General features: G+C 49.1%; 1 protein-coding gene and 1 long non-coding RNA gene across 3 annotated transcripts in view; both read left to right on the top strand.

The window, feature by feature from the left end:
* The window catches only part of LOC142928860 (uncharacterized), a 6288-nt gene extending 3519 nt beyond the window's left edge, over positions 1 to 2769 (top strand). Inside the window, exon 3 of the long non-coding RNA XR_012945171.1 lies at positions 2517 to 2769. This is a non-coding gene — a long non-coding RNA (uncharacterized LOC142928860). The remainder of the gene's footprint in view (positions 1 to 2516) is intronic.
* Positions 2770 to 78410: 75641 nt separating this feature from the next.
* Positions 78411 to 135907, top strand: LOC116945467 (uncharacterized). Of its 2 annotated transcripts, none has more exons than XM_076069289.1 (12): positions 78411 to 78507; positions 79349 to 81329; positions 104749 to 104851; positions 114316 to 114450; positions 114632 to 114733; positions 116853 to 116929; positions 118904 to 119076; positions 122715 to 122895; positions 124322 to 124526; positions 130008 to 130127; positions 131280 to 131452; positions 134462 to 135907. In XM_076069289.1, exons 3-12 carry the CDS (start codon positions 104750 to 104752, stop codon positions 134544 to 134546), a joined length of 1353 nt encoding a protein of 450 aa, XP_075925404.1. In that variant the 5' UTR covers positions 78411 to 78507; positions 79349 to 81329; position 104749; the 3' UTR covers positions 134547 to 135907. The 2 variants fall into 2 exon arrangements, with proteins under 2 accessions (XP_075925404.1, XP_075925403.1); XM_076069288.1 differs by having other exon boundaries at positions 79349 to 82024.
* Positions 135908 to 144179: the final 8272 nt, after the last annotated feature.

Genomic DNA, 144179 nt, shown 5'->3' with positions numbered 1-144179 from the left:
CCCTCCCCCCACTCCGTGAGCACGCCCAGGAGGTGCGTGTCTTCCGAGTGGACAGGCTGTCAACAACAATAACAACAATACGGTAATGCCCTCATTTGCCCTCCCGCCTCCCCCGTTTTTTTACGTCGTTTCGGAAATACGTCGTCACCTCATTCATACCAGGGCTGCTGCTACAACCTGATTTACGTCGCCTCATCTCCATCCTGACGTCGCTGACGGCATCGCGCGTCCTTTTCTCGTTATCCGTCGCCTCGGCCTTTGCCACCACCTCCCCTGTAAATTGCATTGATTGACGTCGCTTCGATATTCGTCGTCGCACATTTCACGAACGCATGCCCGGCGTAACGCTGCAAAGACGCACACAGCTCGACCCACTGCAGGATGAACCGCGCCACGCCGTGTTCTGTCCAAGGGCCACTGCCCAGCACGCACGCGTCTGGAGTGTTTGTCATGGCAGGGACGAGGATCGTGAGGTTTTGTGTGTTGTGAGTGCGTTCCCCGATTCTCGTTGTCTGCGATCGTCCGTGCTGGCGCCCGTCCCACTGCTCGCTGCTGCTCCCGAGGCCCGAAGCTGGGGCTAGGACAAAATTCCCATTTAGTTCCCGTTCTTCCCCGTGCACAAAAAAAAAAAAACCACAAAGTCAAAGACTCCCCGTATAGCCTTAAGCTACTGTAGAAGCAAGTGCTGTTTAGCACTGGAACGGCACACTAGAGGATGGGTGGCCAGCACCACCTTTGTCTCCCTATTCGCGCTGTTTACACACCGCACCAGGCACTCTTGTGAGGTTGAGTCGATCTCGGGGAGGCCCAGGACCGGTTCAGTTAATCGTCACTATATACAGTACTGCAGCACAATAATGTACCCACGACACAAACACCCCAGCCCATGAATTGCTCTGCAGCATCCCAGTACCATCGCACTCTTTGGCAATTACATAACCGAGAATGGCTCGCTGATGCACGCTAAAGAACGCGAAACCGTCCAAGTTCCTCGTGATCAAAAATTGGTCTCAGTGGGTGCGGGGCAGGGGGGTGGAGAGCATTTGTGTCCCCATATTTTTTTTTATCTGAACCGGTCCAGGGCCGTCACTGATGTTGGCCTTGAACGGGAATCGAACTCCAGTCCCCGGGTACGTAGCACAGTGCGCTAAACGCTTCACTACCACCATTGAAAATGGGAGGGGGTGAGTGAGCCAGTGATGAATGAGCCAGTGGTGAGAGGAGTGTTGAGTGAGCCACTGATGAGGGGGATTGATGAGTGAGCAGGTGGTGAGTGAGCCAGTGGTGAGGGGGAGTGATGAGGGGGAGTGATGAGTGAGCAGGTGGTGAGTGAGCCAGTGGTGAGTGAGCCAGTAGAGAGGGGAGTGGTGGGTGAGCCAGTGATGAGTGAGCCAGTGGAGAGGGGAGTGATGAGGGGGAGTGATGAGTGAGCAGGTGGTGAGTGAGCCAGTGGTGAGAAGAGTGGTCAGTGAGCCAGTGATGAGGGGGAGTGATGAGGGGGAGTGGTGAGTGAGCAGGTGGTGAGTGAGCCAGCGGTGAGTGAGCCAGTGCAGAGGGGAGTGGTGAGTGAGCCAGCGGTGAGTGAGCCAGTGCAGAGGGGAGTGGTGAGTGAGCCAGCGGTGAGTCAGCCAGTGCAGAGGGGAGTGGTGAGTGAGCCAGTGGTGAGGGGAGTGTTGAGGGAGCCAGTGGTGAGGGGAGTAGTGAGTGAGCCAGTGGTGAGTGAGCCAGTGGTGAGGGGAGTGGTGAGTGAGCCAGTGGTGAGGGGAGTGGTGAGTGAGCTAGCGGTGAGTGAGCCAGTGGTGAGGGGAGTGGTGAGGGGAGTGGTGAGTGAGCCAGTGGTGAGGGGAGTGGTGAGTGAGCCAGTGGAGAGGGGAGTGCTGAGTGAGCCAGCGGTGAGTGAGGCAGTGGAGAGGGGAGGCATGCACGCACAACTGAGCATACCGAGATAAGCAGGCATACATAAACGCACGCATAATTCAGTTGATACACACCACACATGCACAGGGATGTGTGGGGGTCTTTGTGGTCAGCACTGAGCATCCTTGCTACTTTCAGGGCTCACAGCTTAACAATAGCCGAGTTCAGTCGCCTGATCATAATGTGCGCCAGAAACACTGTATCTAACACGTCTGCTGCTGGCCCGGCAGCCGCGAGGGTGTGAAACTCCCAGGGCATTGTTCTGAAGAGCAAACACATTGTGTGCTGGTGCCAAGGCCAAAGTTAGCGAGATTTCCCACTTCTGCTAAGATGATCAGATTGTCTATTCCTGAATTGCTACCAGGCTGCGTCACTGAGTCCCATTCTGTCTGAGCGCTCCCCCCACCCCACCTTCCCCGAGATAAACGTGGCACAGTGCACAGTCGAAGCATGGCGCAACAATCGTCGCAATAACGATGCATGTCCAGGAACAGGAAGGCAGAGAGTGAGACCCGCGCACCTCACTAACTCTGTACGGGCCTGTAGACACCGCCTCCTTGCGGTAATGTTTAATACATACAACCGACGGTCCTCTGCAGGTGTCTCACGAAAGCCTCCATCTCAGTGTGATCCACCAACCCTTCACGCGAGTGGTTTAATTCAAGACGAAAGACTCGGTGAGCTTTCCTTCGTGCACGAACACATTGCAGTAATTGCATTGGAGAAACTATTACTAAACTATATTCTTAGTTTTTTCGGTAAAGTCACGTTGAAGAGAAACAACAAAATAACAAAATATATATAAAACAATAAAACATTCTCACGACGTTTCGACCATAACTCAAACGGTCATCATCAATAAAATATATATATATTTTGTTATTTTGTTGTTTCTCTTCAACGTGACTTTACCGAAAAAACTAAGAATATGAATTACTGCAGTCACGAAAGCTTTAAATCAAAATATTACTAAACTACTTGTTATTTTACCAGGTAAGGCCCACTGAGCTACATAGCTATTTTAAGCGACCTGGCCACAAATGATAGCTCAACGAAGTGGCTTATCATGTGGACATCTATAGCAGCCAAATGCTCTAAACGCATGTTTCTAAATGTGGAGGTAAAAACCGGAGGACCCGGGGAAAAATCTACACGACCAATATATACAGACGTCAGAGTCTGGATCGAACCCACGACCTCCTGTATACCTGGCGAGGGAGTTCACATCTCGCCACTGTGGCGCGAAACTACTGCGCCAGCCTTGGATGGACCTCGGAGAACAGCCTGGGCACCAGACCAGTTGCATCTGTCCATCCTCAGAGTGTGAATTCGTGCTGGGTATAAATCACTATCACATCATCTCGTCTCGATATCAAAATCAGCTGAAGCAGACGCTGCTGCTCCGCGCAGCTCGCTTCTGCTTGCTCATTCCTTCTCCCCTTCCTCCTCGCCCTGCCCTCCTCCTTTCTCCCTGCTCCTCATTAATGTCTGTCTTCTTGAGGACATCCGTCCCAGCATCCCTTTCTTCCCCGTTCTTTCTCTTTTCCACTCTACTCGCCTTGCCGTGGCGTATCACGGGTAAAACAAACTTTTTTTAAATTCAGGGCTATCGAGCCACATTACTGAGAAGTATAGGTAATCAACTGTGCATACAATTACTGATTTGTGGGTTGCTATTGTGAGTTGAATCACATAACCTTTGATATTTACTTTACGGAAGACAAATAAACATGACATCATTTAAAAAATAAGTACGGACACCTGTCTGGATGTTGCCTTCAGCTGTCACACATTCTGTCCGCAGCGCTGTCAAGTAGATGTACCTGCACGTGTGTCCACGCAGACCGAGCTTAGCTGAGTTTCAACGTATGGACTCGTCCTATGTGGATGACGTTAAAACATCGACACCACTCCTCTACCCCGTCTGGAAGACTTCACCGTCCGGATCCCCCCACTTCTACATCTCACCTCCCCAAGGCGAATTATTTCTCTCGTTGTGCCTTGACGAGGCTAAGTGATAATTTACGGGAGAGCCTCTCTCACTCCCAGGGCTTCATGTCCCCTGAAGCGAACTCATCTCCCCTCTTACCCTTGCCTCCTTCTGCGTTAACGGCCTACAGTGACTACAAGGCACCAAGGCAGAGGACATCTCTCAACATCGGGGGGGGGTCCTCCCTAATAGCAACTCGTAACGCCCCGCACGGCTGTCGCTCGTCTTGGAAGAGAGAGAGAACGACTCAGAGGCGCAAATGACCACAGACGAGCGGGACTGCAGCCACACGGTGAGTCAGAGCCAAAATCCTCCCAAAGCTCTGCGGTCCTCTGTATATGAAGATGTAATCAGATAATTAACGTGTGGGAGGAAACCGGAGCATCCGGAGAAAACCCACACATACGACAAACACTCTTTGCAGTGAATTTAAGATGTGTGTCGCTTAGTGTGGTATAAAGAGGCCCATTTTAGTGACTGCAATCAGAACTATCACAACTTCCAGGGCTGCTCCCTGACAAACGTGGTCACGTCTCCATCTCGTGACGTTGGCTAATTGAACAACAGCAGCAAAAAGCAACTGCTATTTTGTCTTTTAAAAGCCACACTGCTGATGAAACCCAATGAAGTAATTGCCGTTCAGGCTCACCTTGTTTCATTAAATGTCACTGGGAAACTTTAACATGAAAGCCCTAATTTAAAGCGTTCGTGACTGCAGGGATTCATCTCCTTGGTTCTTTCGGTAAAGTCACGTAGAAGGGAAATAATAAAATAATAAAAATAAAACATAATAAAATAAAATTCTCACGACGTTTCGGCCACAACACAAGTAGCCGTCCTCAGGTGAAGAAACAGAACTGTCGGAAAGACAGCGTCCTAATGAACACTGCTAAGCTTGGCAGAGTATTTTAAGCTGGGTGGGAGGAGCAGAGCGTCTTGATAAAGGAGTTTACATATCAACAGAAGAATTTAGCTTTGAAGTAGCTGTGTTAATGTGAGAGATTAGCAGGATGTTAAAGTCAGAAATTAGCATGTAACTGCTCCTCCCACCCAGCTTAAAATACGCTGCCAAGCTTAGCAGTGTTCATTGGAGCGCTGTCTTTCCGACAGTTCTGTTTCTTCACCTGAGGACAGCTACTTGTGTTGTGGCCGAAACGTCGTGAGAATTTTATTTTGTTATGTTTTATTTTTATTATTTTATTATTTCCCTTCTACGTGACTTTACCGAAAGAACCAAGAAGATGAAAGCCCTACCTCGGCTCATTGATTGAATCGCATTTTTGTTCGGCAATTAAGCAAATCCTCTTACCCGGTGTATTTTTTTAATTGGATAAATAAATACAATTTACATTTCTCAGCAAACTAAACGTAATCCTTGCCTTGGGGGTGGAATCAGGCGGGGCTGGGCAGCAGGTTGTGCAGTTCCCATCGCGGCGTCGCGTAAATTCGCGGTAGGCACTCGCATGGGCGTCATCTCGAGCACCGAGGGGGGCCTTGGGCACAGGAGACGCCTCCGCCTCCGGAAACGCGGCGCAATTACGAGGGTGGCGCTAACATCACTCTGCTGCCTCTACAGACGTCAGCCGCTCAACACCACCCTGCCCCCTTTCCACACACACCCAGAGCGAGGAGAGGGCAGCTGGGGGGACCGGTACATTGTGGGTGAAGGGCAGCAGGATGTGGGCAGGGATGCGTGGACGTGCGTCGCAGGAAGACCAGCATGGAGAGGCGATGCAAGGTCGTGACGGCATCGCCGCTCGGACGAGCTGGCTCCGAGTCAATTGCTCAAATAACGTCTTGTCATCATGTGTCAGCCTCCACTGTCATTCGTGCTCATCAATTCTTAACACAATTCTAAAGAAACCCACGTGGTGTGATCATGTGCAGTATAGGTCTGTATGTAAGGGTAATTTGCGATTAAATCAACGTTGTTTAAATATTTCAAACCGCACGCAGAAATACCCATTCGTATATTCCCATTATATATGGATCACAGCTTAGCCAACCGTGCTGATCGGAGGTGGCAGCCCGCGCTGACTCTGCGCTGCCATCCTCAGCATCGCCCCTGCGGTGCCGAGAGAAAACCCCTCCATCTAGGGAGGTTGCTGGCACTCGTGCCAGGGATCCACTGTGGGTTGTCTCGAGAGAGTCCCCGTTGGAAGCGGTGGTCTCCTTACAGCCGCTTAACAAGGCAGCACGGTGGGGGGTGCATTGACTTGCGTCGCAGTGAGGTCACTGAAGGGTTGGGCGAACATACCAAGTCCGAGCAGCATTAGAAAATGTTACTAAAACTTAACTAAACTTTGTATTATTTTACCTGGTAAGGGCCCACTGAGATATGCGGCTATTTTCAGAAACGACCTGGCCACAAATGATAGCTCAATTAAGTGGCTTATCAAGTGGCAATATATAGCAGCAGCCAAATTCTCTAGCGCATGTTTATTCTGCATGTGGAGGGGGACAAACCACACCAGCACGGGAAGAACTTCAAATATACAGGCATCGTCTGAGTCGGGATCGAGCCCACGTCCTCCTTCATACCAGGCGAGGTAGTTAACATCTCGCCACTGTGGCAATCAAGGTTACCAGCGAATTTGATTTGCAAAGGGAACCGAGGTTACCGGAGTAACGTAGCAACAGGCCCATGCGTTTTACGCTTTAGATGTGAGTAGAATGTCTCCTGTGAGTGACGATGCAGATCGTTTGAGCATTTTTATTTTTCACAGAAGCTTTGGGGATTCCTTAAGAGTTACAGCGCGGCAGAGGAATAGTTTTGTGCGATGCCACGAGCGCTGTGGTGAAGGAGGCGGAGCGCCAGGCCTCGCAACACTCGCCCCGACCGGCCAGCCAGTCTGTCTGTTTGCTGATGATTTTGTAGCAAGATAAAAGTAATTTCCCTTCGCTGGAAGTGAAGCGGCGTTAAGTATTCACATTCAACTTACATGGTAGGTTTTGTTTAGTAAATATTTTCTCCAGGGAAATTCAATGACTTCCCATGGGGCACTCAATTAGGAAACAGGTCCATTCTTCACAAGTGGTTACAGTACCATTCGAGGCCTCACAGGATGTTGTTGTTGCATAAGACAATGCTGCATACATGGAGCCCAAATCAGAAGAATTTGAATAAAATCACCATTCACCCATCATTGCCACTCTGGAGCTGAGAGATGCGCTGAATGAAGGGGACAAAAATAGGCAGATTTTTTTTTTATGGCGCTGCATGATGCTATGTACGGGGCAGGGTATTCAGTGCCATGAACATGACTGCAGTTAGGCGCTTGTCAGAGCCTCTGAGAGATAGAGTCTCGATGTGGTGGGCTGATCCACAGCCAGAGAAGTGGCGAGGTCCTTGCAGACAGAAGTCAGCCTCCACCGGTTGCTCCTCCCTAAGATTCTAGGTTCGTGACATTCTCCCGTCACCCATCATTCACGGCAGTGCCGCTCTTTTGTCAATCCATTTGCTCCGCTGGATGGACTGACCAAACGTTTTATATCATCACTGTTGTTTGACGTAAGTGCCAGTGTAGTAACCACAATCCTGAGAGTAAATGTGAACCGTGACATTTCCATTTAAATACTCTAAGGCTAAAACAGTTAAGTATATAAAATGAATGGTTTCTGAAACCACTGCCAAAATAAACGATGACTGCAACATGCCCTCGCGTGGCTAACGCGCCCTATGAAGTTAATCCGTAGAGAGCGCCTCCGATTTACTCAGAGTGTGGACGTAAACCCTTGCAGGCTGAGATGCACCAGACCAGTGGTTCTTAAGCTGGGTTCGATCGAACCCGGTTCGCACTAGCAATATCGGGCCGTTTTTGTCGGCCGTCAAAAAATTGGCACCACACAATTTTTCTTCGCCGTGTTAGATTACAAATATTGAATTGCTTAGTAAAAAATGTGTTACACAAAATAAATTCAGCCCACTTTTATTATTCGTGACGTCACGCTCCGCTTGGCCATCATTGGCTGCAGCTGATCACGCCACATTGCGTGATCAGGAACTTGGTGCGCTCAGTAGTCGACTTGTGGCTGTTGTGATTGTACGTCATTTGTGATTTTCTTTTAATCTTTCAATCCCTTCATACTAACTATGTCGAGCAAAAAAAGAAAGTGGTTGGACGAATACGTACAATATGGATTCACGTGTATCAAGGAACGTGATGGGAGTCAGCGTCGTCAATGCATGGTTTGCAATGCCAAGTTGAGCAATTATAGTCTAGCACCGGCAAAACTAAACGAACGCTTCGTAAAAATGCATGGAGATGGGAAATACAAGAACACAACGCTCGCTGAATTCAAGGTGAAGAGAGCCAGATTCGATGAAAAGGCTACTCTGCCTGTTCTCGGCTTTGTACCCATCGACAAACCGATCCTCAAAGCATCGTACGAATTAGCGTACCTGATCGCTAAGAAGGGCAAACCACACACCAGTAAGATCGAAGACGTGTCTGGAATTGGAGACATTTCTGTACCTGGGGAGCTGAAGCAAGCAATTGCCATGCACATAGATGAGCTCGCAAAGTCTCTCAAACGGATACTTCCCCACCAGAGAGTCATATCCAGCATGGGTGAGACAGCCGTTCACGTTTAGTGTTGCGACAGTAGATGTCAACGATGAATACCTCGAGGAAATCATTGAACTTCAGCAGAGCCAGCTTCAACAGCAACTCTTCAGAACAACAACGCTCTCAACGTTTTGGTGTCACCAAATCGTACCATACCCTCTTATTGCTAAGAAAGCCCTTGAGATACTTACACCCTTTGTTACAACGTATCTTTGCGAGCAATCTTTTTCGAGGATGGTAGACATAAAAACTAATAAAAGGAACAGACTTTGTTGCGAAAATGATATGAGAGTGGCACTTGTCAAGGTAAAGCCGCGCATTTCTGAGCTTGTATCTGCAAGGCAACAGCAAATGTCACATTGATTTGCAGCAAATATTAATTGAGTTATGTTTTTGTGTGAAATTCATGTTTTGTTGGTTTTGTTCTTTGAACACAGTGATTTTGTGTGCAACTGATGCATGGTTCATTTTGTGCACAAATAAAATATATACAGTGAGGGAAAAAAGTATTTGATCCCCTGCTGATTTTGTACGTTTGCCCACTGACAAAGAAATGATCAGTCTTGGCCATGGTGGAGAGTTTGGAATCTGATTGATTGATTGCTTCTGTGGACAGGTGTCTTTTTTACAGGTAACAAGCTGAGATTAGGAGCGCTCCCTTTAAGAGTGTGCTCCTAATCTCAGCTCGTTACCTGTATAAAAGACACCTGGGAGCCAGAAATCTTTTTGATTGAGAGGGGGTCAAATTCTTATTTCCTTCATTAAAATGCAAATCAAGTTATACGTTTTTTGACATGCGTTTTTCTGGATTGTTTTGTTGTTATTGTCTCTCACTGTTCAAATAAACCTACCATTAAAATTATAGACTGATCATTTCTTTGTCAGTGGGCAAACGTACAAAATCAGCAGAGGATCAAATACTTTTTTTTCCCTCACTGTACCTATGTTTTGAAGAAATCATATTTTATTTTTCCAATTACGAATGTTTCGGTTAATGCACTGATGAAGCTTGCAGGGTTCAGTACCTCCAATAAGGTTAAGAAACACTGCACCAGACAGTTCCGAGGTCACGTGCCAAAGAAGTCACTCGTGACGCTCCGTGAGCCTGGAGCAGTGGTCGCGTCTCTTACTTTACACAGTGGTCGCGTCTCTTTACACAGTGATGAGCCAGGTTCACTACTCCCGCAGTGTCAGGGTAAATGCGTCAGCTCACTCCTCGAGGTCTTATCCCGTTTTATTTACCCATTGGCTCTGTGTATCATTGCCTTTGCATTCCTCTTTAAACGCGTCTGTGTACTTAACGCCTACATTTCATTTTTTATTTACGCATTGTGAAACGTGTGTGGTTGCGGGTGTTGTACTCCCGGCAGTACCCGATTTGCATAGTTTCCCTCGTATTGCCGTTGAGTTAGCGACGTTCGAATCGCCTCTCACCTGGTTTCAATTAACACCACCCCCTCCCCCGCAGAGATCACGAATTCTCCTCGCTCAATTCACTACCCGAACGATTTGACGTGTAAATTGGACCCATTGCCATTGTTAACTCTTGTTGCTTTGTTTGACAATAGTGGGGCGTTTGAATAACCCCACGGGCTTTAGGGTGGGATGCATGGGGCGAGTCTCCATATCACGATCTAAAGTGTGCGCATGTTAAGGGAGAAGCAGGGAAGAGAGGGGATATTGACAGTGATGTGGGTTTTTTTTCTTGTCTAAACTATTATTTTTGATTTAAAGCTTTCGTGACTGCAGTAATTCATATTCTTAGTTTTTTCGGTAAAGTCACGTTGAAGAGAAACAACAAAATAATGAAATATATATTTATATATTTATATTTATATATTATTATTTTGTTGTTTCTCTTCAACGTGACTTTACCGAAAAAACTAAGAATATAAACTATTATTGTTACACAACTAGAGGGTTAATGAGTAGGTGGGGAGACCAAGCCGTCAGATAGTCTGGATCTGATTTCTCGTGTATAGGGGTGGCTCGGATCGAGGGTCGAGGCACGCGGCGTGCGCGTGGCAGGCGGCTGGGCTCGGCACACGCTGCTGAGCCGCTCGCTGGGACGCTCAATGAGCCGCTCCCTGAGCCGCTCAGGAGTTATGGGGAGGCTCTGCGTTGATCGTAAGCGATCTTAATCTGGCGTGGCACGTGCATACGAGACGAGTTCATGATAACAACGCGAGCGTGTTTACCACTGCGGGCTTAGTAAAAAAAAAGAGATAAAAGCTGATTTCTGAGAAACACCATGGACTCGGAGGCAGGGCCACCAAAAAGCAGCGCGTTTAACCGGTTTCAGCAGTTTTACAACCAGAGTGCATGGGCGTGCCTGTGTGTGTACGTGTGTGTGTGCCTTTCTTTGTATGTATGTGTACATGCATGTGTGTATATATGTGTACCTGTCTGTGTGTATGTACTCGTATGTGTACCTGTCATTGTGTGAGCGTGAGTGTACGTGTATTTTGTACATGTCTGTGTTTGAGCGTGAGTGTGTGTGTACATGTATGTGTACCTGTCTGTGTGGGGAGCGGTAGTGTAGCGTCTAGCACGCTGCGCTATGAACCCGGCCATCCGAGTTTGAATCCTGCTCACGGCCAACACCAGTGACGATTATTTGAACCGGTCCTAGGCCTTGCCTAGGTCGACTCAGCCTCAAATGAGTACCTGGTGTGATGTGTAAACATCGCCACTAGGGAGACAAAGGCGGTCGGGCATGGTACTGGCCATCCACGCCTCGTGTACCGTTCTGACCTTCATAGGTGCTCGCTAACAGCACTTGCCCCAACAGACTGTTGAGAATATTCGGGGGATCTTTGTGTGTGTGTGAGCGCCTGTGTGTGTACGCGAATGTGCATTTGTCTTCGTGATCATGACAAGCCCCACAGTGGATATTTAACTCCGAATCAGGTATTATATTTCCGGTCTTTCGAGGTGCTCGCTCAATGAACTTGCCCCAACAGTCTGTTCAGACTACACGGGGGATGTTTGTCTTTGTGCAGGTCCATAATAATCTGCACCCGATCATTAGGTCCTTCATGATGGTGGGCAGGCCCAGGTAAAGTTGCGTGGTCGGAAGTCTCAGCCTGAGGGTGCCACACGGATGCCTTCGGGCAAGAATAATAATAATAAAATAACCCTATTTCACATTTTGTTCACCGTGTACGTTGTGAAGTTTTCCATGGCTGTATAAGATGCATTTCCATCTGGTGCAAATGCCCAGATGAGGTCCGAGGACGACTCCCCACTAGACATGCTTATGACTTGAAAATAGCTGCTAAACTCTGCGAAGAGACGGGGACTTCTCAGTTAAACAAAGCACCTGCGTGGATACACTGTGTGATCAAACACGCCAACATCTCAGCTCGCCATGAGTAAATGGACTGGGTATAAACAACATGGGGGAGTTCCCTTACGCTGTGATCGTGACAAGCCCAACCTTGACAGTGGCTATCTCACGACAAACCAAGGAGCTTTATATTTCCATCGGCTGCGTGACGCTGTGGTAAAGCTGCCTGACCTGTTTCTCCACACGAAGCTCCGGGTCGTTTCTACTACATCGTGAAAGGTATTCATAACGTGGCCCTCTTTACAAGGAACGCCTGCTTCAAACATTTAGGATGGCCTGCCTATAATCCATCCTGGGTATACCCCCAGATTGGATTGTGCGAGGGGCTCACAGAATCCTCAAAAGGCCTGGACACTTTCCCACCAGTGAGCTCCTCCGACAGTCGACGATATTTTGGTTGGATAAACTAACAAAAACTAAAGTATTTTTTATTCTACCAGGCAATACCTACTGAGCTATAAAGCTCTTTTTCACAAGCTACCTGGCCACAAATGATGGCTCAACGAAGTGACTTATCATCATGTGGAAATTATAGCAGCCAAATATTTTAAACGCATCTTTCTAATAAGCCAGCGCCATCTCCTGCATAATTGAGGGGTTACACTTTATATACTGTCGTACAGTCCACGCCTTATCAGTAGTGGGGTTATATCTGGGGGAAAGGTTAATGGGCGGAGCTAGAATGGAAGCCTCTGGAGCGTTCTCGATGGTTCCTAGAGGGGCGTGGCGAGAGGCGGGGCTTAGCCTCGGAAAAGGGAATATAAGCAGGGGGTAGCCGAAGGCTCGGGGTAGGTGGTTGAAGATCGAAGAGGAGCTCCCCGTCGCTGCTGCCCCGCCATCTCCATCAGCCACGTGGCGGCACGGCCTCCAGCTGCTCGGCCGCTCCCCAGCGCGCCGCCAGCCGGCGGTGCGGTGGAGATCAGCGGGGTGAGCGCCACGTGGCGCAGGGCAGCGCAGTCACGCCAAGAAAGAACAACGGCATCCGTGTACCAAGAGGAGTCGTGGCTGTGAAGAATATTTAATAAATAAATAAAGTTCTGCTGTGTCGGAGCCACTTATTACACACGGACTAAGGACGAGATGGGCTGATGTGGTGCAGGAGGAGCGAGATGTGTGCATGTGGACCTTGCTAGCGGTGTCAAGATCAGCCTCTGTGGAGGATGCTCGTGAATGACGCTACTGGGTAGTTGGAGGCAGCCGCCTTCCAGTAACTTCGACGCTCACAACAACGAGCAGAGCACGGGGCAGCTAAACATAGTGGTTTGCACGGGTGGTGCATCTGTAGTGTTGTAAGGACGAGCAGACTTCTTTAGGAGGCACACTCTGTTTATTGTATTATTTCCTTATACAACGCTTAACACACACAGAGGGATATTCGGTCCCCTCACCCGATACCCTAGGGAGGTACAGCCTCCGGACCTGGCGGGACTCACACGTCTACCGCTAACCTCCTTGATACCTAAGGAGGTACAACCTCCGGACTTGGTGGGACTCACACGTCTACCGCTAACCTCCTTGATACCTAAGGAGGTACAACCTCCGGACTTTGCGGGACTCACACGTCTACCGCTATCCTAGTCCTCCGGCTAGGACCTAGGGGAGGCTATCTGACCCACCGCTGGCCCAGTGGGTCCTGACCACTGGGTATGCCGAGCCTTAGCCCTTAGAAGGGCTGAAAGGCTGGTCCAGGGTCCTAGCTAGGCTTCAGCCCAGTCTTCTATCTTCGTGCAGGGAGAGAACTCCCCGAGGTCCGTTGGGTCACCCGTCTTATACCCCTTCGTGGCCAGGTAGAACCAATCATACATTCCCACGTGGAACCGTCTGATTGGTTCGCACCAAACCCTGGCCACGATCCGTTTCACCTCGACTGACCCCAACCGTTGTACCCAGGGGTAATGCTGCACTGCCCTGGTGGCAACGCAGGTTATGCAACAGCGCGTAGTTAACACCTCTACACATCTGCCAGTCAACTCAGTCATCTTACCCATAGCACCTGGATTCTGTTTTGTAACCCTGTGTCAGCAGCGAGCCTTCACAAATTTACTACTATAATGAGCCAAGAATGTCTTGTGTGTCCCGCGCGTGACGTCATTCAACGGCGACCAGCCCTCATTAATAATAATGAATAGGTGACGTCCTCCAAATAGACCCCCCCCCCCTCCGGGTGACATCGCTCCACATGGGGGGGGGCGAGGCGCCTCCCCCCCCCCTCCTCAGCGCCAACTTACAACCTTCACTACAAAGGCAGAACCCTCACATCACGCGATCTCCGTGACGCTGTTGAGGCATAGAAGTAAAAAGGACGTCATGATGAACAAGGCATTATAACCTTTAAATGAAATAAGTCTGTGTCACCGCGGCCTTACAAACGGCACACGCATTGATGCAATGAATATCACGTCGCGGTCTGCTTTCCGCTTGCAAGTTTCAGATTTACTGCAATGCACCCGTCCTTGGACGGGCAAAAGGCTAGTCTATATGGCCTGAGAGTGCACCCGGCCGGGTGAAGCTGCCATGGTGATGTCACCACCGCTGAGTGTAGCGAGAGCGTGAAGCGGTGAATGCCTCCCGTGGGGGGTGCAGGGCTTCGGACGCGGACTCTCCGACTCTCCGCGTCCGAAGCGCCTCGAGTGAAGCCTCGCAGGCGACACCGCTCCCCTTCACCCGGTGACTCTCACGTCTCCACGTGGCTCGCGAGCTCCTCCTCCTCCTCCTCGCCGCCACCGCGCAGCGCTGGCTGTAGAGTCCGCGCACCTCGCGTGGCATAGTCGACAAGCGCCCTCACTCATTCATTTAGTCACCACTCATGAATTAATTTACTAATTCATTACTTTAGTCATCTATCCAGGAAAGCCACGCGCAGTCGCAGGACACATTTCAGGAGAGTCCTGCATTGTGTTTTTAATGTGTTTTCAACACATGATGAGTTGTGTTTTTTATACAGTGTGAGGAAGCCGGAGCTATATCTCCATACAAATTTAACAAAACAGATGTCGATTCTTCCACTTTATTTGTTGCCTTCTCCTGGCGAGTCAGGGTGTGGCACCTCCTGGACACCCACGGAGTTTCACAACCCAATCTGTGTGCGATCCACCAACCCTCGCTGCCTCCGCAGTGCCGGACTACAGGCCACGTGCAGTAAGCAGAGCCATCGCCGCCAGGCTCATGGCAGCCTCAGATCCAAACTCCACACACTCCAAAATAATTCCCGTGCGGCATACGGGATGCGGAGGGTTTCACATTTGGGTTCTCAAATTAACATGAACATGTCTCACGAGCTGCTCTCTCACTCCTGCCATTGACAGCATGCTCCTCTGTGCTGTAATGCAGGGTAATGACTTGTCCTGTGGCGTATGTTGCACTTGCATGCGCACATTATGCCGCAATGTGTGCGCACTGCAGCGTACGGCTGGCATTATGTATGCGACGTGAAGCGTGAAATTGGAGTGTTGTGGTGTAATTAGAAGGCGCGTCACCACGTAGCCTCACGCGAGTTAATAAGTGATCGAGCGCCAGCAAGATCCCGTGCGGTGATGTGTCCATCTCTCCCCGCCGGTTAGCAGCTCGCCAGAAATAATTAACCAGGCCCGATTAATGTTTCCATCATCGAGCATCCAATGTGTGTGTTTGTACGATGTGCGGATATCCTCCCGGAGCCCACCACATGGCCAACAGCGCGTCGCATTGCGAGAGAGACATACAGAGAGAGAGACAGAGAGAGAGACACACGAAGAGAGAGAGAGAGAGATACACACACAAAGAGACACGGAGAGAGAGACAGAGAGAAACAGAAAGGGAGAAGACCACGCCACGGGAACGGTCACGGAGCCGCCTTCACCGGGCTCCTCGCGCTCTGCAGAGCGGGACACTCTTCAGCAGTGGTCCTTTTTAAGCTGGGGTGCACGCTGCACATCCCTGGGGGTGCGAGATGCCCTTTCTGGGGGGCCGAGACATGCCATATTTTTTTAGAATGTTAAATCATCGAAATACGTTACGCACGGGCACGTAAGTACAACTGCTTTGTTTCATTAAACCTATATATTTATCAACATTATACTTTTTTACGATTGACAACGAAAGGGGTGCAAGACTACAGTCTACACTCATGATTTATTTACCAAGTAAAGCCCACTGAGCAATCAGCTGTTAATCAGAGGCGACATGGCCACACGTGATGATAGCTCATCGAAGCGGCTTATATCATCACGTGAACATTTTTTGCTGCAAAATAATCTAAACGCATGTTTCTGTATGCATGTTGAACTTTTTTCGCCTCGTACGTAGCCAACCGTGCTAATCGCAGCATACACTCACAGAATGAAAGCCCAGCTGAGAGCTCATTGCGTCTTGAAGATTCTGCTTCAGAGTCTGGCGTGGAATGTTTGGCCAAATATTTGGAGTGCTTACGCGCGTGTGGGAGGAGACCACTGCTTGCAGCAAGGCCACGTGCATTGTAAACCTCCAAAATGCAGACAGCACACGACAGGCACATACTTGCTGCACTGCTTTCTACAAGCACCCCATTGATCTCATCTACGTGATCCGCCGCAAATTGGCAGCTCACGAGCATACGCCACCTCATATGCTCAAGTTGATTTTATTCGAAAGGCTTCTCATCAGGTCTGCCTTTGTCTGTTGTTTTTTTTTTATCACGGCGTTCATGAACAATGCAGAGCTACGTGGACCTACAGACAGACATCCACACGCACACGGGGCCACACGGAGGGCAGTGGCTAGAGCATTCACCACAACGAGCCAACAACACGCGCCTCAGATCACTGAGACAAAGGTCACCCGTACAGCCTCTAACAGACTGTAGGGGCAAGTGCTGTTCGCGAGCACCGATGGAGGCCGGAACGGCACACGCGGAGGTGGGTGGCCAGCACCACGCCCGGCCGCCTTTGTCTCCCCCATTAGCGGTGTTTTAGACACTGCACCAGACACTCATTCGAGGCTGAGTCAACCTAGAGCACGGGTCGGCAACCAAACTTACAAGAAGAGCCTTTCGAATTCTGTAAAAAAATGTTTCAAGAGCCGCAGTGCACTGTGGTGAATACGAGACGGTGATCCTTAATAAATAACGTCACGAGACAGTCCTTAATGAGCCGCATGCGGCTCTGGAGCCGCAGGTTTCCGATCCTTGACTTAAGGGGATGCCCAGGACCGGTTCAGATAATCGTCACCGGTGTTGGTCGTGAGTGGGAATCGTATTCGGGTGGCTGGGTCCGTAGAGCAGCGCGTCAACCACTACACTAACACAAGCGGTCACTAACACACTCCGTCACTAACACACGCGGTCACTAACACACTCCGTCACTAACACACGCGGTCACTAACGCACATTGAGACGGACGCTCACAACACCCCCCCCCGTCACCCTGCTGCTGTTTTTCAGCCGCAGCCAATCGGGATGCGCGGTTTTATTTGAGAAAAAGAGACGACGCCCATTGGCCGAGACGACCTCTGGGACGCTGCGGCTTTCAGAAGCAGCCGCCGCCGCGCTCGCTGGGAGCCGCGTGGCCGCCAATGGTTTCGAGTTGACATTTGGAGTGACAGCTGAGCCACACGTCACTGCATCCCCAGCATCCAGCGAGGCGCAACTATGGGGGGGGTGGTATGTGGCAGCGCTTTGCGTCGCATAGAGGCCCAGTCGACCACAAGGGGCCCTGAATCAACAGATAAAGAAGAAACAACAATTTAGAACAAATATTCCAACAATTAATCATAAATGCCAAAAAAGTGGCAAATGAAAGTTTAACATTTCAGAAAAAGATACGCAGCGTAAAATATAGTAGCGCTACTGCTGGTGTTTGTTACTGAATAGCAGGCTTTTTTGCTAACTGGCATGCGCATGAAAGCTAGACACGATAACTTAACTGTGAGTTTTTACTTTTAAATATTCTTTCATTAACATTGTGACTGTGAGACTGTGTTAGTCTAAACCCAATAATATATACAGTATAGTTATAGCCTACATCTTATTGTATGCAGGTAAAAAAACACAAAAGTGATTCAAAATGAAGGTTTTTGGGTTAGATCGCGTTAGTATAAATGTGCCGTAACCCTTGACCACCCGACACAGCCAATTAGTAAGAGATTAGTCACGTAAACAAAACGCCAATTAGTTACTTATTCAGCCCACCATGTGTTGGAGAGTAAATCCACATTTACGATTATGGTACGACGTTTCGCTGGTAATTACATCCAGCATCATCGGGTGATTTGCCAAAATAGTCAAGCAATCCACCTGCTTCCGGTATTAAATATAGCAGGACGACGTCATCACTGAATCCAATCAGGTGCAGAGATCAAAGGCGGAGGGGGTTATCTTCTCTATATATAAGGGAAATTTGTGAATATGTGTGTCTGTTCGAAATGTTTAGCATACTTCCCGACATGCAACAAACTTGAAATTGGGCATGTGGGTAGCTTCCAGACTGTACACAATGCAAAAAGTATAAAAATTAACTTTTGTATTTTGGGGGGCGGGCACAATAATGGATATATTTTGCACGCAAGTGAGCGGTGACGTTACATCTCTGTCATGTCACCCGCATGCGGCAGCGTTACGCAGTGTGCCTGCTGACGTCACGCATCCCCCCCCCCCAAACCCTCCACATAGGCCGTGTATCCCGCGTAAATGCACGGCTTGGGGGGGGGGGGAAATAATGGATATAATATACTAGGCTACAAACTTTTAATTTGCCTGTGGCTAGCTTCCATACTGTACACAATGTAAAAAGTATAAAAATATACTATTTTTTATTTGGGGGGGAAATAATGGATATAATATATTGCACAAGTGAGCGGTGACGTCACATCTGTGATGTCACCCGCATGCGGCAGCGTCACGCAGTGTGCCTGCTGACGTCACGTATCCCCCCCACAAACCTCCGCGTAGGCCGTGGATTAATCCAAGACAGGAATCCAAGTCCCGGGCGAAGCCGGGTAGTAAAGCTAGTTGTAATTATATAATAGATTAGTAAATCAGTTAATTAGTATGTTTCCTTTATAAAAAATTGTAACATAAGCAATTAATCTGGCAGGTGCTATATTGGACAAACGGGACGTAATATTAGTGTAAGACTAAAAGATCACCAAGGAAATATTAAATACTCTCAAACACAACTGTTTGCAGTTGCAGAACATGCCTGCCAACAAGGACACTATATTGATTTTGATAACGTTGAAGTGTTGTGTAAAATTAATTATTTCTGGCCAAGACTAATTCGAGAATACGTTGAAATTGAGAGAAATACAAATAACTTTAACCGCTCTGAAAGCTACAGGCATAGTGCGGCCTGGAAGAGTATTATTAAGTAATATATCTTACAATCAGTTTATTAGTATGTGTTTCCTTATAGAGGAACACATACTAATAAACTGATTACGAATCTGTTATATAACAAGACTTCACTATTCTGGCAAATCGCCCGATGATGCTGGATGTAATTACCAGCGAAATGTCGTACTCAATTGTAAATGTTGTGGACCTACTCTCCAACACACCGGTGGGCTAAAGTAACTAATTGGCGTTTTGTTTACGTGACAAATCCATTACTAATTGACTGTGTCGGGTGGTGGAGGATTACGACACATTTATACTTACGCGATCTAACCCAATAACCTTTATTATGAATAATATTGGTCGCGAAAGCCTACATGTTACACTGACATAAAAGTGAGCCGGGAGAAACAAGGGCTTGCCCACAGTCATATCTTGCACGGCCCCCTGTTGTCATAGGTCGTTGCGCCCCTGAGCCTGAGCGTTCTTGCGTGGTAAGTGCTGCTTGCGAGCGTGCCGCTATGATGGGCAGCACTGGCACAGGAACGCGCTGTAAAACGTATTGCACCGTGATCTCGGTGAACATGGAACGTCACGTCAACGTTGTACTAGATAACAATAGCAATGATGTACCAGATAACAATAGTCATGCTGTACCAGAGATAACAATACCGTATTTTCCCGCATATAGCCCGCATACGCATATAACCCGCAGGCGGATATACCCCGCAAAAATAGCGTTTTGTGTAAAACAAATTTCAGATAGCCCGCACCTCCATACACACCGCATGCATTCATATATTTAACGTCGTTACCGCAGCTTAATTCCATCATATTAATACGAAGTTTACATTTGTAATACATTCCACTATCAATTGTTAACATTAAAATTATAACGTGCACAAAGAAAACAAACTAACCGGAAACGAGTGAACTTAAAACAGTAAATAAGTAACGAAAGTAAATATCCAATAAATAAGTAACACATCACTGGTAGATAAGTACAGTTTTAGCACTGGTAGATTGCGCACTGCGCAGATAATAGCAGCCCTTTGGTAACTCGGTTGCCTCGCCCCCCCACCTCTCTCTCTCCCAGCTGCCCCACCCCCCACCTCTCTCTCCCCCCAGCTGCCCCACCCACAACCACCCACCTCTCTCTCCCCAGTTCTCCCGTCGCCGGTAAACAATGCGCGCACTTAAAACATTGTCGTTTAATTGTACAAACAATTAATTTAAAACGTGATAACGTGCAATTTTAGTGTGAGTGGTTTATTCAGCAGTGCTTTAGTCAAAGGTAAGTGTTGCATAGTGGATAGTCCCACCATGAAAAAATTAAACGAGTTATGACGCGTCACACGTGTAAAATATTTTTGGGATAGCCCGCACCTCCATATACCCCGCAGGGTCTTGCTTTGTTTTGTAAAAAGTGATATACCCCGCGGGTTATATGCGGGAAAATACAGTAGTCATCCTGTTCCAGAGACGAATGTCAGAGGTCAGGAGACATACCAAATTCATTCGTTTCAGTTTCGAACAACAAAGCCTAACGGCCTTGCCATTGAACATTGGCATCAGTGAGCCATCGGGTCAGCGGTACCAGCCCTGCAGAACTGAGCACAGCCCTCCTTAAGTCAAGCCAATGGCTGATCGCGAGCGCTGACAGGATTGGTGGGTGTAGGGCAGCGGTCAGAAACCCGCAGCTCTTAAAGGACTGCTTCGTGACGTTATTTATTAAGGACCGCCATCTCGTATTCACGTGCATTGCGGCTCTTGAAATATTGATTATTTTTACCGAATAAAAAAAAAATGCCTCTTCTTGTGATTTTGGTTTCCAAGCCCCTGGTGTAGGGGAATTGAACCGAATTGGATGAGGGAATTTCAGGGAACGAGAAACTCGCCAAGATTATCTAAACGAGGGGACCTGTAGAGAGACCCGTCTTTATGGGGTGTTGAAGGGGATTAGTTGAAGGGTGAGGCCGAATGAAAACTGCAGAAGTTGGAGACCGAAACCCATCCGAGTCGGAGTTGGAATGCGATAGAGCGCCACCCGCAAACCCCACACTGGCTGCAGGTGCCCCGCTCTGGTGGCGCACGTCTGTATTGCTGCGAGGGTTGGTGCATCACAGATACTATATTTGTAGTGTGTTAACTTAGGCGCACACTAGTACTTGGAGGCAACACGTTTATTTAACACAACGGGTAACTCTAACAGGATAACAGCATAGGGTGGCGACCACCACGGCCAACTAAACTGAGACTCGGAGAGACAATTCTACAGTCAGACCCGGACACCTAACGGGCTGCCTGGTCCACACGTGGAGGCCGAGTACCGAGGATCGAGGATGGCGACTTCATTCCCAGAGTTCAAGTGCCGCGATCCCTCTCGGGACCCCGCTTATAACTCCCCTGGCGTGGCTGTCTCCGCCCCTGGCCACGCCCCCCTTCCAGAACCCTCACGGGGACTCTGGATCATCATCACATGTTCCTCTCACCCCCGACTGGGGCCCCCTGCCCCTCTTGTCCGGTCACGTTTCCTCCCTGGTTCACCTCGCAGTCACGTACTGGCGCGACCCCCTTCTCAGCGACACCCATGCTCCGCCCTTACAGTACCACCCCTCACACGGCACTGTCTCTGCACCGTGGTGGCCCCCCTGAGGCCACCACATATTCATAAAACTCCCGAACCCACTCAACTGCGAGGTTGCCATCTCCTGGATTGCCAGGGTATGATGGTAGTGGAGCAAGTTGATTGATTTCTAAAGGTATTTAATCCATGCGGGTATTGAGTGTCGCCCGCCTTGCATGCGTGGGATTTCTCTGGCTACTCCGGTTCGCTCCCACATGCAGTGACGGACTGGGACTAAAAATCGACCTAGGCATTTGTAAACCCACCCGGCCCAAAATCGGGCTATGGCAAATTATATTTTTTATGTGTTATAGCTAGATTTGTGATGTGACAATATATTTGCGTGATTTTGCCGTGCGATCTCATTAGCTGAATTGGACTGGGTCCAATAAACAAATGGTTGGCCAGTGAGGAAGAATATTTGGGGCTGCCGAATGTGTGGACTTCATGCCAACTGAGAGTGTAAATAAGCAATGAAGCATACACAGAGGTAATAAAATAGTTGAACAATTTTTTTAATAGAATATTTTATTGAATATATTTTTACTCTGATCACATTTGTAATTTCACCACGCAGGCTGGCCCACCGGCCCTCGGAATAGACCGGCCCAGCGGGCATTTTCCCGGACTGCCCACATGTATAAAACACTCATTGACTGAGTTAGCTAAACATTCCCAAATAGGACCAGAGAGCTTGGAAAATTATTTGGCACTGGTTCTGCCTTTGTGACACCGGAAGTGCGCTTCACTGTCTGAAGATCAGTCAGGGTCCCGGGGGTGAAAGCTCTTTGGATGCCTCGTGCAATGCTATCCATTGCGACCTTCTGGACAAGGCTTACAAGCTGTCCTAAATTGGCTGGCCTTGGTGGGATTCGGTTGATGGTTTTCTTGACTGTCACTGAATAATCTGATAAAACAGCAGGCTGGAAATTCTAGCAGGTTTTTGCTACTGATTGAATAACGAGTGGGTCAATGTGGACCACAATAGGATGATGCTGGACTGACATGAAAGATGGCAATGGGAGACCATCCATGCCCCGGGTGTAGAACTTTCTCCATTGGGCTGACCTCAGCGTGCCAAGTTCTTTGGCGTCGTACCGTAGATGTCGTTTTTCGGACGATGCCCACACTGTCAGCTGCTCTCCTGCTGCATTGTTTCCGTAGCCCCGCGAGGTGTGGTGGCTATTGAAATCGCCTATTTGGATCGTAGAGTGGCTTGTTGGCGGTAGTTGCTGCTTATGGTCATTCTGCGGTCGATGGCTTATATGCATTCACTGCGGTAAGTTCACCAATCTTGATGGCGATGATAAACAGGTCGGCGATGGGCAGCACGTGGATGGTATCCCTTGGGTCGTGTTTGACGAAGGTGGCCAGTCCATGCTTCAGATGATGGCTGATATCACGAGGCAGTATCCGTCGATCTTTGCGCGGGGGCCTTCATTCATCAAGTGAGTTTAACACGTAGTAGGCTTTCGCGACAAATATTATTCATAATAAAGGTTTCATGGGTTAGATCGCGAAAATATAAATGTGTCGTTAAACCCGCCACCACCCGACAGCCAATTAGTAAGGTTTGTCACGTCAACAAAACGTGCCAATTAGTTACTACTTCAGCACACCGGTGTGTTGGAGACATTTACAATTTGAGTACTGTGACGTTCCACTGGTGATTACAACCGGCATCATCAGGCGATTTGCCAGAATTTTGAAGAAGTCTTCTTGTTTCGGTCTTAAATAGGGGAGTAAAGGTGATGTCATCATTGTGAGCCAATCAGGTGCGAAGACCATAGGGGGATTATTGTGGTCATATAATTTCCAATTGATTATGTTATTCTGAGAATATGCAATAAATATTGCCAGTTGGATTAGTCACACAATTAACGTGTGATAACCTGAATAGGCATCAAGTGAGTTCTCTGCAGGGACGAGATATCAATATTTTCCACCCTCAACTTTTTTGTGAGATCGTCGTATTTGGAGCTCAATAATCCTTCCACGTTGAGCCGCATGAAGCCCAGCAATGGACCAACCAGAAGGTTAGTTTGATGAGAGCCGATTGCATTGTTGGCATTTGAGTTTTGTGATTGGGAGGTTTTAAGACGCCGCCAGAGTGATGACATTTGAACGTGTTGGCGGTACACCGGTGGTGCGCGGTATAAAAAAAGCACATTGTTTGCAAAAATGACTAATGAATGTTATATATAATTATTTATTTTCCTGCGATTCGCAACTCCGGTCAAAAAAATATTTTGGGGTGCGTCAAAATTAGTTCTCGTGGTGTCGAAGTAGTAGGAAGACTAACGTCAGTTCAAATGTTGATTTTAGGATTGTTTATGATGACCGGTGTGTTATGCTGCACCGGTGTACTGCAAATACGTCCATTTGTTGTGTGTTATCACGTAACAAGGAAGACCGCGTGGAAGTCGTTGTCTTCTTCTCCCCCCGCGTCTCTGAATTTTTGAACACCATGCAGCACGGAGTTCGAACGCGTGCACATTGTTATTCACGTTCGTATTGAGTCGCACAGCGAGTCGGCGCTGTCCTTGCCGGGCTACTCTGTGACCGAATCCACAGCCTCCTCCCATCGAGCTCGCGGCTGCGAAGCTGCCCGGAGCTTGGGTAGAGTCGCAGCGTTTCGTGGCTCTCCGTGGCTCACAGCAAACCTCGTTTGTCGGCTGGCACACATCCCAACTCTTCAGAAGCACTGTGGCATGTCTGAGCTAGCAAGCCTGGCCAGAGCACAGCTGCACCTTTGTGATGATAACTAATGTCAGCGTATCAGATGTCGCCGGGTGTCGGAGGTGGGTGTGTGCGTCGAATTTGCAGATAACGCGCAGCCGTTTACATTGGCTCACTGTAGGTCCGCGTTGGAACAATGCGCCACGGTGAGCATGCTGAGCGTGACCGCCGGGCTGTGTGACGGATGCGTGTGGCGTCGTCGTCGCTTGTCTGACTGCGATGTCGAGTGGTGGTGCAGGAGAGGTTCACGCTCCCCGCTACAAATCGCAGCAATGCCGCCCGTGCCGCCGCATGAATAACACTCACGATCAGGTGCGACCTTCAACTGGCTCGCACTCCTGGAAAATGACTAAAGCAACGCGCCACTGAAGATGGATTATGCTACTGTCCACTGATTCCGGGATAGGCCTCCCCTAGATTAGCTCAGCCTATAATGAGTACTTGTGGTGCCACGGCCAAGGAGCAACTCTGCAAGCGCCACGACTCCCCCCTGCCCTCAACCCTGAGCACACGCACACACGCAGCACACACACACTTAGTGTCCCAGCGGGGGATCAACTGGAACAATGAGTTTTCATCCGAAGGGCCCCTAGGTGGGAAGTCCTGTGGTTTCCCAGTGCCAGGAGATTGGCCGACCCTCCCAGGACAAATCACATTGCGGGCCCCTAAATTGGCTTAAATGGTATGGGCGCACAAAGGTTCACCGGGCCAGCCGCATTGAGTCACGCACGACATCGGAGCAGAGCAAACGATGAGGTCAGGGGATCCCAGCGCCACCGACCAAGTACACTGTAGCCAGGTGTATATTTGCCAGCTGGATGCACTTCCAGATTGAACAGGCTGAGTCCAGAATTATTTAGTACGGGTGAAGAGACAATGGGCCGAAAAATAACGTAACGTAATGCTCCATGTGAGGGCAGAGAAGCGGTTGAAAATCACAAGTAGGTGCACGACTGGCTCTGCCGACTGACGTAGCTTTGGATTTCAAAAGTCAAGGGGATAAAAAGGGGAGTGAAAAACGGTTCAAAAGATCTCAGCTTCAACAGCTTGGTCGCCAAGACCCCCCCGGCTGTCCTGCCTCCTCGAGCCGCTCGCAGCATCCGTGGGATACCAGCGAGTGCTGCTACGAGTCAGCAATATCTTGATTTGAAGCTTTCATGACTGCTGGTTATATCGGTAAAGTCACGTAGGTAGAAAAATAAAACAAAATAAAAATAATATATCACGACGTTTCGATCGCAATACAAGCGGTCGTCCTCAGGCGGAAAAAATAATCCAGCAGTGGAACTGCTGAACCAGCGAGAGAGCTGTTACAACAAGAGGTTATATATGTGGCGATGGGCAAGCAAGCGGGGTCTGAGCTGGAAAGGAATTCCATCCACGGACGCAAGAACATCAGTTATGTTAATGGGGGAGATTAGGGAGAGAGAGATTAGGGAGAGAGATTAGGGAGAGAGAGATAAGGGAGAGAGATTCGCATGAATGAGCTTCCGTCGCCGCATAAGACTATCATCCCCGCATATGCACACAACAGCAGTGTTAATGAGAGATTAGCACAATGAGAGTGCAATCCAAAGGACATGTGAGCATGAGAGTGCAATCCAAAGGACATGTGAGCATGAGAGTGCAATACAAAGGGCATGTGAGCATGAGAGTGCAATCCAAAGGACATGTGAGAGATCTAAGAGAGAGGCACAGAGAGAGACACACAGAGAGTCGGAAATAACAGCTGACATAGGCAGGTAGGATGGAAACATCACAGTTAATACTTTACCTGGTTAATAACGTCCTTCCAATGATTGCTCAGTTTGTACCCATCTTCTCGGTTGAAGTTGTGTCTGTTTATATATCTGGATGGCTTCATGAACAAATCTCTGAAGGTAGCTAGTGGGTTTGCAGAGTACCTTCGTCTTGTAAAAATCAATTTCTCATGCTCACATGCCCTTTGGATTGCACTCTCATGCTCACATGTCCTTTGGATTGCACTCTCATGCCCACATGTCCTTTGAGTTGCACTCTCATGCTCACATGTCCTTTGGATTGCACTCTCATGCTCACATGTCCTTTGAGTTGCACTCTCATGCTCACATGTCCTTTGTATTGCACTCTCATGCTCACATGCCCTTTGGATTGCACTCTCATGCTCACATGTCCTTTGGATTGCACTCTCATGCTCACACGTCCTTTGAATTGCACTCCCATGTTGCTAATCTCTCATTAACACTGCTGTTGTGCGCATATGCGGGGATGATACTTCCATGCAGTGATGGAAGCTCATTCATGCGAATCTCTCTCCCTAATCTCTCTCCCCCTAATCTCTCTCCCTAATCTCCCCCATTAACACAACTGATGTGCTTGCATCCGTGGATGGAATTCCTTTCCAGCTCAGACCCCGCTTGCTTGCCCATCGCCACATATATAACTTCTTGTTGTAACAGCTCTCTCGCTGGTTCAGCAGTTCCACTGCTGGATTATTTTTTCCGCCTGAGGACGACCGCTTGTGTTGCGATCGAAACGTCGTGATATATTATTATTTTGTTTTATTTTTCTACCTACGTGACTTTACCGAAATAACCAAAGAGGTAGTGATAGGCAAGGTTTTTTCGTCATCCTCCCTCCGACTCTCACAGCATCCATGCGACGCCGTGAGTACAGCTGTGAGGTACGTGATAGAGCACGTGAGTGTTTGGGGTAGCAGTAGGCTAGGCTCTGCGGACGCGCGCTCTGCGGGCGCCCGCAGAGCACGCAGCCGCTTTAGCGTCAGCTGTAGTGCGGGCACGTATTAGAATATAATCGCCAGCAGGAGTGCGCGCGTTTGCGCAGCCGCTTTAGCATTAACTGTGGGGAAGTGCGTGTGTTAGGATATAATCGCCTGCAGGTGGGCGCGTGTTCGCGCCGCCGCATTAGCGTTAGCTGTGGTGTGTGCGCATGTTAGGTGTGTGCGCGTGTTAGAACATAATCGCCTGCAGGAGCGTGCGCGTTCGCGTAGCTGCTTTAGCGTTAACTGTGAGGGGCGTTCGTTTGTTAGAATATAATCGCCTGCAGTTGTGCGTGCGTCCACACTGCCGCGCTAGCGTTAGCTGTGGTGTGTGCGCGTGTTAGGTGTGCGCGCGTGTTAGGATGTAATCGCCTACAGGGGTGCGTGCGTTCACGCCGCCGCGTTAGCATTAGTGGTGGTGTACGCGGGCGTGTGTGGAATGAGGGGGCGCTAGCGCAGGGGGGCCGATCATCCGGTCGGCGGGGGCCCGGTGGGAGCCGATCGACGCGATGGAGGAGGGAGTGGAGGGGGCGGACGTCGCACCCTACCTGCCTGGCGAGGGCAGTGGGGTGGACGTTGGCCCCCACACTTGCTTGCCTTATGTATAACATGTGTAATGAGCGACTTCCACGACACGTCGTATAGAGGGTACTTCTTATTTATTACTCGCACTGGGCACAACACAGACCAACACTGGTTCTTCCTCCCACTGAATATACTCTAAGCAATAACAACTTTCCCGGCTACACACACACAGCCGATCACTCGGCGCGGTCCCCTCGCCCTCACTCGTCTCTGCCACTGGCTGGCGGCGTGATGATGACGGCGGTGGAACCCATGCAGATCTTCCACATGGCCAGACGATGGAAAGAGATGTGACACGCCACACATGAGCCCCGAGCTCCAGGTCCGCTCCTCCTTATATCCCCCAGGCGTGGCTAGGCCCCGCCTCCGGCCACGCCCTCTCGTGGAACCTTCGAGCAGGTTCCCGGAGTATCTCGGCTAGCCCCACCTGTCACCTTTGTCCCAGATATGCCTCCTTCCCTGATTGGTTGTTACCTCTGTGGCCATACCCGTGAATCCCTTCCCAGGCCAGCAGGTGTCACCCTGTCATTACACATGTATCAACATTAGCAGTGGGCTTGAGACGGAGGGCGCGCTGACGTTCATAGGTGCTTACTAACATCGCGTGCACAAGAATCCTTGGCTGAGAATAGAGCGCGTTGTGTGGGAACAGGCAGTACACGTGGTGCTCTACCTGCACGTGAGTGCGCGTGGTGATAATTATGCATGTAGCCTCACGGGTTTGGGGTGTGCAGCGCTCAGGGTCTGTGATCACTCGTGTTGCAGCAAAGAGTGAGAGTATATTGGTGAGGTGCACGGATGTGTGCACCTCAGCGTTCAAAGGGCGGTCTCAGTGCATGCCTCGTGTGTGTGTGCGGGTGAGCCGTGCTCTGGCATAGGCTTCTGGGAGCGGTGGTGTCCTGATCGCTCACTGTGCCCATCACGGGGGGCAGGGGGAGCCGTCGTCCCCACCCCCTCCCGTTTGTAAGACTCGGGGTGGGGTAGCTGAGAACAAAAGACGTTCGGCTCCACCACTCAAGTCTGAGGTCAATGACTGGAAGAGCTTGCCAACTGACTGAGTGCAATTGTGAGTTGTAGCTGCAAATACCAGAACGAGGTGGCATTCCACACCGCCTCCCCCTCCTCCTGTGGCGATCTCCACGGACCATCACCCAGCGCGTTGTCCTCCCCCGCACCTCCTCCGATCAGCAATGTTGGCCCCTACGTATGGTGCGAAAGAAGTTCAATATACATCCGTTCCATGAGACCGCACTCAGCCCGAGGAGACATCGAGCAAATCAACGACTCGCCACGAACCAGGGGCAGCATTTCCACATTCCTATTACAAGGACCGGTTTTATTCCACGTGGCAACAGCTGTTGCTTCTCCACACGGTAGTAATAATTTGAGGGCTCTCGTAGGGATGATTTGCTGGAATTCGAACTAACAACGTTCCGATTGCGAGCCTGGCGCTCTGCTAACAGGGGCCGCTCAGCTGCTTGGTAGGCAAAGGGACATGAGGTTGCCAAAATAATTGAGACTAGCAAAGTTCCAAAAGTAAATATTAGCTCTAACGAGGCAAAAGCCTTAAGAGAGCTGCGTGTAAATAAGGATATCCAAATCCTGGCAGCTGATAAAGGCCGCACTACTGTAGTGATGTCACGAGCCGATTATGATAATAACATTTGAAATTTACTAGAGGAAAGTACCTACATTAAAATTAAACGAGATCCAAAGAATACTTTAGAATGTAAGACTACTGCAATAATTGCAAATTCATTAATCCCTAAGAATGAGCAATACCAAATTAAGCCAAGGGCCTCAAAACCACCTAGACTGTATGGGCTACCAAAGATTCATAAAATCGGCATCCCATTATGACCCATAGTCAGTACAATTGGCTCTGCCACATATAAATTAGCAAAATATATAACTAAAAAAATACAACTCTACATCGGTAGGACATCTTCATTCATAAGAAATTCAGAACATCTTGTGAATGTGATTAAAGATATTAAACTTAATCCTAATGATATTCTGGTAAGTTTTGATGTGATTTCTCTATTCACTAAGGTTCCAGTGAACGAATCGCTTAAATTACTTGATACACTAGTAAAGAATACAGGTTTACCAAAAGATATTCCGAAACTTGCTGACCATTGTTTAAATAACACTTACTTCTTATGGAGAGGGGATTTCTTTAAACAAAAGGAAGGAGCAGCAATGGGCTCTCCTTTATCCCCTGCTATAGCAAATTTGTACATGGAAAACTTTGAAATAAGAGCACTTGCCTCGAGCACATTAAAACCATCTTTTTGGTTTAGATATGTGGATGACACTTTGGTTGTCTGGCCACATGGTAAAGATACACTTAATGATTTTCTAAATCATCTCAATGCACAAAACCCGGCCATCCAGTTCACCATGGAAATGGAGGTGAATAACACACTCCCATTCCTAGATATTTTGCTTGGACATGGCCTAAATGGTAAATAACACACAGCGTTTACAGAAAGCAAACGCACACTGATGCCTATCTGAATGCAGATTCGCATCATGATCCAGCTCAGAAATCCTCTCTTATCAAGACGCTCATACATCGGGCTAAAACAGTGTCAGATGGTGGAAGTCTAGTGAGAGAGATCAAACATGTTAAAGAAGCACTACGACAGAATGGCTACAATAATGCTCAAATTAACAGAGCACTGAATGCCAAATCACGATCGCAAAGCAATACTGCTGAAAGCGATCAGATTGTTAAAACAATAAAAAAATTCCATATATCTCAGGAGTAACTGACAAATTAGACCGTGTTTTGCAAAAGCAAAACATTACAGTAAGATTTGGTACAGTACACAAAATTCAAAAACTAGTATCTTGCACTAAAGACGCATTACCTAAATTATCAACAGAAGGTGTCTATCGGATTAATTGTTCATGTGGCAGATGCTATATTGGACAGACGGGACATAAGATCAGCGTAAGACTAAAAGAACATCAAAGAAATATTAAATTATCTCAAACACAACTGTCGGCAGTGGCAGAACATGCTTGTCAACAAGGACACTCAATTGATTTTGATAACGTTGAAGTGTTGTGTAAAACTAATTATTACTGGCAAAGACTAATTAGAGAATCCATTGAAATTGAGAGGAATAGAAATAACTTTAATCGCTCTGACAGCTACAGGCTTAGTGTGGCCTGGAAGCATATGATTAAATAATACATATTACAATTCCTTATAGGGGAAACACATACTAATTAACGGATTACTAGCATAGCATATACTAACTAACACACATTACAACCAATTACTAATCTACAACTCATTACTAATCATAACCATTGACTGATTACTAATCGATTACATAATAACAATACCCCCCACCCCCGCCTCAAATCACTGCACCTGAAATGAGTTAAATGATGACGTCACCCTGCTGCTCTATTTAAGACCGGGAGCAAGCGAGGGCTTTACCATTCTGACGAATTGCCCGATGATGCTGGATGTAATTACCAGCGAAACGTCGTACTCAAACTGTAAATGTTGTGGATTCACTCTTCAACACACCGGTGGGCTAAAGTAGTGAATTATTTGTCTTTTTCAAACGTGCCACTTTTTTTTTGCTGATTGGCCGTGTCGGGTGGTGGAGGGTTACGACACATTTATAAATAACGCGATCTAACCCAAAAACCTTTATTATGTATCGTGACATCGTTAAACACAATGAGCAGCAGCCCCCATGCCGCCCTGTGCGCCTGTGATTGGAGCCTTTCGGTCGATGTTCGTTCACGGGGTTAAGTTCGCAATGACCCAGGTCTGATCCCTGGTCATGTGCATCACTACCGGTAATATCTTAACGCAGCCGGGACCTTCTGTATGTCCACTCAGCTTGTGATGAGTAGAACTCGCTGTTGGCGTGGGCTAATTCAGCACTGAGTAATCGAGGGCGGCAGGCGAGGCGCGGTACTTGCTGCATAAGCACCCCCTCGTCCCCCTGCGCCGCGCGTCCACACTAGGTGCTCGCAAACAGCCCTTGCTGCATCAGCCTTTCCCGTACAGGTGGTCGCTACTGTTTTGGCTGTTTAACACCGGGTATGTGAGTGTCGGGGGGGCTGCAGTGTGTGTAGCTGCGTGAGTGGTAGTGGAGCGCGCTGCGCTACGAACCCGGCCACCCGAGTTCGATTCCCGCTCACGGGCAACACCACTGACGATTATCTGGACCGGTTCTGGGCCTCCCCTAAGTCGACTCGGCCTCAAATGAGTACCTGGTGCGCTGTGTAAACGTCGCCACTGGGAAGACAAAGACGATCGGGGCGTTCTGCTGGTCCACCTTATGTGCCGTGCCGGCCTTCATAGGTGCTACTCGCTAACAGCACTTGCCCCAACAGTATGTTAGGGCTATACGGGGGATCTTTGTCTTTGTGTGCTGCAGTGTGTGTGGCTGTGTCGAGCCTCGCGGCTGCCTCGGGTTGCCCAGTGGGGCCGCAGGGATGGCGCCGTTCACATCCCTGCATCAGGTGCAGGGATGTGACCCTCGGTGGCCCCTCCCTCCCTCCCCTGCCAAGACTCTCAGGAGGAGGAAGTGTTTTGTTTGCAGACGGCAGGCAAAGGTTGAGCAGCCACTCTGAGAATGACGAGGCGGTTTTATTTGGTGTCCATGGCTACGCTTCAGCGCGGGAGTTGATCAGGCGCCGCTGAGAGGGGCTCGTGACCGCACGGCTGCCACTGAGACGTGGCCTGGTCACTTCTTGGCCCGTGACGCACTTCGACTCCGCCTTAAATGTTTTGCCGAGGAAATGATCACCCAGTATAAAGACAAAATTTGTTTTAATTAATTGGGTGATGCCGTTGCTGTGTTGGGAGTAGTGCAGAAGCACAATTAACAACAACAGCACATTCGTTAATAATGTCGTAGGCTTAAAAGGGAATACAGTATATAAAATAGGTGATGTTTTGGGGTCATGACCCTTCATGTTTTGGAGTGGACCCACCATGGGACCTCGTGATAATGATATTTAAAAACATGTTTTTGAATGACCAATTTTTAATTAGTCACACACATATTAGCGATTAAGTAACATACAGATCCTTAAATAATCACAGATTATGACTAAATTAACGAACTTACATGAAAAGTAAAATAATCATGTTGCTGACACATTGCATTGTGGGAATAATTGTTCATGTGGGCACGTTTTGAGGACGGTGTTTGTCCGATTTATTTTCGAAATTAGTATTCAAGTGGGAGGAATAATAAGGCCCCAAAGAAAAACAACATACACACAAACACTCCGCAGCCGTATTTATGACTTAATCCTACATGCTATGCTTTCATCTTCAGGCACCGCCGTATTTCCCCGTGGGTGTGCATCCCACTTGCGTGGCGTCCCCGACTCTCTGGGTGCCACGGTGGCTGGGAGATGTTAACCACCTCTCCTCGTATACAGGAGGTTTGTGGGTTCAATCTCGACCCTGACGACGCCTGCTGTCTATTTGGAGTATGCACGTTCTCCCCGTGCTCGCATGGATGTTTCTCCAGGTCCTCCGATATTTCCCTCCACATTTAGAAACATGCGTTTAGAGTATTTGGCTGCTAAACATTTACAAATCAAAAGCCACTACCTTGAGGTATCATTTGTGGCCAGGTCGCTTCTAAAAGACAGTTACTATATATCTCAGTGGGCCTTACCTGGGCCTTACCTGAGTTTATTAGTTTGTGACCTAGCAGCCCGCAGGCACTGCGCCTACAGCAGGAGACGCCCTTGCCACACACTGCCGTGCGTGCTGCGCGTGCATTCTATGAACTAGTTTTTATTTATTTTACCAGGTAAGGCCCACTGAGCTCTGCAGCTCTTTTTCAGAAGCGATCTGGCCACAAAAATAAAACTCAACGAAATGGCTTATCACGTGGAAATTTATAGCAGCCGAACACTCCAAAAGCGTGTTTCTAAATGTGGAGGGGGGAAAAACAGAGGCCCCGGAAACAAATTCCACACGGCCACGGGGAGAACATTCAAACTCCAAATATACAAGCATCGTCAGGGTCGGGATCGAACCCACGATTCCTTTATACCTTCCCACGCACCTCCAATTAGCATGGTTGGCGACGTACGTTCCGAAGGAAGTTCAACATACATAACAGGAGGTAATTGACATCTCGCCACCACGGAGCCCCCATTCATGGAGTGGCTCCTGATAGTTACCAGAATATCATCTGCAGGCGTAACAAGGCTCAAGGTCACTATTGTGTGGAGTTTGTAGAAGGCTTCTGTATGCAGGTCATGTTGGAGCAGTCTCCCACAGGACAACTACAAAAGTCCCTCCACAGAACACTCATTATACTGACCATGAAGGAATGGTCATGACCCTGATGATCGCGATTATAATGGTGGTGATGTTGATGATAATTGTTTATGATGATGATGGGGGTGATGATGGTGCCGATGATGTCGCTGATGATGGTGGCGGTGATGAGGCTGGTATGGAACCTGACGATTCCCGAGTGGAACCCGTGGTGCACTCACGCTCGACCGGACGCTCACAGCCTCCCCAATCAATGAGCAAATGAGCCAGCACTGCTATCCATTATCGGTACTAAGCCAGTCGTGAAAATTCCACATCCCCAGCTTTGTAACGGTTTTGATGGACTGCAGCGTCCGTTTAATGAGCACACTGTCGAGGCTGGCGCGCGGCGCTTAGCTCGCGGTAGGAGCCTGGTAGTAGGAGCCTCGCGTTAGGAGCTTCGCGGTCCCAGATGGGGGGAGGCTTGCGTGGGGTCCAGGCAGTGCTCAATGACAGCGGCAGCTGTGGCTCGGATGGCAGGACGGGTCAAGAGGTCGGCACTCCCTCCGCGACCACGACCACGTTAACCCACGTGCTCAAACCCCACGGTCACCCGACACTCCGCACACACCCCCCCCCCTCCCGGTCATCAGCACGAGCGGGCAGTGCCCTTTCATGTGTTCCCCACGCAGGGGTCTGGGGAACTCGTCAAGACGCCACGCTCCTCCGGCGGCATCCAGATGTCGCCACTTCTTCAGGGGCCGTTTTGGCCAAGATCCAACCACTACCACCACCACAGGTTAAACCTTAAAACGATGGCAGCTGCTGCGTGGGTTATTCAGCAGCGTGTAAATGATATTAGGTGCAATAGCAGCACTCTGACTACGTACAGAGCTACACATTGGGTCAAGTGGGTGACTATGAGTCGTAAGGGATCGAGGTTCAAATGCAAATTGTATTACGTTCAACAATGCATGACCATCAGCACCAGCTCAGGGGTACATATTCCATGTAGCTTATTAACCCCTCCCCCTAGACCCCCCACCCCCACAACTTAATAGAAACGACTTGCCGGTGGAGATATGGATATGAGGAGATGGATTTAGGTATGTATGTTGAACTTATTTTGCACCGTACGTAGCCAACCGTGCTAATCAGAGGTACGGGGGAAGGACAACAAACTAAACACAAAAATCAGTTCTAAAGCAATACGTTTTCACTATAGATTATTTAAAAGCGCATAGCTCCAGTGGCTTCCTAATATCGGAAGGAAGAGCGTTCCAGACGGCCACAGAAGCACATCTGAAAGCGTGCGATGCAGTGACCATGTGTGTTCGATGGTTAGCCAAAAGCCGCTGCGATGATGACCGGAGTTCGCGTGATGATTTATGCTCATTAACGAGATCAGCGAGGTATTTGTGGTTAGCACTTTGTGTGTAATGAGTGTGACCTTATGTATTCGTTCGGCAACTGGAACCCAGGGAGTGGAGGTGGTGGAAACTTGAACTGAACATGAAGGAGACGTGTGTAAAAATGGTGAACTCAAGTACCCAGCATCACAACGAGTTTCCACTGGACATACATAGAGCGCATCAATTTGAATTCAAGACTATAAGGGGATAAACTCTGCCTCAATCGAGACATCTCCCCTTCTCTTCCATTAATTTTGTATCCCGGCAGAAAAATGTCACTCAGCGCAGATCTAACACAGACATCAGCTCTTGAGAAGCGGCAACTCACGCTTGAGATGGCAGCAGGTACAGGGTCTCCAGGCCCCAGGTGCAGGGTCTCCAGGCTCCAGGTTCAGGGTCTCCAGGCCCCAGGTACAGGGTCTCCAGGCCCCAGGTGCAGGGTCTCCAGGCTCCAGGTTCAGGGTCTCCAGACCCCAGGTACAGGGTCTCCAGGCCCCAGGTTCAGGGTCTCCAGGTTCCAGGTTCAGGGTCTCCAGACCCCAGGTACAGGGTCTCCAGGCCCCAGGTTCAGGGTCTCCAGGCCCCAGGTGCAGGGTCTCCAGGCTCCAGGTACAGGGTCTCCAGGCCCCAGGTTCAGGGTCTCCAGGCCCCAGGTACAGGGTCTCCAGGCCCCAGGTTCAGGGTCTCCAGGCCCCAGGTAAGGGTCTCCAGGCCCCAGGTACAGGGTCTCCAGGCTCCAGGTTCAGGGTCTCCAGGTTCCAAGTTCAGGGTCTCCAGGCCCCAGGTTCAGGGTCTCCAGGCCCCAGGTACAGGGTCTCCAGGCCCCAGGTACAGGGTCTCCAGGCCCCAGGTTCAGGGTCTCCAGGCCCCAGGTACAGGGTCTCCAGGCTCCAGGTACAGGGTCTCCAGGCTCCAGGTGCAGGGTCTCCAGGCCCCAGGTGCAGGGTCTCCAGGCTCCAGGTACAGGGTCCCCAGGCTCCAGGTGCAGGGTCTCCAGGCTCCAGGTACAGGGTCTCCAGGCTCCAGGTACAGGGTCTCCAGGCTCCAAGTGCAGGGTCTCCAAGCTCCAGGTTCAGGGTCTCCAGGCTCCAGTTCAGAGTCTCCAGGCTCCATCTGCAGGGTCTCCAGGCTCCATGTGCAGGCTCTCTAGGTGCTTCACGTCCATATGCTTAGTGGCAATGTCTCTCTTCATTGAATTCCGTTATGCCCGCAATGTGTGTATTTAAATATACCACCTCAGTAACTGATCTATAGCTCACTTGCCATGTCAGGTTCACCTGCCCAGGTCCCAAAGATACAGCAGCCCAGAATATAACCGAGTGTGCGGACACTCTGTGATCTGGTGAATTCCCCATACTAAAACATATCAACGGGATTAACTGATCTTCCACCAGTATTTTACTTTTCGTCATTTTAAATCGATTATCTCTGAATCGAGTTTTTAGAAGCGTTTCAAGCAGAGTAAACGTGTCCTGGCACGTTGTGGGGGCGGGGTGGCTCGCGCCCCTGTGGTGGCCACAGCGGCCACTGGCAACGCGGCAGGCCAGAACCAGGGGGCTGGCTCAGAGCACCAGCCACGCAGCTCACGGGCCCCTCGCCCCAACAGTTTGGATGTCCACCCAGGATCCATGGATAATCAGACAGTCCTCTAAAGGTATGGGTAGCCAATTCCTTAGTTTGTGTGTAGGAGGATAATACAGTATCCAGAAATGATGCAAGCATACAAGCAGATGAGACGACAACTTCACAGATTGGTGAGTGACCAATTTGCTCTGCTGCTTCACAGCCCAACAGATTGGAAATCTCCTTCACGTGATGGGCACATTAAACCTCGCCTCCGATTAGCAAGGTTGGCTACGTACGGTGCGTATGCAAGGCAGGCTTCGCACTCCCTCGAGCTTATCAGATGCGTTTAGCATTTAAAGTGGAGTTAAGCAAGGCTGTATTTCAGCTCCATCCCTTTTTAGCCAGTTTGCCACCATGGTTGATGAGTTCGTTATGAGTATTCCGCGGCATCACTACTCAAGAAACGCAGCAATCTACCGTGCTGTGTCGTGGACTGCGATTGTTGTCTAGTAAATTACCACAACCATCATGGAATACCAGAACTCCTGAATTGTATATTCACTCGTTCACCTGCAGCAATTACAACATTAATTGCACCAGCAGATCTAACTCCCGTTGTAATGACGTAGCATTCTACAGGCAGATTTTGCCAGTTCTAGAAATGAGATCTCGCGTTATTATAAAATATATCACACGATCTAACCGGTATTAACCAAACATCCCAATGCTGAAAATGTACACTGCAAATTAGTCAGTTGGGATGACACACACCAGCGGCAGCATGGCCCCCGCTATTGGCAGACTAAAGCTCGTTTGCAGGCCACGTGCTGAGTCGCCTTGTGCCCACACGGACAGCTGCAAATGGGGATGCCCTTGCAAACGTGTTGAGATGAGATGTACGATGGAAGGTGGCGTATCGCATGTAAAGCGCTCTGAAACACACCCGCGGAATAGACGGGCGCTCTATCCACTCGTTACCACTGTTTGTGTTCTAGATGGTGAGACACGTAGCTGAACGTTTGCAACGTCAAACCGGACATTACGCGACAGCCCAAGGCAGCGGAGAGTCGAGTTCGTGGGATGTGAGAGCGCTCCTCACGCGATTCGGGGCATGGCCCCTAGGGCCGCGTGGCTCCGCGCATTGGCCGCGCGGGGAGGGCGCAGCGAATCATCCGATGCGGCAGTAATCGGGGTATGTCACGCAGCCACGCGGTCCACAGCATCCAGATGTCGATAACTCGGCGAAACGTTCACCTGACTCTCTCGCTTCCCTCGCACCATCTCTCTTCACCGCCAGCCACCTCCCCCCACCAAGCTGCCACCTCTCAGATTCAAAGTTTGAGCCTGAGGAGCTGTCCACGATTAAACCAAGTTTTCAGGTGTTTGAAGGTCTCATTCCAGTAACCAATGACTGCACGAAAACACACACACACGTGTGTAAAAGGACACTTCTGTGTGTGTGTGTGTTTTCACGTGATCCATCCGAGCTCGGCTCTGATGGCTGAAAAACGTCGGTTTGAACCCATTAATGGGCAGCAAACTACTCTGGAGCAAAAGAGGTCCCAGCTTTTGGGGACAAATCTGTGATGTCACCTTTCCTGGGCTGGTCCTTCATCACATTGTTATGCTGCACTGCCTAAAGGCGAAAGCCACTGCACCATCGGAATACAGAAGGGGAGTAGAGTCAAGGATGCAGTCGTCATCAGAATCAGAAAGGGTTTTATTCGCCATGAAAGTTCGCACAGACAAGGAATTTACTTTTTCATAATAAAGGTTTTTGGGTTAGATCGCGTTTATTTATAAATGTGTCGTAACCCTCCACCACCCGACACGGCCAATCAGCAAAAAAAGTGTCACGTTGACAAAAGACAAATAATTCACTACTTTAGCCCACCGGTGTGTTGAAGAGTGAATCCACGTTTACAGTTTGAGTACGACGTTTCGCTGGTAAATACATCCAGCATCATCGGGCAATTTGCCAGAATGGTAAAGCCCTCGCTTGCTCCCGGTTTTATATAGAGCAGCAGGGTGACATCATCACTTAACTCATATCAGGTGCAGTGATTAGAGGCGGAGGGGGGGGGGTATTGTAATTATATAATCGATTAGTAATCAGTCATTGGTTATGATTAGTAATGAGTTGTAGATTAGTAATTCTTTAAATCAAAATGTAATGTGTATTATTTAATAATACGCTTCCAGGCCGCACTAAGCCGGTAGCTGTCAGAGCGATTAAAGTTATTCTTGTTCCTCTCAATTTCAATGGATTCTCTAATTAGTCTTTGCCAGTAATAATTAGTTTTACACACCACTGCAACATTGTCAAAATCAATTGAGTGTCCTTGTTGACAAGCATGTTCTGCCACTGTCGACAGTTGTGTTTGAGATAATTTAATATTTCTCTGATGTTCTTTTAGTCTTACGCTGATGTTACGTCCCGTCTGCCCAATGTAGCAGCTGCTACATGAACAATTAATCCGATATACACCTTCTGTTGATAGTTTAGGTAATGCGTCTTTAGTGCAAGATACTAGTTTTTGAATTTTGTGTACTGTACCAAATCTTACTGTAATGTTTTGCTTTTGCAAAACACGGGCTAATTTGTCAGTTACTCCTGAGATATATGGAATTTTTTTTATTGTTTTAACAATCTGGTCGCTTTCAGCAGTATTGCTTTGCGATCGTGATTTGGCATTCAGTGCTCTGTTAATTTGAGCATTATTGTAGCCATTCTGTCGTAGTGCGTCTTTAACGTGTTTAATCTCTCTCACTAGACTCTCACCATCTGACACTGTTTTAGCCCAATGTATGAGCGTCTTGATAAGAGAGGATTTCTGAGCTGGATGATGATGTGATTCTGCATTCAGATAGGCATCAGTGTGCGTTTGCTTTCTGTAAACGCTGTGTATTATTTTACCGTTTAGGCCATATCCAAGCAAAATATCTAGGAATGGGAGTGTGTTATTCACCTCCATTTCCATGGTGAACTGGATGGAAATGGAGGTGAATAACACACTCCCATTCCTAGATATTAAAGACGCACTACGACAGAATGGCTACAATAATGGTCAAATTAACAGAGCACTGAATGCCAAATCACGATAGCAAAGCAATACTGCTGAAAGCGACCAGATTGTTAAAACAATAAAAAAAATTCCATATATCTCAGGAGTAACTGACAAATTAGCCCGTGTTTTGCAAAAGCAAAACATTACAGTAAGATTTGGTACAGTACACAAAATTCAAAAACTAGTATCTTGCACTAAAGACGCATTACCTAAACTATCAACAGAAGGTGTATATCGGATTAATTGTTCATGTGGCAGCTGCTACATTGGGCAGACGGGACGTAACATCAGCGTAAGACTAAAAGAACATCAGAGAAATATTAAATTATCTCAAACACAACTGTCGGCAGTGGCAGAACATGCTTGTCAACAAGGACACTCAATTGATTTTGACAATGTTGCAGTGGTGTGTAAAACTAATTATTACTGGCAAAGACTAATTAGAGAATCCATTGAAATTGAGAGGAACAAGAATAACTTTAATCGCTCTGACAGCTACCGGCTTAGTGCGGCCTGGAAGCGTATTATTAAATAATACACATTACATTTTGATTTAAAGAATTACTAATCTACAACTCATTACTAATCATAACCAATGACTGATTACTAATCGATTATATAATTACAATACCCCCCCTCCGCCTCTAATCACTGCACCTGATATGAGTTAAGTGATGACGTCACCCTGCTGCTCTATATAAAACCGGGAGCAAGCGAGGGCTTTACCATTCTGGCGAATTGCCCGATGATGCTGGATGTATTTACCAGCGAAACGTCGTACTCAAACTGTAAATGTGGATTCACTCTTCAACACACCGGTGGGCTAAAGTAGTGAATTATTTGTCTTTTGTCAACGTGACACTTTTTTTTGCTGATTGGCCGTGTCGGGTGGTGGAGGGTTACGACACATTTATTAATAAACGCGATCTAACCCAAAAACCTTTATTATGAATAATATTGGTCGCGAAAGCCTACGTGTTAAAAGGAATTTACTTTGGCAGGAAGGTGCATACATTCAACATATAGGAATCTTAAATCTTAAATAAGTGGTATACAGGTCTAACTATACTAAAGGTACAAAGTCTAACTAACACTAAGGGGCTAAAGTATGTAAAATTTTGAATAAATATTAAATATAAAGTAGCTATAAGATACAATCTAAAAATACAAAAAATTCAAATAGGGTAACATAGTGTAAATATGGCAAGGTGTCATTTTGTAGATAAAATGTTAAAGTCAGTGTAAGCCCATGGCTTTGTTTAAGAGGCCAGCAGCGGTTGGGAAGAAACTGTTTTTGTGGCGTGAGGTTTTGGTCCTGATGGACCGCAGCTTTCTGCCGAGGGGAGTAGCTGGAACAGAGAGTGTCCAGGGTGCGAGGAATCTACCACATTCTTCCTCGCTCGCCTCATGGTCCTCATCATCATCGTGCAGTCTGTCCCCAATGACGTTGACCTCTCTTGCATGTGGAGTCAGTAATCCTTCGGCATCTTGCACGGTTGTTACGATTGGTTCCTGTGAGTTCGCTTGTGACCTAGCAAGAACGACACACCCTTCCACAGAGATCACACGCATCGTGATCTATGGGTAACTCTTGAGATCCAGCTTCACCGGTCGACACAGTGACCACCACTTCCGAACGTAATCAACCAGGTGGGGTGTTTACTGTTGTGTTGGCCGACTTTCTGTGTTGTATTGCATTACATTTCCAAATTTACTATGTTTGTTTTCTCATGCATTTGTACATGATGATGGTTGCTTGTGTTGCAATCGAAACGTCGTATTCTATTTTTATTAAATTTAATTTCTTTCTATGTGACTTTACCGAAAGAACCAAAAAGTAAGACAACAAATAATAATAGGGTTTTTCCCCTTTTTTCTGGCAACAAAACTGAAACCTTTTTACGAGGATTCATGTCTGCATTAACCACAATACCTGCAGTTAAAATGCAAACAAAAAACATAAAAAGACATAAGACAACAAATGTCACATAGTGGGCATACGTTTAGGAGAATCACTTCTGACAATGAGCAGTCGGCTAAAGGTTTTGAACTTTTCCTCTCACTGGAATGAATGAAAGTTGTTTATGTTTAGTGACTTCTGTATGACTCCCTCTGGCATGACTCACTACGTGTGCATTTTTTACTGGTGCATGGTCCAATGATCCCAGCCGGCCTGGTTCGACTCCCCCACCAAGGGTGCACGCTAACATGAAGTTGTCTTGGGCTTTCCTTAAATAACTCCTCGTGCAGTACATGAACTGGAGCTACAAATGTGGCTGGGATGAGTGCTGGCCATACCCATGAGCACGGTTGGCTAAGTACGGCGTGAAATAAGTTCAACATACATACCACCACTTCTTGCCGGATTTATTAGGTGCTTGCAAACTGTACTTTCCTTGCAACCTATTAGGCAATATCGGAGAAATCATCTTTTGTTTGCAGTGGTTCGTGCACCGTGCCACTTTGCTGGTGAAATGTGTTTGATTCCTGGCCATGGTGGACATCGACACCGGCAAATGGCATCTGAAACTAGGCATGAACCTCCATTCGTTTTGACCCAACCAAGAACGAGGAGGCTTAGCGCCTCTGAACATTGCACCGAAACGCAGCAGCATCTGGTGAGCGAAGTCCCAGTGCCAGCGCCGTCCCTCCCTGTGCTGAAGACCGGCGATGAGAGCAGTGCTCATGCTGACCCAGTGGTTACTATTGTGAACGCGCACATTCCTTGAGAGGCAATGACTGTCGTGACATCAAGCATTTCTACAATAGCACGCACTCGTGTGATGCGCTACGAATAAGAGCCACTGCCCGAAAAGTCGTCTATTCTAGGCGTTTAATTTTAAGGCCACGTTGTGATTGACGAAAGTGTTGAGTTGTTTTCTCATCAGACGGTGGCGGTACAAACGAATCGCTGCTGCCGTTGGTGCTGTTGTTGGTATTTAAGGAGCGTGCAGACATGATTGTTGTTGTGACCTCCAGTGTGGTGAGTGGGTGAGTGTGTTTTGTGACCGGCAGTGTGGTGGGTGAGTGAGTGTTGTTGTGACCTGCAGTGTGGTGAGTGGGTGAGTGTGTTGTTGTGACCTGCAGTGTGGTGAGTGGGTGACTGTGTTGTTTTGACCTCCAGTGTGGTGGATGAGTGAGCGTTTTATTGTGACCTGCAGTGTGGTGAGTGGGTGAGTGTGTTGTTCTGACCTGCAGTGTGGTGAGCGGGTGAGTGTGTTGTTGTGACCTGCAGTGTGGGGTGTGGGTGACTGTGTTGTTTTGACCTCCAGTGTGGTGGGTGAGTGAGCGTTTTATTGTGACCTGCAGTGTGGTGAGTGGGTGAGTGTGTTGTTGTGACCTGCAGTGTGGTAAGTGGGTGAGTGTGTTGTTGTGACCTGCAGTGTGGTGAGTGGGTGAGTGTGTTGTTCTGGCCTGTAGTGTGGTGAGCGGGTGAGTGTGTTGTTGTGACCGGCAGTGTGGTGGCTGAGTGAGTGTTGTTGTGACCTGCAGTGTGGTGAGTGGGTGAGTGAGTGTTGTTGTGACCTGCAATGTGGTGAGCGGGTGAGTGTGTTGTTCGAACCTGTAGTGTGGTGAGCGGGTGAGTGTGTTGTTGTGACCTGCAGGGTGGTGAGTGGGTGAGCGTGTTGTTGTGACCTGCAGTGTGGTGAGTGGGTGAGCGTGTTGTTGTGACATGCAGTGTGGTGAGTGGGTGAGCGTGTTGTTGCGACCTGCAGTGTGGTGAGTGGGTGAGTGTGTTTTGTGACAGGCAGTGTGGTGGGTGAGTGAGTGTTGTTGTGACCTGCAGTGTGGTGAGTGGGTGAGTGTGTTGTTGTGACCTGCAGTGTGGTGAGCGGGTGAGTGTGTTGTTGTGACCTGCAGTGTGGTGAGTGGGTGAGCATGTTGTTCTGACCTGCAGTGTGGTGAGCGGGTGAGTGTGTTGTTGTGACCTGCAGGGTGGTGAGTGGGTGAGCGTGTTGTGTGACCTGCAGTGTGGTGAGTGGGTGAGTGTGTTGTTGTGACCTGCAGTGTGGTGAGTGGGTGACTGTGTTGCTTGACCTCCAGTGTGGTGGGTGAGTAAACGTTTTATTGTGACCTGCAGTGTGGTGAGTGGGTGAGCATGTTGTTGTGACCTGCAGTGTGGTGAGTGGGTGAGCGTGTTGTTGTGACATGCAGTGTGGTGAGTGGGTGAGCGTGTTGTTGTGACCTGCAGTGTGGTGAGTGAGTGTGTTGTTGTGACCGGCAGTGTGGTGGGTGAGTGAGTGTTGTTGTGACCTGCAGTGTGGTAAGTGGGTGAGCGTGTTGTTGTGACCTGCAGTGTGGTGAGTGGGTGAGTGTGTTGTTGTGACCGGCAGTGTGGTGGGTGAGTGAGTGTTGTTGTGACCTGCAGTGTGGTGAGTGGGTGAGTGTGTTGTTGTGACCTGCAGGGTGGTGAGTGGGTGAGTGTGTTGTTGTGACCTGCAGTGTGGTGAGCGGGTGACTGTGTTGTTGTGACCTGCAGGGTGGTGAGTGGGTGAGTGTGTTGTTGTGACCTGCCGTGTGGTGAGTGGGTGAGCGTGTTGTTGTGACCTGCAGTGTGGTGAGTGGGTGAATGTGTTGGTGTTGTTGTGACCTTCAGTGTGGTGAGTGGGTGAGTGTGTTGTTGTGACCTGGAGTGTGGTGAGTGGGTGAGTGTGTTCTTGTGACCTGCCGTGTGGTGAGTGAGTGTGTTGTTGTGACCTGCAGTGTGGTGAGCGGGTGAGTGTGTTGTTGTGACGTGCAGGGTGGTGAGTGGGTGAGCGTGTTGTTGTGACATGCAGTGTGGTGGGTGAGTGAGTGTTGTTGTGACCTGCAGTGTGGTGAGCGGGTGAGTGTGTTGTTGTGACCTGCAGTGTGGTGAGTGGGTGAGCATGTTGTTCTGACCTGCAGTGTGGTGAGCGGGTGAGTGTGTTGTTGTGACCTGCAGGGTGGTGAGTGGGTGAGCATGTTGTTGTGACCTGCAGTGTGGTGAGTGGGTGAATGTGTTGTTGTGACCTGCAGTGTGGTGAGTGGGTGAGTGTGTTGTTGTGACCTGCAGTGTGGTAAGTGGGTGAGTTTGTTGTTATGACCTGCAGTGTGGTGAGTGGGTGAGTGCGTTGTTGTGACCTGCAGTGTGGTGAGTGGGTGAGTGTGTTGGTGTTGTTGTGACCTTCAGTATGGTGAGTGGGTGAGTGTGTTGTTGTGACCTGGAGTGTGGTGAGTGGGTGAGTGTGTTCTTGTGACCTGCCATTTGGTGAGTGAGTGTGTTGTTGTGACCTGCAGTGTGGTGAGAGGGTGAGTGTGTTGTTGTGACCTGCAGTGTGGTGAGTGGGTGAGTGTGTTGTTATGACCTGCAGTGTGGTGAGTGGGTGAGTGTGTTGTTGTGACCTGCAGTGTGGTGAGTGGGTGACTGTGTTGCTTGACCTACAGTGTGGTGGGTGAGTGATCGTTTTATTGTGACCTGCAGTGTGGTGAGTGGGTGAGTATGTTGTTGTGATCTGCAGTGTGGTGAGTGGGTGAGCGTGTTTTGACATGCAGTGTGGTGAGTGGGTGAGCGTGTTGTTGTGACCTGCAGTGTGGTGAGTGAGTGAGTGTGTTGTTGTGACCTGCAGTGTGGTGAGAGGGTGAGCGTGTTGTTGTGACCTGCAGTGTGGTAAGTGGGTGAGCGTGTTGTTGTGACCTGCAGTGTGGTGAGTGGGTGAGTGTGTTGTTGTGACCGGCAGTGTAGTGGGTGAGTGAGTGTTGTTGTGACCTGCAGTGTGGTGAGTGGGTGAGTGTGTTGTTGTGACCTGCAGTGTGGTGAGTGGGTGAGTGTGTTGTTGTGACCTGCAGTGTGGTGAGTGGGTGAATGTGTTGGTGTTGTTGTGACCTTCAGTGTGGTGAGTGGGTGAGTGTGTTGTTGTGACCTGGAGTGTGGTGAGTGGGTGAGTGTGTTCTTGTGACCTGCCATTTGGTGAGTGAGTGTGTTGTTGTGACCTGCAGTGTGGTGAGAGGGTGAGTGTGTTGTTGTGACCTGCAGTGTGGTGAGTGGGTGAGTGTGTTGTTATGACCTGCAGTGTGGTGAGTGGGTGAGTGTGTTGTTGTGACCTGCAGTGTGGTGAGTGGGTGACTGTGTTGCTTGACCTCCAGTGTGGTGGGTGAGTGAGCGTTTTATTGTGACCTGCAGTGTGGTGAGTGGGTGAGTATGTTGTTGTGATCTGCAGTGTGGTGAGTGGGTGAGCGTGTTTTGACATGCAGTGTGGTGAGTGGGTGAGCGTGTTGTTGTGACCTGCAGTGTGGTGAGTGAGTGAGTGTGTTGTTGTGACCTGCAGTGTGGTGAGAGGGTGAGCCTGTTGTTGTGACCTGCAGTGTGGTAAGTGGGTGAGCGTGTTGTTGTGACCTGCAGTGTGGTGAGTGGGTGAGTGTGTTGTTGTGACCGGCAGTGTGGTGGGTGAGTGAGTGTTGTTGTGACCTGCAGTGTGGTGAGTGGGTGAGTGTGTTGTTGTGACCTGCAGTGTGTTGAGTGGGTGAGTGTGTTGTTGTGACCTGCAGTGTGGTGAGTGGGTGAATGTGTTGGTGTTGTTGTGACCTTCAGTGTGGTGAGTGGGTGAGTGTGTTGTTGTGACCTGGAGTGTGGTGAGTGGGTGAGTGTGTTCTCGTGACCTGCCGTGTGGTGAGTGAGTGTGTTGTTGTGACCTGCAGTGTGATGAGTGGGTGAGCATGTTGTTGTGACCTGCAGTGTGGTGAGTGGGTGGGTGTGTTCTTTTGTGACCTGCAGTGTGGTGAGTGGGTGAGTGTGTTGTTATGACCTGCAGTGTGGTGAGTGGGTGAGTGTGTTGTTGTGACCTGCAGTGTGGTGAGTGGGTAACTGTGTTGCTTGACCTCCAGTGTGGTGGGTGAGTGAGCGTTTTATTGTGACCTGCAGTGTGGTGAGGTGGGTGAGTATTTTGTTGTGATCTGCAGTGTGGTGAGTGGGTGAGCGTGTTTTGACATGCAGTGTGGTGAGTGGGTGAGCGTGTTGTTGTGACCTGCAGTGTGGTAAGTGGGTGAGTTTGTTGTTATGACCTGCAGTGTGGTGAGTGGGTGAGTGCGTTGTTGTGACCTGCAGTGTGGTGAGTGGGTGAGTGTGTTGGTGTTGTTGTGACCTTCAGTATGGTGAGTGGGTGAGTGTGTTGTTGTGACCTGGAGTGTGGTGAGTGGGTGAGTGTGTTCTTGTGACCTGCCATTTGGTGAGTGAGTGTGTTGTTGTGACCTGCAGTGTGGTGAGAGGGTGAGTGTGTTGTTGTGACCTGCAGTGTGGTGAGTGGGTGAGTGTGTTGTTATGACCTGCAGTGTGGTGAGTGGGTGAGTGTGTTGTTGTGACCTGCAGTGTGGTGAGTGGGTGACTGTGTTGCTTGACCTCCAGTGTGGTGGGTGAGTGATCGTTTTATTGTGACCTGCAGTGTGGTGAGTGGGTGAGTATGTTGTTGTGATCTGCAGTGTGGTGAGTGGGTGAGCGTGTTTTGACATGCAGTGTGGTGAGTGGGTGAGCGTGTTGTTGTGACCTGCAGTGTGGTGAGTGAGTGAGTGTGTTGTTGTGACCTGCAGTGTGGTGAGAGGGTGAGCGTGTTGTTGTGACCTGCAGTGTGGTAAGTGGGTGAGCGTGTTGTTGTGACCTGCAGTGTGGTGAGTGGGTGAGTGTGTTGTTGTGACCGGCAGTGTGGTGGGTGAGTGAGTGTTGTTGTGACCTGCAGTGTGGTGAGTGGGTGAGTGTGTTGTTGTGACCTGCAGTGTGGTGAGTGGGTGAGTGTGTTGTTGTGACCTGCAGTGTGGTGAGTGGGTGAATGTGTTGGTGTTGTTGTGACCTTCAGTGTGGTGAGTGGGTGAGTGTGTTGTTGTGACCTGGAGTGTGGTGAGTGGGTGAGTGTGTTCTTGTGACCTGCCATTTGTTGAGTGAGTGTGTTGTTGTGACCTGCAGTGTGGTGAGAGGGTGAGTGTGTTGTTGTGACCTGCAGTGTGGTGAGTGGGTGAGTGTGTTGTTATGACCTGCAGTGTGGTGAGTGGGTGAGTGTGTTGTTGTGACCTGCAGTGTGGTGAGTGGGTGACTGTGTTGCTTGACCTCCAGTGTGGTGGGTGAGTGAGCGTTTTATTGTGACCTGCAGTGTGGTGAGTGGGTGAGTATGTTGTTGTGATCTGCAGTGTGGTGAGTGGGTGAGCGTGTTTTGACATGCAGTGTGGTGAGTGGGTGAGCGTGTTGTTGTGACCTGCAGTGTGGTGAGTGAGTGAGTGTGTTGTTGTGACCTGCAGTGTGGTGAGAGGGTGAGCGTGTTGTTGTGACCTGCAGTGTGGTAAGTGGGTGAGCGTGTTGTTGTGACCTGCAGTGTGGTGAGTGGGTGAGTGTGTTGTTGTGACCGGCAGTGTGGTGGGTGAGTGAGTGTTGTTGTGACCTGCAGTGTGGTGAGTGGGTGAGGGTGTTGTTGTGACCTGCAGTGTGTTGAGTGGGTGAGTGTGTTGTTGTGACCTGCAGTGTGGTGAGTGGGTGAATGTGTTGGTGTTGTTGTGACCTTCAGTGTGGTGAGTGGGTGAGTGTGTTGTTGTGACCTGGAGTGTGGTGAGTGGGTGAGTGTGTTCTCATGACCTGCCGTGTGGTGAGTGAGTGTGTTGTTGTGACCTGCAGTGTGATGAGTGGGTGAGCATGGTGTTGTGACCTGCAGTGTGGTGAGTGGGTGGGTGTGTTCTTTTGTGACCTGCAGTGTGGTGAGTGGGTGAGTGTGTTGTTATGACCTGCAGTGTGGTGAGTGGGTGAGTGTGTTGTTGTGACCTGCAGTGTGGTGAGTGGGTGACTGTGTTGCTTGACCTCCAGTGTGGTGGGTAAGTGAGCGTTTTATTGTGACCTGCAGTGTGGTGAGTGGGTGAGTATTTTGTTGTGATCTGCAGTGTGGTGAGTGGGTGAGCGTGTTTTGACATGCAGTGTGGTGAGTGGGTGAGCGTGTTGTTGTGACCTGCAGTGTGGTGAGTGAGTGAGTGTGTTGTTGTGACCTGCAGTGTGGTGAGAGGGTGAGCGTGTTGTTGTGACCTGCAGTGTGGTAAGTGGGTGAGCGTGTTGTTGTGACCTGCAGTGTGGTGAGTGGGTGAGTGTGTTGTTGTGACCGGCAGTGTGGTGGGTGAGTGAGTGTTGTTGTGACCTGCAGTGTGGTGAGTGGGTGAGTGTGTTGTTGTGACCTGCAGTGTGGTGAGTGGGTGAGTGTGTTGTTGTGACCTGCAGTGTGGTGAATGGGTGAATGTGTTGGTGTTGTTGTGACCTTCAGTGTGGTGAGTGGGTGAGTGTGTTGTTGTGACCTGGAGTGTGGTGAGTGGGTGAGTGTGTTCTCGTGACCTGCCGTGTGGTGAGTGAGTGTGTTGTTGTGACCTGCAGTGTGATGAGTGGGTGAGCATGTTGTTGTGACCTGCAGTGTGGTGAGTGGGTGGGTGTGTTCTTTTGTGACCTGCAGTGTGGTGAGTGGGTGAGTGTGTTGTTGTGAACTGCAGTGTGGTGAGTGAGAGTCTTGTTGTGAACTGCAGTGTGGTGAGTGGGTAAGTGTGTTGGTGTTGTTGTGACCTCCAATGTGGTGAGTGAGCGAGTGTGTTTTGTGACCGGCAGTGTGGTGGGTGAGTGAGTGTTGTTGTGACCTGCAGTGTGGTGAGTGGGTGAGTGTGTTGTTGTGACCTGCAGTGTGGTGAGTGGGTGACTGTGTTTTTTTGACCTCCAGTGTGGTGGGTGAGTGAGCGTTTTATTGTGACCTGCATTGTGGTGAGTGGGTGAGTGTGTTGTTGTGACCTGGAGTGTGGTGAGTGGGTGAGTGTGTTCTTGTGACCTGCCGTGTGGTGAGTGAGTGTGTTGTTGTGACCTGCAGTGTGGTGAGAGGGTGAGCGTGTTGTTGTGACCTGCAGTGTGGTGAGTGGGTGACTGTGTTGCTTGACCTCCAGTGTGGTGGGTGAGTGAGCGTTTTATTGTGACCTGCTGTGTGGTGAGTGGGTGAGTATGTTGTTGTGATCTGCAGTGTGGTGAGTGGGTGAGCGTGTTTTGACATGCAGTGTGGTGAGTGGGTGAGCGTGTTGTTGTGACCTGCAGTGTGGTGAGTGAGTGAGTGTGTTGTTGTGACCTGCAGTGTGGTGAGAGGGTGAGCGTGTTGTTGTGACCTGCAGTGTGGTAAGTGGGTGAGCGTTTTGTTGTGACCTGCAATGTGGTGAGTGGGTGAGTGTGTTGTTGTGACCGGCAGTGTGGTGGGTGAGTGAGTGTTGTTGTGACCTGCAGTGTGGTGAGTGGGTGAGTGTGTTGTTGTGACCTGCAGTGTGGTGAGTGGGTGAGTGTGTTGTTGTGACCTGCAGTGTGGTGAGCGGGTGAGTGTGTTGGTGTGACCTGCAGGGTGGTGAGTGGGTGAGTGTGTTGTTGTGACCTGCCGTGTGGTGAGTGGGTGAGCGTGTTGTTGTGACCTGCAGTGTGGTGAGTGGGTGAATGTGTTGGTGTTGTTGTGACCTTCAGTGTGGTGAGTGGGTGAGTGTGTTGTTGTGACCTGGAGTGTGGTGAGTGGGTGAGTGTGTTCTCGTGACCTGCCGTGTGGTGAGTGAGTGTGTTGTTGTGACCTGCAGTGTGATAAGTTCGTGAGCATGTTGTTGTGAACTGCAGTGTGGTGAGTGAGAGTCTTGTTGTGAACTGCAGTGTGGTGAGTGGGTAAGTGTGTTGGTGTTGTTGTGACCTCCAATGTGGTGAGTGAGCGAGTGTGTTTTGTGACCGGCTGTGTGGTGGGTGAGTGAGTGTTGTTGTGACCTGCAGTGTGGTGAGTGGGTGAGTGTGTTGTTGTGACCTGCAGTGTGGTGAGTGGGTGACTGTGTTGTTTTGACCTCCAGTGTGGTGGGTGAGTGAGCGTTTAATTGTGACCTGCAGTGTGGTGAGTGGGTGAGTGTGCTGTTGTGACCTGGAGTGTGGTGAGTGGGTGAGTGTGTTCTTGTGACCTGCCGTGTGGTGAGTGAGTGTGTTGTTGTGACCTGCAGTGTGGTGAGAGGGTGAGCGTGCTGTTGTGACCTGCAGTGTGGTGAGTGGGTGAGTGTGTTGTTATGACCTGCAGTGTGGTGAGTGGGTGAGTGTGTTGTTGTGACCTGCAGTGTGGTGAGTGGGTGACTGTGTTGCTTGACCTCCAGTGTGCTGGGTGAGTGAGCGTTTTATTGTGACCTGCAGTGTGGTGAGTGGGTGAGTATGTTGTTGTGATCTGCAGTGTGGTGAGTGGGTGAGCGTGTTGTTTTGACATGCAGTGTGGTGAGTGGGTGAGCGTGTTGTTGTGACCTGCAGTGTGGTGAGTGAGTGTGTTGGTGTTGTTGTGACCTTCAGTGTGGTGATTAGGTGAGTGTGTTGTTCTGACCTGGAGTGTGGTGAGTGGGTGAGTGTGTTCTAGTGACCTACCGTGTGGTAAGTGAGTGTGTTGTTGTGACCTCCAGTGTGGTGAGAGGGTGAGCGTGTTGTTGTGACCTGCAGTGTGGTGGGTAGGTGAGTGTGTTGTTGTGACCTGCAGTGTGGTGAGTGGGTGAGTGTGTTTTTGTGACCTGCAGTGTGGTGAGCGGGTGAGTGTGTTGTTGTGACCTGCAGTGTGGTGAGTGGGTGAGTGTGTTTTTGTGACATGCAATGTGGTGGGTGGGTGAGTGTGTTTTGTGACCGGCAGTGTGGTGGGTGAGTGAGTGTTGTTGTGACCTGCAGTGTGGTGAGTGGGTGAGTGTGTTGTTGTGACCTGCAGTGTGGTGAGTGGGTGAGTGTGTTGTTGTGACCTGCAGTGTGGTAAGTGGGTGAGTGTGTTGTTGTGACCTGCAGGGTGGTGAGTGGGTGAGTGTGTTGTTGTGACCGGCAGTGTGGTGGGTGAGTGAGTGTTGTTGTGACCTGCAGTGTGGTGAGTGGGTGAGTGTGTTGTTGTGACCTGCAGTGTGTTGACTGGGTGAGTGTGTTGTTGTGACCTGCAGTGTGGTGAGTGGGTGAATGTGTTGGTGTTGTTGTGACCTTCAGTGTGGTGAGTGGGTGAGTGTGTTGTTGTGACCTGGAGTGTGGTGAGTGGGTGAGTGTGTTCTCGTGACCTGCCGTGTGGTGAGTGAGTGTGTTGTTGTGACCTGCAGTGTGATGAGTGGGTGAGCATGTTGTTGTGACCTGCAGTGTGGTGAGTGGGTGGGTGTGTTCTTTTGTGACCTGCAGTGTGGTGAGTGGGTGAGTGTGTTGTTATGACCTGCAGTGTGGTGAGTGGGTGAGTGTGTTGTTGTGACCTGCAGTGTGGTGAGTGGGTAACTGTGTTGCTTGACCTCCAGTGTGGTGGGTGAGTGAGCGTTTTATTGTGACCTGCAGTGTGGTGAGGTGGGTGAGTATTTTGTTGTGATCTGCAGTGTGGTGAGTGGGTGAGCGTGTTTTGACATGCAGTGTGGTGAGTGGGTGAGCGTGTTGTTGTGACCTGCAGTGTGGTAAGTGGGTGAGTTTGTTGTTATGACCTGCAGTGTGGTGAGTGGGTGAGTGCGTTGTTGTGACCTGCAGTGTGGTGAGTGGGTGAGTGTGTTGGTGTTGTTGTGACCTTCAGTATGGTGAGTGGGTGAGTGTGTTGTTGTGACCTGGAGTGTGGTGAGTGGGTGAGTGTGTTCTTGTGACCTGCCATTTGGTGAGTGAGTGTGTTGTTGTGACCTGCAGTGTGGTGAGAGGGTGAGTGTGTTGTTGTGACCTGCAGTGTGGTGAGTGGGTGAGTGTGTTGTTATGACCTGCAGTGTGGTGAGTGGGTGAGTGTGTTGTTGTGACCTGCAGTGTGGTGAGTGGGTGACTGTGTTGCTTGACCTCCAGTGTGGTGGGTGAGTGATCGTTTTATTGTGACCTGCAGTGTGGTGAGTGGGTGAGTATGTTGTTGTGATCTGCAGTGTGGTGAGTGGGTGAGCGTGTTTTGACATGCAGTGTGGTGAGTGGGTGAGCGTGTTGTTGTGACCTGCAGTGTGGTGAGTGAGTGAGTGTGTTGTTGTGACCTGCAGTGTGGTGAGAGGGTGAGCGTGTTGTTGTGACCTGCAGTGTGGTAAGTGGGTGAGCGTGTTGTTGTGACCTGCAGTGTGGTGAGTGGGTGAGTGTGTTGTTGTGACCGGCAGTGTGGTGGGTGAGTGAGTGTTGTTGTGACCTGCAGTGTGGTGAGTGGGTGAGTGTGTTGTTGTGACCTGCAGTGTGGTGAGTGGGTGAGTGTGTTGTTGTGACCTGCAGTGTGGTGAGTGGGTGAATGTGTTGGTGTTGTTGTGACCTTCAGTGTGGTGAGTGGGTGAGTGTGTTGTTGTGACCTGGAGTGTGGTGAGTGGGTGAGTGTGTTCTTGTGACCTGCCATTTGTTGAGTGAGTGTGTTGTTGTGACCTGCAGTGTGGTGAGAGGGTGAGTGTGTTGTTGTGACCTGCAGTGTGGTGAGTGGGTGAGTGTGTTGTTATGACCTGCAGTGTGGTGAGTGGGTGAGTGTGTTGTTGTGACCTGCAGTGTGGTGAGTGGGTGACTGTGTTGCTTGACCTCCAGTGTGGTGGGTGAGTGAGCGTTTTATTGTGACCTGCAGTGTGGTGAGTGGGTGAGTATGTTGTTGTGATCTGCAGTGTGGTGAGTGGGTGAGCGTGTTTTGACATGCAGTGTGGTGAGTGGGTGAGCGTGTTGTTGTGACCTGCAGTGTGGTGAGTGAGTGAGTGTGTTGTTGTGACCTGCAGTGTGGTGAGAGGGTGAGCGTGTTGTTGTGACCTGCAGTGTGGTAAGTGGGTGAGCGTGTTGTTGTGACCTGCAGTGTGGTGAGTGGGTGAGTGTGTTTTTGTGACCGGCAGTGTGGTGGGTGAGTGAGTGTTGTTGTGACCTGCAGTGTGGTGAGTGGGTGAGGGTGTTGTTGTGACCTGCAGTGTGTTGAGTGGGTGAGTGTGTTGTTGTGACCTGCAGTGTGGTGAGTGGGTGAATGTGTTGGTGTTGTTGTGACCTTCAGTGTGGTGAGTGGGTGAGTGTGTTGTTGTGACCTGGAGTGTGGTGAGTGGGTGAGTGTGTTCTCATGACCTGCCGTGTGGTGAGTGAGTGTGTTGTTGTGACCTGCAGTGTGATGAGTGGGTGAGCATGGTGTTGTGACCTGCAGTGTGGTGAGTGGGTGGGTGTGTTCTTTTGTGACCTGCAGTGTGGTGAGTGGGTGAGTGTGTTGTTATGACCTGCAGTGTGGTGAGTGGGTGAGTGTGTTGGTGTTGTTGTGACATCCAATGTGATGAGTGAGCGAGTGTGTTTTGTGACCGGCAGTGTGGTGGGTGAGTGAGTGTTGTTGTGACCTGCAGTGTGGTGAGTGGGTGAGTGTGTTGTTGTGACCTGCAGTGTGGTGAGTGGGTGACTGTGTTTTTTTGACCTCCAGTGTGGTGGATGAGTGAGCGTTTTATTGTGACCTGCATTGTGGTGAGTGGGTGAGTGTGTTGTTGTGACATGGAGTGTGGTGAGTGGGTGAGTGTGTTCTTGTGACCTGCCGTGTGGTGAGTGAGTGTGTTGTTGTGACCTGCAGTGTGGTGAGAGGGTGAGCGTGTTGTTGTGACCTGCAGTGTGGTGAGTGGGTGACTGTGTTGCTTGACCTCCAGTGTGGTGGGTGAGTGAGCGTTTTATTGTGACCTGCTGTGTGGTGAGTGGGTGAGTATGTTGTTGTGATCTGCAGTGTGGTGAGTGGGTGAGCGTGTTTTGACATGCAGTGTGGTGAGTGGGTGAGCGTGTTGTTGTGACCTGCAGTGTGGTGAGTGAGTGAGTGTGTTGTTGTGACCTGCAGTGTGGTGAGAGGGTGAGCGTGTTGTTGTGACCTGCAGTGTGGTAAGTGGGTGAGCGTTTTGTTGTGACCTGCAATGTGGTGAGTGGGTGAGTGTGTTGTTGTGACCGGCAGTGTGGTGGGTGAGTGAGTGTTGTTGTGACCTGCAGTGTGGTGAGTGGGTGAGTGTGTTGTTGTGACCTGCAGTGTGGTGAGTGGGTGAGTGTGTTGTTGTGACCTGCAGTGTGGTGAGCGGGTGAGTGTGTTGGTGTGACCTGCAGGGTGGTGAGTGGGTGAGTGTGTTGTTGTGACCTGCCGTGTGGTGAGTGGGTGAGCGTGTTGTTGTGACCTGCAGTGTGGTGAGTGGGTGAATGTGTTGGTGTTGTTGTGACCTTCAGTGTGGTGAGTGGGTGAGTGTGTTGTTGTGACCTGGAGTGTGGTGAGTGGGTGAGTGTGTTCTCGTGACCTGCCGTGTGGTGAGTGAGTGTGTTGTTGTGACCTGCAGTGTGATAAGTTCGTGAGCATGTTGTTGTGAACTGCAGTGTGGTGAGTGAGAGTCTTGTTGTGAACTGCAGTGTGGTGAGTGGGTAAGTGTGTTGGTGTTGTTGTGACCTCCAATGTGGTGAGTGAGCGAGTGTGTTTTGTGACCGGCTGTGTGGTGGGTGAGTGAGTGTTGTTGTGACCTGCAGTGTGGTGAGTGGGTGAGTGTGTTGTTGTGACCTGCAGTGTGGTGAGTGGGTGACTGTGTTGTTTTGACCTCCAGTGTGGTGGGTGAGTGAGCGTTTTATTGTGACCTGCAGTGTGGTGAGTGGGTGAGTGTGTTGTTGTGACCTGGAGTGTGGTGAGTGGGTGAGTGTGTTCTTGTGACCTGCCGTGTGGTGAGTGAGTGTGTTGTTGTGACCTGCAGTGTGGTGAGAGGGTGAGCGTGCTGTTGTGACCTGCAGTGTGGTGAGTGGGTGAGTGTGTTGTTATGACCTGCAGTGTGGTGAGTGGGTGAGTGTGTTGTTGTGACCTGCAGTGTGGTGAGTGGGTGACTGTGTTGCTTGACCTCCAGTGTGCTGGGTGAGTGAGCGTTTTATTGTGACCTGCAGTGTGGTGAGTGGGTGAGTATGTTGTTGTGATCTGCAGTGTGGTGAGTGGGTGAGCGTGTTGTTTTGACATGCAGTGTGGTGAGTGGGTGAGCGTGTTGTTGTGACCTGCAGTGTGGTGAGTGAGTGTGTTGGTGTTGTTGTGACCTTCAGTGTGGTGATTAGGTGAGTGTGTTGTTCTGACCTGGAGTGTGGTGAGTGGGTGAGTGTGTTCTAGTGACCTACCGTGTGGTAAGTGAGTGTGTTGTTGTGACCTCCAGTGTGGTTAGAGGGTGAGCGTGTTGTTGTGACCTGCAGTGTGATGGGTAGGTGAGTGTGTTGTTGTGACCTGCAGTGTGGTGAGTGGGTGAGTGTGTTTTTGTGACCTGCAGTGTGGTGAGCGGGTGAGTGTGTTGTTGTGACCTGCAGTGTGGTGAGTGGGTGAGTGTGTTTTTGTGACATGCAATGTGGTGGGTGGGTGAGTGTGTTTTGTGACCGGCAGTGTGGTGGGTGAGTGAGTGTTGTTGTGACCTGCAGTGTGGTGAGTGGGTGAGTGTGTTGTTGTGACCTGCAGTGTGGTGAGTGGGTGAGTGTGTTGTTGTGACCTGCAGTGTGGTAAGTGGGTGAGTGTGTTGTTGTGACCTGCAGGGTGGTGAGTGGGTGAGTGTGTTGTTGTGACCTGCAGTGTGGTGAACGGGTGAGTGTGTTGTTGTGACCTGCAGTGTGGTGAGCTGGTGAGGGTGTTGTTGTGACCTGCAGTGTGGTGAGTGGGTGAGTGTGTTTTTGTGACATGCAATGTGGTGGGTAGGTGAGTGTGTTTTGTGACCGGCAGTGTGGTGGGTGAGTGAGTGTTGTTGTGACCTGCAGTGTGGTGAGTGGGTGAGTGTGTTGTTGTGACCTGCAGTGTGGTGAGTGGGTGAGTGTGTTGTTGTGACCTGCAGTGTGGTGAGTGGGTGAGTGTGTTGTTGTGACCTGCAGTGTGGTGAGTGGGTGAGTGTGTTGTTGTGACCTGCAATGTGGTGAGTGGGTAGTGGGTTGTTGTGACCTGCAGTGTGGTGAGTGGGTGAGCATGATGTTGTGACCTGCAGTGTGGTGAGTAGGTGAGTGTGTTGTTGTGACCTGCAGTGTGGTGAGTGGGTGAGCATTTTGTTGTGACCTGCCGTGTGGTGGGTGGGTGAGTGTGTTGTTGTGACCTGCAGTGTGATGAGTGGGTGCGTGTTGCTTTGACATGCAGTGTGGTGAGTGGGTAAGTGTGTTGTTGTGACCTGCAGTGTGATGGGTGGGTGAGTGTGTTGTTGTGACCTGCAGGGTGGTGAGTGGGTGAGTGTGTTGTTGTGACTTGCAGTGTGGAGAGCGGGTGAGTGTGTTTTGTGACCTGCAGGGTGGTGAGTGGGTGAGTGTGTTATTGTGACCTGCTGTGTGGTGAGTGGGTGAGCGTGTTGTTGTGACCTTCAATGTGGTGAGTGGGTGAGTTGGTTGTTGTGACCTGCAGTGTGGTGGGTGAGTTAGAGTGTTGTTGTGACCTGCTGTGTGGTGAGTGGGTGAGCGTGTTGTTGTGACCTGCAATGTGGTGAGTGGGTGAGTTGGTTGTTGTGACCTGCAGTGTGGTGAGTGGGTGAGCATGATTTTGTGACCTGCAGTGTGGTGGGTGAGTGAGAGTGTTGTTGTGACCAGCAGTGTGGTGAGTGGGTGAGTGTGTTGTTGTGACCTGCAGTGTGGTGAGCGGGTGAGAGTGTTGTTGTGACCTGCAGTGTGGTGAGTGGGTGAGTGTGTTGTTGTGACCTGCAGTGTTGTGAGTGGGTGAGTGTGTTGTTGTGACCTGCAGTGTGGTGAGTGGGTGAGTGTGTTGTTGTGACCTGCAGTGTGATGGGTGGGTGAGTGTGTTTTGTGACCCGCAGTGTGGTGGGTGAGTGAGTGTTGTTGTGACCTGCAGTGTGGTGAGTGGGTGAGTGTGTTGTTATGACCTGCAGTGTGGTGAGTGGGTGAGTGTGTTGTTGTGACCTGCAGTGTGGTGAGTGGGTGACTGTGTTGTTTAGACCTCCAGTGTGGTGGGTGAGTTAGCGTTTTGTTGTGACCTGCAGTGTGGTAAGTGGGTGAGCATGTTGTTGTGACCTGCAGTGTGGTGAGTGGGTGAGTTTGTTGTTGTGACCTGCAGTGTGGTGAGTGGGTGAGCGTGTTGCTGTGACCTGCAGTGTGGTGAGTGCGTGAGCGTGTTGTTGTGACTTGCAGTGTGGTGAGTGGGTGAGTGTGTTGTTGTGACCTACAGTGTGGTGAGTAACGGTGAGCGTTTTGGTGTGACCTGTCGTGTGGTGAGTGGGTGAATGTGTTGGTGTTGATGTGACCTTCAGTGTGGTGACTGCGTGATTGTGTTCTTGTGACATGGAGTGTGGTGAGTGGGTGAGTGGGTGAGTGGGTGAGTGTGTTCTTGTGACCTGCCATGTGGTGAGTGAGTGAGTGTGTTGTTGTAACCTGCAGTGTGGTGAGAGGGTGAGCGTGTTGTTGTGAGCTGCAGTGTGGTGAGTGGGTGAGAGTGTTGTTGTGACCTGCAGTGTGGTGAGCGAGTGAGTGTGTTGTTGTGACGTGCAGTGTGGTGAGTGGGTGAGTGTGTTGTTGTGATCTGCAGTGTGGTGAGTGGGTGAGAGTGTTGTTGTGACCTGCAGTGTGGTGAGTGGGTGAGTGTGTTGTTGTGACCTGCAGTGTGGTGAGTGGGTGAGTGTGTTGTTGTGACCTGCAGAGTGGTGAGTGGGTGAGTGTGTTGTTGTGACCTGCAGTGTGATGGGTGGGTGAGTGTGTTTTGTGACCGGCAGTGTGGTGGGTGAGTGAGTGTTGTTGTGACCTGCAGTGTGGTGAGTGGGTGAGTGTGTTGTTATGACCTGCAGTGTGGTGAGTGGGTGAGTGTGTTGTTGTGACCTGCAGTGTGGTGAGTGGGTGACTGTGTGGTTTTGACCTCCAGTGTGGTGGGTGAGTTAGCGTTTTGTTGTGACCTGCAGTGTGGTGAGTGGGTGAGCATGTTGTTGTGACCTGCAGTGTGGTGAGTGGGTGAGTTTGTTGTTGTGACCTGCAGTGTGGTGAGTGGGTGAGCGTGTTGTTGTGACCTGCAGTGTGGTGAGTGGGTGAGCGTGTTGTTGTGACTTGCAGTGTGGTGAGTGGGTGAGTGTGTTGTTGTGACCTACAGTGTGGTGAGTAACGGTGAGCGTTTTGGTGTGACCTGTCGTGTGGTGAGTGGGTGAATGTGTTGGTGTTGATGTGACCTTCAGTGTGGTGACTGCGTGATTGTGTTCTTGTGACCTGGAGTGTGGTGAGTGGGTGAGTGGGTGAGTGTGTTCTTGTGACCTGCCATGTGGTGAGTGAGTGAGTGTGTTGTTGTAACCTGCAGTGTGGTGAGAGGGTGAGCGTGTTGTTGTGAGCCGCAGTGTGGTGAGTGGGTGAGAGTGTTGTTGTGACCTGCAGTGTGGTGAGCGAGTGAGTGTGTTGTTGTGACGTGCAGTGTGGTGAGTGGGTGAGTGTGTTGTTGTGATCTGCAGTGTGGTGAGTGGGTGAGAGTGTTGTTGTGACCTGCAGTGTGGTGAGTGGGTGAGTGTGTTGTTGTGACCTGCAGCGTGGTGAGTGGGTGAATGTGTTGTTGTGACCTGCAGTATGGTGAGCGAGTGCGTGTGTTGTTGTGACGTGCAGTGTGGTGAGTGGGTGAGTGTGTTGTTGCGATCTGCAGTGTGGTGAGTGGGTGAGTGTGTTGTTGTGACCTGCAGTGTGGTGTGTGGGTGAGTGTGTTGTTGTGACCTGCAGTGTGGTGAGTAACGGTGAGCGTTTTGGTGTGACCTGTCGTGTGGTGGGTGGGTGAGTGTGTTGTTGTGACCTGCAGCGTGGTGAGTGAGTGAGCGTGTTGTTGTAACCTGCAGTGTGCTGAGTAGGTGAGCGTGTTGTTGTGACCTGCAGTGTGGTGAGTGGGTGAATGTGTTGTTGTGACCTGCAGCGTGGTGAGTGGGTGAGTGTGTTGTTGTGACCTGCAGTGTGGTGAGCGAGTGAGTGTGTTGTTGTGACGTGCAGTGTGGTGAGTGGGTGAGTGTGTTGTTGTGACCTGCAGTGTGGTGAGTGGGTGAGTGTGTTGTTGTGACCTGCAGTGTGGTGTGTGGGTGAGTGTGTTGTTGTGACCTGCAGTGTGGTGAGTAACGGTGAGCGTTTTGGTGTGACCTGTCGTGTGGTGGGTGGGTGAGTGTGTTGTTGTGACCTGCAGCGTGGTGAGTGAGTGAGCGTGTTGTTGTAACCTGCAGTGTGCTGAGTAGGTGAGCGTGTTGTTGTGACCTGCAGTGTGGTGAGTGGGTGAATGTGTTGGTGTTGATGTGACCTTCAGTGTGGTGACTTCGTGATTGTGTTGTTGTGACCTGGAGTGTGGTGAGTGGGTGAGTGGGTGAGTGTGTTCTTGTGACCTTCCGTGTGGTGAGTGAGTGAGTGTGTTGTTGTGACCTGCAGTGTGGGGAGAGGGTGAGCGTGTTGTTGTGACCTGCAGTGTGGTGAGTGGGTGAGCGTGTTGTTGTGACCTGCAGTGTGGTGAGCGAGTGAGTGTGTTGTTGTGACGTGCAGTGTGGTGAGTGGGTGAGTGTGTTGTTGTGATCTGCAGTGTGGTGAGTGGGTGAGTGTTGTTGTGACCTGCAGTGTGGTGAGTGGGTGAGTGTGTTGTTGTGACCTGCAGTATGGTGAGTGGGTAAGTGTGTTGTTGTGACCTGCAGTGTGATGAGTGGGTGAGTGTGTTCTTGTGACCTGCATGGTGGTGAGTGGGTGAGTGTGTTTTTGTGACCTGCAATGTGGTGGGTGGGTGAGTGTAGTGTTGCGAGCTGCAGTGTCGTGAGTGGGTGAGTGTGTTGTTGTGACCTGCAGTGTGGTGAGCGGGTGAGTGTGTTGTTGTGACCTGCAGGGTGGTGAGTGGGTGGGTGTGTTGTTGTGACCTGCCGTGTGGTGGGGGAGTGAGAGTGTTGTTGTGACCTTCAGTGTGGTGAGTGGGTGATCATGATGTTGTGACCTGCAGCGTGGTGAGTGAGTGAGCGTGTTGTTGTAACCTGAAGTGTGGTGAGTAGGTGAGCGTGTTGTTGTGACCTGCAGTGTGGTGAGTGGGTGAGTGTGTTTGTGTTGTTCTGACCTTCAGTGTGGTGAGTGGGTGTGTTGTGGGGAGCTGGAGTGTGGTGAGTGGGTGAGTGTGTTCTTGTGACCTGCCGTGTGGTGTGTGAGTGTGTTGTTGTGACCTGCAGTGTGGTGAGAGGGTGAGCGTGTTGTTGTGACCTGCAGTGTGGTGGGTGTGTGAGTGTGTTGTTGTGACCTGCAGTGTGGTAAGTAGGAGAGCGTGTTGTTGTGACCTGCAGTGTGGTGAGTGCGTGAGTGTGTTGGTATTGTTGTGACCCTCAGTGTGGTGAGTGGGTGAGTGTGTTGTTGTGGCCTGGAGTGTGGTGAGTGGGTGAGTGTGTTGTTATGACCTGCAGTGTGGTGAGTGGGTGACTTTGTTGTTTTGACCTCCAGTGTGGTGGGTGGGTGAGCGTGTTGTTGTGACCTGCAGTGGGGTAAGTAGGTGAGCGTGTTGTTGTGACCTGCAGTGTGGTGAGTGCGTGAGTGTGTTGGTGTTGTTGTGACCCTCAGTGTGGTGAGTGGGTGAGTGTGTTGTTGTGGCCTGGAGTGTGGTGAATGGGTGAGCGTGTTGTTGAGACCTGCAGTGTGATGAGTTGGTGATCGTGTTGTTGTGACCTGCAGTTTGGTGAGTGGGTGAGCGTGTTGTTGTGACCTGCAGTGTGGTGAGTGGGTGAGTGTGTTGTTGTGACCTACAGTGTGGTGAGTAACGGTGAGCGTTTTGGTGTGACCTATCGTGTGGTGGGTGGGTGAGTGTGTTGTTGTGACCTGCAGCGTGGTGAGTGAGTGAGCGTGTTGTTGTAACCTGCAGTGTGCTGAGTAGGTGAGCGTGTTGTTGTGACCTGCAGTGTGGTGAGTGGGTGAATGTGTTGGTGTTGATGTGACCTTCAGTGTGGTGACTTCGTGATTGTGTTGTTTTGACCTGGAGTGTGGTGAGTGGGTGAGTGGGTGAGTGTGTTCTTGTGACCTTCCGTGTGGTGAGTGAGTGAGTGTGTTGTTGTGACCTGCAGTGTGGTGAGAGGGTGAGCGTGTTGTTGTGACCTGCAGTGTGGTGAGTGGATGAGCGTGTTGTTGTGACCTGCAGTGTGGTGAGCGAGTGAGTGTGTTGTTGTGACGTGCAGTGTGGTGAGTGGGTGAGTGTGTTGTTGTGATCTGCAGTGTGGTGAGTGGGTGAGTGTGTTGTTGTGACCTGCAGTGTGGTGAGTGGGTGAGTGTTGTTGTGGCCTGCAGTATGGTGAGTGGGTGAGCGTGTTGTGTGACCTGCAGTGTGGTAGGTGGGTGAGTGTGTTTTGTGACCGGCAGTGTGGTGGGTGAGTGAGTGTTGTTGTGACCTGCAGTGTGGTGAGTGGGTGAGTGTGTTGTTGTGACCTGCAGTGTGGTGAGTGGGTGAGCGTGTTGGTGTGACCTGCCGTGTGGTGGGTGAGTGTGTTGTTGTGACCTGCAGTGGGGTGAGTGGGTGAGCGTGTTGTTGTGACCTGCCGTGTGGTGGGTGAGTGAGAGTGTTGTTGTGACCTTCAGTGTGGTGAGTGGGTGAGCATGATTGTGTGACCTGCAGTGTGGTGAGTGGGTGAGTGTGCTGTTGTGACCTGCAGCGTGGTGAGTGAGTGAGCGTGTTGTTGTGACCTGCAGTGTGGTGAGAGGGTGAGCGTGTTGTTGTGACCTGCAGTGTGGTGAGTGGATGAGCGTGTTGTTGTGACCTGCAGTGTGGTGAGCGAGTGAGTGTGTTGTTGTGACGTGCAGTGTGGTGAGTGGGTGAGTGTGTTGTTGTGATCTGCAGTGTGGTGAGTGGGTGAGTGTGTTGTTGTGACCTGCAGTGTGGTGAGTGGGTGAGTGTTGTTGTGGCCTGCAGTATGGTGAGTGGGTGAGCGTGTTGTGTGACCTGCAGTGTGGTAGGTGGGTGAGTGTGTTTTGTGACCGGCAGTGTGGTGGGTGAGTGAGTGTTGTTGTGACCTGCAGTGTGGTGAGTGGGTGAGTGTGTTGTTGTGACCTGCAGTGAGGTGAGTGGGTGTGTTGTTGTGACCTGCAGTGTGGTGAGTGGGTGAGTGTGTTGGTGTGACTTGCCGTGTGGTGGGTGAGTGTGTTGTTGTGACCTGCAGTGGGGTGAGTGGGTGAGCGTGTTGTTGTGACCTGCCGTGTGGGGGGTGAGTGAGAGTGTTGTTGTGACCTTCAGTGTGGTGAGTGGGTGAGCATGATTGTGTGACCTGCAGTGTGGTGAGTGGGTGAGTGTGCTGTTGTGACCTGCAGCGTGGTGAGTGAGTGAGCGTGTTGTTGTAACTTGCAGTGTGGTGAGTAGGTGAGCGTGTTGTTGTGACCTGCAGTGTGGTGAGTGGGTGAGTGTGTTGGTGTTGTTGTGACCTTCAGTGTTGTGAGTGGGTGAGTGTGTTGTTGTGACCTGGAGTGTGGTAAGATGGTGTGTTCTTGTGACCTGCAGTGTGGTGAGTGGGTGAGTGTGCTGTTGTGACCTGCAGCGTGGTGAGTGAGTGAGCGTGTTGTTGTAACTTGCAGTGTGGTGAGTAGGTGAGCGTGTTGTTGTGACCTGCAATGTGGTGAGTGGGTGAGTGTGTTGGTGTTGTTGTGACCTGCAGTGTGGTGAGAGGGTGAGGGTGTTGTTGTGACCTGCAGTGTGGTGAGTGGGTGACTGTGTTGTTTTGACCTCCAGTGTGGTGGGTGGGTGAGCGTGTTGTTGTGACCTGCGGTGTGGTAAGTAGGTGAGCGTGTTGTTGTGACCTGCAGTGTGGTGAGTGCGTGAGTGTGTTGGTGTTGTTGTGACCCTCAGTGTGGTGAGTGGGTGAGTGTGTTCTTGTGGCCTGGAGTGTGGTGAATGGGTGAGCGTGTTTTTGAGACCTGCAGTGTGATGAGTGGGTGATCGTGTTGTTGTGACCTGCAGTGTGGTGAGTGGGTGAGCATGTTGTTGTGACCTGCAGTGTGGTGAGTGGGTGAGTGTGTTGTTGTGACCTACAGTATGGTGAGTAACGGTGAGCGTTTTGGTGTGACCTGTCGTGTGGTGGGTGGGTGAGTGTGTTGTTGTGACCTGCAGCGTGGTGAGTGAGTGAGCGTGTTGTTGTAACCTGCAGTGTGCTGAGTAGGTGAGCGTGTTGTTGTGACCTGCAGTGTGGTGAGTGGGTGAATATGTTGGTGTTTATGTGACCTTCAGTGTGGTGACTTCGTGATTGTGTTGTTTTGACCTGGAGTGTGGTGAGTGGGTGAGTGGGTGAGTGTGTTCTTGTGACCTTCCGTGTGGTGAGTGAGTGAGTGTGTTGTTGTGACCTGCAGTGTGGTGAGAGGGTGAGCGTGTTGTTGTGACCTGCAGTGTGGTGAGTGGATGAGCGTGTTGTTGTGACCTGCAGTGTGGTGAGCGAGTGAGTGTGTTGTTGTGACGTGCAGTGTGGTGAGTGGGTGAGTGTGTTGTTGTGATCTGCAGTGTCGTGAGTGGGTGAGTGTGTTGTTGTGACCTGCAGTGTGGTGAGTGGGTGAGTGTTGTTGTGGCCTGCAGTATGGTGAGTGGGTGAGCGTGTTGTGTGACCTGCAGTGTGGTGGGTGGGTGAGTGTGTTTTGTGACCGGCAGTGTGGTGGGTGAGTGAGTGTTGTTGTGACCTGCAGTGTGGTGAGTGGGTGAGTGTGTTGTTGTGACCTGCAGTGAGGTGAGTGGGTGTGTTGTTGTGACCTGCAGTGTGGTGAGTGGGTGAGCGTGTTGTTGTGACCTGCCGTGTGGTGGGTGAGTGTGTTGTTGTGACCTGCAGTGTGGTGAGTGGGTGAATGTGTTGGTGTTTATGTGACCTTCAGTGTGGTGACTTCGTGATTGTGTTGTTTTGACCTGGAGTGTGGTGAGTGGGTGAGTGGGTGAGTGTGTTCTTGTGACCTTCCGTGTGGTGAGTGAGTGAGTGTGTTGTTGTGACCTGCAGTGTGGTGAGAGGGTGAGCGTGTTGTTGTGACCTGCAGTGTGGTGAGTGGATGAGCGTGTTGTTGTGACCTGCAGTGTGGTGAGCGAGTGAGTGTGTTGTTGTGACGTGCAGTGTGGTGAGTGGGTGAGTGTGTTGTTGTGATCTGCAGTGTCGTGAGTGGGTGAGTGTTGTTGTGGCCTGCAGTATGGTGAGTGGGTGAGCGTGTTGTGTGACCTGCAGTGTGGTGGGTGGGTGAGTGTGTTTTGTGACCGGCAGTGTGGTGGGTGAGTGAGTGTTGTTGTGACCTGCAGTGTGGTGAGTGGGTGAGTGTGTTGTTGTGACCTGCAGTGAGGTGAGTGGGTGTGTTGTTGTGACCTGCAGTGTGGTGAGTGGGTGAGCGTGTTGTTGTGACCTGCCGTGTGGTGGGTGAGTGTGTTGTTGTGACCTGCAGTGTGGTGAGTGGGTGAGTGTGTTGTTGTGACCTGCAGTGTGGTGGGTGAGTGAGAGTGTTGTTGTGACCTGCAGGGTGGTGAGTGGGTGAGTGTGTTGTCATGACCTGCCATGTGGTGAGTGGGTGAGCGTGTTGTTGTGACCTGCAGTGGGGTGAGTGGGTGAGCGTGTTGTTGTGACCTGCCGTGTGGTGGGTGAGTGAGAGTGTTGTTGTGACCTTCAGTGTGGTGAGTGGGTGAGCATGATTGTGTGACCTGCAGTGTGGTGAGTGGGTGAGTGTGCTGTTGTGACCTGCAGCGTGGTGAGTGAGTGAGCGTGTTGTTGTAACTTGCAGTGTGGTGAGTAGGTGAGCGTGTTGTTGTGACCTGCAGTGTGGTGAGTGGGTGAGTGTGTTGGTGTTGTTGTGACCTTCAGTGTTGTGAGTGGGTGAGTGTGTTGTTGTGACCTGGAGTGTGGTGAGATGGTGTGTTCTTGTGACCTGCTGTGTGGTGAGTGAGTTTGTTGTTGTGACCTGCAGTGTGGTGAGAGGGTGAGGGTGTTGTTGTGACCTGCAGTGTGGTGAGTGCGTGAGCGTGTTGTTGTGACCTGCAGTGTGGTGTGTGGGTGAGTGTATTGTTGTGACCTGCAGTGTGGTGAGTGGGTGAGTGTGTTGTTGTGACCTGCCGTGTGGTGGGTGGGTGAGTGTGTTGTTGTGACCTGAAGTGTGATGAGTGGGTGAGTGTTGCTGTGACATGCAGTATGGTGAGGGGGTAAGTGTGTTGTTGTGACCTGCAGTGTGATGAGTGGGTGAGGGTGTTCTTGTGACCTGCAGGGTGGTGAGTGGGTGAGTGTGTTTTTGTGACCTGCAATGTGGTGGGTGGGTGAGGGTGTTTTGTGACCGGCAGGGTGGTGGGTGAGTGAGTGTTGTTGTGACCTGCAGTGTGGTGAGTGGGTGAGTGTGTTGTTGTGACCTGAAGTGTGATGATTGGGTGAGTGTTGCTGTGACATGCAGTATGGTGAGTGGGTAAGTGTGTTGTTGTGACCTGCAGTGTGATGAGTGGGTGAGTGTGTTCTTGTGACCTGCAGGGTGGTGAGTGGGTGAGTGTTTTTGTGACCTGCAATGTGGTGGGTGGGTGAGGGTGTTTTGTGACCGGCAGTGTGGTGGGTGAGTGAGTGTTGTTGTGACCTGCAGTGTGGTGAGTGGGTGAGTGTGTTGTTGTGACCTGCAGTGTGGTGAGTGGGTGAGTGTGTTGTTGTGACCTGCAGTGTGGTGAGCGGGTGAATGTGTTGTTGTGACCTGCAGTGTGGTGTGTAGGTGTGTTCTTGTGACCTGCCGTGTGGTGAGTGTGTTGTTGTGACCTGCAGTGTGGTGAGTGGGTGAGTGTGTTGTTGTGACATGCAGCGTGGTGAGTGAGTGAGCGTGTTGTTGTAACCTGCAGTGTGGTGAGTAGGTGAGCGTGTTGTGGTGACCTGCAGTGTGGTGAGTGGGTAAGTGTGTTGGTGTTGTTGTGACCTTCATTGTTGTGAGTGGGTGAGTGTGTTGTTGTGACCTGGAGTGTGGTGAGTGGTTAAGTGTGTTCTTGTGACCTGCCGTGTGGTGAGTGAGTGAGTGTGTTGTTGTGACCTGCAGTGTGGTGAGAGGGTGAGCGTGTTGTTGTGACCTGCAGTGTGGTGAGTGGGTGAGCGTTTTGTTGTGACCTGCCGTGTGGTGGGTGGGTGAGTGTGTTGTTGTGACCTGAAGTGTGATGAGTGGGTGAGTGTTGCTGTGACATGCAGTATGGTGAGTGGGTAAGTGTGTTGTTATGACCTGCAGTGTGATGAGTGGATGAGTGTGTTCTTGTGACCTGTAGGGTTGTGAGTGGGTGAGTGTGTTTTTGTGACCTGCAATGTGGTGGGTGGTTGAGGGTGTATTGTGACCGGCAGTGTGGTGTGTGAGTGAATGTTGTTGTGACATGCAGTGTGGTGAGTGGGTGAGTGTGTTGTTGTGACCTGCCATGTGGTGGGTGGGTGAGTGTGTTGTTGTGACCTGAAGTGTAATGAGTGGGTGAGTGTTGCTGTGACATGCAGTATGGTGAGGGGGTAAGTGTGTTGTTGTGACCTGCAGTGTGATGAGTGGGTGAGTGTGTTCTTGTGACCTGCAGGGTGGTGAGTGGGTGAGTGTGTTTTTGTGACCTGCAATGTGGTGGGTGGGTGAGGGTGTTTTGTGACCGGCAGGGTGGTGGGTGAGTGAGTGTTGTTGTGACCTGCAGTGTGGTGAGTGGGTGAGTGTGTTGTTGTGACCTGAAGTGTGATGATTGGGTGAGTGTTGCTGTGACATGCAGTATGGTGAGTGGGTAAGTGTGTTGTTGTGACCTGCAGTGTGATGAGTGGGTGAGTGTGTTCTTGTGACCTGCAGGGTGGTGAGTGGGTGAGTGTTTTTGTGACCTGCAATGTGGTGGGTGGGTGAGGGTGTTTTGTGACCGGCAGTGTGGTGGCTGAGTGAGTGTTGTTGTGACCTGCAGTGTGGTGAGTGGGTGAGTGTGTTGTTGTGACCTGCAGTGTGGTGAGTGGGTGAGTGTGTTGTTGTGACCTGCAGTGTGGTGAGCGGGTGAATGTGTTGTTGTGACCTGCAGTGTGGTGTGTGGGTGTGTTCTTGTGACCTGCCGTGTGGTGAGTGTGTTGTTGTGACCTGCAGTGTGGTGAGTGGGTGAGTGTGTTGTTGTGACATGCAGCGTGGTGAGTGAGTGAGCGTGTTGTTGTAACCTGCAGTGTGGTGAGTAGGTGAGCGTGTTGTGGTGACCTGCAGTGTGGTGAGTGGGTAAGTGTGTTGGTGTTGTTGTGACCTTCATTGTTGTGAGTGGGTGAGTGTGTTGTTGTGACCTGGAGTGTGGTGAGTGGTTAAGTGTGTTCTTGTGACCTGCCGTGTGGTGAGTGAGTGAGTGTGTTGTTGTGACCTGCAGTGTGGTGAGAGGGTGAGCGTGTTGTTGTGACCTGAAGTGTGGTGAGTGGGTGAGCGTTTTGTTGTGACCTGCCGTGTGGTGGGTGGGTGAGTGTGTTGTTGTGACCTGAAGTGTGATGAGTGGGTGAGTGTTGCTGTGACATGCAGTATGGTGAGTGGGTAAGTGTGTTGTTGTGACCTGCAGTGTGATGAGTGGATGAGTGTGTTCTTGTGACCTGCAGGGTTGTGAGTGGGTGAGTGTGTTTTTGTGACCTGCAATGTGGTGGGTGGTTGAGGGTGTATTGTGACCGGCAGTGTGGTGTGTGAGTGAATGTTGTTGTGACCTGCAGTGTGGTGAGTGGGTGAATGTGTTGTTGTGACCTGCAGTGTGGTGGGTGGGTGAGTGTGTTGTTGTGACCTGAAGTGTGATGAGTGGGTGAGTGTTGCTGTGACATGCAGTATGGTGAGTGGGTAAGTGTGTTGTTGTGACCTGCAGTGTGATGAGTGGGTGAGTGTGTTCTTGTGACCGGCAGGGTGGTGAGTGGGTGAGTGTGTTTTTGTGACCTGCAATGTGGTGGGTGGGTGAGGGTGTTTTGTGACCCGCAGTGTGGTGGGTGAGTGAGTGTTGTTGTGACCTGCAGTGTGGTGAGTGGGTGAGTGTGTTGTTGTGACCTGCAGTGTGGTGAGTGGGTGAGTGTGTTGTTGTGACCTGCAGTGTGGTGAGTGGGTGAGTGTGTTGTTGTGACCTGCAGCGTGGTGAGTGAGTGAGCGTGTTGTTGTAACCTGCAGTGTGGTGAGTAGGTGAGCGTGTTGTTGTGACCTGCAGTGTGGTGAGTGGGTGAGTGTGTTGTTGTGACCTGCAGTGTGGTGAGTGGGTGAGCGTTTTGGTGTGACCTGCCGTGTGGTGAGTGGGTGAGTGTGTTGTTGTGACCTGAAGTGTGATGAGTGGGTGAGTGTTGCTGTGACATGCAGTATGGTGAGTGGGTAAGTGTGTTGTTGTGACCTGCAGTGTGATGAGTGGGTGAGGGTGTTCTTGTGACCTGCAGGGTGGTGAGTGGGTGAGTGTGTTTTTGTGACCTGCAATGTGGTGGGTGGGTGAGGGTGTTTTGTTACCGGCAGTGTGGTGGGTGAGTGAGTGTGTTGTTGTGACCTGCAGTGTGGTGAGTGGGTGAGTGTGTTGTTGTGACCTGCAGTGTGGTGAGTGGGTGAGTGTGTTGTTGTGACCTGCAGTGTGGTGAGTGGGTGAGTGTGTTGTTGTGACCTGAAGTGTGGTGAGCGGGTGAATGTGTTGTTGTGACCTGCAGGGTGGTGAGTGGGTGAGTGTGTTGTCATGACCTGCCATGTGGTGAGTGGGTGAGCGTGTTGTTGTGACCTGCAGTGTGGTGAGTGGGTGAGTGTGTTGTTGTGACCTGCAGCGTGGTGAGTGAGTGAGCGTGTTGTTGTAACCTGCAGTGTGGTGAGTAGGTGAGCGTGTTGTGGTGACCTGCAGTGTGGTGAGTGGGTAAGTGTGTTGGTGTTGTTTTGACCTTCATTGTTGTGAGTGGGTGAGTGTGTTGTTGTGACCTGGAGTGTGGTGAGTGGTTAAGTGTGTTCTTGTGACCTGCCGTGTGGTGAGTGAATGAGTGTATTGTTGTGACCTGCAGTGTGGTGAGTGAGTGAGCGTTTTGTTGTGACCTGCCGTGTGGTGGGTGGGTGAGTGTGTTGTTGTGACCTGAAGTGTGATGAGTGGGTGAGTGTTGCTGTGAGATGCAGTATGGTGAGTGGGTAAGTGTGTTGTTGTGACCTGCAGTGTGATGAGTGGGTGAGTGTGTTCTTGTGACCGGCAGGGTGGTGAGTGGGTGAGTGTGTTTTTGTGACCTGCAATGTGGTGGGTGCGTGAGGGTGTTTTGTGACCGGCAGTGTGGTGGGTGAGTGTTGTTGTGACCTGCAGTGTGGTGAGTGGGTGAGTGTGTTGTTGTGACCTGCAGTGTGGTGAGTGGGTGAGTGTGTTGTTGTGATCTGGAGTGTGGTGAGTGGGTAAGTGTGTTCTTGTGACCTGCCGTGTGGTGAGTGAGTGAGTGTGTTGTTGTGACCTGCAGTGTGGTGAGAGGGTGAGCTTGTTGTTGTGACCTGCAGTGTGGTGAGTGGGTGAGCTTGTTGTTGTGACCTGCAGTGTGGTGAGTGGGTGAGCGTGTTGTTGTGACCTGCAGTGTGGTGAGTGGGTGAGTGTATTGTTGTGACCTGCAGTGTGGTGAGTGGGTGAGCGTTTTTTTTGTGACCTGCCGTGTGGTGCGTGGGTGAGTGTGTTGTTGTGACCTGAAGTGTGATGAGTGGGTGAGTGTTGCTGTGACATGCAGTATCGTGAGTGGGTAAGTGTGTTGTTGTGACCTGCAGGGTTGTGAGTGGGTGAGTGTGTCTTTGTGACCTGCAATGTGGTGGGTGGGTGAGGGTGTTTTGTGACCGGCAGTGTGGTGGGTGAGTGAGTGTTGTTGTGACCTGCAGTGTGGTGAGTGGGTGAGTGAGTGTTGTTGTGACCTGCAGTGTGGTGAGTGGGTGAGTGTGTTGTTGTGACCTGCAGTGTGGTGAGTGGGTGAGTGTGTTGTTGTGACCTGCAGTGTGGTGAGCGGGTGAGTGTGTTGTTGAGACCTGCAGCGTGGTGAGTGAGTGAGCGTGTTGTTGTAACCTGCAGTGTGGTGAGTAGTTGAGCGTGTTGTTGTGACCTGCAGTGTGGTGAGTGGGTGAGTGTGTTGGTGTTGTTCTGACCTTCGGTGTTGTGAGTGGGTGAGTGTGTTGTTGTGACCTGGATGTGGTGAGTGGGTGTGTTCTTGTGACCTGCCGTGTGGTGAGTGGGTGAGTGTGCTGTTGTGACCTGCAGTGTGGTGAGTGGGTGAGCGTTTTGTTGTGACCTGCCGTGTGGTGGGTGGGTGAGTGTGTTGTTGTGACCTGAAGTGTGATGAGTGGGTGAGTGTTGCTGTGACATGCAGTACGGTGAGTGGGTAAGTGTGTTGTTGTGACCTGCAGTGTGATGAGTGAGTGAGTGTGTTCTTGTGACCTGCAGGGTTGTGAGTGGGTGAGTGTGTTTTTGTGCCCTGCAATGTGGTGGGTGGGTGAGGGTGTTTTGTGACCGGCAGTGTGGTGGGTGAATGAGTGTTGTTGTGACCTGCAGTGTGGTGAGTGGGTGAGTGTGTTGTTGTGACCTGCAGTGTGGTGAGTGGGTGAGTGTGTTGTTGTGACCTGCAGTGTGGTGAGTGGGTGAGTGTGTTGTTGTGACCTGCAGCGTGGTGAGTGAGTGAGCGTGTTGTTGTAACCTGCAGTGTGGTGAGTAGGTGAGCGTGTTGTTGTGACCTGCAGTGTGGTGAGTGGGTGAGTGTGTTGTTGTGACCTGCAGTGTGGTGAGTGGGTGAGCGTTTTGGTGTGACCTGCCGTGTGGTGAGTGGGTGAGTGTGTTGTTGTGACCTGAAGTGTGACGAGTGGGTGAGTGTTGCTGTGACATGCAGTATGGTGAGTGGGTAAGTGTGTTGTTGTGACCTGCAGGGTTGTGAGTGGGTGAGTGTGTTTTTGTGACCTGCAATGTGGTGGGTGGGTGAGGGTGTTTAGTGACCGGCAGTGTGGTGGGTGAGTGAGTGTTGTTGTGACCTGCAGTGTGGTGAGTGGGTGAGTGTGTTGTTGTGACCTGCAGTGTGGTGAGTGGGTGAGTGTGTTGTTGTGACCTGCAGTGTGGTGAGCGGGTGAGTGTGTTGTTGAGACCTGCAGCGTGGTGAGTGAGTGAGCGTGTTGTTGTAACCTGCAGTGTGGTGAGTAGTTGAGCGTGTTGTTGTGACCTGCAGTGTGGTGAGTGGGTGAGTGTGTTGGTGTTGTTCTGACCTTCGGTGTTGTGAGTGGGTGAGTGTGTTGTTGTGACCTGGAGTGTGGTGAGTGGGTGTGTTCTTGTGACCTGCCGTGTGGTGAGTGGGTGAGTGTGCTGTTGTGACCTGCAGTGTGGTGAGTGGGTGAGCGTTTTGTTGTGACCTGCCGTGTGGTGGGTGGGTGAGTGTGTTGTTGTGACCTGAAGTGTGATGAGTGGGTGAGTGTTGCTGTGACATGCAGTACGGTGAGTGGGTAAGTGTGTTGTTGTGACCTGCAGTGTGATGAGTGGGTGAGTGTGTTCTTGTGACCTGCAGGGTTGTGAGTGGGTGAGTGTGTTTTTGTGCCCTGCAATGTGGTGGGTGGGTGAGGGTGTTTTGTGACCCGCAGTGTGGTGGGTGAGTGAGTGTTGTTGTGACCTGCAGTGTGGTGAGTGGGTGAGTGTGTTGTTGTGACCTGCAGTGTGGTGAGTGGGTGAGTGTGTTGTTGTGACCTGCAGTGTGGTGAGTGGGTGAGTGTGTTGTTGTGACCTGCAGCGTGGTGAGTGAGTGAGCGTGTTGTTGTAACCTGCAGTGTGGTGAGTAGGTGAGCGTGTTGTTGTGACCTGCAGTGTGGTGAGTGGGTGAGTGTGTTGTTGTGACCTGCAGTGTGGTGAGTGGGTGAGCGTTTTGGTGTGACCTGCCGTGTGGTGAGTGGGTGAGTGTGTTGTTGTGACCTAAAGTGTGATGAGTGGGTGAGTGTTGCTGTGACATGCAGTATGGTGAGTGGGTAAGTGTGTTGTTGTGACCTGCAGTGTGATGAGTGGGTGAGTGTGTTCTTGTGACCTGCAGGGTGGTGAGTGGGTGAGTGTGTTTTTGTGACCTGCAATGTGGTGGGTGGGTGAGGGTGTTTTGTGACCGGCAGTGTGGTGAGTGAGTGAGTGTTGTTGTGACCTGCAGTGTGGTGAGTGGGTGAGTGTGTTGTTGTGACCTGCAGTGTGGTGAGTGGGTGAGTGTGTTGTTGTGACCTGCAGTGTGGTGAGTGGGTGAGTGTGTTGTTGTGACCTGCAGTGTGGTGAGCGGGTGAATGTGTTGTTGTGACCTGCAGGGTGGTGAGTGGGTGAGTGTGTTGTCATGACCTGCCATGTGGTGAGTGGTTGAGCGTGTTGTTGTGACCTTCATTGTTGTGAGTGGGTGAGTGTGTTGTTGTGACCTGGAGTGTGGTGAGTGGTTAAGTGTGTTCTTGTGACCTGCCGTGTGGTGAGTGAGTGAGTGTGTTGTTGTGACCTGCAGTGTGGTGAGTGAGTGAGCGTTTTGTTGTGACCTGCCGTGTGGTGGGTGGGTGAGTGTGTTGTTGTGACCTGAAGTGTGATGAGTGGGTGAGTGTTGCTGTGAGATGCAGTATCGTGAGTGGGTAAGTGTGTTGTTGTGACCTGCAGTATGATGAGTGGGTGAGTGTGTTCTTGTGACCTGCAGGATTGTGAGTGGGTGAGTGTGTTTTTGTGACCTGCAATGTGGTGGGTGGGTGAGGGTGTTTTGTGACCGGCAGTGTGGTGGGTGAGTGAGTGTTGCTGTGACCTGCAGTGTGGTGAGTGGGTGAGTGAGTGTTGTTGTGACCTGCAGAGTGGTGAGTGGGTGAGTGTGTTGTTGTGACCTGCAGTGTGGTGAGTGGGTGAGTGTGTTGTTGTGACCTGCAGTGTGGTGAGTGGGTGAGTGTGTTGTTGTGACCTGCAGGGTGGTGAGTGGGTGAGTGTGTTGGTGTTGTTGTGACCTTCGGTGTTGTGAGTGGGTGAGTGTGTTGTAGTGACCTGGAGTGTGGTGAGTGGGTGTGTTCTTGTGACCTGCCGTGTGGTGAGTGAGTGAGTGTGTTGTTGTGACCTGCAGTGTGGTGAGAGGGTGAGCGTGCTGTTGTGACCTGCAGTGTGGTGAGTGGGTGAGCGTTTTGTTGTGACCTGCCGTGTGGTGGGTGGGTGAGTGTGTTGTTGTGACCTGAAGTGTGATGAGTGGGTGAGTGTTGCTGTGACATGCAGTACGGTGAGTGGGTAAGTGTGTTGTTGTGACCTGCAGTGTGGTGAGTTGGTTGAGTGTGTTGTTGTGACCTGCAGCGTGGTGAGTGAGTGAGCGTGTTGTTGTAACCTGCAGTGTGGTGAGTAGGTGAGCGTGTTGTTGTGACCTGCAGTGTGGTGAGTGGGTGAGTGTGTTGGTGTTGTTGTGACCTTCAGTGTTGTAAGTGGGTGAGTGTGTTGTTGTGACCTGGAGTGTGGTGAGTGGGTAAGTGTGTTCTTGTGACCTGCCGTGTGGTGAGTGAGTGAGTGTGTTCTTGTGACCTGCCGTGTGGTGAGTGAGTGTGTTGTTGTGACCTGCAGTGTGGTGAGTGGGTGAGTGTGTTGTTGTGATCTGCAGTGTGGTGAGTGGGTGAGTGTATTGTTGTGACCTGCAGTGTGGTGAGTGTGTTGTTGTGACCTGCAGTGTGGTGAGTGGGTGAGCGTTTTGTTGTGACCTGAAGTGTGATGAGTGGGTAAGTGTTGCTGTGACATGCAGTATGGTGAGTGGGTAAGTATGTTCTTGTGACCTGCAGGGTGGTGAGTGTGTGAGTGTGTTTTTGTGACCTGCAATGTGGTGGGTGGGTAAGTGTGTTGTTGTGACCTGCAGTGTGGTGAGTGGGTGAGTGTGTTGTTGTGACCTGCAATGTGGTGAGTGGGTTAGTGTGTTGTTGTGACCTGCAGTGTGGTGAGTGGGTGAGTGTGTTGTTGTGACCTGCAGTGTGGTGAGTGGGTGAGTGTGTTGTTGTGACCTGCAGTGTGGTGAGCGGGTGAATGTGTTGTTGTGACCTGCAGGGTGGTGAGTGGGTGAGTGTGTTGTCATGACCTGCCATGTGGTGAGTGGGTGAGCGTGTTGTTGTGACCTGCAGTGTGGTGAGTGGGTGAGTGTGTTGTTGTGACCTGCAGCGTGGTGAGTGAGTGAGCGTGTTGTTGTAACCTGCAGTGTGGTGAGTAGGTGAGCGTGTTGTGGTGACCTGTCATGTGGTGAGTGGGTAAGTGTGTTGGTGTTGTTTTGACCTTCATTGTTGTGAGTGGGTGAGTGTGTTGTTGTGACCTGGAGTGTGGTGAGTGGTTAAGTGTGTTCTTGTGACCTGCCGTGTGGTGAGTGAGTGAGTGTGTTGTTGTGACCTGCAGTGTGGTGAGTGAGTGAGCGTTTTGTTGTGACCTGCCGTGTGGTGGGTGGGTGAGTGTGTTGTTGTGACCTGAAGTGTGATGAGTGGGTGAGTGTTGCTGTGAGATGCAGTATCGTGAGTGGGAAAGTGTGTTGTTGTGACCTGCAGTATGATGAGTGGGTGAGTGTGTTCTTGTGACCTGCAGGGTTGTGAGTGGGTGAGTGTGTTTTTGTGACCTGCAATGTGGTGGGTGGGTGAGGGTGTTTTGTGACCGGCAGTGTGGTGGGTGAGTGAGTGTTGTTGTGACCTGCAGTGTGGTGAGTGGGTGAGTGAGTGTTGTTGTGACCTGCAGAGTGGTGAGTGGGTGAGTGTGTTGTTGTGACCTACAGTGTGGTGAGTGGGTGAGTGTGTTGTTGTGACCTGCAGTGTGGTGAGCGGGTGAGTGTGTTGTTGTGACCTGCAGGGTGGTGAGTGGGTGAGTGTGTTGGTGTTGTTGTGATCTTCGGTGTTGTGAGTGGGTGAGTGTGTTGTTGTGACCTGGAGTGTGGTGAGTGGGTGTGTTCTTGTGACCTGCCGTGTGGTGAGTGAGTGAGTGTGTTGTTGTGACCTGCAGTGTGGTGAGTGGGTGAGCGTTTTGTTGTGACCTGCCGTGTGGTGGGTGGGTGAGTGTGTTGTTGTGACCTGAAGTGTGATGAGTGGGTGAGTGTTGCTGTGACATGCAGTACGGTGAGTGGGTAAGTGTGTTGTTGTGACCTGCAGTGTGGTGAGTTGGTTGAGTGTGTTGTTGTGACCTGCAGCGTGGTGAGTGAGTGAGCGTGTTGTTGTAACCTGCAGTGTGGTGAGTAGGTGAGCGTGTTGTTGTGACCTGCAGTGTGGTGAGTGGGTGAGTGTGTTGGTGTTGTTGTGACCTTCAGTGTTGTGAGTGGGTGAGTGTGTTGTTGTGACCTGGAGTGTGGTGAGTGGGTAAGTGTGTTCTTGTGACCTGCCGTGTGGTGAGTGAGTGAGTGTGTTCTTGTGACCTGCCGTGTGGTGAGTGAGTGTGTTGTTGTGACCTGCAGTGTGGTGAGTGGGTGAGTGTGTTGTTGTGATCTGCAGTGTGGTGAGTGGGTGAGTGTATTGTTGTGACCTGCAGTGTGGTGAGTGTGTTGTTGTGACCTGCAGTGTGGTGAGTGGGTGAGCGTTTTGTTGTGACCTGAAGTGTGATGAGTGGGTAAGTGTTGCTGTGACATGCAGTATGGTGAGTGGGTAAGTATGTTCTTGTGACCTGCAGGGTGGTGAGTGGGTGAGTGTGTTTTTGTGACCTGCAATGTGGTGGGTGGGTGAGTGTGTTGTTGTGACCTGCAGTGTGGTGAGTGGGTGAGTGTGTTGTTGTGACCTGCAATGTGGTGAGTGGGTTAGTGTGTTGTTGTGACCTGCAGTGTGGTGAGTGGGTGAGTGTGTTGTTGTGACCTGCAGTGTGGTGAGTGGGTTAGTGTGTTGTTGTGACCTGCAGCGTGGTGAGTGAGTGAGCGTGTTGTTGTAACCTGCAGTGTGGTGAGTAGTTGAGCGTGTTGTTGTGATCTGCAGTGTGGTGAGTGGGTGAGTGTGTTGGTGTTGTTGTGACCTTCGGTGTTGTGAGTGGGTGAGTGTGTTGTTGTGACCTGGAGTGTGGTGAGTGGGTGTGTTCTTGTGACCTGCTGTGTGGTGAGTGAGTGAGTGTGTTGTTGTGACCTGCAGTGTGGTGAGACGGTGAGCGTGCTGTTGTGACCTGCAGTGTGGTGAGTGGGTGAGTGTGTTGTTGTGACCTGCAGTGTGGTGAGTGGGTGAGCGTTTTGTTGTGACCTGCCGTGTGGTGGGTGGGTGAGTGTGTTGTTGTGACCTGCAGTGTGATGAGTGGGTGAGTGTCTTCTTGTGACCTGCAGGGTTGTGAGTGGGTGAGTGTGTTTTTGTGACCTGCAATGTGGTGGGTGGGTGAGGGTGTTTTGTGACCGGCAGTGTGGTGGGTGAGTGAGTGTTGTTGTGACCTGCAGTGTGGTGAGTGGGTGAGTGTGTTGTTGTGACCTGCAGGGTTGTGAGTGGGTGAGTGTGTTTTTGTGACCTGCAATGTGGTGGGTGGGTGAGGGTGTTTTGTGACCGGCAGTGTGGTGGGTGAGTGAGTGTTGTTGTGACCTGCAGTGTGGTGAGTGGGTGAGTGTGTTGTTGTGACCTGCAGTGTGGTGAGTGGGTGAGTGTGTTGTTGTGACCTGCAGTGTGGTGAGTGGGTGAGTGTGTTGTTGTGACCTGCAGCGTGGTGAGTGAGTGAGCATGTTGTTGTAACCTGCAGTGTGGTGAGTAGGTGAGCGTGTTGTTGTGACCTGCAGTGTGGTGAGTGGGTGAGTGTGTTGGTGTTGTTGTGACCTTCAGTGTTGTGAGTGGGTGAGTGTGTTGTTGTGACCTGGAGTGTGGTGAGTGGGTAAGTGTGTTCTTGTGACCTGCCGTGTGGTGAGTGAGTGTGTTCTTGTGACCTGCCGTGTGGTGAGTGAGTGTGTTGTTGTGACCTGCAGTGTGGTGAGTGGGTGAGTGTGTTGTTGTGATCTGCAGTGTGGTGAGTGGGTGAGTGTGTTGTTGTGACCTGCAGTGTTGTGAGTGGGTGAGTGTATTGTTGTGACCTGCAGTGTGGTGAGTGTGTTGCTGTGACATGCAGTATGGTGAGTGGGTGAGTGTGTTGTTGTGACCTGCAGTGTGGTGAGTGGGTGAGTGTGTTGTTGTGACCTGCAGTGTGGTGAGCGGGTGAGTGTGTTGGTGTTGTTGTGACCTTCAGTGTTGTGAGTGGGTCAGTGTGTTGTTTTGACCTGGAGTGTGGTGAGTGGGTAAGTGTGTTCTTGTGACCTGCCGTGTGGTGAGTGAGTGAGTGTGTTGTTGTGACCTGCAGTGTGGTGAGAGGGTGAGCGTGTTGTTGTGACCTGCAGTGTGGTGAGTGGGTGAGCGTTTTGTTGTGACCTGCCGTGTGGTGGGTGGGTGAGTGTGTTGTTGTGACCTGCAGTGTGGTGAGTGGGTGAGTGTGTTGTTGTGACCTGCAGTGTGGTGAGTAGATGAGTGGCGTTCACGGGAACAATAATCGTGGTAGTAGCGACAGAAGATTGACAAGGAGGAGACTGACCGCCGATGAGCACGTGACTGTAGTGAATGAGTGAGCGCTGAATCATCCACCACGCTCTCCGATTTACTTACGTTGGTTGCCGATTTCCGCATGAATCGCGCCTATAGGTAACACACGTGGGGGTGTGAGTTCTTGCGTGCGTGCGTGTGGTGGCTACACACGGGGCACAGCAGCTGTGGTTCCCCCACAGCGGAACACAGTTTCCGTGAGTACACACAGCATTTAAACAGCTCCCATCGCCACGTGAATAGGCCACCACTTTGCATTCCCACGTAGTTTTTTTTCTTTAGGAGAGTAAGCAAAGGCGAGTGGTGGGAACACAAAAGGGGGCCCCGTTGTTATGCATTCGATGAGTTTAGGGTCTGAAGAGAATGAGACGGCGGTGCGGGGTTCGGGGGCACTTAGGGATGGAGCTGTGGGGGTATGAGGCGGGGGGGAGATCTGCGTCTCCCCCCCGCCTTTGACATGGAAATGAAGCTGGCGCGGAGAGGCGGGGGAGTGGCCGAGGGGGCGGCGTCGCGCGCACGCGAATATCCGCCCCGGCCCCCCCGGCTCCCTCCCCCTCCACGTGAGACCCCCTTTGTGCAGCCCCTTGCAAACACCGCGCATTGACACGCGGGCTTCTCATGCAGTGATTTGCATTGAGTCATGCGGAATTTAGTCACGAGGCAATGCTGCATGCAAGTAACAAAAAACAACCCGCATGTTACTTGCTAAGAACCGTACCATGCATGTACCACTGCCACATGGAGTCAAAAGTTTACGCGTTTAGAGTATTTGGCCGCTATACATTTCCACTTGATAAGCCACTTTGTCGAGCTGTCATTTGTGGCCAGGTAGCTTCTGAAAAATAACTATATAGCTCAATGGGCCTTACCTGGACGATTAACAATAGTTGAGTTTGTTTTGAAGCATCATTCAGGCTCATACCTGCTGAGCTTCCGAGATCGGGCGCGGTGCATGTCGTGGGCGCAGTACTGAATTAGAGTATGTTAACATACATTATGCCTACATTTGACACTTGAGGCATGTGGATCGGTTGTCAGCCCCATGCAGTGACTGCTCAATGAGAAGATTAACAGGCGGGAGGGTCGCGCCACTGGTTGGGGAGGCTCAGCGTTGCTGCCGGCCCGTCGCCACCTGGCGGCGAGTGTCCTCGCCACGGCACGCGGAGGAGACGGGGCTCTGATTCCTCCGCGCTCAAGGTGGACGGGGATCTTGGGGGCTACTCCGCCGGTGGCTCCGCTCAACCGGTGCGAGCTTCTCACCGGGCCCCGGAGAATGTTGAACTTGCCAGCGGCACGGCTTAGCGCGTAGGGTCGGCAACCAAATACGGTGTCCAGATGGACACTACCTCGCCTGGTATGGAGAGGTCGTGGGTCCGATCCCGACGCCTGCTGTATATTTGTGGTCGGCATGTTACTCTCCCCGTGGTGGCGTGAATTCTCCTCCGGGTCCTCCGGTTTTTCCCTCCACAATTAGAAACATGCGTTTAGAGTACTTGAGACATCATTTGTGGCCAAGTCGCTTTTGAAAAAGAGCTGTCTAGCTCAATGGCACCTACTGTACCTGGCGCAATAAAAAAAAGTTTTCGTTTAACAAGAAGAGCCATTTTATTCGAATTCGGGTAAAATAAATTAAAAAAAACACTCAATATTTCAAGAACCGCGATGCCTGCGAATACATTACGGCGTCACGATACGGTCCTTAAAAGAGCCGCATGCAGCTCCGGATGCGCAGGCCTTGCCGCCCGCTGGCTTAACGCGAGGACCAATGGCTCACAGGCACTGCTCGAGTACCCGGAGAGGGCGCGGAGAAACACGAACCACGGGACGAGGAGGTTGCGAGGCACTCAGCCGCTGTGCCAAACGGTCTGCACTCCTTGGCATTTCTGACTGACAGATACAACAAATGGGATGAATCAGCTGTTACAGACGGCATGATTCCTCATGAAATAGTTTGAGCAGAAGCAGCTTGAGATTCATATTTTTTGGTCCTTTCGGGAAAGTCACGTCGATAGAAAATACAATTAAAAATAATAATAATAAAGCAAAAAACCACGACGTTTCGATCGCAAAACAAGCGGGCTTCGTCAGGCGATGGGTTTTTGCTTTATTATTTTCAAATGTAAAATTTAATTTAATAATCTTTTATTTTTATTTTATCTACGTGACTTTACCAAAAAAAACCAAGAATATGAATTCCTGCAGTGACGAAAGTTTTAAGTGAAAATTCATCTTCAGACTAGCAGTCAAATACATCGTGGGAGTGATTCTGCTGTCTCGGCGTGCTGTACAAAGGTCCACGGTGTTGCTCCACGGAGAGTGTGCAACTCGATCCTTCTACTAAGCGGGCGTCTCTGTAGCCGAGTGAGACGGAGCGGCTCCTAACATCGTCAGCGTGGCCTCCAGTGAGGCGCTCTCCAGAGACACGGCAGCGGTGGTGGTGTCATTATTGTCGGGCAGAGTGAGTGACGGCCGTGAAAAGGCGACTGTGTGAGGCATCATTCCCAACATACCCGCTCCTCCCTCCCTCCACCAATATCGTTGAAACCCGTGACAGTGCTGATATTGCGCCTGTTTACGCAAGAGCGCCTCACTGATGAGTCTCGAGCGTCTTTAGAGGAGCAAGCAACTGCTTAGCAGTGCGCTGGATGTCCTTCCTGCCTTGTTCAATGCACCGCCGTGACAAAGACGCTGCAGTCGGAGGGACGGCGTCTCCGAAAACCCCCAAGCGGCGTTGCAACTCGGAGCAACGAAGCGCACACAACATTGCACGGAGATGAGAGTGCGTGGCAGAGTGGCGGCGGGGCTTTGAGTTCCTCCTTTGTATCCGCCGCGCCCGAGGAGTGGGGGTTCGCGTGAGTGGGGTTCGCACACAGAGCCCGCCCCTGTCGCCGTCTCCCGGCCGTGAGCATCTCCTGGTAACAAAACTCCACTAAGCACCAACAAAGCTGCGGCTGGCAGAGGGCCCAGCGATCAGCTTCACGTTCAGTGACGGCTGCCCCGGCACCGCGGGCTTGACAAGGTATGCCATGTATGTTGAACTTCTTTCGCACCGTACGTAGCCAACCGTGCTCATCGGAGGTGCGGGCGAAGGACGACAAACTAAACACAAAAATGCAGTTCTAAAGAAATTCGTTTTTAATCTCGATGATGATTTTAAAGTGGATATCTCCAGTGGCTTCCTAATATCGGAAGAACGTTCCAGACGGCCGCAGAAGCACATCTGAAAGCGCGCGATGCAGCGACCGTGTGTGTTCGATGGTCATCCAAAATTCGCTGCGAGAATAACCGGAGTTCGCGTGATGTTGATTTAGTTAAAGCTCCTGGACGAGGTCAGCAAGGTATTGAAGGTCCATTCGTGGCAAGCATTCTGTGTGTAATGAGTGCGATCTGATGTATTCATTCGGAAACCGGAAGCCAATACAAAGCCAATGTGAGAGTAGGGGGGGGGGGGTGGAGAACCTTCCGTAAGAGGAAAAACCAATCCCTGATACACCGAAGAAGAACCACCACACGAGGCGAAGCTTCCCAGGCTGCTGGGCTCAAGTGCCGTCGGCGAGCAGCGCCCATGAGAGGGCCGGCGCAGCGCACGAGGGGGCCGAGCACACCGCAGCACGCACTGCCTGGCTGTGTTGGGTCGCGGTGAATGCGATCGCAGGCACGGCGTGAAGCCCCTTCCCCCCCCTGGGGGCCCGGGCTTCACACACATACCCCCAGGTAAATTGCTGGGAGTATTCGAGAAGAAACGGAGTAGCACTTGGAGTGGACGACTCGGGGATGCTCAGTGGCGTCGTAACGACATCATCAGCTCAGGGGATGCGGCAATCGGTCACGTGGTGATTCTTCTCGCACGGTCGCACCCAGGAGATTATAGATTGCGGCTCTTCTTGCCCGTCTCGAACATCTAACGCTGGAGAGGGAGCCATTGCGGTTGTCAAGGGGCCCCAACTCATAGCTTTGGCCACCAGGGGGGGTCGGGGGGTCAAGGTACCCGCTGCCCCACTCCGTTACGCGACCGGTGGTTGCCCAGTGCTGCGGTCGGTGACCTGGGTTTTCTGTCGCTCCACACTTCTGGCTGTCACCTGGTGAGGCTGGTTGTAATTAGCGGCTAAGCGTCGTACTCGAATTGTAAATGTTGTGGGTTTACTCCCCCGCTGCTGCCCGGCGAGCTCGTGCGGATGTGTGGCCGGTGGCCTTCCCGCAGCCAGGCAAGGCGCCGCAATCCGCACACGCCCTGTCCGTGACACTCGCGAATCTCCTCCCGTGGTCATGATGTCTCAATGGGACTTGTTTGTACCTTGTTTAAATCACGCTTGCTTACCAGCTAAACACCGGAGTCTAAAGAGTCTTTTTTCACGTGGGTCCTGGCCCAGTTGCTGCTGCTGTGTCATCAACAATTGAGTGATTTTCAAGTAATGTTTTGTCATTGGGATGTATGGGCAATATCGGTTAAATTGTGTTCGATTTTTTTAGCAATAGGAGGAAACGGGAGAACCAAGATGAAACCCGCATAGAACAGAGGGACAATATGCTGTGAGACAACATACACGATACAACATACACACAGAGGGACAACATACACACAAAGAGACAATATACACACAGGGAGACAACATACACAGAGAGACAATATACACACAGGGAGATAATATACAGTACACACAGAGAGACAATATACGCACAGGGAGACAACATACACAGAGAGACAATATACACACAGATGGACAACATACACACAGAGAGACAATATACACACAGAGGGACAATATACACACAGTGAGACTACATACACAGAGAGACAATATACACACAGAGACAATATACACACAGAGAGACAATATACACACAGAGAGACACTATACGCACACTGAGACTACATACACAGAGAGACAATATACACAAAGAAACAATATACACACAGTGAGACAATATACACACAGTGAGATTATATACACAGAGAGGGACAACATACACACAGAGAGACAATATACACACAGAGAGACAATATACACACAGAGAGACAACATACACAGAGATGGAACACATACACACAGAGAGACAACATACACACAGAGAGACAATATACACACAGATGGACAACATACACACAGAGAGACAATATACACACAGAGGGACAATATACACACAGTGAGACTACATGCACAGAGAGACAATATACACACAGAGAGACAATATACACACAGAGAGACACTATACATACACTGAGACTACATACACAGAGAGACAATATACACAGAGAAACAATATACACACAGTGAGACAATATACACACAGTGAGATTATATACACAGAGAGGGACAACATACACACAGAGAGACAATATACACACAGAGAGACAATATACACACAGAGAGACAACATACACAGAGATGGAACACATACACACAGAGAGACAACATACACACAGAGAGACAATATACACACAGATGGACAACATACACACAGAGAGACAATATACACACAGAGGGACAATATACACACAGTGAGACTACATACACAGAGAGACAATATACACACAGAGAGACAATATACACACAGAGAGACACTATACACACACTGAGACTACATACACAGAGAGACAATATACACAGAGAAACAATATACACACAGTGAGACAATATACACACAGTGAGATTATATACACAGAGAGGGACAACATACACACAGAGAGACAATATACACACAGAGAGACAATATACACACAGAGAGACAACATACACACAGAGAGACAATATACACACAGATGGACAACATACACACACAGAGACAATATACACACAGAAAGACATCATACACACAGAGATACAATATACACACAGAGCGACAATATACACACAGAGAGACAACATACACACAGAGAGACAACATACACACAGAGACACAATATACACACAGAGAGCCAATATACACACAGAGGAACAACATACACACAGAGAGACAACATACACACAGAGAGACAATATACACACAGAGAGACAATATACACACAGGGAGACAATATACACACAGAGAGACAACATACACACAGGGTACAACATACACACAGTGAGACAATATACACACAGGGAGACAATATACACACAGAGGGACAACATACACACAAAGAGACAACATACACACAGAGAGACAATATACACACAGAGAGACAATATACACACAGAGAGACAATATACACACAGAGAGACAACATACACACAGACGGACAACATACACACAGAGAGACAATATACACACAGAGAGACAACATACACACAGAGAGACAATATACACACAGATGGACAACATACACACACAGAGACAACATACACACAGAGAGACAATATACACACAGATGGACAATATACACACAGAGAGACAATATACACACAGAGGGACAACATACACACAGAGAGACAATATACACACAGAGAGACAACATACACAGAGAGACAATATACACAGAGAAACAACATACACACAGGGTACAACATACACGCAGTGAGACAACATACACACAGGGTAAAACATACACACAGTGAGACAATATACACACAGGGAGACAAAATACACACAGAGGGACAACATAGACACAGAGAGACAATATACACACAGAGAGACAATATACACACAGAGGGACAACATACACACAGAGAGACAACATACACACAGAGACAATATACACACAGAGAGACAATATACACACAGAAACAATATACACACAGAGAGACAACATATACACAGAGGGACAACATACATACAGAGAGACAACATACACAGAGAGACAACATACACACAGAGAGACAACATACACACAGAGACACAATATACACACAGAGAGCCAATATACACACAGAGAGACAATATACACACAGAGAGACTATACACACAGGGAGAAAAGATACACACAAAGGGACAACATACACACAGAAAGACAATATACACAGAGAGACAACATACACACAGGGTACAACATACACACAGTGAGACAATATAGACACAGTGAGACAATATACACACAGAGGGACAACATACACACAGAGAGACAATATAGACACAGTGAGACAACATACACACAGGGTACAACATACACACAGAGAGACAACATACACAGAGAGACAACATACACAGAGAGACAATATACACACAGAGAGACAATATACACACACTGAGACTACATATACAGAGATAATATACACACAGAGAGACAATATACACACAGTGAGATTATATACACAGAGAGGGACAACATACACACAGAGAGACAATATACACACAGAGAGACAATATACACACAGAGAGACAACATACACACAGATGGACAACATACACACGGAGAGACAATATACACACAGAAAGACATCATACACACAGAGAGACAACATACACACAGAGAGACAACATACACACAGAGACACAATATACACACAGAGAGCCAATATACACACAGAGACAATATACACACAGAGAGACAATATACACACAGGGAGACAATATACACACAAAGGGACAACATACACACAGAAAGACAATATACACACAGAGAGACAACATACACACAGGGTACAACATATACACAGTGAGACAATATAGACACAGTGAGACAACATACACACAGGGTACAACATACACACAGTGAGACAATATACACACAGAGAGACAACATACACACAGAGAAACAATATACACACAGATGGACAACATACACACAGAGACAACATACACACAGAGAGACAATATACACACAGATGGACAATTTACACACAGAGAGACAATATACACACAGAGGGACAACATACACACAGAGAGACAATATACACACAGAGAGACAACATACACAGAGAGACAATATACACAGAGAAACAACATACACACAGGGTACAACATATACACAGTGAGACAATATAGACACAGTGAGACAACATACACACAGGGTACAACATACACACAGTGAGACACTATACACACAGGGAGACAATATACACACAGAGGGACAACATACACACAGAGGGATAACATACACACAGAGAGACAATATACACACAGAAAGACAATATAGACACAGAGAGACAACATACACATAGGGTAAAACATACACACAGTGAGACAATATACACACAGGGAGACAAAATACACACAGAAGGACAACATAGACACAGAGAGACAATATACTCACAGAGAGCCAATATACACACAGAGGGACAACATACACACAGAGACAACATACACACAGAGACAATATACACACAGAGAGCCAATATACACACAGAGGGACAACATACACACAGAGACAACATACACACAGGGTAAAACATACACACAGTGAGACAATATACACACAGGGAGACAAAATACACATAGAGGGACAACATAGACACAGAGAGACAATATACACACAGAGAGACAATATACACACAGAGAGACAACATACACACAGAGAGACAACATACACACAGAGACAACATACACACAGTGAGACAATATACATACAGAGGGACAACATACACACAGAGAGACATCATACACACAAAGAGACAATATACACACAGAAAGACAATATACACACAGAGAGACAATATACACACAGAGAGACAACATACACACAGAGGGACAACATACACACAGAGAAACAATATACACACAGAGAGGCAACATACACACAGAGAGACAATATACACACAAATGGACAACATACACACACAGAGACAACATACACACAGAGAGACAATATACACACAGATGGACAATTTACACAGAGAGGCAATATACACACAGGGAGACAACATACACAGAGAGACAATATACACACAGATGGACAACATACACACAGATGGACAACATACACACAGAGAGACAATATACACAGAGAGACAATATACACACAGATGGACAACATACACAGAGATGGACAACATACACACAGAGGGACAACATACACACAGAGGGACAATATACACAGATGGACAACTTACACACAGAGGGACAACATGCACACAGAAAGACAATATACACACAGAGAGACAATATACACACAGGGAGGCAACATACGTACAGATGGACAATATATACACAGATGGACAAAATACACACAGAGAGACAATATACACACAGATGGACAACATACACACACAGAGACAATATACACACAGAGGGACAACATACACTCAGAGAGACAATATACACAGAGAAACAACATACACACAGGGTACAACATACATGCAGTGAGACAATATACACACAGAGAGACAACATACACACAGAGAGACAATATACACACAGAAAGACAATATACACAGAGACAATATACACATAGGGAGACAACATACACACAGAGAGACAATATACACACAGATGGACAACATACACACAGAGAGACAACATACACACAGAGAGACAACATACACACAGAGAGACAATATACACACAGAGAGACAATATACACACAGATGGACAACATACACACAGAGAGACAATATACACACAGAGAGACAATATACACACAGATGGACAACATACACAGAGATGGACAACGTACACACAGAGGGACAACATACACACAGAGAGACAATATACACACAGAGAGACAATATACACACAGGGAGACAATATACACACAAAGGGACAACATACACACAGAAAGACAATATACACAGAGACAATATACACACAGAGAGACAACATACATACAGGGTACAACATACACACAGTGAGACAATATACATACAGAGGGACAACATACACACAGAGAGACATCATACACACAAAGAGACAATATACACACAGAAAGACAATATACACACAGAGAGACAATATACACACAGAGAGACAACATACACACAGAGGGACAACATACACACAGAGAAACAATATACACACAGAGAGGCAACATACACACAGAGAGACAATATACACACAAATGGACAACATACACACACAGAGACAACATACACACAGAGAGACAATATACACACAGATGGACAATTTACACAGAGAGGCAATATACACACAGGGAGACAACATACACAGAGAGACAATATACACACAGATGGACAACATACACACAGATGGACAACATACACACAGAGAGACAATATACACACAGAGAGACAATATACACACAGATGGACAACATACACAGAGATGGACAACATACACACAGAGGGACAACATACACACAGAGGGACAATATACACAGATGGACAACTTACACACAGAGGGACAACATGCACACAGAAAGACAATATACACACAGAGAGACAATATACACACAGGGAGGCAACATACGCACAGATGGACAATATATACACAGATGGACAAAATACACACAGAGAGACAATATACACACAGATGGACAACATACACACACAGAGACAATATACACACAGAGGGACAACATACACTCAGAGAGACAATATACACAGAGAAACAACATACACACAGGGTACAACATACATGCAGTGAGACAATATACACACAGAGAGACAACATACACACAGAGAGACAATATACACACAGAAAGACAATATACACAGAGACAATATACACATAGGGAGACAACATACACACAGAGAGACAATATACACACAGATGGACAACATACACACAGAGAGACAACATACACACAGAGAGACAACATACACACAGAGAGACAATATACACACAGAGAGACAATATACACACAGATGGACAACATACACACAGAGAGACAATATACACACAGAGAGACAATATACACACAGATGGACAACATACACAGAGATGGACAACGTACACACAGAGGGACAACATACACACAGAGGGACAATATACACAGATGGACAACTTACACACAGAGGGACAACATGCACACAGAAAGACAATATACACACAGAGAGACAATATGCACACAGGGAGGCAACATACACACAGATGGACAATATATACACAGATGGACAAAATACACACAGAGAGACAATATACACACAGATGGACAACATACACACACAGAGACAATATACACACAGAGGGACAACATACACTCAGAGAGACAATATACACAGAGAAACAACATACACACAGGGTACAACATACATGCAGTGAGACAACATACACACAGAGTAAAACATACACACAGTGAGACAATATACACACAGAGAGACAACATACACACAGAGAGACAATATACACACAGAAAGACAATATACACAGAGACAATATACACATAGGGAGACAACATACACACAGAGAGACAATATACACACAGATGGACAACATACACACAGAGAGACAACATACACACAGAGAGACAACATCACACAGAGAGACAATATACACACAGAGGGACCACATACACACAGAGACAATATACACACAGGGATACAACATACACAGATAGACAATATACACACAGTGAGACAATATACACACAGTGAGATAATATACACACAGAGAGACAACACACACAGAAGGACAACATACACACAGAGGGACAATATACACACAGAGGGACAACATACACACAGACAATATACACACAGATAGACAACACACACAGAGAGACAACATACAAACAGAGAGACAACATACACACAGACAATATACACACAGAGGGAGAACATACACACAGAGAGACAATATACACACAGAAAGACAATATACACACAGAGAGACAATATACACACAGAGAGACAACATACACACAGAGGGACAACATACACACAAAGAGACAATATACACCCTGAGAGACAATATACACACAAAGGGACAACATACACACAGAGGGACAACATACACACAGAGAGACAATATACAAACAGGGAGACAACATACACATAAGAGACAATATACACACAGGGAGACAACATACACAGATAGACAATATACGCACAGATAGACAATATACACAGAGAGACAATATGCACACAGATGGACAACATACACACAGATGGACAACATACACACAGAGAGACAATATACACACAGAGAGACAATATACACATAGATGGACAATATACACACAGAGAGACAATATACACACAGGGAGACAACATACACAGAGAGAAAATATACAAACAGATGGACAACATACACACAGAGAGACAATATAAACACAGAGAGACAACATACACACAGATACAATATACACACAGGGAGACAATATACACACAGGGAGACAACATACACAGAGAGACAACATACACACAGAGAGACAACATCACACAGAGAGACAATATACACACAGAGGGACAACATACACACAGAGGCAATATACACACAGGGATACAACATACACAGATAGACAATATACACACAGATAATATACACACAGAGAGACAACACACACACAGAAGGACAACATAGACACAGAGGGACAACATACACACAGACAATATACACAGAGAGACAACACACACAGAGAGACAATATACACAGAAAGACAACATACACACAGAGAGACATCATACACACATAGAGACAATATACACACAGACAGACAACATACAAACAGTGAGACAATATACACACAGAGGGACAACATACACACAGAGAGACAATATACACACAGAGAGACGACATACACACAGAGAGACAATGTACACACAGAGAGACAATATACACAGAAAGACAACATACACACAGAGAGACATCATACACACAGAGAGACAATATACACACAGAGAGACAACATACACAGAGAGACAATATACACAGAGAAACAACATACACACAGGGTACAACATACACGCAGTGAGACAACATACACACAGGGAGACAAAATACACACAGAGGGACAACATAGACACAGAGAGACAATATACACACAGAGAGACAATATACACACAGAGGGACAACATACACACAGAGAGACAACATACACACAGAGAGACAATATACACACACAGAGACAATATACACACAGAGAGACAACATATACACAGAGGGACAACATACATACAGAGAGACAACATACACAGAGAGACAACATACACACAGAGGGACAACATACACACAGAGAGACAATATACACACAGAGAGACAATATACACACAGGGAGATGATATACACACAAAGGGACAACATACACACAGAAAGACAATATACACAGAGAGACAACATACACCCAGGGTACAACATATACACAGTGAGACAATATAGACACAGTGAGACAACATACACACAGGGTACAACATACACACAGTGAGACACTATACACACAGGGAGACAATATACACACAGAGGGACAACATACACACAGAGGGATAACATACACACAGAGAGACAATATACACACAGAAAGACAATATAGACACAGAGAGACAACATACACACAGGGTAAAACATACACACAGTGAGACAATATACACACAGGGAGACAAAATACACACAGAAGGACAACATAGACACAGAGAGACAATATACACACAGAGAGCCAATATACACACAGAGGGACAACATACACACAGAGACAACATACACACAGAGACAATATACACACAGAGAGCCAATATACACACACAGAAACAATATACACACAGAGAGACAACATATACACAGAGGGACAACATACATACAGAGAGACAACATACACAGAGAGACAACATACACACAGAGAGACAACATACACACAGAGACACAATATACACACAGAGAGCCAATATACACACAGAGAGACAATATACACACAGAGAGACAATATACACACAGGGAGAAAATATACACACAAAGGGACAACATACACACAGAAAGACAATATACACAGAGAGACAACATACACACAGGGTACAACATACACACAGTGAGACAATATAGACACAGTGAGACAATATACACACAGAGGGACAACATACACACAGAGAGACAATATAGACACAGTGAGACAACATACACACAGGGTACAACATACACACAGAGAGACAACATACACAGAGAGACAACATACACAGAGAGACAATATACACACAGAGAGACAATATACACACACTGAGACTACATATACAGAGATAATATACACACAGAGAGACAATATACACACAGTGAGATTATATACACAGAGAGGGACAACATACACACAGAGAGACAATATACACACAGAGAGACAATATACACACAGAGAGACAACATACACACAGATGGACAACATACACACAGAGAGACAATATACACACAGAAAGACATCATACACACAGAGAGACAACATACACACAGATGGACAATATACACACAGATGGACAAAATACACACACAGAGACAATATACACACAGATGGACAACATACACACACAGAGACATTATACACACAGGGTACAACATACACGCAGTGAGACAATATACACACAGAGAGACAAAATACACACAGGGACAACATACACACAGAGAGACAATATACACACAGAGAGACAATAGACACACGCAGAGACAATATAAACACAGAGAGACAACATATACACAAAGGGACAACATACATACAGAGAGACAACATACACAAAGAGACAACATACACACAGATGGACAACATACACACATAGGGTAAATATACACACAGAGCGACAATATACACACAGAGAGACAATATACACAGAGGGACAACATACACACAGAGAGACAACATACACACAGAGAGACAATATACACACAGAGAGACAATATACACACAGGGAGACAATATACACACAAAGGGACAACATACACACAGAAAGACAATATACACAGAGACAATATACACACAGAGAGACAACATACATACAGGGTACAACATACACACAGTGAGACAATATACATACAGAGGGACAACATACACACAGAGAGACATCATACACACAAAGAGACAATATACACACAGAAAGACAATATACACACAGAGAGACAATATACACACAGAGAGACAACATACACACAGAGGGACAACATACACACAGAGAAACAATATACACATAGGGAGACAACATACACACAGAGAGACAATATACACACAGATGGACAACATACACACAGAGAGACAACATACACACAGAGAGACAACATCACACAGAGAGACAATATACAAACAGACAGACAATATACACACAGAGGGACCACATACACACAGAGACAATATACACACAGGGATACAACATACACAGATAGACAATATACACACAGTGAGACAATATACACACAGTGAGATAATATACACACAGAGAGACAACACACACAGAAGGACAACATACACACAGAGGGACAATATACACACAGAGGGACAACATACACACAGACAATATACACACAGATAGACAACACACACAGAGAGACAACATACAAACAGAGAGACAACATACACACAGACAATATACACACAGAGGGAGAACATACACACAGAGAGACAATATACACACAGAAAGACAATATACACACAGAGAGACAATATACACACAGAGAGACAACATACACACAGAGGGACAACATACACACAAAGAGACAATATACACCCTGAGAGACAATATACACACAAAGGGACAACATACACACAGAGGGACAACATACACACAGAGAGACAATATACAAACAGGGAGACAACATACACATAAGAGACAATATACACACAGGGAGACAACATACACAGATAGACAATATACGCACAGATAGACAATATACACAGAGAGACAATATGCACACAGATGGACAACATACACACAGATGGACAACATACACACAGAGAGACAATATACACACAGAGAGACAATATACACATAGATGGACAATATACACACAGAGAGACAATATACACACAGGGAGACAACATACACAGAGAGAAAATATACAAACAGATGGACAACATACACACAGAGAGACAATATAAACACAGAGAGACAACATACACACAGATACAATATACACACAGGGAGACAATATACACACAGGGAGACAACATACACAGAGAGACAACATACACACAGAGAGACAACATCACACAGAGAGACAATATACACACAGAGGGACAACATACATACAGAGGCAATATACACACAGGGATACAACATACACAGATAGACAATATACACACAGATAATATACACACAGAGAGACAACACACACACAGAAGGACAACATAGACACAGAGGGACAACATACACACAGACAATATACACAGAGAGACAACACACACAGAGAGACAATATACACAGAAAGACAACATACACACAGAGAGACATCATACACACATAGAGACAATATACACACAGACAGACAACATACAAACAGTGAGACAATATACACACAGAGGGACAACATACACACAGAGAGACAATATACACACAGAGAGACGACATACACACAGAGAGACAATGTACACACAGAGAGACAATATACACAGAAAGACAACATACACACAGAGAGACATCATACACACAGAGAGACAATATACACACAGAGAGACAACATACAAACAGTGAGACAATATACACACACAGGTACAATATACACACAGAGGTACAATATACACACAGAGATACAACATACACACAGAGAGACAATATACACACAGAGGTACAATATACACACAGAGGTACAATATTCACACAGAGAGACAATATACACACAGAGAGACAATATGCACACCGAGAGACAACATACACACAGAGAGACAATAAACACACAGAGGTACAATATCCACACAGAGAGACAATATACACACAGAGAGACAACATACACACAGAGAGACAATATACACGCAGAGAGACAACATACACACAGATACAACATACACACAGAGAGACAATATACAGAGGTACAATATACACACAGAGGGACAACATACACAGATGGACAACATACACACAGAGAGACATTATACACACAGAGAGACAACATACACAGAGAGACAATATACACACAGAGAGACAACATACACACAGAGGGACAACATACACACAAAGAGACAATATACACCCTGAGAGACAATATACACACAAAGGGACAACATACACACAGAGGGACAACATACACACAGAGAGACAATATACAAACAGGGAGACAACATACACATAAGAGACAATATACACACAGGGAGACAACATACACAGATAGACAATATACGCACAGATAGACAATATACACAGAGAGACAATATGCACACAGATGGACAACATACACACAGATGGACAACATACACACAGAGAGACAATATACACACAGAGAGACAATATACACATAGATGGACAATATACACACAGAGAGACAATATACACACAGGGAGACAACATACACAGAGAGAAAATATACAAACAGATGGACAACATACACACAGAGAGACAATATGAACACAGAGAGACAACATACACACAGATACAATATACACACAGGGAGACAATATACACACAGGGAGACAACATACACAGAGAGACAACATACACACAGAGAGACAACATCACACAGAGAGACAATATACACACAGAGGGACAACATACACACAGAGGCAATATACACACAGGGATACAACATACACAGATAGACAATATACACACAGATAATATACACACAGAGAGACAACACACACACAGAAGGACAACATAGACACAGAGGGACAACATACACACAGACAATATACACAGAGAGACAACACACACAGAGAGACAATATACACAGAAAGACAACATACACACAGAGAGACATCATACACACATAGAGACAATATACACACAGACAGACAACATACAAACAGTGAGACAATATACACACAGAGGGACAACATACACACAGAGAGACAATATACACACAGAGAGACGACATACACACAGAGAGACAATGTACACACAGAGAGACAATATACACAGAAAGACAACATACACACAGAGAGACATCATACACACAGAGAGACAATATACACACAGAGAGACAACATACACAGAGAGACAATATACACAGAGAAACAACATACACACAGGGTACAACATACACGCAGTGAGACAACATACACACAGGGAGACAAAATACACACAGAGGGACAACATAGACACAGAGAGACAATATACACACAGAGAGACAATATACACACAGAGGGACAACATACACACAGAGAGACAACATACACACAGAGAGACAATATACACACACAGAGACAATATACACACAGAGAGACAACATATACACAGAGGGACAACATACATACAGAGAGACAACATACACAGAGAGACAACATACACACAGAGGGACAACATACACACAGAGAGACAATATACACACAGAGAGACAATATACACACAGGGAGATGATATACACACAAAGGGACAACATACACACAGAAAGACAATATACACAGAGAGACAACATACACCCAGGATACAACATATACACAGTGAGACAATATAGACACAGTGAGACAACATACACACAGGGTACAACATACACACAGTGAGACACTATACACACAGGGAGACAATATACACACAGAGGGACAACATACACACAGAGGGATAACATACACACAGAGAGACAATATACACACAGAAAGACAATATAGACACAGAGAGACAACATACACACAGGATAAAACATACACACAGTGAGACAATATACACACAGGGAGACAAAATACACACAGAAGGACAACATAGACACAGAGAGACAATATACACACAGAGAGCCAATATACACACAGAGGGACAACATACACACAGAGACAACATACACACAGAGACAATATACACACAGAGAGCCAATATACACACAGAGGGACAACATACACACAGAGACAACATACACACAGGGTAAAACATACACACAGTGAGACAATATACACACAGGGAGACAAAATACACATAGAGGGACAACATAGACACAGAGAGACAATATACACACAGAGAGACAATATACACACAGAGAGACAACATACACACAGAGAAACAACATACACACAGAGACAATATACACACAGAGAGACAATATACACACACAGAAACAATATACACACAGAGAGACAACATATACACAGAGGGACAACATACATACAGAGAGACAACATACACAGAGAGACAACATACACACAGAGAGACAACATACACACAGAGACACAATATACACACAGAGAGCCAATATACACACAGAGAGACAATATACACACAGAGAGACAATATACACACAGGGAGAAAATATACACACAAAGGGACAACATACACACAGAAAGACAATATACACAGAGAGACAACATACACACAGGGTACAACATACACACAGTGAGACAATATAGACACAGTGAGACAATATACACACAGAGGGACAACATACACACAGAGAGACAATATAGACACAGTGAGACAACATACACACAGGGTACAACATACACACAGAGAGACAACATACACAGAGAGACAACATACACAGAGAGACAATATACACACAGAGAGACAATATACACACACTGAGACTACATATACAGAGATAATATACACACAGAGAGACAATATACACACAGTGAGATTATATACACAGAGAGGGACAACATACACACAGAGAGACAATATACACACAGAGAGACAATATACACACAGAGAGACAACATACACACAGATGGACAACATACACACAGAGAGACAATATACACACAGAAAGACATCATACACACAGAGAGACAACATACACACAGATGGACAATATACACACAGATGGACAAAATACACACACAGAGACAATATACACACAGATGGACAACATACACACACAGAGACATTATACACACAGGGTACAACATACACGCAGAGAGACAATATACACACAGAGAGACAAAATACACACAGGGACAACATACACACAGAGAGACAATATACACACAGAGAGACAATAGACACACGCAGAGACAATATAAACACAGAGAGACAACATATACACAAAGGGACAACATACATACAGAGAGACAACATACACAAAGAGACAACATACACACAGATGGACAACATACACACATAGGGTAAATATACACACAGAGCGACAATATACACACAGAGAGACAATATACACAGAGGGACAACATACACACAGAGAGACAACATACACACAGAGAGACAATATACACACAGAGAGACAATATACACACAGGGAGACAATATACACACAAAGGGACAACATACACACAGAAAGACAATATACACAGAGACAATATACACACAGAGAGACAACATACATACAGGGTACAACATACACACAGTGAGACAATATACATACAGAGGGACAACATACACACAGAGAGACATCATACACACAAAGAGACAATATACACACAGAAAGACAATATACACACAGAGAGACAATATACACACAGAGAGACAACATACACACAGAGGGACAACATACACACAGAGAAACAATATACACACAGAGAGGCAACATACACACAGAGAGACAATATACACACAAATGGACAACATACACACACAGAGACAACATACACACAGAGAGACAATATACACACAGATGGACAATTTACACAGAGAGGCAATATACACACAGGGAGACAACATACACAGAGAGACAATATACACACAGATGGACAACATACACACAGAGAGACATCATACACACAAAGAGACAATATACACACAGAAAGACAATATACACACAGAGAGACAATATACACACAGAGAGACAACATACACACAGATGGACAACTTACACACAGAGGGACAACATGCACACAGAAAGACAATATACACACAGAGAGACAATATACACACAGGGAGGCAACATACGCACAGATGGACAATATATACACAGATGGACAAAATACACACAGAGAGACAATATACACACAGATGGACAACATACACACACAGAAACAATATACACACAGAGGGACAACATACACTCAGAGAGACAATATACACAGAGAAACAACATACACACAGGGTACAACATACATGCAGTGAGACAATATACACACAGAGAGACAACATACACACAGAGAGACAATATACACACAGAAAGACAATATACACAGAGACAATATACACATAGGGAGACAACATACACACAGAGAGACAATATACACACAGATGGACAACATACACACAGAGAGACAACATACACACAGAGAGACAACATACACACAGAGAGACAATATACACACAGAGAGACAATATACACACAGATGGACAATATACACACAGAGAGACAATATACACACAGATGGACAACATACACACAGAGAGACAATATACACACAGAGAGACAATATACACACAGATGGACAACATACACAGAGATGGACAACGTACACACAGAGGGACAACATACACACAGAGGGACAATATACACAGATGGACAACTTACACACAGAGGGACAACATGCACACAGAAAGACAATATACACACAGAGAGACAATATGCACACAGGGAGGCAACATACACACAGATGGACAATATATACACAGATGGACAAAATACACACAGAGAGACAATATACACACAGATGGACAACATACACACACAGAGACAATATACACACAGAGGGACAACATACACTCAGAGAGACAATATACACAGAGAAACAACATACACACAGGGTACAACATACATGCAGTGAGACAACATACACACAGAGTAAAGCATACACACAGTGAGACAATATACACACAGAGAGACAACATACACACAGAGAGACAATATACACACAGAAAGACAATATACACAGAGACAATATACACATAGGGAGACAACATACACACAGAGAGACAATATACACACAGATGGACAACATACACACAGAGAGACAACATACACACAGAGAGACAACATCACACAGAGAGACAATATACAAACAGACAGACAATATACACACAGAGGGACCACATACACACAGAGACAATATACACACAGGGATACAACATACACAGATAGACAATATACACACAGTGAGACAATATACACACAGTGAGATAATATACACACAGAGAGACAACACACACAGAAGGACAACATACACACAGAGGGACAATATACACACAGAGGGACAACATACACACAGACAATATACACACAGATAGACAACACACACAGAGAGACAACATACAAACAGAGAGACAACATACACACAGACAATATACACACAGAGGGAGAACATACACACAGAGAGACAATATACACACAGAAAGACAATATACACACAGAGAGACAATATACACACAGAGAGACAACATACACACAGAGGGACAACATACACACAAAGAGACAATATACACCCTGAGAGACAATATACACACAAAGGGACAACATACACACAGAGGGACAACATACACACAGAGAGACAATATACAAACAGGGAGACAACATACACATAAGAGACAATATACACACAGGGAGACAACATACACAGATAGACAATATACGCACAGATAGACAATATACACAGAGAGACAATATGCACACAGATGGACAACATACACACAGATGGACAACATACACACAGAGAGACAATATACACACAGAGAGACAATATACACATAGATGGACAATATACACACAGAGAGACAATATACACACAGGGAGACAACATACACAGAGAGAAAATATACAAACAGATGGACAACATACACACAGAGAGACAATATAAACACAGAGAGACAACATACACACAGATACAATATACACACAGGGAGACAATATACACACAGGGAGACAACATACACAGAGAGACAACATACACACAGAGAGACAACATCACACAGAGAGACAATATACACACAGAGGGACAACATACACACAGAGGCAATATACACACAGGGATACAACATACACAGATAGACAATATACACACAGATAATATACACACAGAGAGACAACACACACACAGAAGGACAACATAGACACAGAGGGACAACATACACACAGACAATATACACAGAGAGACAACACACACAGAGAGACAATATACACAGAAAGACAACATACACACAGAGAGACATCATACACACATAGAGACAATATACACACAGACAGACAACATACAAACAGTGAGACAATATACACACAGAGGGACAACATACACACAGAGAGACAATATACACACAGAGAGACGACATACACACAGAGAGACAATGTACACACAGAGAGACAATATACACAGAAAGACAACATACACACAGAGAGACATCATACACACAGAGAGACAATATACACACAGAGAGACAACATACAAACAGTGAGACAATATACACACACAGGTACAATATACACACAGAGGTACAATATACACACAGAGATACAACATACACACAGAGAGACAATATACACACAGAGGTACAATATACACACAGAGGTACAATATTCACACAGAGAGACAATATACACACAGAGAGACAATATGCACACCGAGAGACAACATACACACAGAGAGACAATAAACACACAGAGGTACAATATCCACACAGAGAGACAATATACACACAGAGAGACAACATACACACAGAGAGACAATATACACGCAGAGAGACAACATACACACAGATACAACATACACACAGAGAGACAATATACAGAGGTACAATATACACACAGAGGGGCAACATACACAGATGGACAACATACACACAGAGAGACATTATACACACAGAGAGACAACATACACAGAGAGACAATATACACACAGAAAGACAACATACACACAGAGAGACATTATACACACAGATGGACAACATACACACAGAGGGACAACATACACACAGAGAGACAATATACAAACAGGGAGACAACATACACATAGAGACAATATACACACAGGGAGACAACATACACAGATAGACAATATACACGCAGGGATACAATATACACACAGGGAGACAACATACACACAGAGAGACAATATACACACAGATGGACAACATACACACAGAGAGACAATATATACACAGAGGGACAACATACACACAGAGGGACAACATACACACAGAGAGACAACATACACACAGAGGGACAACATACACACAGAGAGACAATATACACACAGAGGTACAATATACACACAGAGGTACAATATACACACAGAGAGACAACATACACACAGAGAGACAATATACACACAGAGAGACAATATACACACAGAGGTACAATATACACACAGAGGTACAATATACACACAGAGAGACAACATACACACAGAGAGACAATATATACACAGAGGACAACATACACACAGAGACAACATACACACAGAGACAACATGAACACAGAGGACAACATACACAGAGAAAACATACAACAAGACCAAGATCCCCATATAGCCTTAACTGACTTATGGGGCAAGTGTTAGCTAGCACCAATGAAGGCTGACACGGCACACGATGAGGTGGGTGGCCAGCACCACGCCGGGCCGCCTTTGTCTCCCTAGTGGCGATGTTTACTGCACACCGCTACACCAGGTACTCAGTTGAGGCTGATTCAACATAGGGGAGGCCCAGAACCGGTTCAGATAATCGTCACTGTTTTTGGCCGTGAATGGGAATCGAACTCGAGTCTTCGTGTTCATAGCGCAGCACGCTAACCACTACACTTCCGATCAGGGAGAAGAAAAAAACAATTTAGCGATATTTGTGATATTTAGGTTTCACTGGAAACACTCATGACTCATAGACACAAATCATTGTAAGAGTGTGTGGAGATCATATTCTTTGGGTCTTTCGGTAAAGTCAAGTAGATAGGTTCAAAGAAAATAACAAAAAATTACGACGTTCCGATCGCAACACAAGCGGTCGTCATCATAAAAAGGGGGTTAGCTTCGAAAGCAAACTGTTTATAAAGGTTTAAAGGGGCATAGCCCAAATGTCAGCAGCATGGGCGGGGCAGCTAATCTTAATGTGAGTGGTGGGCAGCGACCGCGACGGTGGTGGGTTTTCCACCAATTAAATGGCTGCCAGGTAAAAATTATCATGTTAATGTAAGATCGGTGAGTGGCCTCCACGACTGCGGAGGTGGCTATGTTAATGTGAGAGATTAGTATGTTAATGTAAGATCGGTGAGCGGCCTCCACGATGAGTGTGCTGAGGTGGCTATGTTAATGTGAGAGATTAGCATGTTAATGGAAGATCACAGATCCGCAACCTCTAGGTCGGTGCGCGAAGGTGGCTGTGTTAGTGTGAGAAATGTAACCTGTTAATGTAAAATCGGAGAACCCAAAATCACAACTAACATCGGAAGGTGGTAGAATGGGAACATCACTGCCAGTTATGACTTAAACTGGTTGATAACGTCCTTCCAAGGATTGCTCAGTTTGTACCCATCTTCTCGGTTGAAATTGCATCTGTGTCTCTATATATGGATGGCTTCATGAACGAATCCTTGATAGCCAGTGGGTTTGCAAAGTACCTTCGTCTTAGAGATATCAATTTCGTGTGAGCCCACCGCATTAAAACAATGATCAGCCACGGCCGAGGTATTGGTCCTACCATGTTTCAGATCTGCCTTATGTTCACGAACACGGTCCGAGACATGTCGCTTAGTTTCCCAAATGTAACTACTGCCGCAGACACAGGTTAGTTTGTAGACGCCGGGGTATTGCATGTCAGGATCACATCACACATTTTTTTACCTGGCAGCCCTTTAATTGGTGGAAAATCCACCACCGTCGTGATCGCCGCCCACCACTCACATTAACATTTGCTGCCCCACCCATACTGCTGATATTTGGGCTACGCCCATTTCAAACCTTTATAAACAGTTTGCCTTTAGAAGCTAACCCCCTTTTCCTGATGACGACCACTTGTGTTGTGATCGAAACGTCGTAGATTTTGGTTATTTTTGTATGTTATTTTTTGTTATTTTCTTTGAACCTATCTCCTTGACTTTACCGAAAGACCAAAATAATCTGAATTCCTGCAGTCACTAAAGCTTTAAGTCAAGATTTAGTGTGTGTAGAAATCTATTATATCTGGTCCTTATGGCTATTTTGTTTATCTTACAGTTTATGATATTGGTTTTGTCTCCCCGGGGTTTTCTCAGCAATTCCTGTAGAAAACCTCTGGGCACTTAAATAATGTAGCATGTATGGTAATGATCCTGTACTGTTTGTATATTTGGCTCAGGGAACCTCGAAGAGATATCCCACCTGGCACTTGGTCCCTGCTGGGCTGAGGTGACCAATAGATGGCATCACACAACATTGGTTGTAGCGATCCTTGCAAGTCTTTGAGTTATCCCCCCCCCCCCCCCATATCCAAATGTTTTCTGCGGGTTCCTTGGCTTTCTCCTACCTTTAAAGCTTGAATTGACAAAATCTCCCAGAATAAGGTACTCCTGAAAACAGTCTTGAGATCAGAGAGGCCTCCCTGGAGATGGAATGACAGGAGGGGGGATGATTGTATGGGGCTCAGCGCCCGCGAGGACCTCCTGGGCGTGAGAGTCATAAGAGGTGTGCGTGAGAGTGGTGCGCGAGAGTCGTGAGTGAATGAGCGTTGTGAGAGTCATGAGTGAGAGTTGTGAGTGCGAGTCGTGAGAGTCGTGTGTCCTTGCAGCATGGACGAGGCGGGGAGTGTGCTGAGCGAGACACAGAGCGCGAGAAACGTGGAGACCTCGAGGCGCGACGCCCTGGAGCAGCAGTGCGCGGGGCACACACGGGTCAGGAGCTCACCACGCTCACCATTCCCAGCACCACTCCCCACTCACCACGCGCACCGCTCCCAGAACCACTCCCCACTCACCACGCTCACCACCACTCCCCAATCACCTTGCTCACCACTCCCAACACCACTCCCCACTCACCACGCTCACCACTCCCAGAACCACTCCCCACTCACCGCGCTCACCACGCTCACCACTAACCACTCACCGCGCTCACCACTCCCAGCACCACTCAGCACGATCACACCGCTCACCACTACCCACTCATCGCGCTCACCACTCCCAGCACCAGTCCCAATTCACTACGCTCACCACGCTCACCACTTCCCGCTCACCACACTCCCCACTCCCAACACCACTCCCCACTCACCACTCTCAGCATCAATCCCCACTCACCGCGCTCACCACTCTCACCACCACTCCCCACTCACCACGCTCACCACTCCCCACTCACAGCGGTCGCCGCTCCCAGCACCACTCCCCACTCACCGTGCTCCCCACTCCCCACTCTACTCCCCACCCACCGCGCTCACCAATCTCAGCACCACTCCCCACTCACCGCGCTCACCACGCTCACCACTAACCACTCACCACGCTCACCACTCCCAGCACCACTCAGCACGATCACACCGCTCACCACTACCCACTCATCGCGCTCACCACTCCCAATACCACTCCCCACTCACCACGATCACCACGCTCACCACTACCCACTCACCTCTCTCAGCACTCCCAGCACCACTCCCCACTCACCGCACTCACCACTCCCATCACCACTCCCCACTCACCGCTCTCACCACTCCCAGCACCACTCCCCACTCACCACTCTCACCACTCCCAGCACCACTTCCCACTCACCATGCTCAACCCCCCTCACCACTCCCCACTAACCGCGCTCACCACTCTCAGCACCACTCAACGTGCTCACCACTCCCATCACCACTCCCCACTCACCGCTCTCACCACTCCCAGCACCACTCCCCACTCACCACTCTCACCACTCCCAGCACCACTCCCCACTCACCATGCTCAACCCCCCTCACCACTCCCCACTAACCGCGCTCACCACTCTCAGCACCACTCAACGCGCTCACCACTCCCATCACCACTCCCCACTCACCGTGCTCAACACCTCCAGCACCAATCACCACGCTCACCACTCCCAGAACCACTCCCCACTCACCGCGCTCACCACCACTCCCCACTCATCGTGCTCACCACTCCCAACACCACTCCCCACTCACCATGCTCACCACTCCCAGAACCACTCCCCACTCACCGCGCTCACCACGCTCACCACTACCCACTCATCGCGCTCACCACTCCCAGCACCAGTCCCAATTCACTACGCTCACCACGCTCACCACTTCCCGCTCACCACGCTCAGCATCAATCCCCACTCACCGCGCTCACCACTCTCACCATCACTCCCCACTCACCACGCTCACCACTCCCCACTCACAGCGGTCGCCGCTCCCAGCACCACTCCCTACTCACCGTGCTCACCACTCCCAACACTACTCCCCACCCACCGCGCTCACCACCCTCAGCACCACTCCCCACTCACCGTGCTCACCACTCCCAATACCACTCACCACGATCACCACGCTCACCACTACCCACTCACCTCTCTCAGCACTCCCAGCACCACTCCCCACTCACCATGCTCAACCCCTCTCACCACTCCCCACTAACTGCGCTCACCACTCTCAGCACCACTCAACGCAATCACCTCTCCCAGAACCACTCCCCTCTCACCGCACTCACCACTCCCCACTAACCGCGCTCACCACTCTCAGCACCACACAACGCGCTCACCACTCCCATCACCACTCCCCACTCACCGCTCTCACCACTCCCAGCACCACTCCCCACTCACCATTCTCACCACTCCCAGCACCACTCCCCACTCACCATGCTCAACCCCCCTCACCACTCCCCACTAACCGCGCTCACCACTCTCAGCACCACTCCCCACTCACCACGCTCACCACTCCCAGAACCACTCCCCACTCACTGCGCTCACCACGCTCACCACTAACCACTCACCGCGCTCACCACTCCCAGCACCACTCAGCACGATCACACCGCTCACCACTACCCACTCATCGCGCTCACCACTCCCAGCACCAGTCCCAATTCACTACGCTCACCACGCTCACCACTTCCCACTCACCACGCTCCCCACTCCCAACACCACTCCCCACTCACCACTCTCAGCATCAATCCCCACTCACCGCGCTCACCACTCTCACCACCACTCCCCACTCACCACGCTCACCACTCCCCACTCACAGCGGTCGCCGCTCCCAGCACCACTCCCCACTCACCGTGCTCACCACTCCCAACAGTACTCCCCACCCACCGTGCTCACCACTCTCAGCACCACTCCCCACTCACCGTGCTCACCACTCCCAATACCACTCACCACGATCACCATGCTCACCACTACCCACTCACCTCTCTCTCACCACTCCCAGCGCCACTCCCCACTCACCGCACTCACCACTCCCAGCATCACTCCCCACTCACCACTCCTAGCACCACTCCCCTCTAACCACGCTCACCACTCTCAGCACCACTCCCCACTCACCACGCTCACCACTCCCAGAACCACTCCCCACTCACCGTGCTCACCACCACTCACCGTGCTCACCACTCCCAACACCACTCCCAACACCACTCCCCACTCACCACGCTCACCACTCCCAGCACCAGTCCCCACTCACCACTCTCACCACTCCCAGCACCACTCCCCACTCACCGCGCTCACCACTCCCAGCACTACTCCCCACTCACCACGCTCACCACTCCCAGAACCACTCCCCACTCACCGTGCTCACCACCACTCACCGTGCTCACCACTCCCAACACCACTCCCAACGCCACTCCCCACTCACCACGCTCACCACTCCCAGCACCAGTCCCCACTCACCGCTCTCACCACTCCCAGCACCACTCCCCACTCACCGCGCTCACCACTCCCAGCACCACTCCCCACTCACCGCGCTCACCACCACTCCCCACTCACCGTGCTCACCACTCCCAACACCACTCTCCACTCACCACGCTCACCACTCCCAGCACCACTCCCCACTCACCACGCTCACCACTCCCAGCACCACTCCCCACTCACTGCGCTCACCACTCCCAGCACCACTCCCCACTCACCACGCTCACCACTCCCAGAACCACTCCCCACTCACCGCGCTCACCACCACTCCCCACTCACCGTGCTCACCACTCCCAACACCACTCTCCACTCACCACGCTCACCACTCCCAGCACCACTCCCCACTCACCACGCTCACCACTCCCAGCACCACTCCCCACTCACTGCGCTCACCACTCCCAGCACCACTCCCCACTCACCACGCTCACCACTCCCAGAACCACTCCCCGCTCACCGCGCTCACCACCACTCCCCACTCACCGTGCTCACCACTCCCAACACCACTCCCCACTCACCACGCTCACCACTCCCAGCACCAGTCTCAATTCACTACGCTCACCACGCTCACCACTTCCCGCTCACCACGCTCCCCACTCCCAACACCACTCCCCACTCACCACTCTCACCACTCTCAGCATCAATCCCCACTCACCGTGCTCACCACTCTCACCACAACTCCCCACTCACAACGCTCACCACTCCCCACTCACAGTGGTCGCCGCTCCCAGCACCACTCCACACTCACCTCGCTCACCACCACTCCCCACTCACCGTGCTCACCACTCCCAACACTACTCCCCACCCACCGCGCTCACCACTCTCAGCACCACTCCCCACTCACCGTGCTCACCACTCCCAATACCACTCCCCACTCACCACGATCACCACGCTCACCACTACCCACTCACCTCCCTCAGCACTCCCAGCACCACTCCCCACTCACCGCACTCACCACTCCCAGCACCACTCCCCACTCACCACTCTCACCACTCCCAGCACCACTCCCCACTCACCATGCTCAACCCCTCTCACCACTCCCCACTAACTGCGCTCACCACTCTCAGCACCACTCAACGCGATCACCTCTCTCAGCACCACTCCCCTCTCACCGCACTCACCACTCCCCACTGACCACGCTCACCACTCTCAGCACCACTCACCGCGCTCACCACTCCCAGCACCACTCCCAGCACCACTCCCCACTCACCGCACTCACCACTCCCAGCACCACTCCCCACTCACCATCCCGTGTCCATGCGCTATGAGTAGTCACGCGTATCACACCGTACCTACACATACATTCACACAGCAAAACCGCACCTACACACACAGTCACACACAACAACACCGTATCTACACACACAATCACACACAGCAAAACCGCACCTACACACACAGCCACACACAGTGACCCCGTACCTACATACAGAGTCACATAGTCACGCACAGCATAACTGTACTTACACACTACACACACAGCAACACCGTACCTACACACACAGTCAGCCACAGCAACACTGTACCAACACAGTGACACAACACCGGACCTGCACACACAGTTACCGCAACACCGTACCAATACCCGCCATTTGCCACTAAGTGACTGTGACGTCACCATGGCGCCTGTACCAGGCCATTATTCTGTTATTCTGTTAAGGGAAAAGTTACCCCATGTGTTGGAACTCAATAAATGTGTTGCCTCCAAGTCTACGTCTGCGACTCAATTTAACCCATTACAGGAGCGCATTGATGGGAATTGGTCCAAATATTTTAAATGTCTGTGAGCTTCTCACACAATCCATTCTGGTTAAACCCAGGGTAGATCTTAGGCAGGCCAGCCTCAATGTTTCAAAATGGCGCGTGAAGGGCTCAACATTTTGTAAGCATTGAAAAGGGAGGGCATGAATGCACAACTGTTCCATCACTCATGGGAGGTTGAGGGGCGGAGTATTTGATGACATTAAAACACCAGTCAGGTGCTTTGTTTTGGTGGGTCTAATGGTAATGCCCTACCTCTAAGTGGCATGCTCCAAGTTCAGCAGCAATGTGTCCAACTCCTTCAGAGTGAGCAGCAATTACCAGATCATCAGCATACATAACATGGTTAACCATCGCACCTGGGCATCGATCAGCCTTCCATTGTGAATAGGGAATAGCTCTAATTCCCTGCAGCACAGCTATACCCGGGTCTGTCCATTGTAATGAAGGTCCTTAGTTTATATTATTTGGGTCTTTCGGTAAAGTCACGTTAATAGGTTAAAAGAAAATTACAAAATATAACAAAAAACTACGTTTCAATCACAACACAAGCATTCGTCATCAGGAAGAAAAATGAGGGGGAAAGCTTCTAAGGTAGACTGTTTTAAAGGTTTAAAATGGGTGTAGCGTAAGGGTCATGAACGAAGTTGGCAGGGCTAGTGATGTTAATGTGAGAAATTTGCATGTTAATGCTAGATTTGAAGCTTTCGTGACTGCAGGAATCCATTTTTTTTATTATTTCGGTAAAGTCACGTAGGAAGAAAATCATAATAGATCACAACGTTTCGATCACCACACAAGCAATCGTCTTCAGGTGGGAGAGAGAAACAGGCTGCTGAAACAAGGGTGCTGAAACAAGTCCTTATCAAATTCACCATAGAAGTGGAAAATTATGGCAAGTTACCATTCCTGGATGTTTTGATCGAGAAGGGACCTGATGGCTCGTTGGAACATTCGGTCTACAGGAAAGCGACCCACACAGATGCCTATCTAAAAAGCCTGACTCCCACCACCATCCAGCCCAGAATAATTCCCTTATCAGAACACAACACCATAAGGCCCATTGCATCTCTGACCAGCACCACCTATCCAGTGAAATGGAGCACGTACACCAGGCCCTCAAGATGGATGGATATTCGGACCGCACAATCCGCAAAGCTGTATCCCCAACCATGGGTAGTGAACCATCTGAGGACCCAATAAAAACCATCACCTTGCCATACATAGCAGGGGTTACCAAAAATATTTCCAAAATCTTGAACAAGATTCAGGTTCGATTCAACACAGTACACAAAATCCGTGACCTGATCCCATCTGTGAAAGATGTGATTCCTGACATGCAATACCCTGGTGTCTCCAAGCTAAGTTGTGTCTGCGATAGCAGTTACATTGGGGAAACGAAACGACATGTCTCGGACCATGTTCCCGAACACAAGGCAGATTTGAAACACGGCAGAACCAATACCTCTGCCGTGGCTGATCACTGCTTGAACGCGGTGGGCTCACACGACATTGTTTTTTCCGAGACCAAGGTACTCTGCAAACCTTCGGGCTACCATAAAAGATTTGTTCATGAAGCCATCCAGATATATAAACACAGACATAACTTCAACCAAGAAGATGGGTACAAATTGAGCAATCATTATTAACCAGGTATAGCCTTAACTGGTTGTTGAAGTTTCCATCCTACCTGCCATTGTCAGCAGTTATTTCCGACTCTCTGAGTTACATTACCAATTTACATTACCAAGTTAAATGTATTTACATTAACAGGCTAAATGTCTCAGTAACAAAGCCTACGTTGCCCCTTTCCCTCGATGTGGCGGTGGCTCTCATTTTTTAGCAGACTGTGACTGGCTGTGATGTTGTTGTGTGTGTGTCTCTGTGTGTGTGTCTCTTGTGTGTGTGTCTCTCGGTTTATGTCTCTCTCGTGTCTCTTTGTGTGTATGGGTGTCTCTCTCTGTGTATTACTTTGTGTGTCTCTCTCTGTGTGTGGGTGTGTCTTTCTGTGTGTCTCTCTCTCTGGGTGTGTCCCTCTGTGTCTCTCTAGGTGTGTCTCTCTCTATGTGTCTCTCTCTCTGTGTGTCTCTCTGTGTGTCTCTGTCTGTGTGTGTCTCTCTATATGTGTCTCTCTTTCTGTCTCTCTCTGTGCGTGGGTGTGCCTCTGGGTGTTTGTCTCTCTCTCTCCTTCCCTCGATGTGGTGTTGTTTGTTTTCTCACGAGCTGAATTTCTCACGAGCACAGCCACCGTTGCGTAGGTTTGTTTACATTGACATGCTAATCTCTCACAATACAATGGCCACCATCCTCAACTCTCGCAGCTCTCCGCATCCCCCCCCCCATTTCCGTTCCCATCTTTGGATTTCCCACTCGCTTAGGCACAATCTCTAGCCCCCACCCTCTTGCCCGATGCGGCAACCCTCCGCTCCTCTCGGCTCTATATATAAGGACTTGTTTCAGCAGCCTGTTTCTCTCTCCCACCTGAAAACGATTGCTTGTGTGGCGATCGAAACGTCGTGATCTATGATTTGTTTCTACCTACGTGACTTTTCCGAAAGAACCAAAGAGTATGTTAATGATATTTTACATTAATTCGCATGTTAAGTTTGCATTATCATGCTAATTTCTCACATTAACATCACTAGCCCCGCCCACTTCGTTTGTGACCCTTGGGCTACACCCATTTTAAACCTTTAAAACAGTCTGCTTTTAGCAGCTTTCCCCCTCTTTTTTCCTCCTGATGACGATCGCTTGTGTTGTGATCGAAACATCGTAGTTTTTAGCTATTTTTGTTTGTTATTTTTTGTTATTTTCTTTGAACCTATCTACGTGACTTTACCGAAAGACCCAAAGAATATGATTTCCTGCAGTCACGAAAGCTGTAAGTCAAGATTTAATGTCCTTATTGATTGTGAGCAGGTCAAGGACCCTGAAAACATGAAGAATAACCCAGAGCTCTGGTCTATTGATAGTGTAGTGGAATTATTGGGTGATGCCACTGCTCCCTGGTTGCAGTGCCAGCTCCAGGTCGACAGGGGGCGGAAGGTTGCCCGGATCGAGCTGGGCCGTGGCACTCAGGTTGAACCCTGGGGGGCTCGTGACCGGAGGTATGGACCAGAGGACCCCCAAGAGGTGGCTGGGGGGATGACGTGTCCACAACCCAGGGGCGGAGAGAGCTGGGACTGACTATATAAGCCGGACCCCTGAACGGGTCTGGCTGCGGTTGTATACTTGAAGACCCGAAGCCGCCACCTGAAGACCCGAAGCCATCACCCTAAAGAGGTGCCCGAAGACGGGACCCGGACCCCAGCCAGGGTCAGGTCGACGTCAGCCTCCCCAGTGCTAGGCGCGCGTTAGCCCAGAGGATATACCTCCGTAGAGTATCGGGTGGAAGGGGTCGTTGCCCCTTCGTGTTAAAGTTACGTTATAATAAACGTGTTGCCTCGAAAGAAGTCTCGCTCTCCGTTCTACCAACTACAATAGTATCATAGACCTTGACAAGGTCAATAAAGCAGAGATATAGGTCCTATTGAGATTCCCTACACCTCTGCTGTAACAGGACAGAGAATATGGCATCTGCGCAGGACCGCCCCATTCTGAAACCACATTGGTGATCCACAAGCCATTTCTCAGTGTACCTGGCAAGATGGTGTTGAATATTCCTTGCCAGGACCTTTCCTGGAACACTGGGGAGTGAGTTGCCCCATTAGTTGTTACAATCGATGCCGTCCACTTTCCTCAAAAGGCATACCGTCAGGGCACCCTTCCAGTCCTGTAATTAAATAAGGTAGCCTGAACAAAATTGCCACCCTCCCTCAGAAGTTCTCTTGTGATGTCATCTCTGCTCAGCGTGTCTTCCTGGTCTCAGACGCTGGATCACTCTTCTTACTTCCTCAACAGATTGCACATCAGTCAACCACTCACTTGTGCCAATATTTCAGGCACAACAGGCCTGAAATATTGTGATGTCAACTGGGCTAAGTTCCTATTGCTCAAGATCTCACAGGAATGCTCAGCAACTGCAGACCTGGTTGGATATCAGATCACCACCACTCTTTCCCTTAATAATAGGCATAGGTATGACACTGCAATTTACTTTTTAGATGGAATTATAGTGATTTGTGATCGCGAGCTGCTATGGCATTTCTCATTTCCTCGGTAGCCTCCGACCACCGCTCATCACACAGTGAGCGTTTGGACATTCCACGTGGTCAACCACAGCGGTTTCCTGCCGTTTCTGGATGAACCCCTAGGCCCTGAGTGGGGGCTCTGCCAAAAGGGGTTTGGCAGATGTTATAGGTGCCTGTCCCCCTGGGCCTCCTGCCCAAGCTTAAAATTTTCTGGCGTTTTTGTTTGATGATTTAGTTGAAGTTAGAGTGGTTACCAGCCCCTTCGCACCTGCCCAGACACAATGTTGGCCACTGACAGCTGCGAGCGCCATTAGCAAGGGTCGGCAAAAATGCAATATTTCAAGGGCCGCAATGTATGTGAATAACGTCACGAGGCAGCGCTAAAAAGCCGCATGGGGCTCCGGAGCTGCAGGTTGCCAACCCCTGGCCATGAGGCTAACAGCCGATTAGTATCGGCCTTCCCCCGAATAGCATTGCTCACAGCACACCACACAGGTGCGGGTTTGTTTAGCTTACACACACACCTTGTCGTTCACACAGACAGCCATGCCAGCATGTGCTGCGGGTGCTCTCGCCCTTTGCTCCCGTTCTTCACATGGACCCCGCTTGTGTCGCTGCAGCGCAAGGTCCTGGCGCAGAGGGCGCACTCGGCACGCGCCAGCGAGGAGCGGCTGTGCCAGGTGGAGGCGGAGAGGGACGCTCTGGGCGCTCGGCTCCGGGAGGCCGAGTTGCAGACTGAGGCCCTGAGCTGCTCGGTAACGCACAGACGCCCGGGTCCATGGCACACCTCCCTCCTGTGCCACGATAAATGCTGAAACATTACTTGCAACTTACCTGATTGGGCGTATCAAGCATAATCACAATAACGATACGGAGGCGGTGCAGTTGGAGTGGCGCGTGTTGCCTTCACCCCTCCCTTCGACTGCGGGGTGGCAGCTGCTGCAGCAGGAGGAGGAGAGGCGCTTCCAGAGCACCATGGTGGAGGAGGAGAGGCGAGGGAACCGCGCTCGCGAGCAGCAGCTGGAGATGAGAGTGCAGGTGGTGCCCTTGGCTGCGTGCCTTCTTGCACCCAATTCAACAATGCAGACAGTCCTCGACTTACGAACACCCGACTTACCAACACCCGACTTACAAACACTTACGAACACCCGCACTTACGAACCAACTTCCATGAAATATTTTTTTTGAACCATTGACTTAAAAGGACAAACTCGCACTTGCAGACTAAACCGCGGAACTATTTTGTTCAGCGGAGCGATCCTCTGCGAGCTGTAATGAGTCAGCCTCGCGTTGGGAGTGGCAATCCACATTAACACAACGTCGATCAGCAAGGCTGCACCATGAGCACCCTACACGATTAGAGCCCGACCGAAATTCGGTTTCGGTTTCGGCGCCGAAAGTTGGCAGATGGCCTCTTTCGGCATAGTTTCAGTTTCGGCCGAAAGTAAATTTGTAACTTTCGGTCTGGTTTCGGTTTCGGACTTTCGGTCGTCATTCATCAACCGAAGATCTATTTTTAGAATATAACGTGAGTGCTACATCTATCACTCTGCCTATCGGCCGGTCAGTCGGCGCTAGGCAATTCTATGCGATAGGCTGCAAACACACACACGTCAGCAGCAGCAGCTTGGGAGCGAGGTTACAGCCGCAACCATGGTCTGCTAATGTATATACGACTGGTCAACAGACGGCCGCCTGCATCTCCATCGGTGGGTGGAGTCTCTTTGGCGGGACGATAACAAAGTGCCTCTGTTGTCTGTTCCCAGCCGCCTGCCCGCCTTGGCTTATGTGTTGCGTTCGCTTCAGTCTACACGCTTGTTGATACCGAGATTCGAAGTCTGACAATTAGAGGCCGACCGAAAATCGGTTTCGGTTTCGGCGCCTGAAAGTTGGCAAATGGCCTCTTTCGGCATCGTTTCTGTTTCGGCCCAAGCCGAAACCAGAAATTCAGTTTTGGTCAGCCTCTATACACGATGCACCGTGAACACCCGACACACTGTACCATGAACACTTTACATGCTACGCATGAACACCCTACACGCTGCACCATGAACATCCTACACACTGCACCATAAACAGCCTACACGCTGCACCATAAACACCCTGCACGCTGCACCATAAACACCCTACATGCTGTACCATGAACACCCTACATGCAGTGTAGTGGAGTAGGAAGGTGTGCTGGGGAAACTGCGCAATTGTATTTATCACACGGACAGTGTGGGGTTTATCTGGGGTCAGCCTGAGGAGACGGCGGAAACAGTGGGGTCGTGTTAGGACTTGCCAGGTGAAGAGGCTGGGGTGATGAGGTAACGGTCGGGCCAATTAAGCCAGAAGGGCTGTGATTGGTTGGTGCTGTTGCTGGGGCCGAGGAGGCGTCGAGGTGTCTGGAAAAAGGCAGGTGGTTGAAGACGCGAGGCGTGCGGAGGCACGCGGACCAATTCATTAGCGATAATGAGAATGGGGATAAATTGGGGGGAGACAGAGAGAGAGGGGGAGATTGGAGTTGGGAGCTGTGCGGTGAAGACGTGGAGTTCGGAAACAGAGTTTAGAAGAGAGTTGGAGCATGGTGATAGCGATGCCGAAGCAAGACGAAGCAGTTAGCAGTGGAGTGAGCATAGTGATAGCGAAGCTGAAGAAGACGGAGCAGTTAGCAGTGGAGAGAGCGTAGTAATAGAGGAGCTGGAGACGAGGTGTGCGGAGACAGAGAAGTGAGATTGGGTTTCGCTGTGTGTGACGACGCTGTATAGCGGAGGAGCTGAGGAGGATAGCCAGCAGTGGAGAGAGCGTAGGAATAGAGTTGAAGACGTGTGTGCGGAGCAGAGCGACGTGATACTGGGAACCAAGGTGGTGAGCGAGACGGGCGAAGCACGGCGAGCGAGCTGCGGTGTCCAGGATACGGTGGAGTGTGGAGAACGTGTTAAACGATGAAAATAAAGAAGTGGTTTAAGAAAGACAAAAGTTGTTCGTGTAAAGTTCAACCACTACACATGTACCACGAACACTCTGACCACAAAACGGGACTGAGAATCTTCAAAGTCGGACTATGAACCCACAAACCTAAACTAGCGACCCATAGACTGAAATTCGTGTGTACGGTACACGTGTGTGCTCTATCTAATTAATACGCTATATGTGTGCGTGTGTGAGTGTACAGGCCCTGCGGGACCTGCTGTTGGTGCAGGCCGTGGAGGTGGAGGCTGCCCGTGAGAGTCTCGCCCACTCCCCGCTCAGGTAAGCGGTGCTGTGATGAGTGCGGCTCCCCGAGGGTCAGCCCTCGCGTCCGCACGTGACGTCCATCGTGGCTCAACCCTGTCACAGTCTCTCGCCTCTGCTCTGCGTAGTGCATAGAACCAGGTCTTACTTCCTAACTAAACTATTTTAAAAAAATAGTTTAGCAGGTAAGGCCCCCTGAGCTAAATAGCGCTTATTCAGAAGCGACCTGGCCAGAGATGATAACTCATAGAAGTGGCTTATATCATCACGTGTGAAAATTTTCGCGAAATACTTGAAACGAATGTTTATAAAATGTGGAGGGAAAACCAGAAGAGAAATCCACGCGACCACGGGGAGAATATAAGAAACTCCAAATATACAGGTGTCAGGGCCATCATCGAACCCACGACCTCTTGCATACCAGGTGAGGGAGTTAACATCTCGCCACCATGGTGCCCTACAGTGCATTTAAGCGATAGACATTGTTTAACCATCAGGTACTCTATGTACTACACGTGATAGACACCATTAGCTACGCCAAGCCACGGTTTCTCTCGCCGCGCTACGGACAGCCAATCACCTGAGCACCCCCACACATGCTTGTGAATATTCTTGGTTCTTTCGGTAAAGTCACGTAGAAGGGAAACAATAAAATAATAAAAATATAAAACAATAAAATTATCATGACGTTTCTACTGCAACACAAGCAATCATTATCAGGTCTGCTTTGTGTTCACGAATGCGGTCCGAGACATGTCGTTTGGTTTTTCCAATGTAACTACTACCACAGAGGTAACTTAGTTTGTAGACGCCAGGGAACTGTATGTCTGGAATCACATCTTTTACAGACGCAACCAGATCACGGATTTTATGTAATGTGTTGAATCAGACCTGGATCTTGTGTTTATTCAAGATTTTGGAGATCTTTTTTGTGATCCCCGCAATGTAGGGTAAAGTGATGGTTTTGAAAGGCTCCTCAAGAGGGTCCTTCTTCATGGTTGGAGTGATAGCTTTGCGGATTGTGTAGTCGGAATAACCATTAGACAGGAGTTTTTCGCAAGCCATCTGGCTACCATGAGAGATTCGTTCATGAGGCTATCCACATATACAAACACAGAGACAATTTCTAACCGAGAAGATGGATTCTGGCTTAGCAATCATTGGAAGGGTGTGATAAACCATTTCGGGTCTTTATTGATTGATCACGCTTAAGGTGGCTTTCAGACCGCATCCATTATTTTTCGTCTCCCCCCTCCTCTTTTCCGAACATAGATGGACTCGTCCATCTGAACAAACTGTCAAATCTCTCTCCGTGGTGCTAACGTTAAAAAAACGCCACTTTTTTAAATTTTCTTATTGTGGTTTTGACACCTGATGATGGTTGCTTGTGTTGCAGTCGAAATGTCGTGAGAATTGTATTGTTTTATATTTTTATTATTTTATTGTTTCCCTTCTACGTGACTTTACCGAAAGAACCAAGAATATGAATCCCTGCAGTCACGAAAGCTTTAAATAAAAATGTATGCTTGTGAATGTTTAGGCATTCTTAACGCACACATCCATAATAGAGGTGTTTTTGGGTTAGATCATGTATGTATAAATGTGTCGTGAAAACCCGCCACCGCCAATTAGTAAGGTTTGTCACGTAAACAAAACATGCCAATTAGTTATTAGTTCAGCACACCGGTGTGTTGGAGAATAAACCGACAACATTTACAATTCGAGTACAACGTTTTTCTGGTAATTATAACCATCTTCATCAGGTGACAGATAGAATTGTGGAGAAATCCTCTTGTTTCGGTCTTAAATAGAGGGGGTAAGTGTGATGTCATCACTGTGAGATATTCAGGTGTGAAGACCAGAGGGGGGTTAATGTAGTCATATATTATAATTAATATCTATTATTAGTTGGGTTATTCACACATCTACAACCACCGGCACTGCCTGACCTCCCAGTGCCAGGGTGACCAAGGCTCTTCCTGCCTCTTCCAGGATCCTTGTGCCGGAGTTTGGGCTGAGCGTACCTACACGCGCCACCTCCGCCTCGGTGAGCTACTCCCGCTTCCGCCTCACGAGGGAGCACCCCTGTGGCCCCCCGCTCCAGGCCAGTGTCTCCACGGGAGGGCCCCGGACAGGGTGCCCCCGCGACGCTGCCAGCACCCCCGGTGAGGCTGCTCGCACCATCTGTGCCATCCGTGGAAGTAACAGAGGAGGGGTGGCGGTGGCACTGGTGGCCGTGCTGTTGCACGTGGCTGCCTGTAATCCGGTGCTATGGAGGCAGCAGCGAGGGTTGGTGGATCTCGACGGAACGTGTAAAACGCCTTTCTCATGGGTGTAGAGGTGCCATATACTAAACTATAACTAATTTTTGACTTAAAACTTTCGTGACTGCAGGAATTGATATTTTTTGGTTCTTTTGGTAAAGTCACGTAGATAGAAAAATAATAAAAATTAAGATAAAAAACCACAACGTTTCGATCGCAACACAAGCGGTCGTCATCAGGAAAAAGAGGGTTAGCCTCTCAAGGCAAGCTGTTTATAAAGGTTTAAAATGGGCGTAGGCTAAGTGTTAAAAAACGGTGACCCAGCAGCACGTAGGGTGGTGCTGGTGGTGGGTTTCTACCAATTAAAGGGCTGCCAGGTAATTATTGCACCTCGATTTCAGTAGCATGGGCGGGGTAGCTAATGTTAATGTAAGGGATTAAAAAACGATGACCCAGCAGCATGTAGGGTGGTGCTGCCAGGTAATTACATACTCACACTGGTGGCGGTGGAGGTTGCTGCTAGAGGTGATGGTAGTAGTGGGTAGTGATGGTGCTGGTGGTGGGCTTCCACCAATAAAGGGCAGCCAAGTTTAAAATGGAAAAATTACAGCCATGAAACATTACAGTTATGAATTAAACTGGCTGATAACGTCCTTCCAGTGATTGCTGAGTTTGTACCCATTTCTCAGTTGAAATTGTGTCTGTGTCTGTATATATGGATCGCTTCATGAACGAATCTTTGTTGATAGCTAGTGGGTTTGCAAAGTACCTTCGTCTTAGAGAAATGCATTTAATGTGAGCCCACCGCATTAAAACAATGATCAGCCACGCCAGAGGTATTTGTCCTACCGTGTTTCAGATCTGCCTTATGTTTACGAACACGGCCCAAGACATGTTTCTTATTTTCCCCAATGTAACTACTGCCGCAGACACAGCTTAGTTTGTAGACGCCTGGATATTGCATGTCAGGGATCTACTCCTTCACAGATGGGATCAGATCACAAATTTTATGTACTGTGTTAAATCGGACCTGGATCTTGTGTTTGTTCATGATTTTGGACATATTTTGGTTACCCCTGCTATGTATGGCAAGGTGATGGTTTTGATTTGATCATCAGATGGCTCCTTCCTCACGGTTGGGGTGATGGATTTGCAGATTGTATAGTCAGAATATCCTTTCACCTTGAGAGCTTGGTGTACGTGTCTGAGTTCACTGGTTAGGTGTTCAAGGTCGGAGATACATTGAGCTCTATGGTGTAGAGTTTTGATTAGGGAAATATTCTGGGATAGATGGTGGTCGAATCAGGTTTTAGGTAGGCATAAGTATGGGTTGCTTTCCTGTAGACAGAATGGCTCATTGAGCCATCTGGTCTCTTTTCGATTAGAACATCCAAGAAGGGTAGCTTGCCATCAATTTCTAGCTCCATGATGAATTTGATGGCTGGGTGTATGGAATTGATGTGGTTGAGGAAGCCCACTACCAGGACCATCACTGCCCACTACTACCATCACCTCTAGCAGCAACCTCCACCGCAACCAGTGTGTAATTACCTGACAGCACTGCCCTACATGCTGCTGGATCACCGTTTTTCATCCCTTACATTAACATTAGCTACCCTGCCCATGCTACTGAAAACAAAGTGCAATAATTACCTAACAGCCCTTTAATTTGTCGAAACCCACCACCAGCACCACCCTACGTGCTGCTGGGTCACCTTTTTTTAACACTTAGGCTACGCCCATTTTAAACCTTTGTAATGAGCGACTTTCACAACACGTCGTGTAGAGGGTACTCTTCTTTATTCCACGTACGGCACGGCACAGCCCAACGTTATCGGCTTCCTCTCCAAGTACACACTTAGATATTACGTTCTACAGACTACACACACGGTCGATCACACAGCGGGTTCCACTTGTCCACTCCCTTCCTCGCCGCTGGCTGGCGACGTGCCGGGGAGGGCGGTGGAGCTCAGCCAGAGATCCGCCACATGGCCGAACGACGGAGAGAGATGACGGCGAGCAGCGACGTAGTCCGGACCCAAGACTTCACACACTAACCCCGAGTCCTCCTCAGCCTCTGCTTATATTGCCGCAGACGCGGCTAGGCTCCGCCTCCAGCCACGCCCTCTCGTAGCCGGTTCTCGAAGTTGCTCGGCCGGCCCTGCCCTTCACCTTTGGCCTAGGTACCTTCCCCTTTGGGGATTGGATAATGTTTATAATGGTACCTGTACCCGTGCTTCCCGTTTACCAACAGTAGATGTCACTATCTCATTACATCACCCCCCCCCCATAATAAAAAAAGTAGCCGTCCCAGCTAATATTCACGAAACATGTACGAGCACATATGCGCACAATAATAGAGGTGTGACGTGTGTCTTAAAGAGCGGGACAACACGTGGAACAAATAGTCCGCAATACGAGGGAACACGACGAGAAGGGGATATATAAGGGGCACGACGGAGGAAGGGAACAAAACACAACAACCCTAGACATTCCGACATTCCCGAGCAACTCCAGAGCAAGGATCAACGGAACCGCAAGCATTTGGACCGAGTCCGCGATGCTGGTCCATCAATGGGGACGCCCTCGTGCTCCCACTCGGGTGGCGCCCCAACCACCGGGTCAAGGAATGCAACGGGAGGATTTTTCCCCAATCTGGCTGTCGCCTGATTATGCTAGTTGTAATTACTGGAAAAACGTCATACTCAAATTTTAAATGTTGTGGCTTTGCTCTCCAACACACCGGTGTGCTGTACGAGTAACGAATTAGCATATTCTGTTTACGTGACAAACCTTACTAATTGGCTGTCGGGTGGTGGCGGATTTAACGACACATTTATATTTTTATGCAATCTAAGCCCAAAATAAACCTGTATTATGCATATTTTATTATCTCTAATGTGAATGCTTCATTGCTTATTTACACTTTCAGTTGGCATTAAGTCCCCATATTTGGCAGCCCTAAAGAGTCTTTCTCACCGGCCACCCATTTCTTTTTTGAACCCAGGCAATGAGATTGCACGCAAAATCACGCAAATACAAATGCCTGGGTCGATTTTTGGTCCCAGTCTGTAACTGCCTCTGGACGCCGCCTGTGTTCCCCAATCAGACGCACATTCCGTGACCAGCCAATCATTGCGTGCAGGCTGATGCTCGGGTTTGATGGTAGTCTCGACGTGCAATGACCGGCGGTTTTCCTAATCGCTTGCATTTCAAATAAAGCAGCCGTCATGTTGCTGTTTGTCCATGGAGTAATTACTACGACAAACTGTTATTTATTTTACCAGGTAAGGCTCACTGAGCGATCTGGCCACAAATGATAGCTCAACGAAGTGGCTTATCATGTGGAAATGTATAGCAGCCAAATGCTCTAAACACATGTTTCTAAATGTGGAGAGGGAAACCGGAGGACCGAATTAAATCATTAATGCGGGTTGCCCTTCAGCGACTCTATGACTTGAGTTGACTTGAGTCGAGTAGCGGCCCTACAGTGGTAACTGATGTGGCTGGGTCCTCCCTTGTTCCCGTGCTGGGTGCAGGGTGGCCCAGCAAACGTGCGGCCACCAGGAGGCCCCTCACCATGCCCGCCCTGGCCGAGGCCCCGGCGGCCCCATGGGGCAGCCTCCTCCGCCGGGATGGTGACGCGACGCGAGGGGAGGGTGGCGGCGTGGAGAGCGGTGCTTCTGCTCCTGCTCACCCCAACTCCAAATTCCCGTGGAGGTAGCCGCTTCCACACTTCCTCGGGCACTGGTACTGCAGTGCTGAACATCGTCATTACCATCACTGGTACCACAGCGGGTTTTGGCTCGCCGTTGAACCAAGACGGCCACTGCATCGTGCACTTTCAGATGCGCTTCTGCGGCCGTGTGGAACGCTCTTCCTTCTAGTATTAGGAAGCCACTGGAGCTATGTAATTTTTAATCTAGATGGAAAACTCATTTTTTAAGAACTGCTTTTTGTATTTAGTTTGTTGTCCTTCCCCCGCACCTCCAATTTGCACGGTTGACTACGTACGGTGCGAAAGAAGTTCAACATACATACATACATACTGAACTTCGTCATCACCATTAACAGTACTGTTGTGAACACGATCACTACCACTGGTTACCACATTGTCAGGATCTAGCCAGATGCACCACAAACGTGTGTATGGTGTAAAAAAATATATAAATGTCATCTGTCACACAAAGAAGAGCTGTTGGCGAGCACTTATGAAGGCGGCACGGCACACGAGGGGGTGGGTGACCAACACCAAGCCTGGCCGCCTTTGTTTCGCCAGTGGCGATGTTTACACACCACACCTGGTACTTGAGGTAGAGTCAACCTAGGGAGGCCCAGGACCTTTTCAAACAATCGTCGCTGGTGTTGGCCGTGAGCGGGAATCGAACTCCAATCACTAGGTTCGTGCTAACTGCTACACTACCGATCCCCACACACTCGTATACAGAGACACCTCAAATTTTCACTTAAAAATACTGGGGAGGAAACGTGCATCTTTCAATATCTAGGATACAGCATTACTCTTTAAGGTGCATTAGCACCATTGTGGTGTCTTCAAAAATTACTCACACCGACACGTTGTAACAAGTCACCTGCTTACACTTTATTCACCTATTTTTGCTCCAGTTGTAGGCACTCCTATAACTATCTATACGGTCACTTATGTTTAACCTCTCCCCACTCTTATCTACCTTTCACCTCCCTTATCCTGCACTCAGTAGTTCTGCTCTCAGCGACTCCGCACACAGCATCCTCGCACACAACGTCTCCGCACACAGCGTCTTCGCACTCAGTGACACTACATCTCCACTGCTGCCCTCACCTACGCTCCCTCAGACCCGCTCACCCGTCTGTCCCAGGCAGAGGGATCAGCCAACACCCCTCCGGCGACGGCGTGAGGGTTGAGATCCCATTGACGGCTGGAGCGGCAGCGGCAAGATGTCTTCACACTTGGTCCCCGGCAACAACTCTTTCTTCGCTCATGCACGCACCCTTATATCCCTCTGCTAATTATCCGACACCTCTCGTGCGTCTCTTTAGGCTCTCGCCAGGCTGGCGCCTGTTGGCCCATCAATCGACTCTTATCAATCAACCCTTTGAGAGCGAGCGAGCATGCGTGACAGCTTGCGTGTGTGCATGTCCCCAGCTGGCTGCAGGTCGTGGAGGTCGGTCCGAGCGGCCGCTTCGTGCAGGTGCTCAACTCAAGCGCGCGGCACAGCGAGGAGCTGGGCGGGTGCCTCCTGCAGCAGCTCCAAACAGGGGGGGGAGGCGGCTGCCAGCCGCGAGGGACCCCCATCGCCATCTATCGCTTCCCCCATGAGCTGCGCCTGCCGCCCGGCGTGGCCATCACGGTGAGGCGCGGCGCTCGCTCGGACAGGCGGCGACCCGCGGTCCAGCGCTGGTGGATCAATCTCCGAATTCCTGACTCAGTGCAGCCAGAGTGGTCATGATGTTAAATACCTTGCCTGGTATGCAGGAGGTCATGACTTCTCTCCTCTGGCCCTGATGCCTGTGTATTTAGAGTTTGCATGTTTTTTTCTGTGGTCGTGTCCTCCGGTTTTTCCCTCCACATTTAGAATCAATATACGTGTAGAATATTTGGTTGATATAAATTTCCACATGATAAGTCACTTTATTGAGCTATAATCTGTGGCCAGGTCGCTTCTGAAAAAGAGCTATACAGCTCAGTGGGCCTTACCTGGTAAAATAAAATAATTTAGTTGATATGTATGGGATTTCTCCGGGTATTCCGGATTCCCCCCATGTGCAAAGCAGTCATTACAATTGGCCAAACATCCCCACCCCAAACTGAACTCATCCTTACGGTAATCCCTAACCCTAGTCAATCCCTAACCCTTGAGTGAGGCACAGGCAGGATATGGTCAAGAAAAGGTGGAGACTGACAGCCCCTGAATGTGTCTCGTGGTGTCATGATGTGGCCTCGCGCAGCCTCTCCAATCCTGCACACGGAGCTCTCTGTAGTTCCCTCCATTATCCTTGTCCCGAGGAGCACTGGGTCCAGAGCGGAAACTTGTGGGAACCCCAGAGCCTGTATAAGGGCCGTTTGTGGCAACAACCAGTGGCGTAAGACTTCCAGAATTATCAGCCGTGATGTAATTCATGAAGGCGAATGATTTGTGTTCATGAAATGTTTCTGTACTGCACGACTTCACTGCTGTCATTGCTCAGTGCACATGCATGCAAACACACGCGCAGTGTTCCCTGAATGCTGCGCATGTCAATGATTCGAAGGTCGCCACTAAGGTTCCAAATGACCACTGCGATGGCTCCTGTTCCTGGTGCAATGTGCGAACGTCGGCACTTGTGACACGGGGGTTTCTGGGCGGCGTGGTGCGGACACACACAGGTGTGGTGTGTCAGCCTCAACGGACACGCGAGCGTGTGTGTGTGTACGTGTGTGTGGAGCTGATCTGCCCTATGACCATCGACTAGTCATCTGTAAGATGCGCCTGCCATTCTTCCACTCCGGTGGTGGGTGTACACCCAGGACCCCATTCCAACCTAAAGTGGCCTGGTCTCAGTTATCTGATGAAAGTTGCAAGCGAGAATTTCATCATCGCTTGCGGCTGGGGTTGGCATCGTCCCCCACTCCTCCTGATGTCGAGGGTAAATGGGCGAGGTTTAGGACTGTGATTCATGCAGCTGCAATGGCTGCTTTGGGTATGCAGTCCAGACCTCCCCAGAGACCCTGGCTGACAGAGGAGGTGTTCAGGATGGTTGAGAAAAAGCGACAGGCCCACTGTCATCGGCTACAGAATCCCACGTCAGAGAATGAGGAGGCTTACCACAACCTTCGCTCGGAGGTTCGGAGAGCCGTGAGGCGCTGCAAGGATGGGTGGTGGTCGCGAGTTGCTGAGGAGATGGAGTCTGCTTCAGTGGCCCGCGATCACAAATCTCTATTTAACTCCATCAAAAAAGTAACCTGCAGCGCCACACCTATTACCATCATTAGGGGAAAGAACGGTGATCCAATCTCCGACCCCCAGGAACAGGTTTGCATATTTGCTGAGCATTTCTGTGAGGTCCTGGGGGAGGGAAATCCCTCAGCCAGGAAAACATCATGGCACAAAGTGAGGATGACCCGGCTGAGGCTGCGGTGCCTCAAATATTGGAAGAAGTCACCCCCTGTGAGTGGCTGGCTGAAGTGCCATCTGTTGAGGAAGTACTGAAGGCGATCCGGAGTCTGAGACCAGGAAAGGCAGCGGGCAGAGATGATCTCCCAAGCGAAATGCTGAGGGAGGGTGGCGTTTGTGCACAGACTGCCCTATATGACATCATAACAACAGTCTGGACCACTGGACAGGTTCCGCAGGATTGGAAGGATGCCCTGGTGGTCCCCCTCTTTAAGAAGGGGGACCGCACAGACTGTAACAACTACAGGGGCATCTCACTCCTCAGTGTGCCGGGAAAGGTCCTGGCAAGGGTTATTCAACATCGCCTTGCCAGGTACGCTGGGGAGAGGCTTGCTGAGCCCCAATGCGGTTTCAGGAAAGGGCGTCCTGCACAGATGCCATATTTTCTGTCCGTCTGCTACAGCAGAGGTGTAGGGAATTCCAGCAAGACCTACATCTCTGCTTTATTGACCTGGTCGAGGCCTATGATACCATCAGTAGACCTGGGCACTGGGTTGTTCTTCGTGCTTTTGGAGTACCTGATCCTCTGCTCACGATCATTAAGGACCTTTATGATGGTGAGCTGGCCCGGGTAAATCTACGTGGCCGGGAGTCAGAGCCATTCCCTGTACACCTTGGGGTGCGACAGGGATGTCCTCTGGCTCCCACATTATTTAACATCTATTTTGACCACGTAGTTCGTGAAGCCTTCATATGGTACAGATATGATGGGAGCCTGATCGATGCCCGGGTGCAGTCAAAGGATGGCTCCCTATTGCTCAGCCACGTTATGTATGCCGATGATTTGGTAATAGCTGCTCATTCAGAGGAGGATTTGGAGACGCTGCTACTGAGACTGGAGCGTGCCACTAAGAGATGGGGCCTGTTGTATATGTAGGTTATGAAAATTTGATGGAAATAATAAAAATTAAATGAAATTAGAAATTTGCATAATTTATCCAAAATTATGTTTATGTGGGCGATTATGTGCATATATTATGCTAATTCGAGAGATAATCGTATTAATTTGTGCGAGTGGGCGTGGTTATGATAATGCAGGTCGTTATGATCATCAGGTCCAGTCTCGGTGACGAAGGTTGGTTATTAATTGGAATAACGCAATTAATCGTATGCAGTTATACAGGCGTAGCGAGCGTGAATGAGAGAGAGTCAACTCGACTTGTTATTTAATTCCGTATTATCAATAAGGATACGATTATCTTCGATTTAACGCTCATTGATTATGTGCTGGATTAGTCATTAGTGTGCTTATGATAGGTCCCCAAGATTCAGAACAATTCTATGCTCTTTCGAGCGTATGCATTTTTTTTAATCACGTGCTGTGGGGAGAGACAAAGGTGGCCGGGATCTTTCTATCTCTCTATACCTTGAGTTAACATCGCTGAAATATCATTTCGATTTTATATTCAACCAGTTTGATCCACCCCATTACGTTGGCTCTTATTCAGTTTTATTAATTTTCGTCATTCTGTCTGTCTTATCATATAAATGTATTGCGATTTATTTTAACTTAAAAACTTGTTTGCCAGGCTTGCTAATTACTTGTTTGCTGGCTGTGGTGTGTGGGGTGGGGTGTGTTTTCTCATTAACCGTCTGGCTCGCTCCAGATGGCCCCTTGTGATAAGGTGTGGTTCCTGCGTCTCCGAGCTGCGAGAGAGACAAAGGTGGTCGGGGTTGCTTGGGATATTGTTTAAACTCTTTCGTAAGTTTGCCCGTTCGCCACATTCCTTGTCGATAACCTTTGATGTGACTCGGTATTTCTGTCCCTAAGCTTGTGATTTACAGTAAAAGTATTAAAGGTGAAAATCATTTGATATCGAATTAATAATAGGATAATGATTCGCTGACGTATCTGGTGGCCTGGTCTTAATTTGAGTGATCGTGAGGATCGCTAATTTTAGCTTATTCCGGTTATTGCATTTCAAATTTCAACCGTTGTTTTAATGGCAAATAAGGGAAAAAATGGTTTAACTCGTGGGCGTCTTCACGTCTCTTGGCAGAACTGACCTCTGAGAGACCCCCCCCCCCCCCCCTTCCTTAGGGCACATCAAACTCTTGTTCATCTGGAGATCTTCGCAGATAGCTGTTACATCCTCGCCTTGAGAGTCTAAATATTTATTTATTTATGGCCTGTTTATGGTCGACATCTGGTTTTCTGTGCTGGCTTACGTGTTTTATTAATTATTTATCTTTTGCCACTAAAAAAATCTATATCGGAAAATATTCTTATGGATATCAATTATGGAAAAAGGGCCGTATACAACAGGCCTTACCATCAGCCCCACCAAAACTAAGCACCTGTCTGGGTATTTTGTACCATCGGACACTGCACCCCCACAACTCCCAATCGGTGATGGGGCAGTTGTGGAGAGTTTCCCATACCTGGGCAGTGTGCTTATGACCGGCTCCAGTTTAACAGCAGAGGTCTCACTCCGAATCAATCGAGCGGCAATATCTTTTCATCGGCTGCGTAACGCTGTGTGGAAGCTACCTGGTCTGTCGCTCCGCACTAAGCTTCAGGTCTTCTCGGCCACGGTCATTCCCTCCCTTCTCTACGCTTGCGAAACGTGGACCCCCCAAATGGAACATCTTCGCCGGTTAGAAACATTTAGGCTAGCCTGCCTACGATCCATCCTGGGTTTAACCAGGCTGGATTGTGTGAGGAGCTCACAAATCTTTGAAAGATCTGGGCAAGGTCCCATCGATGAGCTCCTCCGGCAGGCAAGGCTGCATTGGCTGGGTCATGTAGCCCGCATGCCCAGCCACCGCATGCCGAAACAGCTTTTGTTCGGCCGGATTGAGGGGGCTAAACGGGCGCGGCACGGGCTAGAGAAGAGATGGAGTGATGTGGTACAGGAGGACGTGGAGCTGAGTGGACTTGCCGATGACTGGTACCAGCGGTGTCAAGATCGGCCTCTGTGGAGGAGGCTCGTGAAGGACGCTACTGGGCAGTTGGAGGTAGTCGCCCTCCAACAACAACGGAGGGCGGAGGAGCAACGCTCACAACAACGAGCGGAGCGCCAGGTGGCTAAAGCACAGCAGGTTGGCACAGTAGGGGGCACAGGTGGTGCATCAGCCAGTCATCTCAGTCATCTTAGTCAGTCGACCCGTGGCACTTGGGTCTGCCCAGTGACCTGCCCGCGGGCGTTCGACACCTCACGTGGCCTCAAGGTGCACATGGCCTGGCACAAGCATCGTGGTGATGTCACCGCCACTTAGTGGCGAATGGCGGTTGTTGTTGTTGTGTGTACGTGTGTGTGTGTGCGTGTGTGTACGTGTGTGTGGTACAAGCGTCGTGGTGACGTCACCGCCATTTAGTGGCGAATAGCGGTTGTTGTTGTGTGTGTACGCTCGCTTTTGTGGGGAATGTGGGCGCAGTGGTTTGTGCACTGTGCTACGAACCTGGCAACCCGAGTTCGATTCCCGCTCATGACCATCAACAGTGGTGAATATTTGAACCAGTCCTGGGTGTCCCCTAGGTCGATACTGTCTTCAATGAGTACCTGATGCAGCGTGTCAGCATCAGCACTGGGGAGGCAAAGGTGGCCAGGCATGATGCTGGCCACCCACCCCCTTATACACCGTGCCAGCCTTCATAGGTGCTACTCGAAAACAGAACTTGCCCCCACGTGCTGCTCGAGGCTACGTGGGGACTGTTTGTCTCCCGTGTGTGTGCAGGTGTGGGCAGGGGCCAGCGGGGTCAGTGCCTGCCCCCCCACGGATTTGTTGTGGGCAGAATGGCCGCGGTTTAAGACGGGCTCGCACATCGCCACTGCGCTCTGCCGACCAAATGGACAGGTGCCCTTGCTCTCCCATGACATTGTCGATGTCTCGCACCAGCTCGCCTGCACTGGCACATCAAATGCTTCGTCTCCACGACGCATTCAAAGTCCTTCCCATGCAACTCCTGTGCCAGAGTCCGCATTTGGAGCGTGTTTTTCAAAGCCGTGATGTCACATGCCAGCTGGAACGGGGCTACGCCCGAGCATCGATTTGGCAATTCAACTTCCAGTTAGGCAAATTCACCCCGGTGCTGTATCCAACTACGATCCACACGAACACTGCCCACACTGAGATGGACTTGTGAGAGAGGCACGCTTTTGGGCCAATCTTGTAATGAAAACAACATTTTAAAATCTCTGTCACCAGCTCCTGTCAGACATGCTGGAGGGGATGACAAAAATATCGGTCTCCCGGTTGCATTGCCCGCGATGGTTCGTATGGCGTGCAGAGCCCGGAACGGTATGCAGGCACAAGCCAATGGCTCTTGCTTCTAACACCAGAATCAAGGTTCATGCATTGTGAAGTATTTCCACTTTAAGGCAATAATATAAGTTCCATAAACTGTCAAATTAAATCGAGTACTGTACAAAAACACTTTATAAACTCTTTATCCACTGTCTCCATAGATTGTGGGTGACTCTCTGGTCATAACACAAACACCTACATGGATACAGCTTTTCTGTACTCTGCTGTACTTTGCTGTACTTGAGGTCCACGATGTTTGCAGATGGCTCTTTCTGGTAGTGGATGGCTCTTTACGATTGTGGATGACTCCTTCTGGTTGTGGATGGCTTCCTCTGGCTCTTTCTTAAAAGGCCAGCTGATACAGAAGCTCTGATTAATGGGTCATATGTCGCTGGTGAGGCCGTTTGAGATTGAGACCAGTCCCATTAAAATTTTTGACCCAGCGAACCATTTGGTGAACCGTTTTTAGAACCATTTCGTTTATGGCCTTACATTTAATTTTAACAATAAAAAACAGTGCCTTCTTGTCTATTACTTATCTATGTTGACTGTCTTGAGGTTCCAGGTCTGTGGTTTGGTTGCCTCTCTGCACAGTTGCCAGTCGGTATGTGCCTGTAGAAGCAGGAAACCAGAGATGAGCAACTAGAAAGTTGCTCATTTCTGGTTTCCTGCCTGCATGATTGCCTGCGACTCCATCCTCAGCTCATCACGTGGCACTGTGCCCAGCGTCGCCCAGCCAGCTGTGTGGAGGGCACGAGCCCAAGAGGACTGGTTCCTTCTACACAGGAGGCTCCTGCCGCACAGATTCTCGGTGTGGATGCCATTGGCAGCGAGAAGCAGAGAGACGAACCACGCTCCACGGAGGCGGCTCGGAGGTGAAAGGAGCACAAGCATACGAGGCTAGGCTGCAGAGTGGTGCAGTCGCAACAATCATGCCTCACGGCAAGAAGGACCTGGGTTAGATTCCTGGATCGGGCACAATTCTGCGTGGAGTTTGTACATTATCCCCTTGTTCAGCATGGGTTTCTTCTGGCTGTCCTCCTTTAGCTAAAAAAAGACACTGCAATGCTGAAAAATTGCCTGCAAATTACTCAATTGGGAGTATGCATAACATCATCGGCCCTACTGCAAAAACTTGACAGGACCCTACTGAAATGTGTATCGAGACGGAAGCGTGGCTTTCCTGGGTAAGCAAGCGTTCATAAGTGATTTATTGGTGTAAAAAATATGATGTGCAGGTGTCTCGAATAAACTGTGATGCCACAGTGGCACATGTGCTCAGCTTGCTATACAGCAAAGCCACATGGAGTGGAGAAGGTTCAATTGTCAGATTCCATGTGTTTGGGGAATGCATATGAATGCATAACTTGCAAATATAACTGAAAATTGCATGGTTACAGGACATCCTTAGTTTTAACCGAATCCAATGTCCCTGAAAATCCTGCGATTCTCTGAACATATTATTTAGATTATTGATGGATCAACCGATATGATCGTGGTGTATGTGCATGTGAAATACCAGACAAAATATCTCAGGTAAGGAATACTTTTTTTACCAAACAATGCAAGATATACACGAGGACTGGACTCTCATGGGTGTGTTGAATCCAATAATAAAATCACCCCAATAACTGACCGGCGCATCTTTATAGCTCTTGCAAGTAATTATTGAGTGTTCCTCAACTGACCCTTAACTTCGTTTTTTAACCCACACCAATTTACCCTTTGAAATTCCCAGGTTTCTGCCCTTCAAATCCCCTGGCCAATCAGCAGAGCTGTCTCTAGGGGTACACGGCGAATCGGGGTGACCGCCCAGGGCCCTGTGCATTGGGGAGCCCCGCTCTTTGCCATCACAGTGTCAAATGTAAAACTTGGTGTTTAGCTTGAAGGTGTCGGGTAGACCACACGCTAGGATTTGCCCCACACGCCGCTCTGGACGGCCCTGCTAATCATATTCGATTCCAGCTGGACACCTCATGTAACCTATTTGTGTTTTTTCAATGCCAGCCCAGGACATCCTAACTTTTGGAGCTGCCTTCTGACCATAGCCAGGAACATGGAATTAAACCAACAGCTGCCTGTTCCTCGATAGTTCTGCGGTGTTTACAACTAGTGCTGTTAAGAAGTATATCCACCTTCATCACAGGAGAATATTACACCCATAATAATAGGGTCAGCCTTTCAGAAAACCTTACACATGTGTAGTGATACACTCAGAGACACTAGGAATAGGAAGCACTCTTTATTATAGCCTTCACAGGGTACAAGGGGTAACTACTCTTTCAGTCAGGACAGCTAACAGACTGCCTGACAACGCTGAGAAGGTGAAGACGGTGATGAAGACTCCAGCAGTCCGACGGGATTCCACTCCAAGCAACAGCCCCGTACCTTCGCTCGGGGTCCCCTTTTATCCTCCTGGCGTGGCCTCGCTCCGCCCCCGGCCACGCCCCCGTTCTGGAACCTCTCTATCACCTTTGCCCTACATCCCTCTCTGCTTATCATGTGACCTGCTGACAGATAGGGCTTCTGCAACCGCAGATCCCTTTCTCTGCCAGCAACCAGCGCTATGCTCCATAGTGATCCATTTCATATTCTTAGTTCTTTCGGTAAAGTCACGTTGAAGGGAAACAATAATTTTCGATTTAAAGCTTTCGTGACTGCAATGATTCATCTTCTTTGGTTCTTTCGGTAAAGTCACGTAGAATGAGAATAAAATAATAAATTGATAAAATAAAATAACAATAATATTCTCACGACGTTTCGGCCACAACACAAGCGGCCTTCATCAGGTGAAGGGACGAGACTGTCTGGTAGGACAGCGCTGGAGTGAAAGAGCCACGTTCAGATCACGGCCTTTAAGCTGTGTGAGAGGAACAAAGCGCCTTGACAAAGGAATTAGCATATAATTTAGCATTGAAATGGCTGAATGATTAGCTTGTGACTGGTCACAGAAATAGCTATGTTAAAAGTTAAAGCATACACATCCGCAGAGGCACCCCTTGTTAAAGGAATTAGCATAGAATTTAGCATTGAAATAGCTAAGTTAAAGCATACACATCCGCAGAGGCACCCCTTGACAATGGAATTAGCATAGAATTTAGCATTGAAATAGCTGAGTGATTAGCTTGTAACTGCTCACAGAAATAGCTACGTTAAAGTCAGAGCATACACATTCACCGAGGCACTTAGTACAAATCAAACAGGAGAATTTAGCATTGAAATAACTAGGCGAATTTAGCATTGAAATAACTGAGTGATTAGCTAGTGACTGGTCACAGAAATGACTATGTTGAAGTCAAGGCCTACACATCTGAGCTATTCACAGTACTATATAGTGAACCAATAAAAAACTAAAATATAAATTACCTTAATGTTATCAATAAACTCTATATTCTGATTATATTGGAGAATATAGAGTTTATTGATAACATTAAGGTAATTTATATTACATTTATAATACATGTTTAGACATTTCACTCTTTATGTACGAAATGTTATCATTGCATCACGCAAGGCCCTTTGTCAGATGCTGTGCATGGTGCACCAAAGACTTGACTGAACCCTTCTCTGCAAGGAAGCTCCCAGCTCTCTCCTGAAGAGTAGACAAGTTTTAGTGACATGGGCTCTGGACGTCAGTTTTTAAGCAAAATGTGTATGACTAATATACGTAAATTTGAGCATTACATTGCAGCTTTCATCAATTAAACATGCAAAATATTCTGTAAGATTGGCCAAACATGCCAGTGCAGGGGTCTCCTGAAAAAAAAGGGGCAACGACAAGTGAGGCTCTATTGGACAAATTAACTTCGTTATTTCTGTGTAATTATTAGGTTCCGACATGCCAAACAGTGTCTCTTGATCTCTCCCTCCGTCTCCACCCCCAGGGCTGCCCCAAGATCTGCGAGGGCGACCACAGCAACTATGGCTGTTCCTCCACTTCGGGCACAAACGCCGCAGGGCCGACACTAGCCACAGACTCCCACTCCTCACTTTAGCATCCAGTGCCCACACACGTTGTAATGCACAAATGTGATTTTCCTAGAATATTTAAGCTGGCGATTCTGAAAATTGGGGTATTGTTTTTGCAAGGCTTTTTGGGACAGCACAGCACAACTGTCCTTTAATGCTATTTTGTTTAACCAGGTGAACACTCAAAATACCAGGATAGTCTAATTCGGAAGTGACAAAATCAAAGCAAACAAAATGAAGTACAGCAAGGAAGAAAACAATTCACAAACACATCTTTGCCAAATAGTAAACTCTCTACAGCGCAAGTCCACTCAATAATATTAACCCGAGACTAATCATTGTACAGTGAGGTTTAAACTTGCTTATGCATTTGTTGACGGGGTAAAATGGTATATCCACAAGCAAGAGAACTATATGCTTGACAACCGCATTTGCGTACAAATCGAAATATAAAGCAAGCATTGCAAGACTGTTATCTCACTTTAATTCATTTTATAAAAAACTGACAAACTCTAGTGACTGCATACTCTTGAAGGAGTATGTTGCGACCAATAGAATAAGGGGTAAGCACGAGCATTTGGGATAATGAACAGGTAATGCAAATTAGGGGTGGAGGTGCATGGGAATTAGAAGTGCGCACAGAATGAAGAAAGGTGATTTCTGAATGAACTGCCTCTCCTGGACATCTATGAAAAAGAGCTTTAGAGCTCATAGTATTCCTCCAGTATAAATATTCTGATTGTGGGATGGCATAGGTAGAAGCATGGAGGTATTTTGTGACTCCAGAAAAGGTGGCAGGTAGGGATGAACAATAGGGGCAGGTAATTGGGAGGGAGATATGAACTACCTTGCCTGGTATACAGGAGATCGTGGGTTCGATCCAGACCCTGACGCCTGTATATTCGCACCTCGGATTAGCACAATTGGCTACGTACGGTGCGGAAGAAGTTCAACATAAGGTACAGTTGGGGAGGCTCTGTGTTTTTGAATGGGAATGCGTAGAGTCAAGCTGCCTGTGGAAGGCCAGCGAGGGCAGCGTTTTGCTGGCAGACGTGAAGTCGTAGCACGCACACATCATGCACACATCATGCACATGGGACCCATTGTACTATGTTCTTATTTGTGACAAGTTGGAATGCACCTTTGATAATAAAAGTAACGTAGAGATTTATTCTGCTGGTCAGTGTTTACTGCACTTAAGTAAAATTACCCTTGTTTGATCTTGTGTTCAACACTGGCGCGGTCACAAACATCGCCTTGCTAGTTCAGTCAGGTAGTTCCACCTCATTACGGACCGGACGATCATAGTCACCACCACAGAACATGATGGTGAAAAATAAAACCAACAATCTCACTAAATACATCCATTTCTGAGTGTGAATTTTTACATTGATGTATGCTATTAACACTGAGATAAATAACCATGTTGGTTTCCAATAGAACAATAACTATTGATCTGTGTGTCTAAGCATCTTTATTATCTTATTAAAAACGTCCATGTGGTACCCGGGCTCCCCCGGGGAAGGTAATGATCCAACCAGTGGACTGAGTTTTGAGCTCGGTCTCTCTACGGACCGCCACCTGCAGCTCTGATGTTGTGCAATCCTCCATTTTCCACAATGGCACTCCGAGTTCTACAACGTTGAGGATCTGTCAGCAGAACTGCTGCTTAATCAGCAATTTCCAACATACTCTTTGGTTCTATTCGGTAAAGTCACGTAGGTAAAAAATAAAACAACAAAAATCACGACGTTTCGGCCACAACACAAGTGGCCTTCATCAGGTGAAGGGGCCAGACTGTCTAGAGGACAGCGCTGGAGTGAACACAGCCAAGCTCAGACCGCGACCTTTACACAGCTTAAAGGCCGCGGGTCTGAGCTTGGTTGTGTTCACTCCAGCGCTGTCCTCTAGACAGTCTGGCCCCTTCACCTGATGAAGGCCACTTGTGTTGTGGCCGAAACGTCGTTATTTTTGTTTTATTTTTTACCTACGTGACTTTACCGAATAGAACCAAAGAGTATGGATCCTTGCAGTCACGAAAGCTTTAAATCTAGAATTTCCAACATGCAATCAACAATATCTACAAGAAACCCACGTAAAAACTGGGAACTCCAGCCACTACCACATCGGCAGCTTTGACTTGCTTTGCTATGTCCCTCATGGCAAGCAGGGTTTTGCCACATGTATGTGTAAATATGTTGAACTTCTTTCGCACCATTTGAAACATATGCATTTGTGGCGCCGATGATGGCAGCCTCGGCCGGTTGGTGCGCCCTGTTTTGTCCAGTTTTGTCTTGTTTTACTTGATCACCTGTACTGGTGAAAGAGGCCTACTGTTCAGCTCACCCGTGCTGGTGAGAGGGGCCTGCTGTTCAGCACAAACATGTTTGTGAGAGGGGCCTGCTGTTCAGCACACCCGTGCTGGTGAGAGAGGCCTCCTGTTCAGCTCACCCGTGCTGGTGAGAGGGGCCTGCTGATCAGCACAAACATGTTTGTGAGAGGGGCCTCCTGTTCAGCACACCTGTGCTGGTGAGAGGGGCCTACTGTTCATCACACCAGTGCTGGTGAGAGAGGCCTGCTGTTCAGCACACCAGTGCTGGTGAGAGAGGCCTGCTGTTCAGCACACCTGTGCTGGTGAGAGGGGCCTACTGTTCATCACACCAGTGCTAGTGAGAGAGGCCTGCTGTTCAGCAGAAACGTGTTTGTGAGAGGGGCCTGCTGTTCAGCACACCCGTGCTGGTGAGAGAGGCCTGCTGTTCAGCACATCCGTGCTGGTGAGAAGATGGAGCCGATGATGGTAGCCTCAGCCGGTCGGTGCGCCCTGTTTTGTCTTGTTTTGTCTGTTAATTCAGTGTTTTGCCAAGATTTTCAGAGTTCCCTAACAAGAGACGAACTTTTAAACATCAGGGAAACAACTCCTGTGAATTTATTTCCCACTTTGCTGCTTCCAGCGGCAGAATTAGTGGGCATTCTAGTCAAAGCCGCACTAGGCTTTGCTCAAGCAGCAAAACGCCGCCCAAGGGGTAAACGGTCGGGGGCTCTAGTACAGCTATGCAGACACGGGGTCCGAACAGTGCTTCCAAGCTTTTTCCTCTCCAACGTACGTTCACTGTGCAACAAAATGGACGAACTTCAGCTACTGATGGTGAAAAACAGAGACTTTCTTTCATCTTCTGTTTTGTGTTCTTTCACGGAGACATGGCTGTGTGATTTGATTCCGGACACTGCGCTACAACTGGCAGGATTCCATCTTGTAAGATCGGATCGTGACATAGCACTCTCCAGCAAGACGAAAGGCAGTGGTATTTGCTTTTACATTAACAGTGGCTGGTGTGTAGATGTCATAGTGATTCTGCAACATTGTTCTCCGCTTCTTGAATCATTTTTTATAAACTGTAAACCTTTCTACTCGCCTCGCGAGTTCGCTTCGCTTATTTTGGTCGGAGTTTACTTGCCGCCGGGTCCTCAGGTTAAAGAGGCCCAACGCATGCTCGCCAACCAGATTCTGAGTGTGGAGCGAGCAAATCCAGATTCGCTGGTTATCGTACTTGGCGACTTTAACAAAGGTAATCTCAGCCACGAACTCCCCAAATACATACAATTCACTAAATGCCCTACCAGAGAAGGGAACACTCTGGATCACTGCTACACTACAGTCAGTAGAGCCTACCACGCCATCCCCCGAGCAGCACTGAGACACTGACCATGCCATGGTCCACCTGATTCCTGCATACAGGTAGAAACTAACGCTCTGTAAACCTGCCGTGAGGACATCTAAACAGTGGACCAGTGAGACTGTGGAGGATTTGCGGGCGTGCATGGACTGTACTGACTGGGATATGTTCACGACTGCTACCAATAGCCTGGATGAACTCACAGAGACTGTGACGTCGTACATCAACTTCTGTGAGGACTGCTGTATTCCAACACGTACCAGGGTGAACTTCAACAACAACAAGCCCTGGTTCTCAGCAAAACTCAGAAGGTTGAGGTTGGAGAAGGAGGAAGCGTTTAGGAGTGGGGATAGAGACAGATTCAAGGAGTCGAAGAACAGGTTTAGCAAGGCAGTGAGAGAGGCTAAACGACTGTACTCAGAGAGACTAAAACACCAGATCTCTGCTAACGACTCTGCTTCTGTATGGAGAGGGCTCAGGCAGATCACCAACTACAAGCCCAGAGCCCCCTACACCACTAACGACTCCCACCTGGCGAACGACCTGAATGAGTTCTACTGCAGATTTGAAAGACAATTAGACTGTCCTGAACTACCCCTTCCCACCCAAGAGGCCCCATCCCCCACCCCTACTACAGAGACGACTCTCTCCTTTCAGGAGGGAGAAGTTAACAGACTTTTCAAGAGGCAGAACCCACGCAAAGCAGCTGGGCCAGACTCCCTCAGGCACTGTGCTGACCAGCTGTCTCCGGTGTTCACCAACATCTTTAACACCTCCCTGGAGACATGCCATGTACCAGCCTGTCTCAAGTCCTCTACCATCATCTCTGTGCCCAAAAAGCTAAGGCCAACAGGACTAAATTATTATAGACCGGTCGCCCTTACCTCTGTGGTAATGAAGTATTTTGAGCGCCTGGTCCTGGAACACCTCAAAGCCATCACATACCCTCTCCTGGATCCCCTTCAGTTTTGCCTACAGAGCCAACAGGTCTGTGGACGATGCAGTTAACATGGCCCTCCACTTCACCGTACAGCATTTGGACTCCCCAGCATCCTACGTCAGGATCCTGTTTGTGAACTTCAGCTCTGCCTTCAACAACATCATCCCTGCCCTGCTTCAGGACAAGCTCTTCCAGCTGAACGTGCCCGACTCCACCTGCAGGTGAATCACAGACTTCCTGTCTGACAGGAAGCAGTGCGTTAAGCTGGGAACACAAGTCTCTGACTCCAGGTCCATTAGCACCGGAACTCCTCAGGGCTGCGTCCTTTCCCCACTGCTCTTCTCCATGTACACCAACAGCTGCACCTCCAATCATATGTCCGTCAAACTCTTGAAGTTTGCGGATGACACCACCCTCATTGGGCTGATCTCTGGTGGGGATGAGTCTGACTATAGGTGGGAAGCTGACAACCTGGTGACCTGGTGTAGCCAGAATAACTTAGAGCTAAATGCTCTAAAGACAGTTGAGATGGTTGTGGACTTCAGAAAAGAATAACAACAACAACAACCGCCATTCGCCACTAAGTGGTGGTGACGTCACCACGACGCTTGTGCCAGGCCATGTGCACCTTGAGGCCACGTGAAGTGTCGAACGCCCGTGGGCAGGAGGTCACGGGGCAGACCCAGGTGCCACAGGTCGACTGACTGAGATGACTGGCTGGTGCACCACCTGTGCCCCCTACTGTGCCAACCTGCTGTGCTTTAGCCACCCGGCGCTCCGCTCTTTGTTGTGAGCATCGCTCCTCCGCCCTCCGTTGTTGTTGGAGGGCGACCGCCTCCAACTGCCCAAACAGCTTCCCTCACGAGCCTCCTCCACAGAGGCCGACCCCGACACCGCCGGCACCAGCCACCGCCAAGTCCACTCAGCTCCACGTCCTCCTGCACCACACCACTCTATCTCCTCCCTAGCCCGCGCCGTGCCCATCAAAGCCCCCTCGATCTGGCCGAACAAAAGCTGCCTCGGCATGCGGCTGGGCACGCGGGCCACACGACCCAGCCAACGCAGCCCTGCCCGCCGGAGGAGCTCACCATCTCTTAGTGGCACGCTGCAGTCTCAGCAGCAGCGTCTCCAACTCCTCCTCTGAATGAGCAGCCATTACCAAATCATCGGCATACATAACGTGGTTGAGCAATAGGGAGCCATCCCTTGACCGCACCCGGGCATCAATCAGCCTCCCATTATATCTGTACCAAATGGAGATTCCCCCGGCAAAGCTATTGAAGGCCTCATGAACTACGTGGTCAAAATAGATGTTAAATAATGTGGGAGTCAGAGGACATCCCTGTCACCCCAAGGTGTACAGGGAATGGCTTTGACTCCCGGCCACGTAGTTTCACCCGGGCTCGCCCACCATCATGAAGGTCCCCAATGATCGTGAGCAGAGGGTCAAGGACTCCAAAAGCACGAAGAACAACCCAAGGCCCAGCCCGACCGATGGCATCATAAGCCTTGACCAGGTCAAGAAAACAGAGACGCAGGTCCTGCTGGAACTCCCACACCTCTGCCGCAGCAGACGGACAGAAAACATGGCATCTGTGCAGGACCACCCCTTCCCGAAACCGCACTGGGGCTCCGCAAGCCTCTCCCCAGTGTGCCCGGCGAGGCGATACCGAATAATCCTCGCCAGGACCGTTCCCGGCACACTGAGGAGTGAGATGCCCCCGTAGTTGCCAAAGTCTGTGCAGTCCCCCTTCCTAAAGAGGGGGACCACCAGGGCATCCCTCCAATCCCGCGGAACCCGCCCAGTGGTCCAGACCGCTGCTATGATGTCACATAGGGCAGTCTATGCACAAACGCCACCCTCCCTCAGCACCTCGCTTGGGAGATCATTTCTGCCCGCTGCCTTTCCTGGTCTCAGACTCCGGATCACCTTAAGTACTTCCTAAATAGATGGTACTTCAGCCAGCCACTCACAGCGGGTGACTTCTTCCAACACTTGAGGCACCGCAGCCCCAGCAGGACCATCCCCACTCTGTGCCACGATGCCCTCCCAGCTGAGGGTCCTTCCCTCCCCCAGGACCTCACAGAAATGCACAGCAAATCTGCAAAACCTGCTCCTGGGGGTCGGAGACTGGACCACTGCTTCTTCCCCAATGATGACAATAGGTGTGGCGCTGCAGGCCACTTCTCCGATGGAGCTAAATAGAGACCTGTGATCGCGGGCCACTGAGGCAGACTCCATCTCTCCAGCAACCCGCGACCACCACCCATCCCCGCAGTGCCCCACGGCTCTCCGAACCTCTGAGCGAAGGCTGCGGCAAGCCTCCTCACCCTTTGATGTGGGACTCTGCAGCCGACGACAGCGGGCCCGCCGCCTTTTCTCAACCATCCCGAACACCTCCCCTGTCAGCCAGGGTTTCCGGGGAGGCCCGAACCGCACACCCAAAGCAGCCACCGCAGCCGCATGAGCCACAGTCCCAAACCCCGCCCATTTACCCTCGACATCAGGAGGAGTGGGGGACGATGCCAATCCCAGCCGCAAGCGATGATGAAATTCTCGCTTGAAACTTTCATCAGATAACTGAGACCAGGCCACTTTAGGTTGGAATAGGATCCTGGGTGTACACCCACCACCGGAGTGGAAGAATGGCAGGCGCATCTTACAGATGACTAGTCGATGGTCAGAGGGCAGATCAGCTCCACGGTAGGTCCTGGTGTCAAGGACATGGGCTCGCATCCGCTGGTCCGTCACTATGTAGTCCAGCAGATGTTCTTACTTGGACCTGGCATGCATCCATGATGTTGTGTGGATGCGCCGATGCTGGAACAGCGTGTTGTTAATTACAAGCCCATGGGCTGCACAAAAATCTAGCAGCCTCCTACCATTGTTATTGAGCTGATCTGGCCCATGCCCTCCAATCACTCCAGACCAGGTGCCAGCATCATGACCAACTCGGGCATTGAAGTCACTCAGAATGATGACTCTATCCTGAGGTGCCACTTTAGCCAGCACCTGTGACAGAAGGTCATAGAAGGCATCTGACTCATCGGCTTTGCCTGCATCCCTCCATGGATGTTCGTCTTCGGTGGGGGCATAAGTAACCATGACCACCACTCCTTGCCTCTGGTTGATGGGAAGACGAGCCCAAAGTAGCCTGGGGCTTACAGCTTCCCACACCTCACCGCCACGCTCCCACGCCCCCTTAATTTTTTTGTTGAAAAGAAGAGCCACACCCTGTTGTTTGGCAGTCTGCTGCCCCGAGTAGAGGACTGTCCACCCCTCATGGTGGCAGGAGCCAGAACCGGTCCACCAGACCTCCTGAATGCCACAGAGATCCAGGCGGTACCGGTCCAGCTCCTGACAGAAGAAGTGGCAGCCTCTCCTCCGCAGTGAGCGTTCAAACATTCCACGTGGCCATCCGTAGTGGCTTTACGTTGTTTCTGGAGGAGCCCTGAGGGTAGAGATTCAATCTCCTGGCTCCGCCAATTGGGGTTTGGCCAGGAGACGTCATAGACGCCTGTCCCCCCGGGGCCTCCGGCACAAGCTTATTAGTCACATTTTTCAGTTTACCTCGTGGTTTAGTGGTAATACAGCCCCACTCACCCCCATCACCCTGTGCGACTCCACAGTTAAAACTGTGGAGTCCTTCCACTTCCTGGACACTATTCTCTCCCGGGACCTCAAGTGGGAACTGAACATCAGCTCCCTCACCAAGAGAGCTCAACAGAGGATGTACTTCCTATGGCAGCTGAGAAATTCAACCTGCCAAAGACAATGATGGTGCACTTCTATACAGCAATCATTGAATACATCCTCACCTCCTCCATAACCGTCTGGTACGCTGCTGCTACTGCCAAGGACAAAAGCAGACTGCAGCGTATCATCCACACTGCTGAGAAGGTGATTGCCTGCAATATACCAACCCTCGAGGACCTGCACACCTCGAGGACCATGAGGCGAGCGAGGAAGATTGTGGCAGATTTCTCCCACCCTGGACACTCTCTGTTCCAGCTACTCCCCTCAGGCTGCGGTCCATCAGGACCAAAAGCTCACGCCACAAGAACATTTTCTTCCCATTCACTGCTGGCCTCTTCAACAAGGCCAAGGGCTTACACTCACTTTAACATTTTATCTACAAAATGAAACCTTGTCATATTTACACTATGTTACCCTATTTGTATTTTTTATTTATTTATTAGCCCCTTAGTGTTAGTTGGACTTTGTACCTTTAGTATAGTTAGACTTGTATACCACTTATTTAAGATTTAAGATTCCTATATGTTTAATGTATGCACCTTCCTGCCAAAGTTAATTCCTTGTCTGTGCGAACTTTCATGGCGAATAAAACCCTTTCTGATTCTGATCTGATACATAGCCAACCATGCTAATCGGAGGTGTGGAAAAGGATAGCAAACTAAAAACAAAAAGCAGTTCTAGAGAAACGATTTTTCAATCTAGATTTAAAAGTGCATAGCTCAAACGGGTTCCTTATATCCGAAGGAAGAGCATTCCATACGGCTGCAGAAGCCATCTGAAAGCGAGCAATGCGGTGACCATCTTTGGTGGCTAGCCAAAAGCCACTGCGAGGATGACTGGAGTTCACGTGATGGTTTATGCTCCTTTACAAGATCAGCAAGGTGTTGTGGTTCATTTGTGGCTAGCGCTTTGTGTGTAATGAGTGTGAGCTTATAAGTAATTCGTTCGGCAACCGGAAGCCAATGCAGCTCTGCGAGCACTGGATTGACATGGTGAGATCTTGATATACCTGGTGTAGTATATGTGGGTTAAAAATTAAATGAAATGTTAAATTTGCATAATTATTCTAAATTATGTTAATTATGTACATGCATTATGCTAATTCGAGAGATCATCGTATTAATGCATGCGAGTGTGTGTGATTACGCTACTGGGTAGTTGGAGGTAGTCGCCCACCAACAACAACGGAGGGCGGAGGAGCGACGCTCACAACAACGAGCGGAGCACCGGGCAGCTGAAGCACAGCGGGTTGGCACAGTAGG

Source organism: Petromyzon marinus, chromosome 24, assembly GCF_048934315.1.
Source record: "Petromyzon marinus isolate PM22_M1 ecotype Great Lakes invasive population chromosome 24, UKy_Petmar_22M1.pri1.0, whole genome shotgun sequence".
Lineage (NCBI taxonomy): Eukaryota > Metazoa > Chordata > Hyperoartia > Petromyzontiformes > Petromyzontidae > Petromyzon > Petromyzon marinus.
The sequence above is the reverse complement of the archived record's forward strand: the minus strand, read 5'-3'. Positions and strand labels throughout refer to the sequence as shown.

Excerpts from the sequence above, each read along its gene's own strand:
- LOC116945467 (XM_076069288.1), top strand. The coding sequence starts at position 81,954 with ATGCGATCGCAGGCACGGCGTGAAGCCCCTTCCCCCCCCTGGGGGCCC. Across the intron at positions 82,025-104,748 it reads CTTCACACACATACCCCCAG|CATGGACGAGGCGGGGAGTG; the intron begins GTAAATTGCTGG and ends GTGTCCTTGCAG. Across the intron at positions 114,734-116,852 it reads AGCTGGAGATGAGAGTGCAG|GCCCTGCGGGACCTGCTGTT; the intron begins GTGGTGCCCTTG and ends GTGAGTGTACAG.